Source organism: Haliotis cracherodii, unplaced genomic scaffold, assembly GCF_022045235.1.
Source record: "Haliotis cracherodii isolate W230 unplaced genomic scaffold, xgHalCrac1.p SCAF_7, whole genome shotgun sequence".
Classification (NCBI taxonomy): Eukaryota; Metazoa; Mollusca; class Gastropoda; order Lepetellida; family Haliotidae; genus Haliotis; species Haliotis cracherodii.
In genome coordinates, this window is record NW_027266330.1 from 56070658 (window position 1) to 56210455 (window position 139798).

General features: G+C 41.3%; 3 protein-coding genes across 4 annotated transcripts; 2 read left to right on the plus strand and 1 right to left on the minus strand.

The window, feature by feature from the left end:
• Positions 1-5262: 5262 nt before the first annotated feature.
• Positions 5263-16835, minus strand: LOC139447050 (uncharacterized). The gene is made up of 5 exons (XM_071228204.1): positions 16506-16835; positions 13303-13384; positions 7760-7975; positions 6793-7039; positions 5263-5352 (listed from the first exon to the last, which is right to left on the minus strand). Coding segments are annotated over exons 1-5 (876 nt in total). The 3' UTR covers positions 5263-5351.
• A 9869-nt stretch (positions 16836-26704) lies between these two features.
• Positions 26705-86618, plus strand: LOC139447306 (cohesin subunit SA-2-like). The gene is made up of 33 exons (XM_071228608.1): positions 26705-26772; positions 32116-32292; positions 32457-32547; positions 33394-33507; positions 34875-35048; positions 37146-37350; positions 38179-38330; positions 39071-39144; positions 40471-40594; positions 41076-41174; positions 41679-41758; positions 41964-42186; positions 42690-42804; positions 43797-43900; positions 44812-44901; positions 45909-45998; positions 46740-46799; positions 47864-48007; positions 48444-48514; positions 49067-49154; positions 50074-50154; positions 51911-52003; positions 52685-52838; positions 53023-53156; positions 54716-54817; positions 55715-55783; positions 56437-56513; positions 57879-58007; positions 59420-59607; positions 62304-62439; positions 70226-70357; positions 71345-71585; positions 83825-86618. Exons 2-33 carry the CDS (start codon positions 32153-32155, stop codon positions 83852-83854), a joined length of 3804 nt encoding a protein of 1267 aa, XP_071084709.1. The 5' UTR covers positions 26705-26772; positions 32116-32152; the 3' UTR covers positions 83855-86618.
• A 3613-nt stretch (positions 86619-90231) lies between these two features.
• Positions 90232-126259, plus strand: LOC139448052 (basic immunoglobulin-like variable motif-containing protein). Of its 2 annotated transcripts, none has more exons than XM_071229556.1 (9): positions 90232-90295; positions 110439-110707; positions 112813-113418; positions 113682-113811; positions 117749-117844; positions 119183-119287; positions 122298-122525; positions 124098-124181; positions 125705-126259. In XM_071229556.1, the coding sequence occupies exons 2-9, from the start codon at positions 110449-110451 to the stop codon at positions 126057-126059; spliced, it is 1863 nt and encodes a 620-aa protein (XP_071085657.1). In that variant the 5' UTR covers positions 90232-90295; positions 110439-110448; the 3' UTR covers positions 126060-126259. The 2 variants fall into 2 exon arrangements, with proteins under 2 accessions (XP_071085657.1, XP_071085658.1); XM_071229557.1 differs by lacking the exon at positions 90232-90295 and adding an exon at positions 104910-105241.
• The last annotated feature ends 13539 nt before the right edge of the window (positions 126260-139798 follow it).

The following is a 139798-nucleotide window of genomic DNA, read 5'->3' on the forward strand; positions in this document are numbered from 1 at the left end:
ATTGACATGGGCATCGATCCACGCAGTTGGGATCGATGACATGCATCAACCAAGTCAGGTCAGTCTGACCACCCGATCCCGTTAGTTGCCTCTTACGTACGACAAGCATAGTCACCATTTACTGCAAGCATGGGTTGCTGAAGACCTATTCTACCCCGGATCTTCACGAGTCTGACTCACTCATTAAATGCCAGAATGATAAATAACAGTGGTTTACATGATTGGTGGATCGGTCCTGCATCTATACACGAGTGGGTTGCAAAATGCGTGAACTGTTGTGGAGGAGACAATATTGTGTCACACGAAGAAAAACTCAGTTTTATTCTATGAATATACTCACCAACAAAAGTTCCTGTGACACGAATATTTTATTAAGTAAAGTTCATCTTCCCGAAGCAAGGGAGTTAACTGACTTTAAAAGTCCAGTTTCCACCCTTGCCGAACTAGGCTGTAATTCATGGGCTCGATCGTAGCGCCACCAGTGGTTATTGCGAGTCATGTCCCTTCTGAGCCTCGCCTATGGACCAATCAGATTCCACCTCTCGTATCACTTGCATTTGAATCAAACAAAATTGCGGCGCCCGGTCAAGACGATCTGATCGATAATCAGGTTCCATTGTGTGATAAAACGAGTCTTACATCGCGAAGTGCATCACATTGCGTGAGCATCTTGATTAAAAACATGAAAAGATTTGGAAAATATTTGTTGACGAGTTGGCGGTGTACATGCTTTGCAAATCCTGCAATCGACCGAAATCTTCACGACAGTTAACTGACCGGATTTCGATTTTGTTGCGCGATTTTGATTGGACTATGCATTGTCTCGTTAGTCCAGGCAAAATGTAACTCCACAATACCAGCCTAGTTCGGCAAGGGTAGAAACTGGACTTTTATAATCAGTTAACCATCTTGCCTCGGGAAGATGAGTAAAGTTTGGTTTTTAATATTGTAGTACATGTATGGAATCAAGTCACAAAAACGCAACAGCTACAGAAAAGCATGCATTCCATGCAAAAGTTGACTTTTATGCAAGCCATGCATTTCACTACCCAAGAATTGGTATAAAAACATGTGCGTTAACGGGATTTCATGTGCATTGTGTTTAGCATCGTGCTGACAACAACCACTCAGAAAAACAACAAAATTACGCAATTATTCAACATTAAGAAATGCGACGCCTGTCCGAAAATGAGCGTCTGCGAGCCATTGGTATGCTTGAAGCAGGATCGAGTCAACGTGATGTTGCAAGACAATTTAACGTTCACAGAAACACCATTTGGTGTTTATGGCAACGTTGGCAACAGAAGAATGCAGTCAGAGACCATCCTCGGAGTGGCAGGCCACGCGTAACCAATAATCGACAAGACAACTGGATACGAACAACACACCTACGAAATCGATTCCAGCCAGCAACAGTGACTGCAAGAAGCATCCCTGGCCTTCGACGAATATCTTCACAAACCGTACGTCGTCGCCTCAGATGTGCAGGGATTGTCGCCAGAAGACCCGCCAGACGTCCCATTTTGACAGGATACCACCGTCCAGCACGTCTACAGTGGTGCAGACAGCGTCTACGCTGGACGGCCATGGAGTGGGGACAAGTTCTATTCACTGACGAGTCTCGTTTTCACCTCAGCCACAGCGATGGACGGATTCGAGTTAACCGACGTCGTGGTGAACGTTACGTCAATCATTGTGTCATGGAAGAAGATCGGTTCGGGGCGGCAGCGTTATGGTATGGGGTGGGATTACAGCAAGACAGAGGACCCGTTTGATAGTGGTAGAGGGAAATCTCAATGGACAGCGCTACCGCTACGAGATCATTGGCCCTGTTGTTCTATCGTTTTTGCGTCGTCACGGCCCAGGCATTACATTTCAACATGACAACGCCCGGCCTCATATTGCTCGATTTGTTCAGGATTCTCTTCAACAAAACAACGTTAATGTCATCCCCTGGCCGGCTCGCTCCCCTGATCTCTCACCAATCGAGCACATGTTGGATGAGATGGATCGGCGCCTCCGAGGCCAACCACGTGTTCCACAGACACTCCAGGAACTTCGAAACATGCACCAGCAGATATGGACAGATATCCCACAGGACTTTGTGCGACGCCTGGTCCATTCCATGAGACGAAGATGTGTTGCTTGCATCGCAACCAGAGGTGGACACACACGCTATTGATTTGTAAATTGACATTTTGGCATGTTCATGATTTTTTATGAAATCACGCATTTTCTGAAGTCAGTATGGCAAATTAAACCATTTGAACACTTACAGGAGTCTTTTACCTGTTGCAAACCAAAATTGTTTCAGATTTGGTAAAAAACATAACTTTGCATAAAATCTTATTCAGTGTCACCGTTCGCTCGTCACGCCGAAGACCCGGGTTCGATTCCCGACATGGGTACAATGTGTGAAGCCCATTTCTGGTGTCCCCCGCCGTGATATTGCTGGAATATTGCTAAAAGCGGCGTAAAACCATACTCACTCACTATTCAGTGTCACAGGAACTTTTGTTGTTCAGTATAGTATTGAACTAACATTAATTACTAACAGTTGCAACATAGATTGTTATTAAAGAACACACTGATAAAAAAAAGAACTGGTTTAAAGGTACGATTTTTGTAAATTAATAGATTTTTATTCAGTTCAGAAGATACGAATTTAATCAGGAATATTGTGATATGAAACATTGCCGGCCTTCTTAGATATGAAACACAAACGCGCATATACCCGGGCCGTTGTGTAATGTACTGGACAGTTGGGGGTGGTGCAGCAGTATGTGATGTCAGATGAGAATCTAATTTCATGCATAGTTTACTCCAACCTACCAGAAGTGCATAGACTAAGTGAAGCTTTGTTTGTGGAGACTGCGCATTTCTGCACTCTTGCGGAACTGCTGAATTGTATATTTGTAATCAATAAGTGTCAATGACGTGGATACACGTACAAGCAATGCAGACGTGCAACGCATGGAAAGCACGATGCAAACAGATAAATACAAGCTGTGCTACAAGTTGTACATTTTCCATAAGAACTGTGATGTGTTTCTCCCTTACAGTCACATTGTAGGATGTGGATATGCAGAAACGATGGATCAAATTGATTTGTGAAATCAACATATGATTTGTTTGTCTATTTGACTTTTTAAGGCCGAACTACAAAACCTATAATGTTATGAAGAATACAACCAGTGATAGACTGATACCGACACCACACACAGACACCACACACAGACACATGCAGACAGACACCACACACACACACGCACGCACAGACACCACACACACGCACAGACACCACACACACGCACACGCTCAGACACCACACACACGCACAGACACCACACACACACGCACACGCACCGACACCACACACACGCACGCACAGACACCACACACACACACGCACAGACACCACACACGCACGCACGCACAGACACCACATATACGCACACGCACAGACACAGACACACATAGACACCACACACAGACACATACTTACACAGACACCACACACACAGACACCACACACGCACAAAAACCACACACACACACACACACACACACACACAGACACCCACGCACACACGCACACACACACACACACACACACTATGTATATATACTCTTCAAAAGCAGAAACGCACAGGGAGTATGTAGTTCACTGAACCTAACTACACAAAAAATCAGGTATATAAATTGGATATATGTTATATATATATGTGTAAATGTTGGTGGCCTGATATTCGACAGATGGCGCGACAAAACGCAATGTCTTAAACGGCATTGTTTTCACGCTTGTTCAAAAATGTCATGGAGGAAAATGCACGTGCAGGTTATGGCATTCGTAACGCGTCGTAGTGGCTATAAAAAGGCAAGCATAAGCCAATAATTTGTCATTCAATTGTCAACAAAGTTCGAAAATGCCAGAACTCAGCGCTGCCGATCGGAACATCCTTAGATGGGAATAGCAGTCTTCTGTTGCACGCCACTTAAACGTCCAGCACCATTTGCCGCCTTTGTGCCCGATTCACACAGTCCAATTCCAGTGCAGACCGTCCGAGAATCGGCCGACCAAGAGTTACCACCCCTGCACAGAATCCACCAACTGTTCCACCAACGTCATCGCAATGCCACAGCTACGGAGACAGCAGGACGTATCCCTGGTTTGGGGAGGAGGTCGGACCAGACTGTCAGGAACCATATTCGCGAGGAATCCGACCCAGAAGACCAGTTATCGTCCTACATATCCTACACCACGAGATCTGACTTGGTAAATCGCTACATGAATCAAATTCTTCAACCTCACCTTCTTCCAATCATTGACCGCCAGAGGGAGCTGTTTCAACAGGACAACGCTACACCGCACCCAGCTCGTGTCACGGTAGACTACCCTCATAATGCCAACATCAGCGTCTTGCCCTGGCCGTCGAGATCTCCAGATCTCAACCAAATCGAACACCTATGGTATGAACTCGATCGACGTGTACGTCAACGTCAGAACACGCCGCACACACTCCCACAACTAGCCAACGCGTTACAAGCAGAATGGCGCAGAATTCCGCAGGACAAAATTCGTACATTTATCCAGTCAGTGCCGAGGAGATGCAGAGCCGTGATTGCTGCCCGGGGCGGTCACACGAGATACTGAGTTCAGCGCAACCTTGTGGCCTTATGTGACATGACAATGAACAGTTTTCAATGCCTTTGTACAACGACAACTGTGACCATCGAGCTCCAAACTTTCATATTTGTATTTATGATATTAAATTTAATATATCGACTTTATTAGGTACAATAAATAGTTTACTTAAAATCTACCTGTGCGTTTCTTTATAAGTATAAGTATAACAAGCGGAATTAAGTCCAACTAAACCTTCATATACCCAGCATTCGAAATGAAATGTGCACTAAAGTCAGTCTCTATGGCGTTATAATTCACGATACGTTCACACACACGTGCACACATTCACGCGCATGTTCACGCACGCACTCGCACAAACACACTGTTCTTTTTATTTGTAAGAATTCTTTCAATTTTTAAATTCGTTGACAGTTTCTAACAACTCTTTTGCGTCATAAGATACGTCCTCAGAACAAATGTATTTGTAGGATGCGGTTCAAAGCAACGCAACGTTTCCAACAAAGTCTACCCACACAGTGGAGTGAACGGAACAGATTGAACACAACGTCTAATCACTCAGGCTGGGCGAACATAACAGCAGTCCCAAGAGACCAAGTCAAAGCGTTCATGTCCACAGAATGGTTTCCTATAATATATTCATCCATCTTGTCGGAATATCAGGATACGAATGAACGGTCCTCGACTGGCGACCACAGTGGAATTTTCTGTAAGAAAGAAAATATATCAAAAGTTGTACACAAGAAAGCCACTCACACTATCATACCATCATGCAGCTACTGTTACGTATACACGTTTACAAAATATCATTTTTATTAAAAAAAATAATTTATTATTATTATTATTATTATTAAAAAAAAAAATTAATTTTTTTAATTATTTTTTTAATTATTTAAAAAAAAATTCAAGCAATATACAGTTAAAGTTAATCATTAAAATAAAATATATCGTCTGGCACACTTGGCGCACCGACGTCACACAATAAAAGCACTATTATAAAACTTAGGGCCACAACTTGACCTGTCCGACCTTTGTGCCCGTCATTATTTAGCCTTTCTACAGTGAGTAAGTGATTTGGTTATTTCAGCCATATAGCGATGAGACCAAGTTGAAATATTTACAAGTGAGTCATCAATGCAAATTTTTATTCAAAAACACATTTGATCAAACATACCTAACACTAATATTATCACAGTTTAAAACACGGGCTATCGGTAATCAAAGCTAGGCCACCTTGCTGGGGATCATGGGGACTGACAGTACCTCTGCTTCCTGCATGATACCCCAGCTGGATTTACGTCATCACTTTAGCCACTGATGGTTGTGCACAATGCTAGCCAATATTAAAAAATACTCGACAATGAGTTGGCTTAAAACACTGGTTGATGATAGTTACATGGATTATGAGTGAGTGAGTTTGATTTTACGCCGCTTTTAGCAATATTCCAGCAATATCACGGCGGGGGACACCAGAAATGGGCTTCACACATTGTACCCATGTCGGGAATCGAACCCGAGTCTTCGGCGTGACGAGCGAACGCTTTAACCACTAGGCTACCCGACCGCCCCACATGGAATATGAAAGGAATTACGTGTCACACAGGGGGACAATAATGTCACGGTACTTCAACCTCCTGGACAGAGCCTTCAATAATGTCAGTAGGTAGCATTTCTACATATACACACAGGACACGCCAATAATGTCACTAACAAATTTACACCCATATCAACGCCCCAGTATTTCAGAAAGTTATAGCTGGTGGGACGACTAAAAAGCAGAATCTTACAATCTCTCAGGGGACAAGGGGGGCCCACTCGCTTAAGGCGCCGCGATTCGCCGTGCAGAGTTGCGTCCCTTTAACACGCCAAAACCTATGATTGTGGGTTCGAATCCCGGTTCGCCCCAATTATGTTTCTAGGCTTGTCAGCACCATACCCGTGCTCGTGGGTTTCACCGAAGTGGTAAACGTCTGAGACCTGCATCACTTCGGGCTTTCCTCCCACATTAAGCTGACACGCCGTGATATAACTGGAATACAGTTAAAAGCGGCGTTAAGCCAAGCTCGCTCACTCACTCACAATCTCACGGTAATTGATTCTATAAAGTTCTGGAAGAGGATAATCTTCATTTTCGTATGAAGACATACCACTGTAACGGCTTAAAGCCGAAGACCTGAACTTCACAAAACTGGAGGAGATCCATTCGGGAAGTGGTTTTCTTCCCACTAAGTCTAAGGTAGCGGCCAGTCACGGGGGAAGTGCACTGTAGGGCAACTGTCTTGCCAGGCTCTGTGACGGCTCCATGGTACATGTAACACAGTTGGGAGCTGCCATTAGTGTAGACAAGAGGGTCGTCTTGGTACACGTCCAGAGCGAAGTCATGAAGACGTTCAGCTGAAACACCAACAGTATGTCAAATGTACACTTGAAAGCTTTAATATTGATTTTTTTCTGCAATTATTTTGACACTTATGAGCGGACCATTTGGTGAGTGAGTGAGTATGGTTTTACGCCGCATTTTAGCAATATTCCAGCAATATCACGGCGGGGGACACCACAAATGGGCTTCACACATTGTACCCATGTCGGGAATCGAACCCGGGTCTTCGGCATGACGAGCGCACGCTTTAACCACTAGGCCACCCCACCAGCCCTCTTCATACTAGAGAGCTGAAATGTGATTTCACGTCACATTTCAAATTCAACCAATGAAAAGAACGTTAAAAAAATCACTGTTCACTAAAACATAACTGCACTGACGTTGACTCTAAAACAGAACAATGAAAATAGCAGCTTAATAAAACATCTCGATGTTATAAAAAACCATTTTGTAAGTTGAAAAACAGCAAGGATGTTAAAATGTAAAATTTACGGTAATCCAAAACCTTTTCTAAACATTTCTTTGCCATTTCTATTTAATTATTGCAAAAAAAAACAATTTTGCCTAATACTATCGGTAGGATTTTGAATTTGGGACAACTGACCAAATATCATGTATGTGTGTACTTCGATATATGAACAATTGTTTTCATAGTTATGAATGGCATACCAGTATATAAGGAAGTTAATTTTAAGAAAAATCATGAAGACAGAGCAGACAAACGTTTATCTTACGTTTGAAGTCATGCCTGTTGGTGACACGAATTTCCCCAACCACAAAGGTATCTAGAAGGTCTAGCTGCCACCAGGGGTAGAAATCGCCTTTGCCAACAGCAAAACAGGATGCTGTAAAGTTTCCGTCGACTGCAACGCTTGGCGGGTATAACCAATATGACCACGCTGTACTTGCTTTTGTTGGCTTGTCTTTTGCAATGTTAGGTAGAAATTCATCTGTAGTAAGAAACAAAACTTTAACAGCAGAAACGCTTTGGAGTGAGTGAGTTTGGTTTAACGCCGCTTTTTACAGTATTCCAGTTGCGTGTCCGCTTAATGTGGGAGGAAAACGCGAAGTGATGCAGGTCTCAGACGTTTACCACTTTGGTGAAACCCACGAGCACGGGTATGGTGCTGACAAACCTAGAAACATAATCGGGGCGAACCGGGATTCGAACCCACAATCATAGGTTTCTGGCGTGCCCAAGGAACGCAACTCTGCACAGCGAATCGCGGCGCCTTAGACGACTGGGCCACCCGTGCCCCCCAAAATATTAGAACCACTTCAATGAAACAGCACAATCACGCAGTCAGATATCCTGATATCATTATTTAAACTGACATCCCAAGAGAAAATGAAGTGAACTTTGTAAAGTTTGGTAGACAGAGTAGCGGCCACAAAAACAGTGTTCTTGTTAATGAATGTGATAAGTGCTTTTCCTTTGTTTGTTTTTGTTTGTTTGCTTGTTGTTTAACGCCGCACTCAGCAATATTCCAGCTTTATTACCCTTTTGGTGAAGATACAGGTGGTAAGATACTAAATCCGTACGTCACATATGTGTCGTATTAGGTTGACCTAGTTGTATTCGTTTTGATTGGATAACCGTGACCTAGATTGTAGCTGAATAGATGTACATCGTTATATTAATATTCAATGTATCATCCTACATCCAAATATCTTACAAACAAAAACTGCAAGTCTGAGAAGAACGTGGCTAATTTTGCTGTTCATTAACTGTATAAAGTTTCTTTGTGATGGATACGTATACTAATAGTTAGGCAGGTATTTGATTCTTATATCTTCATATACTGGACATAATAATAAAACATGGTATTCATCTTCTTGGTAATATTTGCAGGAAGGACACATCGATGTTAAAACATCATTTTATTTCCAACATCCTGGTATATCCACGCGTATGCAAATCCATGCGATAAAAGAGTTTCTCTAACAGCTGAAGCCCAGTTTATATCCCCAAAGTCACCAAGGCGCTTAAGCATGTAATAGCATCGTCTAGAGTATCGTTTATCTGGTTGTCTGAGCAAACGTATCCAGTACGAGATAACCCTACATTGATAGTGTATATATATCGGGTGCCTTCCGCATTCTGCTAAAATTGTCTTATTTGGTGATCGGTAGCCGACGCCAAGAACAAACTTACAAAATTTTGTATGAATTTTCTCAATACTGTGGCGATATAAAGTTCTCCAAAGATCCGAGCCGTACGTTAGTATCGGCTGTATTTTACCATCAAATATCCTAAACAGCGATTCAACAGGTATATTTCTAATTTTAATAATAAACTGCTTCGCTGAATACATTGCTTTATCTGCTTGCCTTGAAAGTACTCTACATGCTTTTGTAAATAAATTTCGACATGAAGATATTTGTAGTATGATACTACTTCTAGTCTTTCTGGACCGAAGAACCATTTCTCATGTTTTGATATCTTCTCAGTCTTTCTGGAAAACAACATCTTTAGTTTTGTTAGTATTTACAGATACTCCCCACTTAGCACAATATTTGTATAGAACATCTATCTTTTTCTGTAAATTTAGAACTCTATCTGCAACTATTACATCATCCGCAAATAGTAAAATCGATAATTCCTGTACAACTTGCGTGTACAGAAATACAATCAGTGTTAACGATATCATTCACAAGCTCTTCAATGTACATGATAAAGAGGAATGGTGATAATAGACATCCCTGTCTTACACCTGCACTTGTATTGAATACATCAGTCATAGTATTTTTACTACATCTTACAGCCGCTTTTACATTTAAATATATACTTTTTTGAAGTCAACAAATATACAATAAAATTGTCCACGCTTCTTTCTAATATATTTATGTGTCAGTGAATATAAAGTAAATATGTGATCAGTCGTTGAGTAATCTTCTCTAAACCCTGCTTGGCATTCTGTGGAGACCCAAAATTTTATTCGAGATTCAATAATTGATATGAATATTTTACTTATTATGTCTAACATGGCAATGCCTCTGTAGTTATTTGTATCATTCTTCGAGCCGGATTTATGTCATGGGACAATAAATCCAAGATTCCATGATTCCGGGAATTGACCTGGCTCAAGAATATGGTTAAAAAGGCGTTTATAGAAGGGTAATAACAGAGAACAGGTTTCCTTCACAGCTTCTGTTGGGATCCCGTCATGTCCCGGTGATTTTCCAGTTTTCAAATGATGTATAGCATATATTATTTCACGGTGTGATATTCCCCACTGATCAGTTCATCGCAGTTCCTACAGTCATCACAGTCTACAGTAGAATTGTTTTCTAGGAAATCTGCGACATCTTTATCAAAAGAGTGATTTGGTTTTATTCCCGGATTTAAAAGTTCTCTGAAGTTCTCTTAATTGTTTTCCAATGTACAATCTTTACTTTTTGCAGCTTTTACAACTTCTTCAGAGACAGACATTTCATAATCAACCTTTTTTCCTTTTACAAGTTTCTTTAAAAAACAAGTTCTTGGCGTTTAAATATTCACTGCAATGTTCACTATCATGCTAAACCTGTCTAGAAGGTCATGACGTTTCTATATTTGTAAAAGTGGGTCAGTGACATTCGTGTTGATTGCAGTAAATGTTTCAAAACCGATATTGTTGTTTCTTTTTATTTGATAACAAATTCTATCCATTTTAGTACGGTGGCCCATAAGGGACGTTGAGTCAGTTTTTCCATATTTTGATATTTCACTTACTTTTATCGTAACCTTTTACAAATTAACACGATTTGTCTTACAAATATGTGATAAATCATGTGTAAGAAGATATTGAATCGCTGAAAAGTGAAACGAAAATGTCAAAAACTAAAATGAAAATACAGAAAACTATTCCCAAGGCGGTGAAAACTATTTACACCGCGGTTTCTGTGTATTCATTTTAGATTTTGACATTTTCGTTTTTGTTTTAGACATTTTCATTTTAGTTTTTGACCTTTTCGTTTTGGTTTTTGACATTTCCATTTTAGTTTTTTGACATTTTCGCTTCACATTTCAGCGACTCAATAGCTACTTGGAAGTACATTTTCCATGTTTTCGGTTGTTTTATACATGATTTATCACATATTTGAATGACAAATTGTGTTAATTTGCAAAAGGTTACGATCAAATTAAGTGAAACTCCATGTCCCTTATGGGCCACCGTAATTTTAGCTATAATAACGGTAACGCTATTTTTCAGGGCATTATCATTTGCAGAAGCCCTCCTTCGTCGGGCAGTTGATGGAAGACCTCATTCTTCTGCAAATGATAATGCCCTAAAAATAGCGTTCCCCTTATAATACGATACGACTTAATGTGGAATCTGCGGTAGTCACTACTGGGCGGAACTAATACGAGTGATGTGACAGGTCAATATGACGTCTTATTACCCACGTGGTGAAGATACAGGTGGTAAGATACTAAATCCGTACGTCACACGTGTGTCGTACAAGGTTGACCTTGTTTTATTCGTTTTGATTGGATAACCGTGACCTCTGTCCCACCGGGACTACTTTTTTCATTCATAAAAAATCGCGAGACGTCATTCATTTTGCGATTACAAGGCAGAACTGAAGAAATTCATGAGAACGAGAGATATTTACAAACACTTTATTAAACCAAACAAGATAGTCACACGCATCAAATTCGGTTTGCATTCAATATAAGTTATGCATAGAGCTCCTACAGACGTATAATCGAGCTAGATCTATAAATCGATTTACAATGTACGACTGCCGATCGAGCGCGTCCCTTGAGCGTGACGCACCCGACCATTTTCGCAACTTTCAATTTGATTTAACGTAAAAGGATAAGCGTGGTGAAATGAAGTCTGTTTAAACTATCTGGACAGATATCTAGACTTACTTGGGATGATCCGGTTGTGCCATCGGTGTCCCCTTTGAAGCGTATTTTGTGGGGCTGTTTCGGTAGGTGTTGTTCATGAATGAACGAACACGACAGCACGACCAGATCACTTAAAGTTCACAGTTCCGATAAAAATCATTCGAAAACTCCGTGGAAGTGTGCCTGACTTCTGATTTTGTGGCCCCAAACATCCCAAATGTGAACAGTAACATTCCCTATCTCTAGCGTAACACGGTGTGAGTGGATCGCGGTTGTCTTTTCTTATTCCGGTGGCGACCTTGCCCTTCGAAGCTGTCACTACCATGCAAGCAGACTGGAGTTTGTTGATTTTCACGTCTTCAGTAAAGGGTGGTACAGTTAACATGAATGTCTTTGGCGAACAGTCTGATTTCCCTCTTCCAAAATGGTACGAACATGATATAAATTCAGCTGATAAGATCAAGGAAACCGAACCATTTTGATTGCACAGACAGGACCCCGGCAGTGTGACCGACTGTTGGTCCGATATTCAAAGCGCGGCGCTAATGTGACATTTCAAATTTTCTTATCGGTGTCCTGCGTACTTACAACATGGCGCTTGAATTACCATAAGTTGAAGACTTTCTTCCAAAAGGATCTTGAGCGTCGGTGCTGGTTTGTTTGCAAACAGAACAGCAGGCGCATGTTGTTAATGCGTATGCATAAACATGTCAACAAAGCCCATATTTGGTCATATATCAATATTCATGCGCAACCAGATTTTGCAACCGGTTTCAGTTTGGTCTGTCAACGAACGAAAGTTGTTATGTATTTACACTTAAATATATATTTAACGTGGGTAATAAATAAAATACCACACTCATTCTCGTAAGATACCATTTTTACGAAACTCGTGAACTTTCTATGGTATCTGACCTCGCTTTCGCTCGGTCAGATACCATAGAAATACCACTCGTTTCGTAAAAATGGTATCTAACGAGAATGAGTGTAGTATTCTCTATATGATAACACACAAATTTCATTGGTTAATGCGTAAAAGGGTGACGTCATGTTTGTCTTAAGTGTCACCAAATGATGCGCATATTGTGTATCATCCTTAATGTCATAAGAACATGTCTTTATTCAAACCCATATTTTATAGGGGGCACGGATGGCCCAGTCGTCTAAGGCGCCGCAAATCGCTGTACAGAGTTGCGTCCCTTGGGCACGGCAGAAATCTAGGATTGAGGGTTCGAATCCCGGTTCGCCCCGATTATGTTTCTAGGTTTGTCAGCACCATACCCGTGCTCGTGGGTTTCACCGAAGTGGTAAACGTCTGAGACCTACATCACTTCGGGCTTTCCTCCCACATTAAGCTGACACGCCGTGATATAACTGGAACACTGTTAAAAACGGCGTTAAACACAACTCACTCACTCACTCATTAATTGTACATACCACACGTTACATTGCCATGTTTCGTCTCACTGCATCTCTGCGTGTATCCACAGATGGTATGATGGCAAGGACCAAGTGTTGTCTGTAACATTAAACATATATATTTAGTGTATACTTTTAGTTGCAATCTCATTAAAATCAGATCTTTGTTCTCGCTCTCGCGAAACAAAGATCTGAGGACATCCCATTACGGGTCACGTCAGAACGACCTTTCATCCGACCAATCAGAGCGTCGCTTACCAGATCATGAAAGTGACAGTTGGAATGTGTTTTCTAATCATGCAACCTCGAAAACGTTAACACGGGGTATTCCGAGCGACAGTTACGGCCCGTACGACTGATTCCGTCAAAATTATCGTCTATCTCTCGCTTCCGTGGGATAAACATTTAAACGGAGGAGGCGTTGCACTATATGTGGGGAGCACTGCCATACAATCGCAACCATGAATCAGAATGAATGTTCGTTTGTTCAGTTTTCAAAATCTTAATCGAGAACTGTGTCAACATATTTTTCAAGCGTCGTCTGAAATGGAAGTCGTCAGGTTGAAACGAGTGCCGTAAAGCTCGAGAAAGCTGCTTTCTAATTGGCTGATGTCGACTTCTTGTTAGTCGTTTCAGTGGTCGGTCAAATTTCGCAAAAGGTCGGTCTGACGTGACCCGTAGTGGGATGTCCTCAGATCTTTGTTTAGCGGCAGCGAGAACTTAGATCTGATTTTAATGAGATTACTATAAGTTGTAGCAGGATCACTCGAGGTACATGGGGTTTTATGTGTCCCGCGTTAGGTTTAATACGACGAGCCCATGCACCCTGCGCGATCCTGCAACAAATTTATCTTATCGACATGTTTTAATATGAAATTGTAAAATAATTCAAAGGAATTCCAAATTGAAAGAAAACAGCTGCTTCAGCTGAGGTTAGCTTGCGCTATGTTACGTGACATCCATTAGCTAGGAAACAGCGTGCGATTTTTTGGTTTGAAGCGGGGTATCTCATCTCATCATTCTGACATGGAGGTATGATAAAGTTATTTGTAAACTTATGACATGCAGCAATATGCATATGTAAGCAATAACGTTTAATAGTTTGTAATTTTACACAAATAATGACGTTCTCATGTTTTGAGAGAATTGTCTCTGTGACGTAGTTCAAAATCAACATCGGTTTTAGTTTCAACAAATTCGGTAAAGGTTATGTCGTGTCACTGGGGTGTCTGGTCCCGTCACTTGATTATCTGGTCAAGACTTAATCATCTTCCTGAGGCAAGAGAGTTAACTGACTTGAAAAGTCCAGTTTCCACCCTTGCCGAACCAGGCTGGAATACCTGGGCTCGATCGTAGCGCCACCAGTGGCTATTACCAGTTATGTCCCTTCTAAGCCTCTCCTATGGACCAATCAGATTCCACCTCTCGTGTCACTTGCGTTTGTTTCACACAAAATGGTGGCGCCCAGTCAGAACGATCTGATCGATAATCAAGATATATATTGTGATAAAACGGGTCTTACATCGCGATATTGCATCAAATCACGTGAGCCCCTTGATTAAAAAATGAAACGATTTGGAAAATATCTTTTGACAATGAGTTGGCGGTGCACATGTTTTGCAAATCCTGCAATCGACCGAAATCTGCACGACTGGTAACGAACCGGATTTCGATTTCGGTGCGCGATTTTGATTGGACTATGCATAGACTCGTTAATCCAGCCAAAATGTAGCTCCATAATACCAGCCTAGTTCGGCAAGGGTGGAAACTGGACTTTAATAGTCAGATAACTCTCTTGCCTCGAGAAGATGGACTTAATTGACTGTCGTATGGCTGGAGTAAAACGTTTTTCGATTGTATGGACACTGTGTGAGCGATGGGTGTTTACCCCTTTCGATAACATCTGTCCCGTCCTAACTAGTTTCGGCAGATAATCGAAACTGATTCTGTGTGGTTGACGTAAACAAATATATCCAATATAGCCCATGCAAGTCTATAATATCTAGCAAGTCTAGATTACTGCTGTATCAGGAAATGACGAAAGTTTCTGGGCTCCTTTTTACTATATTTTAAAACTGTAGCTTAACAACTGTTTTTGTCTGTAAAATATGTTCATTTTAGAGACTAGATGTAAGTCTAGGGTTGACGTATATATTCACATAATATGTCTATAGTTTATGTTGTTGTTTATGTTATGTAACGCCGTATGTACTTCGAGTGAAATCGACCGCCTCTAGTGGTAGAGCGTCCGCCCGGAGAGCGGAAGGTCCGGGGTTCGATCCCCTGCCGCGTCATACCAAAAGACAATAAACGATGGTACTAGTTGTTACCCTGTCTGGCGCTCGGCATAGCGTGAAGATCCGGGGTAAAATAGGTCTTCAGCAACACATGCTTGCAGTAAAAGGTGCCTATATGCTTGTCGTAGGCTCGCTGACTTGGTTGATGCATGTCATCGATCCAAATTGCGTGGATCGATGCTCATGATATCAATCACTGGATTTTCTGGTCCAGACTCGATTATTTACAGACTGCCGTCATACAGCTAGAATATTGATGAGTGCGGCGTTAAACAACAACCCAACCAACCAACCGTCCGTCAACAATTTTTTTCCAAACGACTTCTTCTTCTGATCCACTAATTAAATTAACGAAATTTGACTGAAGTATCTCAAGGTGGTGGTGAACCCATGCTTGCCGTAAAAGGCAACTCAAGGCAACTCAAGGCAACTCAAGGCAACTCGTAAAAGGCTTCTCGTATGAGGCGACTAACGGGATCGGGTGGTCAGGCTCGCTGACTTGGTTGATGCATGTCATCGTATCCCAATTGCGTGGATCGATGCTCATGATATCAATCCCTGGATTGTCAAGTTCAGACTCGATTATTTACAGACCGTCTTTAGATAGCGCTGATTGCTGAGTGGGGCGTAAAACATCAAACCAACCAACCTAGGTGGTGGGGAGTCAAACAAACAAACAAACAAATCGGCATAAAGGGGCTAAAACAAGGACTGGTCAGCTCAGAGTCGGTATACTGTGTCTGAGTGGGGTATTCCTGTTAAACTGAGGCATGGTAGCTCAGTGAGCTAGCACTATAAATCAGCATCAGTCCGGACTAGTACAAGCAGCCACACACATACATACACGTGCATGCACGTCGCTACATAAGTGCAATAACCTCGGACGCGACGTTAAAGTTCACCTCAGCTCAAGTGAAATCCTACCTCGTTCCAATTCATAATTGAACTGTAGATGAAATCCGAGCTTTCGCCGCCACCTTCCAGACTCTTGGGGTCATCAAAACCGTTCAGATGACACGCTCTCCGACCAAATTCAAACTCGAAAGATTTGCATATTCCATATGAAACACATTCAGAGGCACAGGAGAATAGAGATGAATTCTCGACAATTTTAAACGTTGCTCCCACCAGATGTCTTCCATAATGTAATTCAGGCATACACGTGTCTGTAAACTGCACCATACCCCAAAGTATGTGACAGCAAATGTTCATGATTTCCAAATGTCCAAAGCGGTGAAAGGATCCGTACAACATGACTTCAATATCGACACGGTGTTAGAAATGTTTAAAATGTCGAAGAGATTCACATGAAAACGTTAGACACACCGCGCACCGCTTGTTCGTCTATCCATCTGTCAATGAGCACGCAATGAACACTAGATGGCGTCGTGGGATTACATTGCTTATTCTTTTTGAGACAGGACGCAACTTTTGAGAAACCTTCCTCATGAAATATAAATCAAAGCCTCCCAATCATGCTAATCGATTAAAGAGAACAGGGCGCTGGGTGTGTCTGGGATATAGAAGGCGAGACGCGACTGGATGTTTTTTTCAAATCATCAGTTGTTGCTGCCAGTGTATTTCCAGAAGGTTAGATCCAAGAGTCTCTTGCAGGATCGGTCACCATTGACCTGTGACCCTTGTCGCCACTATACCTTGAGATCACGGCCTTCACCTTCTTGAGAACACCTGGTAGCATCACCATTAAATAGTGTTCGTAAACACAGGGCTAATGTTTGTTTGTTTGTTGTTTAACGCCGCACTCAGCAATATTCAAGATCTTTAAGGGCGGTCTGTAAATAATAGAGTCTGGACAGACAATCCAGTGATTGATATCATGAGCATCGGTCCACGCAATTGGGATCGATGACATGCATCAACCAAGTCAGCGTAAAGTGCAAGTAATTATAGTTGCAGCAGAAATTGTCGTAAGTGTAGATGGAGTCATTTTTAGTGGCGGCAAATGATTGACCGTTAAGTCAAAAATATCAATCCCTGTCGTAGACAACAGAGTTATCTTTCCTTGCTGAATGCAGGAACGTGACAGGTTTGGTAGTTCGAGAAGTGTCTGGATAGCGCAGATTCTCTGTATAAGGGCGACAAGCGGGAAACTCCGGGATGTCTTCCCACCTGACGTTTGCTAATCACCTTAGCACCTGTATTTCATGAGTGAGTGAGTGAGTGAGTTTGGTTTTCCGCCGCTTTTAACAGTATTCCAGTTATATCACGGCGTGTCAGTTTAATGTGGTGAGGCGAGGTGAAATGGGGTTTAACGTCGCGTCCAAGATTCTTGCACTTATATAGCGACGTGCATGTACATGTGTGTGTGTGTGTGTGTGTGTGTTTGTGTTTGTGTGGCTGCTTGTACTAGTCCGGACTGATGCCGATTTATAGTGCTAGCTCACTGAGATACCATGCCGCAGTTTAACATGAATACCCCACTCAGATACAGTATACTGACTCCGAGCCGACCAGTCCATGTTTTAGCCCCTTAATGCCGAGCGCCAGACAGGGTAACAACAAGTACCATCTTTTAACGTCTTTTGGTATGACGCGGTCGGGGGTCGAACCCCGGACCTTCCGCTCTCCGGGCGGACGCTCTACCACTAGACCATGGAGGCGGTCAGCTTAATGTGGGAGGAAAGCTCGAAGTGATGCAGGTCTCAGACGTTTACCACTTCGGTGAAACCCACGAGAAAGGGTATGGTGCTGACAAACCTAGAAACATAATTGGGGCGAACCGGGCTTCGAACCCATAATCATAGATTTCTGGCGTGTTAAAGGGACGCAACTCTGCACAGCGAATCGCGGCGCCTTAGACGACTGGGCCATCCGTGCATCCGTATTTCATGAACACACAATGCCATTTAGAAAGTGGCCAAATAACCCTTTCTCAGTAAAGAACAGATTCTCGTACTTTGGGGGACTGAGAATCACTCAGCCACCGAGGCTTCTACAAAATGAAAGTCCGACAACTGGTAGTCTAGATCACGTACTTTGAGTACCCCTCTGACAGGTGTACATTGGCACGGCTCCCATGGCCGAAAGCTATGAACACACAATGCCATTAAGAAAGTGGTCAAATGTAACAAACGTTATATTTAGGATAACGCTTTCTTGGTAAAATACAGATTCTCGTAATTTGGGGTAGAGTCCCGTCCGATTTGGTGGAAGCCTCGTAAGCTGTGTGGGTAAGATCTCTGACGATTAAGTGCCTCACTCTGGCAGTGTCGGTTCGAATAGCGGACGGGTTTAAAACAAGAGTCATCCGAAGATGACATATCCTCCCCGACGTGGCATGTCGGTAAACTGTGTGTACTGTGAAAGATATAATTAATGTACATGTTGTATGACAACTAGTTTCATTATATTTCAGGGGCTACAAATTAAAAAAATTAAAATCTATAAATAACAAACTGCACTACTAGGGAACATGATTGATATGTGCCTAAAGTTTGGTGAATCTCTGTCGCATGGTTTAGAAGATATGCTCCAGACGAGGACATTACCCTAAGTTCATCAATTTTCAATTTATATTGAAAAAAAAAAAAAAATCTGTTGATAGCAAAGGCACCACTACATAACCTGCTTGATAGGTGCAAAAACTTTTGAGAAGCTAAGTTGTATGGTTCGGGAGATATGGTCCGGACAAGAGCACTACCCTCCAATTTCCTAAGTTCATCATATTTCCATGGAAACGACAAAAATATAAAATTCTAAAAATCTCTAAATAGCAAAAGGCACTTCTACTGAGCCTGATTGGTAAGTGTACCAAGATTTGTGAAGCTAGGTTGTACGGTTTAGGAAATATGCTCCGGACAAGAGCACTACCCTCAAATTTCCTAAGTTCATCATATTTCCATGGAAACGACAAAAATATAAAATTCTAAAAATCTCTAAATAGCAAAAGGCACTTCTACTGAGCCTGATTGGTAAGTGTACCAAGTTTTGGGAAGCTAGGTTGTACGGTATAGGAAATATGCTCCGGACAAACAATGATTACAGACGGACAGACGGACGGACAGACGGACATACTGATGGCTATATCCCCCAGTCATTATATGTACGAGAGTCTGTACTTTACTGAGAAACACCTGTATATCAGGTTGGATATCTGGCAAATATGAATGATATACAAAATGTTCCCTATATAAATATCTTAGGCGTCAAGTAGTCACTATACACACAAAGTACCTATTTCTACAATGTATCAAACTGATGTTTTGGGTCAAAGATGCTATCGAGGGTGAACTCACGTGAACTTAGTTTGTAACAATTTGTGATATTGATTCCTTTCAAATTTTAATTCTTTGACAGCCAGTTGCTAACAAAATCCTTTGTGCATGACAGATAATGCTTCACCCGCGAAAACACAATCTATATTCCCTGGCCATCAAGAACGAATTTGTTTTCTTGATCAAATGTGTGTAATTGAGTGAATTTATGTGTTTTGAACTCCTGTTTATTCGGAAATCTCCGGGAAATGCAACAAAAATAACGAATAAGTGGATGATTATCTTACGCGAGATGTTGGTTAACAGTTTGACAACGATAAGTACGTGTATGTGTTTGTATGGCGATAAGTAACCCCGGAGGCCATGTTGTTATGTCGGGGAGTCTTGTATCTTGTTTTGTTTTGTTTGTTTGTTGTTTGACGCCGCACTAGGCAATATTCAATCTATGTGACGGCAGTCATATATAGAGTAAATAATCCAGTCTGGACCAAATAATCCAGGGATTGACATCATGATCATCGACCCACGCAATTGGGATACGATGACATGCATCAACCAAGTCAGCGAGCCTGACCACCCGATCCCGTTAGTCGCCACTTACGACAAGCATAGTCGCTTGTTACGGCAAGCATGGATTGCTGAAGACCTATTCTACCCCGGATCTTCACGGTTTATGTCAGAATACCCAGCAAATAGTGGATACAAATGTGGACAATATAGGTACAATCTCAACATGAAGAACTCTACGTTTTGTTAAGAATATCGAGACAGTTTATTTGAATTGTTTTATCAAATATCTTAAATGTCTTTGTCAATTTCATAGGTCTTGTTCGCTCAATAGGATATCGGGTGCAAACCGGCGAAGACAAGCATCAACAACATTGGCTGTGCTATAACATGTATACCACACATGGTGCGCACCACTCAGTCGAGAAACCAGTCAATAATGCAATGGGCTGTTCCAAGACAAACAAAGGAGAAACCAGTCAAACCTATCTCATAGGGGCCTATTGATCTTTGCATAGACAAAAACCGGCACCCACAGTTACTTTTGAACCAATAAAACAAAGACCGTCACGGTTGCGCATACCTCATTAATGGTATTGATACATGTTCCACATCAACAAAACAAGACATTTTCAACTGTTCCTTTTCAAGGAACAATGTTCCTTTAAAAAATATCCAAACATACTCTTCAAAAAAAGAAACGCAAAGCCAGATTTACAATGAAAGTATTATCCAAATATTACATTTCTTACATTTGACCACTTTCTAAATGGCATTGTGAGTTGATAAACTAAGAAGTTATTCCATGAAGACAAAGGGATATATACTCACCAAAAAAAGAAACGCAAAACCAGATTTGTGTGAGGTAGGAAAAAACATTTATACGAGGAACCGTACGATGTATTGAGCCAAAATGTTGTGGAGAGAACACTTGGTGATTGTAGTCATCTCAGTTATCGGTACATAGGAAAGGTCCAAGGTGAAGGTCAGCTACCATCAATAACGCGTGTCCCCCGTTGGAAGCGATAGCGACCTGATATCTCCTGCCAATGGAAGAGACGAGTGTGCGAACCCCATCCTGGGGAGTGGAAGCCCGCTCGCTCTGCAACGCAAACGCCAGCTGCTGCAAAGTCCGAGGTTGTGGTTGACGTCGGCGTAGCCGTCAATCTAATTCATCCCACGGGTGCTCTATCGGGTTTCAATCCGGGGATCTGGAGGGCCAGTGGAGAACATCAACGTTGTTGTTGTGTAGACAGGCTCTTGTGATCCGTGCTGTAAGCGGTCGAGCTTTGTCCTGCTTGAATACACCGTTACCGTTGGCTGCAATTGGGGGGACGTGTGATAGGAGAATTTCCTTGATGTATCGTAAGATTTCCCTGGATATGGACCACTGCCGTCCTGTCACGATGAAAGATAGCCGTTATTTTTTTACGTTTGGTCAGATTCTCACATTTTGACAGGTGATCTGACTGATAACTGGTCACGTGTTGTTTGTTGGCATTCTGTGGCATTGGACAACAGACTTTTGATCGTTGAACATGTCTCCACGCAATATTGTTTTAAAATAAAGATGCACCCACTCTGACGTATTACCTTTTAAAGTGGTGATCGGGGGCTCGGGGGGCCCAGTCGTCTAAGGCGCCGCAATCCGCTGTGCAGAGTTGCGTCCCTTGGGCACGCCAGAAACCTGTGATTGTGGGTTCGAATCCCGGTTCGACCCGATTATGTTTCTAGGTTTGTCAGCACCATACCCGTGCTCGTGGGTTTCTTCGAAGTGGTAAACGCCTTACTTCGGACTTTCCTCCCACATTAAGCTGATTGGTCGGTTGATAGCACGAGCTGCATGTCGTCGGTGCACGTGCACGGATAGGGTCCCATTATTTGGTTAACACCCAAGACCGAAGACTGTCGCGAGATATCACTGTGGTACCGTGGAACACCCTCGATAATCCACTGTATTGTATCTCCATTTTTTTTACACTAAATACCCTCAACCCATTCAGACTGGAAGTGACGTCACCTGCATCTCCGTCGCGTTATTAAGAAACTTCGCCGACATTTTTCTCGCTCTTTGATGTAATATAATTGTACAGCTTCGCGTATTTCGAATCGGACTATAAACGAATCTGTCGTGACGAATGGGTCCAGGTTAGTTATGATAACACAATAGTGAGTGAGTGTGGTTTTACGCCGCTTTTAGCAATATTCCAGCAATACCACAGTGAGGAACACCAGCAATATGACGGCGGGGGACACCAGCAATATCACGGCGAGGGACACCAGAAATGGGCTTCACAAATTGTACCCATGACTGGAATCGAACCCGGGTCTTCGGCGTGACGAGCGAACGCTTTAACCACTTGGCTACCCGACCGCCCCTATAACAGAATAAGGGTAAAATACACATGGATTTCAAGGATGTAGTGGGCGCAGAAACTGCTACGAACGTCTACTGTTAATTATCGTTATTGCCTTCGCACGTGCATCTACTGTTAAGGATGGGTGGGTATAGGTTGCTAGAGTTGAGAAGGGGATGAGTATAGGCTGCTAGAGCTGAGAAGGGGATGAGTATAGGCTGCTAGAGCTGAGAAGGGGATGAGTACAGGCTGCTAGAGCTGAGAAGGGGATGAGTATAGGCTGCTAGAGCTGAGAAGGGGATGAGTATAGGCTGGTAGAGCTGAGAGGGGGATGAGTATAGGCTGCTAGAGCTGAGAAGGGCATGAGTGTAGGCTGCTAGAGCTGAGAAGGGGATGAGTATAGGCTGGCGGAGCTAGGAAGGGCATGAGTGTAGGCTGCTAGAGCTGTGAAAGGGGATGAGTATTGGCTGCTCAAATTGAGTGTATAGGCTGCTAGAACTGAAAAAGGAATGAGTATGTGCTGCTTGGGCTGAGAAGGGGGTGAGAAGGAAATTGGGTGATTTATTTTACACATTTTATGCTGTGGGGTCTGTCAGCGATTCACTGGCGCTCAGCGACAGGTGCGACCGTGTTGATGTGTCCAGAGGCTGTCGTGGATAGTGCCGCTACATTTAGCTCACAGTGACCGTTAATAACTGACCATTGCCAGGAATAGATAGGGGCGATCAATAGCCAGGTGCAGGGGGGCACACAGATGGCGACCTCTGTTACGATGGACGGGATGCAGACTGATAGCATCTCAAAAACACGAGTCGGTGGTACTATAGTATTTGGGTTACAGTTTAAAAAGTTAGTTTTAAAAATTATGTTAATGCGTGACGCTTATTCATATTCTTCCACTGGCTGAATTTCTTTTATTAATTTCATATTTATTTTTTACGTAACATATGTCTGTTAGAAACAGATTACTAAAAAAATGTGTTTGTTGTTTAACCCGCACTCAGCCAAATTCCAGCAATGTATGACGCCGGGCTGCATATAATCGGATTCACGCAATTTGGATACGACGACATGCAATAAACCAAGTCATGGAGCCCGATTCAGATAAAGAGTTATTCACAAAGGGTTATATCCAATAAAAAAAGTAAAATAATCTCTCCGAGATCCAATATGGAGCACATGAATTAAGATTCATTGAATTAAGCGCTTTCCCTTTCAGAACTTTGGGTGTTTTTAAAGGGTAATTTTGTAGAGTTCGCCAATCATAAATGTGTGTGTGTGTGTGTATGTGTGTGTGAGGGAGAGAGAGAGAGAGAGAGGGAGAGAGAGAGAGAGAGAGAGAGAGAGAGAGAGAGAGAGAGAGAGAGAGAGAGAGAGAGAGAGAGAGAGAGAGAGAGTTTGTCCGAACTAATGCCAAGTTTATAATGCTAGCCCACTGAGGTACCATGCCGCAGTTTAACATGAATACCCCACTATACTGACTCCCAGTCGACCAGTCCTTGTTTTAGACCCTTAATTCCGAGCGCCAGACAGGGTAACAACAAGTACCACCTTTTAACGTCTTTTGGTAAGACGCGGCCGGGGATCGAACCCCGGACCTTCCGCTCGACCAATAGACAACGACGACGGTCAAATGTTGAGTTTTGTTTGTTTATTTGTTGTTTAACGCCGCACTCAGCAATATTACAGCTATATGACGGCGGTCTGTAAATAATCGAGTCTGGGTCAGACAATCCAGTGATTGACATCATGAGCATCGATCCACGCAATTGGGATACGATGACATGCATCAACCAAGTCAGCGAGCCTGACCACCCGATCCGTTAGTCGCCTCTTACGACAAGCATAGTCACCTCTTACGGCAAGCATGGGTTGCTGAAGACCTATTCTACCCCGGATCTTCAAGGGTCTCAAATGTTTAGTAAAAATTTAAGTGATTAAGTATTAAACCTTGAGTACCGCTAGTACCAAACACTTGGAAAATGTTGTTTTTCAAGTGCTCAGGACATTTTGCGACATTTCATTTGCATTAATACCGTGTTTGTTGTTTATGGTGATAATACAATAATGTCTTCTAACACACTGTATATAAGATAGCTACGCGATAAATCACAAAGGATAATGAAGAACGAAGCGTGTTTTTTTCACGATAAAACATTGTTCTATTATGGCTTCATTTCTGGAGATTCGGATATACGCTCGTAACTTGATGGCGTCATATATTGAGTGAGTGAGTTGGGTTTAACGCCGCTTTTAACAGTATTCCAGTTATATCACGGCGTGTCAGCTTAATGTGGGAGGAAAGCCCGAAGTGGTGCAGGTCTCAGACGTTTACCACTTCGGTGGAACCCACGAGCACGGGTATGGTGCTGACAAACCTAGAAACATAATCCGGGCGAACCGGGATCCGAACCCACAATCACAGGTTTCTGGCGTGCCCAAGGGACGCAACTCTGCACAGCGAATTGCGGCGCCTTAGACGACTGGGTCACCCGTGCCCCCCGTCAATGAATATGACGACGCTATTTGTGAGAGGGAAGTGTCCAGTAAGTTCTCCCCACAGATGTCGCTGGACTACGCAGATAAACACAGTGACCGACGATCGCCTCCAAAAGTGGAACAGATATAACAATATCGGTATTAAGAGAAAAGTACAGATAATCGAAGTGAGTATTGTGAGAATATGCGGGAAATACCAAACTTAACCGACCCACCTGTTCGTAAAATGGACTTGTCCGACATTTCCGAGATCGGATTTTATTCAGGAAGTCATAATTAAAATTTGGATAAATATTGTTAAAGCTTGTACATTGTATCACCATCCTTAAAGAGGCTGTACATATGTTAATATCTCATTTAAGAAATAAACAGCTCGCAGTCTTTGTTTTTGGTACAATAAAACACGAGTGGTTTATTCATCTGCAGTGTTTTATTGTACGATAAACAGCGATCACGAGACGTTTATTTCTTATTTACGGAGTGATTTCCAAATTTTAACTCAACATTTTACCCTGAAATCGGTACGGACAGAACTAAATTGGGACATCAGAAAATGACCACCCAGCCTTCAAAAACTGTCCCATCCCGAATCTTCTTGAACGATCAAGCCTAATTTTTTTAACGTCTTTGTAAACAACTAGGGGTGGGTAATTCTAATCAACCGCTGCTGCCGATAGCCCTCGACATTTTACAAGCACTTTGATCACTACCGGCCACTGACAATTTTACTACAAGTACATTTACTGCATGCCACTCTGTATTGCCACTAAGACTATACTTACACATAACAATACCATTCTCAGGTTCTGAATCCCCTCTTTCGCTGTATGGCCGAAATATAATGGATGCGATACAAATAATTTATACTCACTGAATCCCAAGCAAACTTCGCTTACGTGTTCACGTGTAAACGTTTAACTTCTTTCAGTGGCATTTAGAAGTTGGAGTGATGAAGTAAGACGAGTTCTATGGCAATTGATGCTTGATAAAGGTGTTAGGACCTACACCGAAACGTCGCACTAATTGTAATAAAGAAGTTGTTCATCCATAGAACTCGTCTTACTGTAAACGTTTAGTTCACTTCAATTAAGAAAAGTCAGCATTTAAACAATTAGAAATAATGTTAAAAACATAATTGAAAAACAGTCATGTTATTATTATTGTTGTTGTTGTTTTTGTTGTTGTTGTTGTTGTTGTTATTATTATTATTATTATTATTATTTAAATGGAAGCTAGTAGATTTTACGTTTGGTTGGTTTGTTTTCACTTTTTCTTAAATTATCCCTTATGGTATACTCACAGTTTCCCATCCAAATACAATTGGCATGACAAACCGCATCATGTGTTTTTTACTTCCCACATTTGATGAAGATTTGCATATATAAGGGGTTGTGTTGTCCACAACTGATCGCATCTACTGGTTTCCGTCTCTCTCGCTCTGCGCGTCTCCAACTTTTGATATGAAGAGACGGAGCCCAGCCTATCGCGTGCGTGGACGAGTATGACCTTGCACGTCATATCGGTCGGGGAATCCCATAGTCACGTGACCACGTTCGGGGCAGACGCGAGGCATTCCCCGCCACTTTTGACAAGGTATGTTATTTAATCCAATATCTGTTTATTGCATTGATTGTTCAACTATTAGAGAGGAAAGAGTTGTTGAGAATTCAATAACACAAAAATATGTGAATAGAAATGCGCCGATTCACAGTGAACGGTGTAATATTAATCACCGAAAAACAGCACCAACCGGAATATCAACAATGATGGTCGCCATCTTTGGAGAAATGGCTTCGACAAATTTCCTGTTTCCCCTGCTTCCATTAAATTTGCGGAGTAGACCTATTATCGTGTATGCATTTTGCAAAAAGATGTATATGGGATGTAAAAAGCTATTTGTTGCATGGTAAACCGCAGTCAGTAGATCTCTAGCCGAGGGAATATCTCGTTTATATCAGAAATTATCTCCCCTTTCACATCGATCGCAGTGAATACAAACTGTACAAGATCATGTTTAACGACATATTAGAAAGTACCATTTCTTCATATATTTGCCAGCCTTTTCAGTAGTAGTGTACATCGTGAATCAACACAGTTTGGGGCACATTGAAATCACGTTGACCAAATTTTCAGTTAGTCCTATTGCTTCCGAGAATTCCTTATAATGATATCATTAGTAGTAGAAACCCCATATTGAGAATGTAAACAGATTCCAAACAAGTTTCGATACTCACTGCACTGGTTGTTGACCTTTTGGCAATGATACAAAATATTGCAGCACAGATGCAGAACAGATAAGTTGAAATCAAAACAAATTTGTACCCTTAGAAATAGCCGAGAGCCACGTATACATACATATGCAAATAATTAGTATACTCGGATCCCATGGTACCGCGGCATTCATCGTATAGCAGCATTTGTGATTTCTGGTAGTTCACGCCATACACGCCTCTTAGCAGCTGTCTGTTAGTGCAAATCAGTAACCAGGAAGTTTTCACTTCGTAAACAATTTCAATTTTCACGGAATGTTTCGTCTGCTGTAAGTAAGGAGTTATAAATGCGTTGATACATACTTCTGTGATTTTTAAAAATATTGCCTAACCCCCATCTATCAATGGACAACGATATAACCCACAGTTCCCCAAGTAAACTTTCTCTATCGACCTGAACTAGATCATCTGCATATTCATGGCGACTAATCAGGCAACAGAAGTTAAGTAGTTCCGCACATTTTTCCCCGCTCTGTGCCAAGAATCTATTGGAAGATCGTAAGGGCCATAATGCCAAACTTAGAAATATGTTCTTCACCATGTAGCCAAAAGATAAATACATACTTTGGGCTTACTAGGAGTGCTTTTTATATATCTATTGTTGACGTTAAACACTTTTCCATTTTGTGACAAATTATTGTCATCCAATTTTTTTATAAAAAATCTTAGAATATTATTTCTGATATTTTGTTGATGACTTATAAAAATATTTTTCTCTTACTTTTCGGTAAATATGAATTGAATACCTATTACTGATAACACATTTAGAATTTTACCTGTGCTGTTTTTGCACATGTCTGGACAAATCACTGATGTCTGGCATGATCATGCTAAGTGGTTGGTAGAATTTTGTCCTCTTTTTGTCCAATTCGGACCTCCATACACAACTTTTATCTGTACCGCGATACGATGGAGTTCTCTCCCTTGTCAAACAGAGCGCGAGGCCCGGCTTTTACTCGGAGCTACTAATGTAAATAATGAACTTTTATCAGTAAAATATGAACTGTACAGTAAAATAAATGACATCTGATACAGAGAACACGAATAATCATAAAGGTTAGTGAGTGCAGTTTGTTCCGTTCAGCGTACATGACAAGTACCGTGATACCCCGAGGTTGCAGGCTATATAACGAATACGGTTTTACATTCCTTACTTCAGATATCAAACCATTAGAAAGTACAATCTGAAGAGTGCATAAAAGGCTTGCAGCGTTAGAAATTGGCACTAGTCCTATTGTCCTCGCCAAACTGCCCAATGGTTAAGGTATCATAAGGACCAGTAGAAATTTGCCATTATTAAGGGTTTTGCTATATGTTATCATTATAAGGACTAGTGGACTAAAACAGTTAGTTTCTATCACAGGTTTGTGTCAATTAAACTAAATCTTTCTTGATGGCACTCTTACCTCTCAAAGAGCGCATCTTTAAAGGGAAACAACACTCCAAGTTTGAGAGTCTTGAAATATGGATAGGAATTTTCTCCGTGGGTTCAAAATTTGCTTATTATGGACTATAATTTTTCACTGATTCGACTTGAGTTTGGTGCATTCTTAATACAGCTACTGCATGAAAACTAAATGCAAACATCGTAATTACAACTGACAAAAGTTATATGTATAATATCAGGCAGGTACCTTGTTCGAGGAATTTATCAGCAGATATCCACATAAAGGAACAATATCCCATACACCTGAAGCTGTACAAAGAAACTTGTCAGATGTAGCATGTCTTTGTCACATTTTAATATTTTAAAGTATCTAGTGTTTCAGGATATAATGACCCATGTTCGTTTCTCAACTGACCACATAAGTTTGTTACTGGCGTTTTACATAGGTGTCAAGTTGAGAGAGCACATATGACAACTCTGTTTATGATGTCCTCGGTTCTTATAAAAATCCATAGAGTTAGACAACAATGAGCAATCAATCAACATATCAGGGTTTTTTCCTGACTTACAAAAGATGGGGTCCCCCAATAATTAATTTTAAGGGTCCTTGCAGGCAATATGAGGGTCCTGTAAAGTGATGAAATGGTGTAGTGTACTGTACGTTAAGATAATTACTTTAGAGTCTGGGATGTATCAATGATCTTGTGGACAGTGGTCATGATTGATGGATGAAATAACAGACACCCATAAGTGCTCTTGATGTGCTGTAGGTACAATGAATATTATTGTGCAGCCCTCAGCCCGAAGTATTATTTTTTCTGCATCCATTCTCTACATTTGTGCGTACTGGACGCACATTTGTGCATATTGTATGCACATTTGTGAGTCGCGCAAACCCCTGAAATATTATCGGCTAATCTTTCAATCAAAGTTTGTTGTTTTTACATCGGCAGTTCAGACCCGGATATAGGAGTATTCTGTCTGCTTTAGTGAACTTACATATAATGTATAAAAACGCTAACTTTCAACAAGTCCACTGAGCAAGATAACAGTAATTAATCAACCTATCATTGGCTAATCCCTTGATTGAAGTTTTTTGCAGCCCTGCTGATTATTCCTCTCTTGCTGCGCTGCCACGTGCATATTACATGACATGTAGTACATTCACCACATCTTTTTGTTTGTTTGTTGTTTAATGCTGCACTCAGCAATATTTCAGCTATATGACGGCAGTCTGTAAATAATCAAGTCTGGACCAGACAATCCAGTGATTGACATCATGAGCTTTGATCCATGCAATTGGGACCGATGACATGCATCAACCAAGTCAGCGAGCCTGACCACCCGATCCCATTTGTCGCCACTTACGACAAGCATAGTCACCTTTTACGGCAAGCGTTGGGTTGCTGAAGACCAATTCTACCCAGGATCTCACCACATCTGGACATTATAAAGCAATCAATGGTTCGCAGTGTGTCTGGGATTATATACAACATCGTTAACGCCAATTTCTACCTCTGTAAGATTAGGTTATATCACATCTGGACATATAACCTAATCTTTTATTATCCCAGACACAATGCGAAACCACTGATTGCTTTATAACCTTGACACCCTCATAGGCAGTGGTGAACGTTATTGAGATATTTTTCAGTCTCCGTCATTTAATCTGAGTAGTTCTACCATAAAGTATACCTGTAATCAAGTCATCAACCAAACATCAAATGACGACAAACACCATGACAAATACACAGGTGTAGGGTTGTACCATGAAACATGGATGGCAAGAAGGGAGTAGTAATTGTTGTATTATATGAAATTTGCTTGAAAAATAAGGGTTGTTGTTGAGTCTATGAACTGAAATTCATTGTAACAAAATTAATACGTACACGTTTTCTTCATACCAAACTACATAATTGTACATACATATTTACACACCCAGATGAATTTGCATGGTGAAAAGTTATAGTAAGCATCATCCACTCAAATGCGAGGATTCAAGGGGATTTCCCTCGCTGTCAACAAGGTTTTCCAGTTGGCCCCTCGCTGGTCAGAAGCCCAGTTTGTTGGTCACTGGCACTAATTGGCTTCTGGTGATTACGAGGGGGGCACAGGTGGCCCAGTCATCTTAGGCGCCGCAATTTGCTGTGCAGAGTTGCGCCAGAAACCTATGATTGTGGGTACGAATCCCCAGATTATGTTTCTAGGTTTGTCAGCACCATACCCGTGCTCGTGGCTTTCACCCAAGTGGTAAACGTCTGAGACCTGCATCACTTGGGGATTTCCTCCCACATTAAGCCGACACGCCGTGATATAACTGGAATAGTGTTAAAAGCGGCGTTAAACCCAACTCACTCACTCACTCACTCACTCACTCACTCACTCACTCACTCACTCACTCACTCACTCACTCACTCACTCTGGTGATTACGCTGGCTATTTAGAATGGCGCTGGCTAGTCTATTGAATGTTGAGTGTTGTTTACATTTAATAATGTTAAACTCTCAAACCTAAACATTGACCCTATTAGCTCTCAAAGTGCACATGTTTACCATGTTAACTGTCAAAGGACTCATCTTAACTGCTAGCTGTTAAAGGACCCATCTTTACTATGTTGACTCTCAATGGGCTGTCTTTACCATGTTAACTGTTAAGGGGCACATGTTAATTATTTTAACTGTTATGGGGCACATCCTAACCATGTTAACTTTCAAAGGGGGACCAGGTCGTCTAGTCCCCTTGGACGCCAAATTTCTTTTGCACAAAGTTGGTTTCACCCCAAGTATGTCTCCAGGTTTGTCAGCACCATACCTGTGCTACTGGGATTCACCAAAGTGGTAAACACGCAGACCTGCATATACTTAGGGCTTTCCTCCCACATTAAGCTGAAATGCTGTGATATAACTTAAATACTGTTCAAAACAGCGTTAAATCCAACTAACTCACTCACATCTATACCATGTTAACTCTCAGTAGACCCATGAAGATCCAGGGTAAAATAGGTCTTCAGCGATCCATGCTTGCCGTAAAAGGCGACTATGCTTGTCGTAAAAGGCGACTAACGGGATCGGGTGGTCAGTTTCACCTGACTTGGTTGATGCATGTCATCGATCCCAAATGCGCGGATTGATGCTCATGATATTAATCACTGGATTGTCTGGTCCAGACTCGACTATTTACAGACCGCCGTCATATAGCTGGAATATTGCTGAGTGCGGCATTAAACAAACAAAACAAAACAAACATACTTCAAGTATATTTTTGTCCCTGCTGTTCCAGGATATTTTAGAAAAAGGAGACGTCAAAGCCGTCCAACATGCCGGCAGCTCGTCAACGTAAACGCGTAGGAGGAGCAGGAGGAGGAAAGAAGATACGGATGACAGATGAACCAGACTTGTCCGAGGTTCCCGACGTCCCCAGCGACATTATAAGTGAACCGCCACCAGAGGTTGCTTTGTAAGTGAATTCTATAACTAAGGGGATTTGACAAGAATAGCATAGGTCTAAAGTTTCCTGTGAATGTGTCACAAAAAGTGGTTACAAGCATGTTTTGACTTTCTGGCTTATTTTGGAACACTGAAAGAAGTAATGTTTTGCTGATGAACTTCGGGTATTTTCAGTGGTGTGGCTGAGCCAGAAACTACAGACCCCTTTGAAGAGCCTCCGGCGAAACCTCCACCCAAGAGAAAGAGAAATCAGAAGAAAGATGATGTAAGTCGTTATATGACTAATTTTGAAAGTTCTTGTGTTTTTGTGCAGATCACAATGGAACTGTTATAATGAGTTTTCGTTGTTGTTGAGCACACTTAGAAATCTTACTTTTTTAATGATAAAAAAGTGTTTATTATATGAAACCAGAAATAAACCGAACTAGACAGACATAATTTCTTTAATACCAACAGTAGAAATTAACATTTTTATTCCTTATAATGCTAACATAAAGCAAAACCCTACAACCATATAGCACATTTCTACTTGTCCTTATGACACCTTAACTAGAGAGCAGTTTGGCAAGCACTACAGGAGTAGTGCCAATTTCTAACGCTTAATAATCATCAGTACTTAGCAAAGGAACTTACTCCAACATTTAATATTATTGATGGTGTCAGTTGACTTGAGTCTTGTAAAGGTTTCAGTTGTTGGTGGAATGATTAGGTGATTTGGGAGACACACATTGTTATTTGTTTAAAGGGAGAATGCCACAGGTTATTTTAGGTTTCCAGATTTAGTGAGATTTAAACTGAGAATAATAACTGTATTTAGACAAGGGAGTAAACTGACTTTAAAAGTCCAGTTTCCAATCTCAATAAAACAGAAAAGGGAAGGATTTCAAAATTACAACTGCTTATTGTCTAGACTTGGTGAAATAACATTCTCCGAGTTCAATGATGATTCTAATTCTTGGCACACTTTAATTCCAAAGGGATCAACTAAACATGTGCATGCCATGTGGCACGTTTGGAAAATATATACACAACTGCAGTGCTAGGATGGTAACACTGCTTTAACTGTGAGCAAGTTAATAGATTGGAGTTGTTTGTTTCTGAACGTCCACAGTCTGGAAAGAAGAAGAAGGGAGATGGTGCAGGTCCTCGGCGCGGCAAAGTTGATGACGATTTACTGGAAGGGAGTCTGTTTGATGTGGTCCGGGCAGGCAAGGCATCCCTACAGGTATGTGACATCGTACATATTGCGGGGCGGTTGGGTAGCCTAGTGGTTAAAGCGTTCGCTCGTCATGCCGAATACCCGGGTTCGATTCCTGACATGGGTACAATGTGTGAAGCCCATTTGTGGTGTCCCCCGCCGTGATATTGCTGGAATATTGCTAAAAGTGGCGTTAAACCATACCCACTCACTCTCACTCATTCGTACATATTGCAATGAATAACAATCAGTGATGATGATGATGGGTGGTGGGACAGGTTATGCGTTAGCTCGTCACACTGAAGGCCGTGGTTTGATTCCCTACACGGATGTGATGTGTGAAGCCAATCTCATAAAAATCAGATCGTAGTTCTCGCTATCGCTAAACAAAGATCTGAGGATCTCCCATTACGGGTCACATCAGAACGACCTTTCATCCAACCAATCAGAGCGTCGCTTACCAGATCATGAAAGTGACAGTCGGAATGTGTTTTCTAATCATGCAGCCATGAAATATTTAACACGGAGTATTCCGAGCGACAGTTAAGGTTTTATCGTTATATCCATACAATCTAGGCCATCTATCATGATCTATAAGCCATACCAGAATGTTCTTATCAGTTTTAAAATTTTAAATCGATAATACGTCATAATATGTTTTGAATCATAGTCTCCAGTTTGAAACTAGTGTTTGTCGTAAAGCTTGAGAAAGCTGCCTTCTGATTGGCTGATGTTGATTTCTTGTCAATCATTTCATTGGTCGGCCAAAATTCCCGAAAGGTCGTTCTGACGCGACCTGTAATGGGATGTCCTCAGATCTTTGTTTAGCGGTAGCGAAAACTAAGATCTGATTTTAATGAGATTGTGTGTGAAGCCCATTTAAGGTGTCCCCTGCCATGATAATGCGGGAATGTTGCTACAAGCGGCGTAAAACCCAACACACTGCTAACTGATATTGCTTCAGAATGTATTTTCTTGTGAAGCATGTAATTAACTATGTGCATGTTTGATGTAAATTGTCAAGTTACATCACATAGTTTCTTTGTTTGTTGTCTAACGCCACACTCAGCAATATTCCAGCTATATGACAGCGGTCGGTGAATAATCAAGTCTGGACCAGACAATCCAGTGATTGATATCATCAGCATCGTCTCCATATATTTGGATGACATGCATCAACCAATTCAGCGAGCCTAACCACCCGATCCCGTTAGTCTCCTCTTACGACAAGCATTAGGGCCTTTTTTTGACCAGCATGGGTTGCTGAACATTTATTCTAACCTGGATCTTCCCAGGTCCGATAGCATGGATTATATGGATCCATTATAAGTCCATGTCACCATGTTTACTGGCACTGCTAGCTGTCTCCATTGACATGTTTCATTCTGTTGTAGGCCGTGGTGGACGACTGGATCGAGTCCTACAAGGCAGACAGAGATGCAGCTCTTCTTGAGCTTATCCAGTTCTTCATCCAGTGCTCCGGATGTAAGGGGAAGATAACTCCGTATATGTACGCAAACATGGAACATGCAGAGATCATCAGGAAAATGACAGAAGAGTTCGATGAAGTACGTGCCTTGTTTGTTGGGACTGTGTCATACAGGCTGACAATGCAGCATAATGGTTTTAATTTTACCTTATCCTGACTCGTAATTATTGCTGGTCTAATCTCATCTCATTTCTGAAAGGTAGTTGAAACTTCATGAACATTGTACTCGGAAAACAAAAAACAGCTCACCCAAATGCACCCCTTAGGCGCACATGTGCACCAGAAGCACGTGGCCAATCCGGTAGACATGCCACTCTTTCATTTTCACGCCTACTAGGGCTGTTACGATTCACTCGCGCATTTGGTGAATCGAACTGTATCCATTCATGAATTGAATTCGTTATTCGTGGCCACTAGAATCGAATATTTATGAACATGCAGTCATGTGCACTTACATAAAAATACCCATAAGAACATATTATATGCATAGATTTCTTCAAAAGACAACACTCTTATACTATTTAATTTGACAGTATTGTGGTCACTGGTCATTGTCGCATTTGAGCAGATACTAGTACCTGGATAAGTGGAGTATATATATGTATAATATAGCCAGTTTGGGATGATAAATGAACAGACTCACACACCTATTGGTGGAACTACCAACTACTGTGGGATATAAGCAATAAGCATGAGCCAGGATAAGGTCAAATGTGTATTTAAAAAAAGTAAAAATAGCATTTATACCTATCCTGACTCATATGCTGAAGTGCACACCCAGCCGTGCCCAACTTCAACCTCATGCGTGTTTCAACAGTAGGTAAGAGAATGAGAGAGTGACAAGTCCACCGGATTTGTCACATGCTTACGGCGCTCAGGGGTGCGTTCAGGTGAGCTGTTTTTCTGTTCTCAGGGAACATTGTTCAGGAAGTTTCCACTACTTAACAGCATCTTCCTGGGGCAAGGGAGTTAACTGACTTGTAAAAGTCCATCAGTGTTATGTTCCTTCTATGTCCTTCCTATCGACCAATCAGTCCGGTAATATTAGGCTTGGATCGCTAAATCATGTGACTGTCAGTCCCTGTACGAGTCTGAGCGGGCCAAGCAACAGTCTAAGATTAGTAAATAATCAAGTCTGGACCAGACAATCCAGTGATTGACATCATGAGCATCGATCCACGCATTTAAGATCGATGACACGTATCAACCAAGTCAGCAAACCTGACCACCCGATCCCGTTAGTCGCCTTTTACGACAAGCATAGTCGCCTTTTACGGCAAGTATGGGTTGCTGAAGACCTATTCTACCCCGGAATCTTCACGGGTCAAATTGCATACCGCATCTTCCTGGGGCAAGGGAGTTAACTGGCTTGTAAAAGTCCATCAGTGGCTATTATGAGTTATGTCCCTTCTAGGTCCTTTCTATTGACCAATCAGTCCGGTAATATTAGGCATGGATCGCTAAATCATGTGACTGTCAGTCCCTGTTGACAGGCAAATAAAGTACCTTATATATCTTTGTTGTTGAACTAAATATTGGTGATAATCAAACAATTCTTTGAACGAAGTCAGCTTGTCTTTTATATTAATGGATTCCCATCTATTTTTACTGCAAAGAACTTTATTTGGAGACATAGTCTTGAATCAAAGTGAAAAGTTGAATATGATGTTGAAAAAATAAAAGCAGGTATTTTTCATACTTTTTTTTATTTCATTGAAGTTGGGACTGGCAATAATTGGATGGGACTTTAGAGATTTTTAGAGTAGCCTGGAAGTGGCAGGGGTTTCATCCCCGGCCGCATCATACCAAAAGACGTTAATAGAGGGTACTTGTTCTTACCCTGTTTGGCGCTTGGCATTAAGGGGCTAAAACAAGGACTGGTCGGCTCGGAGTCAGTATACTGTGTCTGAGTGGGGTATTCATGTTAAACTGCGGCCTGGTATCTCAGTGAGCTAGCACTATAAATCGGCATCAGTCCGGACTAGTACAAGCAGCCACACACACACACGTACATGCACGTCGCTATATAAGTGCAATAATCTTGGACGCGACGTTAAACCCCATTTCACCTCACCTCACCACATCGCTATAGAAGTGCAATAATCTTGGATGTGAAGCTATTCCCCATTTCCCCTCACCTGGAGCTGATGTTAAGCCTAAACTCACTCACTTCCAGGACAGCGGCGATTACCCTCTGATCATGAGTGGGCCACAGTGGAAGAAGTTCAAGCAGAACTTTAACGAGTTTGTGCAGGTGTTGGTGCGTCAGTGTCAGTACAGCATCATCTACGACCAGTACATGATGGACAACGTCATCTCCCTGCTCACCGGACTCACCGACTCCCAGGTCCGAGCCTTCCGACACACCAGCACACTAGCAGGTAATGTAGCGTTACACGCCAGGTATTGGGGCTTTTCTTATATTAATCTAGACCTCACAGAGGCTGATATTTAGCCTACTTACTTGTGGTGGCCCAGTCGTCTAAGGCGCCGCAATTCGCTGTGCAGAGTTGCGTCCCTTGGCTATGCCAGAAACCTGTGATTGTGGGTTCGAATCCCGGGTGGCCCCGATTATGTTTCCAGGTTTGTCAGCGCCAGACCTGTGCTCGTGGGTTTCACCAAAGTGGTAACGACTAAGACCTGCATCACTTCGGGCTTTCCTCTCACATTAAGCTGACACGCCGTGATATAACTGGAAAATGGTAAAAGCAGCGCTAAACCAAACTCACTTGCTCACTCACTCAGGGTCTGCAGCAATGACAGTAAATCCTGATGAAGCTTTGCAAGATCGATGAGGTTTTCTAAATGGCATTGTGTCTTCACAATGATGAGGTTGTTCTGATAAAAAATAGCAGGTTTTGTTGAATGTCTATCTCTGTTGAAATTTTATATTGTTGAAAATGTGAGGTGCAATGATTTGGCACTATTTTCAAATTATGTCGCATATCTAGTAATTCATTTATTGTGACCCAAACATGCAAAAATCTCATTAGTTTGGTAATAAACTAATCATTGTTAATTACCACAAAAAAATGTTGGAGTTTGTTTTTTATCTTGCAAAACAGTCGTTTTTATTTTTAGAAGGAGCAAAATATTGACAATTACAAATACTTCCAAAAATTATATTTATCTTAGTATTAGAATGATAATGATGTTGAGGATGAAGATTCAGTGTGTGTCATTTCCTAATTGCGTCACCATGGTTACAGCCATGAAGCTGATGACGGCGCTGGTGGATGTCGCACTCAATCTCAGCATCAACCTGGACAACACACAGAGACAGTACGAGTCTGAGCGGGCCAAGCAACAGTCTAAGAGAGCCACTGACAGGCTAGATCTACTCATGACTAAGAGACAAGAGGTATGAAATAAGCTGTTATCTCCCAACTGTTTGTTAAATAACAATTACAAGATTGTACTTCAGCAATACTTCATCTTAATATTATGAGATGCTTTTTTCACTGTGAAAGTCATGGGAAAAATATTTTATGATCCGTGTTAGGAACATAAGTGCTAGATAGTCGCAAGAAAACAGCTAGAGACTAGATAAACTTATTATCTTAGGTTAAAACAAATAAGTCTTGGTTCTCAGGCACCACCCAGATCATCATAAAGTCTGCCGCACATTTTGTTTTTATTTCCATTTTCCAAAAAAATATAAAAATCCTAATACTTAAACACAATGCACAAATAAAATTGAAAATGGAAACAAAAACAAAACGTGCAATGAACTTCATGATGATGTTGGCAGTGCCTGAGAACCAAGACTATTATTATTTTTTAGCCTTAGTAATATTTGTGGAATCATAATTACACAGGATGACATATATTTTTTACCTGTACAAGTTATCACAATTACTTGTGATAAAAATTATTTGACTTGAATATTGTCCCAAATCTCTGTTACTGGTGCAGTGGGGTCGGTTAATACGTTCGCTCCAAACGCCAAAGACCTGGGTTTGATTCTCCACATGGGTACTATGTGTGAAGCCCATTTCTGGTGCTGCCCGCCGTGATATTCCTTGAATATTGCTAAAAGGGTATAAAACCATACTCACTCACTCACTCACTCACCATCCCTTTCCATGTGTAACTTTTCAGCTGGAGGAGAACCAGGCTGAGATCAGGAACATGTTGACGTACATCTTCAAGGGAGTGTTTGTTCACCGATACAGGTAAGTGTTGACTTCCTCATTGCTGCGTTCAGAGCTCCTGATAACGTTTTGAGCAATTGAGATTTTACTCGAAGGTTTCTATTTTAATTGGGTTATACATTTTTCATTGGGTAACCAATATTTTTTCACTCATCCAGTAAACTTTTCTTCCCCCCCCCCACAAATGAGTAAGCATTTTGAGATTTTAAAAAAAAAATGAGATAATGTTTTAGATGTATATGACGGTTCTTAATGTAGGCTTGACTCGGAAAGTAAATTAGCACGTAATTATGTCACGGAAATTAGCTCTGTTGAATGCATGCTGAATAAGCTTCATTGGGTATTTACGCATGCTGTTTTTATACATTTGAGTTTTTTATTTAATGCATGCGTTTCTGTATGCAAGTTAATTGAAAGTAAATGGGTTTTGAATAATTTGGGGTATTTTATGCAAATACACTGCTTATCTGTAGGTCTGCTGCATTGTAATCACAGAAATTGTCAAAAATATTATGTGTAGACAAGAGTTTGTATGAATTTGTATTGATACTCTTGTATCAGCGACCTTTGTTTCTTCTGACATGCTGTTCAATGTCGACATTTTGGGATTTGAATCCCAGGCAACGGTTTAGCTCCAGTACCTACAGGAACTGGTGTACCCTTGATGATCCGGGGTAGAATAGGTCTTCAGCAACCCATGCTTGCCGTGAAGGCAACCATGCTTGTCATAAGAGGCGACTAATGGGATCGGGTGGTCAGGCTCGCTAACTTGGTTGATGCATGTCATCGTATCCCAGTTGCGTGGATCAATGCTCATGATATCAGTCACTGGATTGTCTGGTCCAGGCTTGATTATTTACAGACCGCCATCATATAGCTGGAATATTGCTGTGTGCGGCATTAAACAGGAACTGGTTGTACCCAACTAGCCACTTACCATTTGGTGACAGGTCATTTCAACAGAAAATTTGACAAAGTTTGACAAGACCGTCAAGACCTGTCCCGTGAGGCCCTTGATTAGATCTATCGTGGTCTAAGTGCATTTGAACAGTTATAAATTGGGAAGTGTGCTACACAAAGTCAAAAGTAAATTTAATGAGTACTGATTATGTATCTTGGTCTGGCAGCTGTGGGTTTCACCATAGACTTAACATCTACCACCTGCAACCTTGGATTAATCTAGACCTTCTCAGGGGCCTATATTGAGACTGGGTTTAGTGTAAAGTGCAAGACTTAGTCACTTTAGGCTTTGCTTGCTCACTCACTCACTCACTCACTCACTCACTCACACCCTCCCATTCTCTCTCACTCACTCACTCACTCACTCACTCACTCTTGATGTTACAGAGACACCCAGCCAGAGATCAGATCCATCTGCATGATGGAGATCGGCGTGTGGATGAAGAAATACCCCTTCATGTTCCTCGACGACAGTTATCTCAAATACGTTGGCTGGCTGCTGTATGACAAGGTTGGTTATCTGCCCATTGCTGTAATGATTTTTAAAAGTATTTTGGTTTATCAGCACCTCTGTAGCCTTGTGATTCAGTCCCTTGGCTACAGACATGAAGGTTGCAAGTTCCATTGACTCCACCGTAAAGAAGATGTGTTGTTTGATTGTACACCATTCCTTACATGTCCTTATGTAGATGGTGACATTTCCCATGTAAAAGACCTGTGAAGATCCGGGGTAGAATAGGTCTTCAACAACCTGTAAAAGCCAACTATGCTTGTCTTAAGAGACGACTAACGGGATCGGGTGGTCAGAATCGCTGACTTTGTTGAAGCATGTCATCGATCCCAACTGCCCGAAACGATGCTCATGATTTATAACCCAGGATTGTCTTGTCCAGACTCGATTATTTACATACCGCTGTCAAAGAGCTGGAATATTGCTGAGTGCGGCGTTAAACATTGTTGTTTTTGTACTTTTATGAGTTTGACTATTCCAGGTTGGTGATGTGCGATCGTGGTGCCTGAAGACCTTGTCTCCACTCTATGACTCCTATGATCTCTCTGGAAAACTGGAACTTTTCACCAACAGATTCAAGGTAGGCTGAGAACATACATCAGGCAAATTGGACAACTAAACAACTGGTATGGGTTTCAATCTAACAGTCAGACAACCCATAAAGACTCAGGGTGTAGATTCTTGTCCTTAATGGATACGGTGATCATGCTCGGTGACCTCGTAGATTGCGTGTCAACGATAATGTTTTAACCCCTTATCTGTTTCTTGCCCCTAAGGGGCGGTCGGGTAGCCTAGTGGTAACAGCCTTTCGCTCGTCACGCTGAAGACCCGGGTTCGATTCCCGACATGGGTACAATGTGTGAAGCCCATTTCTGGTGTCCCCCGCCGTGATATTGCTGGAATATTGCTGAAAGCAGCGTAAAACCATTCTCAGTCACTCTCTTCTTGCCTCTATGATGTCAAGAGTTCAGGATTACACCATGTATGCACTTTAAGTTGATAACTTTCAGAAAATGTGGGACAAGATAAAAGAAACATGTCTAGCCTTATTTTCTGAGACAAATCTTATGTGACATTCCTCCAGGACCGCATTGTTGAGATGACACTGGACAAGGAGTACGATGTTGCCGTGCAGGCTGTCAAACTCGTGGTCAGCATCCTCAGGTAAGAATTGATAGTACCATATTCCACGTAATAAGCACCCAGGGCGTTCTCAAAATTAGAAATAGGGGGCTCTTATTAGAATATAATTTTGGTGAAAAAAAACAGATAAGAGATAAATTTCATGGTTTATGCTGACAGCTTGAAATGTTTATATATGACAAGATTATTTTTGTTATTTTTTTACCATTATGATTGTGTTTTTCAGGTACAGTGATAATGTTTTGTCGGACAAGGACAGCGAGAATGTGTACGAGTTGGTTTACTCATCTCACCGCCAGGTGGCGCAGGCAGCCGGCGACTTCCTCAACACCAAGCTCTTCAAGCGTGACGACGAAGCAACGAAGAATCTGAAGTCAGCGAAGGGGAAGAAGCGGAGTCCCAACACCCCGCTCATCAGAGACTTGGTGCTCTTCTTCATTGAGAGTGAGGTGAGAAGGGTTTGTCATCACCAAAGGGACCCACCCTTTAATAGTCTTGGTGGGAGGCTGGTATTTTTGTTAGAGATTTGGTTTGGTTTGGTTTGTTGTTAAACGCTGCACTCAGCAATATTCCAGCTATATGGCAGTGGTCTGTAAATAAGCGAGTCTGGAAAAGACAAGTGACTGACTTCATGAGCATCGATCCACGCAATTGGGATACAGTGACATGTATCAACCAAGTCAGCGAGCCTGACCACCAGATCCTGTTAGCCACCTCTTACGACATGCATAGTTGCCTTTTACGGCATGTCATCATGTCCCAATTGTGTGGATTGATGCTCATGATGTCAATCACTGGATTGTCTGTCCAGACTTGATTATTTACAGACATATAGCTAGAATATTGCTGAGTGCAGCATTAAACAACAAACAAACAAACAAACAAAACAAACATGATTTGGATTGGAAAAAGTGTTTGAAAATGGAAATGAACCCACAATGTCTTGTTACAGCTCCACGAGCATGCGGCCTACCTGGTGGACAGTCTGTGGGAGATCAACGACATGATGAAGGACTGGGAGTGTATGACAGATCTGCTGCTGGAGGAGCCTGGCAGAGGAGAGGAAGGTTGGTTTGTTTGTTTGCTTGTTGGTTTGCAACCTCACTCAGTCACCCATTCAACCTCACTCACTCAGCCTCACTCAACCTCACTCAATTACTCAACCTCACTCAACTTCACTCACTTAAAGTCACTTACCCAGTCACCCAACCTCATTCATCCACTCACTCACTCACTCAACCTCATTGACTCATTCAATCTCACTCAACTTACTCAACCTCACTCACTCAACCTCCCACAACTTCCTCAATCTCACTCACTCAACCTCACTCAATTTACTCAACCTCACTCACTCAACCTCACTCAATTGCTCAACCTCACTCACTCAACCTCCCGCAACTGACTCAACCTCACTTACTCAACCTCACTCAATTTACTCAACCTCACTCACTCAACCTCAATTGCTCAACCTCACTCACTAAACCTCCCGCAACTTACTCAACCTCACTCACTAAACCTCACTCAATTTACACAACCTCACTCACTCAACCTCTCTCACTCAACCTCACTCAATTTACTCAACCTCACTTACTCAACCTCACTTAATTGCTCAACCTCACTCACTCAACCTCCCGCAACTTACTCGACCTCACTTACTCAACCTCACTCAATTTACTCAACCCCACTCACTCAACCTCACTCATTCAAAGTCACTCATTCAACTTACTCAACCTCACTTAATTACTCAACCTCACTCACTCAACCTCACTTAATTACTCAACCTCACTCGCTCAAACTCACTTAATAATTACTTAAACCTCACTTAATTACTCAACCTTACTCACTCAACCTCACTCACTCGCCCACTCACTCTCAAACTTACTCAACTAACTCAACCCACTGAACTCACTCAACTCACTCAATCATCCTAACTCATTCACCAGCAGATGAATACACTTAACAATCCTGTATGATATCAGTAGTATACCAGTATTCCGACCCTGGAGTGAAGCCATTATATATGTATACATATACATCCTACTGCTGCTCCTGGTTCCAGCGCTGGATGACAGACAGGAGACAAGCCTCATTGAGATCATGGTGTGTTGTGTGAAGCAGGCAGCCACAGGAGAGTCCCCGGTGGGCAGAGGCCCCAACAGGAAGGTATGTGATAACAGTCGCAACGGTTGGGACACTGTGAAATACGGAATATGGAATATTGCATGTAGGGCTGGAACGAGGCCTAATGTACTGCCCTGGTAACCCCTATATTACCCGACCCTACCTGGGTACCTGCTGTTGGTTTCAAGAGATAGGTACAAATGTCCGATTGGGAATTGTTTGACCGTAGCCCTGGCAAAATGTATTTAGATACTCATATTAACAATCTCGTCATGCATACGCTGAAGTTGATTGAAGTTTTATCTCTATTCAAACATATAAAGTCAGAAGGAATGTGTGCATAGTCAGAAAGAAATACGAACATTAGTCACTTATAGTGTAACCTTGGAAGTTCTAGAATTTTTTTGCCAATAAACAATATATCGGGTGACTAACGGGTCTGGGTCTGGGTCTGGGTCCGGGTCTGGGTGGTCCTGTGGGTGTCCGTGTCCTACTCAGGAACCACCCTACCCGAGTACCCGAGTTACCCGTCCCAGCCCTAATTGCTCTTAATAATGAAGTCTATGCAAGTTCTGCCCAACACGCGAAATCTTTGATCTGGTGCAGTTTGGGTTGAAATAATGCTATTAAGTTTCTCGATTATTGTCGGGATATTATCTTTTAAAAATATTGTTGGATTCTTTTGAACAATGATGACACCTTAAAAACCACCTATGATACCAGGGGATAGACCTGCTCAGAGGCCGATATTTGGCCCAAGTCTGCAGCAAATATCACTTAAAATTCCCAAATTGGAATTTAAAATTGGCTGACCCCCAGAAGTTGCTTTGTAAAATTCATGACTAGTAAAATTGGGGGTCAGGTGAAATGGGCGTGGCAATCGGGGGAATACCGCTGCTCAATGTGGAGTAAAACAACAAAGAAATGTGACTGGCCTGTTTTTTGTTTGGCAGCTGACAGCCAAGGAAACCAAGCAGGTGATGGAAGACAAGACGAAGCTGACGGAGCACTTCATCGTCACTCTGCCGCAACTGCTGCTGAAGGTAGGGAGCTTCCTGTGAAATAATCTCGTCTGATCCTGCTGGGAAAGTTGCAATTTATTGGATACTTACTTTTTTTTTAGAACTGTAAAACTATTAATTAATATGAGGAAGATATTGAACATTCTGCAATTCAGTTGATAGTTCGACATGACATAGGGGCATTTGTCTCACAATATTTACTTTCTTGTGTTATTAACTGAGGCAGAATCAAATCAAATCAGCATACCGCCAGTCTCAATTATTGTCCGAGTAACAGTCTAGACGGGGTGTTTATTTCTGTATGTTGTTAAATTACATTACAACTAGTCTGAAATAGATAGCTGCAGACTATTTTGATATGACCAATGGTGTCTACCCTTGTTATTCCTCCATTCTGCTGTTACAAATACCCTGAATCCATTCGCAACCATAACATCATTTTGGAAGTGACTCGGGGCGGTTGGGTAGCCTAGTGGTTACAGCGTTCACTCGTCACGCTGAAGACCAGGGTTCGATTCCCGAGGTGGGTACAATGTGTGAAGCCCATTTCTGGTGTCCCCCGCCGTGATATTGCTCGAATATGTCTTAAAGCGGCTTAAAATCAAACTTACTCACTCACTCACTCACTCACTCACTCACTCGGAAGTGATGTCACCATTTTCTTCACTCTTATCAGTAAAGCTTTCGCTCATGGGTGTAATTTGATTGGACAGCTATTTTGAGGATAATAGTTGTCTTGTTAACTGATGATACTTGTTATTACCCTGCCTGGCGCTCGTCAATAAGGGGATAAAACAAGGACTGTTTGGCTCAGAGTCAGTATATTGTCGTGCCGTGGGTTATCCATGTTATACTGCAACATCAGTGCAGTCAGTGGGCTTGTACTATAAAAACCAGCATTTATACGGACTAGTACAACCACACACACACATGCATGCACATTGCTATGTATAAGTGAACGTTATGTGTATGGAGTTAGGCGCATAACAAACGTTGTTGTTGTTGTTAATTCATCCCTGTACTTTCAGTACCTGATGGACCCGGAGAAAGTGGCCAACCTCCTCCTCATCCCCCAGTACTTCGACCTTGACATCTACACATCAAGTCGGCAAGAAAAGGTTACTTGCAAATATTTCTCTCTGTTTTCACAAGAAAAGAAACATTGCAACCTCTCTCTCTCTCTCTCTCTCTCTCTCTCTCTCTCTCTCTCTCTCTCTCTCTCTCCACCCTTTTTGAAGAATACCATTCATGGTAATGTATATTACAACATAACTAAATCAACTGGTAACATGTTTAAAAACAAATAACAGGTATTGACTTTAGCTGTAAAACGTACATTGTTATCTTAGTTATGTGCAAATTGTTGTCTGAATTATGTGTCAGCATTTTTGTATTTAAGTGTGCCTTTTCCCCAAAAGCTGTCTCCTCACTTTAGACTCCCATTGGGTCATATACTGTATTTCCCCGAATATGCGCCCCTGGGCCAACTTCTAGACAAATCTGGGGGCACGGGTCGCCCAGTCGTCTTAGGCGCCGCAGAGTTGCGTCCCTTGGGCACTCCAGAAACCTATGATTGTGGGTTCGAATCACGGTTCACTGTAGGTTTCACCGAAGTGGTAAACGTCTGAGACCTGCATCACTTCGGGCCTTCCTCCCATGTTAAGCTGACACGCCGCGAAATAACTGGAATACTGTTAAAAGCGGCCTTAAACCCAACTCACTCAGCCACTCGAGACCAGTCTGTAACTAACCCCACTGCATATTTTCTTGTTCGCTTATTACGGCAAGTACAAGAACTGCTTTGTGAGAAGATGAAATATTTCTGTCCATTTGTTGAACAATGTTTCTCTCCGTTCCAGCATTTGGAATTGTTGTTGCGTTACCTTCAAGAAACAGTCGACAAGCATACGGATACTGAGGTAAGGGGAGGCAACTCCAACATGGTAGTGTTTTGTAGAAGAATTGTTTATCTTCAGGTTTTACACAGACAAGACATTGTATTCTGGAAATATTTCACACAAAAAACCGAAGTCTATGGTCTACTGGATAGTGCATCTACCTGGAAAGTGGAACGTCGGTTGTTCGATCTCCGGCTGCGTCGTAACAAGATGCTAAAAGATGGTACTTTTTTTTACCCTGCATGTCGCTTGGCATGTGGGGATAAAACAAGGACTGGGAGTCCGTATACTGTGTTTGAGTGGAATATTCATGTTAAACTGTGGTATGGTATCTCAGTGGGTTAGCACTATAAAACCGACACTAAGGATGAATTAGAGTCCTGTGTGTTTTAAGGTCACTTGGTAGATGTCTTGTAATTATAATATGCCTTCTGCTTGAGACTTCGACATGGTTCTTTTGATCGACATTGTTGAAGAATGCTGTTATTTTCTCATCTGCTATAGATGATTGATAGTCAGGTATTGTTTGAGGTGTTGGAGGCGTACTCCATTGATAGTCAGGTATGGTTTGAGGTGTTGGAGGCGTACTCCATTGATAGTCAGGTATGGTTTGAGGTGTTGGAGGCGTACTCCATTGATAGTCAGGTATGGTTTGAGGTGTTGGAGGCGTACTCCATTGATAGTCAGGTATGGTTTGAGGTGTTGGAGGCGTACTCCATTGATAGTCAGGTATGGTTTGAGGTGATGGAGGCGTACTCCATTGATAGTCAGGTATGGTTTGAGGTGTTGGAGGCGTACTCCATTGATAGTCAGGTATGGTTTGAGGTGATGGAGGCGTACTCCATTGATAGTCAGGTATGGTTTGAGGTGATGGAGGCGTACTTCATTGATAGTCAGGTATGGTTTGAGGTGTTGGAGGCGTACTTCATTGATAGTCAGGTATGGTTTGAGGTGATGGAGGCGTACTCAATTGATAGTCAGGTATGGTTTGAGGTGATGGAGGGGTACTCCATTGATAGTCAGGTATGGTTTGAGGTCACAAGTTGGACATGATTGAAGATTGGTACCTGTTCCATGTGTTTCAGGTGTTGGAGGCGTGTGCCAAGTGCTTCGAGTTTTTCTGCAGTGACGAGTATGCCGTTGCAGGCAAATGTGATGTGGCGCGAAAGACTGTTATAGACGGTCTCACTGTGAAGTTCAGAGAAGCTTTGCAAGACTATTTCACAGAGGTAGGTACAGATAAGGCTCTTGGATGAGCAATGTATAGTCCAAAGTCAAACTAGCAAACTCGTATAGATATCTATCACTGCCACCAGTCATGTTCAGTCATAAGCCTTTTCAAAATTAAATATGATGGCATTCCCAAAGACATAAACAAAAGTATGAACATTACTACATTTGTGGTTAGAGGGCAAATTTCAAAATTGTAATGGCCGCGCCCACACTGGTGGCAGCGATGTTACGAAGAATGTAACGAAGGTGTCACGCGCTGGGAAGGAGCTTGGTTTGCCTACAACCAGGGGAGGTAACTCTAAATTCCACTCGCTTGCTGCCAATGACATCCCTTGACATTTTATCAACACTTCAGTAACTTGCTGCCACTGACAATTATTATGAACAAACTTACAACGATCTCCAATGTTCACAGTCATTGATTAATTGTAGGGGGAGCAGCCAGATGACGATGAAACCTTCGCCCTAGCGGCCAGCCTAAAGAGGATGTTCGCGTTCAACAGGTGAGTCTGGAATTCTTATCTTATGTAGCAATATTTCATTTAATTGACGAAAATATATCTTGATTTGCAGTCATCTATATTGAGTACTTTAAGAAATGGACATATTAGTAGAAAATGTTCTACCCATGTTTTCTGTAATTTACTCAAAAGGTTTTTTTATGATTTTTTTAATTAAATGTCATTCCCTGCTTGCTATAAAAGGCGGCTAGTCTTGTCGTAAGAGGAGACTAATGGGATCGGGTGGTCAGGCTCGCTGACTTGGTTGTTGCATGTCATCAATATCAATTGCGTGGATCGATGCTCATGATGTCAATCACTGGACTGTCTGGTCCAGACTTGATTATTTACAGACCGCCGTCATATAGCTGGAATATTGCTGAGTGCGGCGTTGAACAACAAACAAACAAAACATTTGCAAACATGAGATGGTTATTGCAATCAATCATTTCTGGTGATATTGTGAACAGTGCTTAAAGTGATGTTAAACTTACTCACTCAGCCACAAGTGTTGATTTATGTGTTTCCTGAGGTAAAAGAGTTACTTGTTTTCAGTTGCCATGATCTGAGTAGCTGGGATGTTTGGGAGGATGTGTTCCACATCGTTAAGACGGCCAACGAACACGGAGGCATGCCAGAAGAGGTAAGCATATAGTTTACAGGATTGAATTTGTCCCCAGCAACCTATGCTTGTCGTAAGAGGCGGCTTTATGGATCAAATGGTCATGGGTTCGGATCCTGGTTCGCCGCGATTTTTGTTTCTAGGTTTGTCAGCACCATACCCATGCTCATGGGTTTCACCGAAGTGGTAAACGTCTGAGGCCTGCAACACTTCAGGCTTTCCTCCCACATTAAGCTGACACGCCGTGATATCACTGGAATACTGTTAAAAGCGGTGTTAAACCCATCTCACTCACTCACTCACTCTGTTGTTAAACAGGAAGTGGTGGTTCAAGCAGACATCAAGCTGACACGCCATAATATTATTGAAATACTTTTCAAAATGGTGTTAAACCCAACTTTCACTCTCACTCACTCGCTCGCTCACTGGGGGCGGTCGGGTAGCCTAGTGGTTAAAGCGTTCGCTTGTCACGTAGAAGACCCGGGTTCGATTCCCGACATGGGTACAATGTGTGAAGCCTATTTCTGGTGTCCCCCGCCGTGATATTGCTGGAATATTGCTAAAAGCGGCGTAAAACCTCACTCACTCACTCACTCACTCATCGGGGATGTTTGGTTTTTTTGTGGGGAGATTAAAGAAATTAGGTTTCTCTAATTTTGAGCTTAAGCATGAACATCCCTGGGTAAAGAATCTTTTGTTTCACTCTGAATTTGAATTTTACCCATACTTGAAATAACACATCTTCATTGAGCAGAAAAACATATTTGCGTAGATGTCTGCCTGTTTACCCACATCAGTAAGATATTGTATTTATACACTTGAAAGTTAATGACAGGAATTTTCATATTTCCATCAAATGAGGTTTTAATATGTTATAAAAGGTCAAATAATGAAGAAATACTATCAAAATGGTTTGTTTGCACTGTTGCCATGTTTTCAGATCATCTGTAGCGCGATGTCGACATGTTCCATGTATCTACTGTGGGGACAGCAGGCTCTGGATGAAAACAATCCAGACAAGGTCAGTGTCCCAGGGTCCCTACCCTGATTCCTGGGGTAGTGTATTCACCTGGATTTTGTATTGCAATATTGAGAATTTCACCCGAGTGTCTTTTGATATCAAATATATCAACACCAGTTGATAAAAGTGGGAAAACTTTGAGGCTTGCCAAGGATTTTTTCCACTTTTATCAACGAGTGTTGATATATTTGATATCAAAAGACACGAGGGTGAGATTTTATTTATCATCCAACATCATTCTTCCAACTTTGTCAGTTTGTAGAAAGTTTGCAGTGTCTTAAGTGTAAAAGGTACTGCTAACAGCTTCAGTAGCAGAGCCATTAGTGATGTCATTTGATTATGACGCCATGGTAACCAATGATGTCACAATGGTCTGCAAAGCATTGTGATGCAATTTCATTTCAGCGATATCTACAATGTAGATATCGCTTGATCTCACCCAAGCGATATCTCCTGTGGGAGCCAGTTTTGGATGATAAATTGCGGCAATGCCATACTTTAACCTGTATTGCGATATGTATTGCAATATATTGCCAATTTGCATTTTCAGGAGTTAATCAGAGTTATACCCTGTATTAATGTCAGTTACCATCAAGCTCCTTCCCAGCGAGTGACACCTTTGTTATACTCTCGGTATAGAGAGCTCCACAAATGGGCTATCGCTGTGAGGAGCTTGATAGTTGCGATGTGTGCACAGTAATTGATAAAAAGATCATCAGAGGCAAGTTGTATCAGAAAGATACTATTTTCCATCTCGATTAGGAACACATAAATATACTTATTTATATTTGCCCCAATATATTGCTACAAACATATCGCAATACGTATAGCTGAAGATTTGCACCACAATATACCAGTGTACCGGTAATACCGCACACCCTGACAATGATTCTTGGGTAAATCGGCATACAATAGTTTCTGGGTTAAAGTGGCAGCCAGCAACTTAAGCTCGACTTGTGGATCGAGCGGTCAGACTGGACATTGTCCTGTGCAGTTCAATTATTCACAGGTTGCTGGAATGTTGCTGAGTGTCTCGTACATGGGTCGATGCAGCATTTTTAAAAGGGAGTGGTCCAAAATATCCAAAGCCTCTCTCATCAGTTTTAATGCCTACAACATGCTACTTTTGGTTTTCAAGAGTGATGGGGGGATAAGGGGGGGTCCTCTGGATCTCCGCCTATGGCATGTTATATAGAGAATCTGACCTGGACCCACTTACACAAAGCAATCTTAGCACTAAGATGATCGTAACTCCCATACTTTAGCATAGGCTTTCAATAGTCTCAGTGCTAAGATCGCTTTGTGCATACGGGCCCTGAATGTCTTTTCAAATCAAATATATCATCATGAGTCAATAGAATTTTAATATTCTGAGGCTTGTCGTGTAATGAGTTGATTTCTTTGTTATCAAAATACATGTGGATATATATTATCCCCTATATAATGCGACCCGTGAAGATCCGGGTTAGAATAGGTCTTCAGCAACCCATGCTTGCCGTAAAAGGTGACTATGCTTGTCGTAAAAAGTACTAACGAGATCCGGTGGTCAGGCTCGCTGACTTGGTTGTTTCATGTCATCGATCCCAATTGTGTGGATCGATGCTGTGATATCAATCATTGGATTATCTGGTCCAGACTCGAGTATTTACAGACCACCGTCATATAGCTGGAATATTGCTGAGGAGGCGTTAAACAACAAACCAACCAAACAAGGCTAACCAACCAACAACCTAAAGGTAAATCATTCGACCCGCAGGAACTGATGAAGTTGCTGAAGCGACGTTTGAACGAGCTGATGAAGAACTGTCACGATCTCATGTTTCATCAACTGTCCAAAGTCAATGAGGAGGTACGTCAACCCACTGCTGGGCATAGGGAAGAGTTTGTCAAATGTCAGACACTGAAATATCGAAGGGTTTTATCTAGACCTGCTCAGGGGCTGATTTTTGGGCAAGGTCTGCAGCAAATGTCAGGAATATTTCCAAAATTGGTGTTAATAGTTTTCCAACTCATATTAATATATAATATATTATTACTGTTCTGGTTTTGTAGAGGTGACTTGTGTTTCACTTAAACAGGTACAGTGAAGAAAAGGCTGTAATGTTCAGTTTAGTTTTAGACAGTTGAAGATTCGGGGTAGAATAGGTCTTCAGCAACCCATGCTTGCCATAAAAGGCGACTATGCTTGTCGTAAGAGGCGACTAACGGGATCGGGTGGTCAGGCTTGCTGACTTTGTTGATGCATGTCATTGTAGCTCAATTTCAATGATCGATGCTCATGATGTCAGTCACTGGATTGTCTGGTCCAGACTCGATTATTTACAGACATCCATCATATAGCTGGAATATTACTGAGTATGGCGTTAAACAGCAAACAAACAACAATTGAATTTTGTTTTATGTAACTAAATGCCATGTTAATACTTCTGAATTTATTTGTTTCGACACTTGAATAGAATTTGTCATGTACGAATGAAATAGATTTGGGTTTTTCGGTTTTGCCGTCACATATTCTTGATTGTTATTTCAGGCGTATGTGACAATCTGTGACCTGCTCGTTGTGTTCAGCAAGCACTTGGGAGAAAACGCAGTAATGAAACCACTCGTGTTCGAGCCAGACAAGAACATGCATCTCCATCTGAGCAACTTCCTGTCCGAGAAAGTCTTTGTAGAGGATGATGATGGTCAGTGAGAGACTTGTTAAGCCAAAGGGCTACCTACCTGCCTTATTTAAAAATTTTGTATTTGTAATATTTTGGGTTCACCGACATATAGCTGGAATATTGCTGAGTGCGGTGTTAAACAACAAACAAATTTTAAAAAAACGCATTTCTAAGGCTGTTATGGGAGTATTTAATTTGATTCCAGACGATGTTGATGAGAATGTGAAGATTGAGGAGCTCCACAAGAGAAGGAACTTCCTGGCCTGTTTCTGTAAGCTCATCGTCTACAACATCGTCTCCATCAAAGTAGGCGCCGACATGTTCAAGCACTATATGAAGGTACGTTCGGAAGACGATTAAACTTATTAAATTGAAAATGACTTTCTGTTCTAGATCACTTCTGCTGTCTTACCCTACATTTAAAGGGGGCACGGGTGGCCCAGTCGTCGAAGGCCCTGCGATTCGCTGTACAGAGTTGCGTCCCTTGGGCACGCCAGAAACCTATGATTGTGGGTTCGAATCCCGGTTTGCCCCGATTATGTTTCTAGCTTTATCAGCACCATACCCGTGCTCGTGGGTTTCACCGAAGTGGTAAACGTCTGAGACCTGCATCACTTCAAGCTTTCCTCCCACATTAATCTGACACACTGTGATATAACTGGAATACTGTTAAAAGCGGCGTTAAAACCCAACTCACTCACCCTACATTTAAGGTACATGAATGTTATTGGTCAATGAGACTCGTGAAGAGATGGGTAGAGAATAGGTCTACAGCAATCCACGTTTGCCATAACAGGTGACTATGTTTGTCATAAGACGTGACTAATGAGATCAGGTGGTCAGGCTCGCTGACTTGATTGATGCTTGTCATCGTATCCAAATTGCGAAGATCGATGCTCATGATGTCCATCACTGGATTACCTGGTCCAGAATTGATTGTTTACAGACTGCTGTCATATAGTGCGGCATTGAACAACAAACACAAATTCATGTAATCTTGCCTTAAATCAAAGTAATACAAGAAAATATCAACATACCATCTGAACTAAACAACAACAAAAAATGTTGGGAGTTCCTGGCAGAAAAATATCCCATTATTCTGTTCGTGTGAAAGGGCACTGGGTGTTCACAACATGTGCATGTCACAATCAACGGCATGTTCGCTTTTCATGCTGTCGGGAGTAGGTTTGCCTTGCCAGACATGGTGTTGAACAATAAACAAACAAACAAATAATATTAGTCAATGATGTTTTGGGGGGCACGGGTGGCCCAGTCGTCTAAGGTGCCGCGATTCGCTGTGCAGAGTTGCGTTCCTTGGGCAGAAACCTATGATTGTGGGTTCAAATCCCGGTTCGCCCTGATTATGTTTCTAGGTTTGTCAGCACCATAACCGTGCTCGTAGGTTTCACCGAAGTGGTAAACGTCTGAGACCTGCATCACTTCGGGCTTTCCTCCCACATTAAGCTGACACACCACGATATAACTGGAATACTATTGAAAGCGGCGTTTAACCCAACTCACTCACTCAATGATGTTTTGATGTACAATGCAGTGTAAAAGTGGACAAAATATCACCCACCATCAGTGGGCGGTAGGGTAGCCTAATGGTTAAAGCGTTCGCTCGTCACACGGAAGACCCGGGTTCGATTCCCGACATGGGTACAATGTGTGAAGCTCATTTCTGGTGTCCCCCGCCGTGATATTGCAGGAATATTGCTAAAAGCGGCGTGACACCAGACTCACTCACTCATACTCACTCGCCCACCATCGTGACAACAGATGGTCTCTGCAATCACTGCACTTCAAGATGCTTACTGCAAATCAGTATTGTGTCCTATAGACCAATGAAGGACCGATGATTTCTTACAGCTTAAGAATTAATATGATCTTGTTTCCAGTTCTACAATGATTACGGAGACATCATCAAGGCCACGTTGAGCAAAGCCAGAGAAATCAACAAGATCACAACAGCCAAAACACTGGCCCTCAGTCTAACACAGGTGAAATAACATAAATGTCTCTCTACGTCATATGAAAGGGGATGCAACTCATTGTAGAGAGTTGTCTCCCTTAGCTGTGCCAGAATCCACTCCCTCACATATGATTCCCATGCTTGTTGAGTTCACCAAAGTGGCCAATGACTTTCAAAAACTTTGGGCTTTCCACTGAAGCACTGTTCAGTTTGGCATAAAACCTACTATCACACACTCAACTAGTAGTATTTTGACAACAGGTGATCACGTTTTGGAATAGATCTTACGTAATAGTACTTGACAACAGCAAGTGATCATTGGACGTTAATCTAATTATCCATCACTGGTTTGTCTGGTCCAGTGTTGATTATGGTTTTCGCTGTAATAATCACCTTTGCGCTTTGAAAATTGACAAAGGTGGGTTTTTTTCAAACCATAGAGAAGAAACTTAGTTCAATTGTTGATGCAACTTAAACTTTATCGATATTAGTTTCAAGGCAATAATATATCCGTCCTGCTCTGCTGTTTTCTGTAAAACATCTGTTGAAAATATGGACTGTTTTGGACTTGGTAGCGGGCACTTTTGTAGATTACTTACAGACTGGTGTAAAAGTTGTTCGGGGGTGCTTACTGGAACTGGGCACTTAATACGGTGATATTGCTGGAATATTGCCAAAAGCGGCGTAAAACCATACTCACTGACACTGACCGATCCCAATTGCGTGGATCAATGCTCATGATGTCAATCAGTGGATTGTCTGGTCCAGACTCGATTATTTACAGACCGCCGTCATATAGCTGGAATATTGCTGAGTACAGCATTAAACAACAAACAAACAAACAAACAAACACTCATCGCACACAACACAGGTACTCACACTATAAAGTTATGATACTTATGCATGAAACATGTTTTATTTCTAGCTTTTCAAAGAATTACAAGTGGAGCAGGGCCAGATTGAGAGGTCATCGGATGCGTTCCAGTCTATAAAGGTGAGACTCCCTTGAGGGCAAGTGTGAATGGTCAGGAGATACCTCTAGGTCTGAGCTTTGATTGGCCATCGTACTATGGCCCACTGACAGAGACACTAGACGTTTCTAAAATAGGTGACATTTGGTGTATACTACTCATTAAAAGTTAAGCACCACCCGATTTTTTATTACTATATTCATCTGTTATGGCATGACACGTTTCTTTCATATTACTATGGTTAAGCGGGCGGTGGGGTTGCCTAGTGGTTAAAGCTTTTGCTCATCACTCCGAAGACTGGGTTTGATGACATGGGTACAATACGAGAAGCCCATTTCTCTTGTCCCCCTGCCATGATATTGCTGGAGCACTGTCTGGCTTGAATCGGTGTAGAACTATACTCACTCACTCATTCACTCTGGGATAATTCTATGGTGGGGCCTTGTGCTTTTAGCCAGGCTCCCAATTGCGTGGATCGATGCTCATGTCAATCATAGGATTGCCTGGTCCAGACTTGATTATTTACAGACCGCCGTCATACAGCTGGAATATTGCTGAGTGCGGCGTTAAACAACAAACAAACCAAACCAAACTTTGACAGGATTTTGAGAAGATTCATTCAGATATACATTTAAGTTTATGCTCCGATGCCAAAAGTTATTGAATGTGTTTTCAGGAATTGGCGAGAAGATTTGCGTTGTCTTTTGGTCTGGATCAAGTTAAAAACCGAGAAGCTGTTGCCGCCATGCACAGGTGAGGGAGTGTTTCTGCATCCACTCACATATTGGATGAACAGAGGCACGTTTGAACTAAGTCACCTGCCCATGGTGACACCACATGTTTTGAATAACAACCCACTCACGCAAAGTATTTGAATATTTTCAGAACCCGTGAAGATCGGTGTTAGAATAGGTCTTCAGCAACCCATGCTTGCCGTAAAAGGCGGCTTTGCTTGTTGTAAGGGGCGACTGACGGGATCAGGTGGTTAGGCTGGCTGACTTGGTTGATGCTTGTCTTTGTATCCCAATTGCGTGGATCGATGCTCATGATGTCAATCACTGAATTGTCTGGTCCAGACTTGATTATTTACAGACCGCCATCATATAGCTGGAATATTGCTGTGCAGTGTTAAACAACAAAACAAACAAAGAGAATATGTGCAGAAAGAGATAGCTGCCAAAACATGACACACATTATTAACACCATTATTTTTCTTCTAAATCATTCACCCCTCCTACCACTCACTCACTCACCCAATACCCACTCACTCACTCACCTGGTCTTAAGAGGTATCTCATGGATAAGGTGGTTTGATGGCATGTCAATGTACCCTGACAGCCTCAATCATTGAATTGTCAGTACAGACTGCGGTCATACAGCTGGAATATTCCCGAGTCAGGTATTAACCAACTCTCTCCTTCACTTACCGTATATCGCTGTGTATAAGGCGACCCCACGTATAAGACGACCCCCCTGTACACGCCTTTAAAATCAACCCAAAATCCTATACTCCGTGTATAAAGCGTCCTGGAATGAAGCACATCACAAGTGCACACACAAACCTTATATATGCAATAAAAATATGTTTATCTTGCGTTGTTTATTCTACGATGATTGGTCGCATGCGTAACTCCAGCACACGTTGCCATTTTGTGTTTACACGGTACGACACCAAATTGGTGCCTGTAAAATAAAATTAATTTCTGAAGTAATAATATATAAGAGACAATGGTGAGTAATTTAATCGCCAATTAACTATGTTGTAACTAACTAGGCTTATGTTTGCCTCACATTCAGCGTGTTTATTCCAAAATCATTTATACACACCGTCTCCAACAGTTGTTAATACAACTGTAAAAACAACGGGAATTGATTTCAGCTTCACCGGTTATCACATGTTAGGTCACATGTGCAATATGCAAATGCTTACTGGTACTTCCGGCTCTCTACTCACAGATGTTGATTGTTTTACCGTGTCAGCTCGATCGAGGCGAGGGTCATTTCAACTTTATTTGCAGGAATTATTAAACCTTATTCAAGGAAAACAGATACAAATCAAGTTTATTTATGGAAATAGTTATTGCACGCACACACTCACTCCCTTAACTTTCTGTGCAGGGAGGGGATCATCTTCAGTCTACTGAGCCAAGAGGGGCGGGACCCTGCCGACGCCCCTCACAACATTGCCTTCCTTGAAGTCCTGTGTGAATTCACCAACAAGCTGATGAAACAGGACAAGAAAACAGTGTAAGTATTGCCTGCTGAGTTCATCTTCAGGGTAGGTGGGCACAGGTGGCCCAGTCGTCTAAGGCGCCGCGATTTGCTGTGCAGAGTTGCGTCCCTTGGGCACGCCAGAAGCCTATGATTGTGGATTCGAATCCCGGTTCGCCCCGATTATGTTTCTAGGTTTGTCAGCAACATACCCGTCGTGCTTGTGGGTTTCACCGAAGTGGTAAACATCTGAGACCTGCATCACTTTGGGCTTTCCTCCCACATTAAGCTGACAGGCCGCGATATAACTGTAATACTGTTAAAGCGGCTTTAACCCAACTCACTCACTCACTCACTCACTCACTCACTCACTCACTCACTCACTCACTCACTCACTCACTCACTCATCTTCAGGGTAGAACTCCATGATCTGTGCCAATGTCACTTCCCTGGAGAGACCCAGGAAGATTCCGGGGTAGAATAGGTCTTCAGCCACCCATACTTGCCGTAAAAGGCGACTAACGGGAATCGGGTGGTCAGGGTGGTTCGATCCCAATCGCGTGGATAGATGCTCATGATGTCAATCACAGGGTTGTCTGGTGCAGACTCTATTATGCTGAGTGCGGCGTTAAACAACAAACAATCAAACAAACAAACAAAGAAATCCCTGATGTGGTTTATGTGAAACAACCAGATTTGGCGAGTTAACTCTTTGTCCTAATTTTCACTTGTCTTGTGATTAGTAGTAATCTTAACACCGGGTGCTGATGTGGCACGATATAAGTTGTAGCAGGATCACGAGGGGTACATGGGGTTTAATGTGTCCCATGTGAGGTTTTGTACCCCTCATCCTGCTACAACGAATTTATCTTACTGACATGTTTTAATATGACGTTGCATGGGTACAATGTGTGAAGCCCATTGCTGGTGTCCCCCGCCGTGATATTGCTGGAATATTGCTAAAAGCGGTGTAAAATCATACTCACCCACTCATAATATGACGTTGTAATGACATCTGTTTGTTTGAGCAGAGGTTAGCTTGTGCTATGTCACATGACTTTCGTTGACTCGGAAAATGTGTGCTCCATTTTGCGGGGTATAAGTGATTTATTCTGCATAACAGAAATCTCACGTGTAACCTGTTTTTTGTTCGTGGCGGGGTATAAGGGATTTATTCTGCCTGTCAGAAATCCACGTGCAGCCTGTTTTGCTCATGTTGGGGTATAAAGGATTTATTCTGCCTTTCAGAAATCCACATGCAGCCTGTTTCGCTCATGGCGGGGTATAAGGGATTTACTCACCCACTGAGAAATTTGTTTTCTCTCCAAGGCATAATACATAGTATTTTAACAAGATTACTTTGACCAATCAGATCTCATCATTCAGACATGGAGGTATGATAATTCCAGTGTTCAGTAGCTCACCTTTTATATTGTTTCCTCTCACAGGGTTCAGTATCTGGACAAACAGTTGCCGCAGGGCATGCCGGTGAGCGGAAGCGAGGAATGGCAGCCGCTGCTGACGTACCGAAACAGTCTGGTGCAGGGCGAGGGGGAAATTAACCCCATCACACTGAAGGAGGCCACGAAACGCCGCTACGGCAAGCGGAAACAAGATGGTGGGTCCCAGCCGAAAGGTATCCCAGATTATGGTACTTGGCATGCCGCTTTGGCCGCGCTTGAGGTCAGCGTCGTCGCATGTCAGTGGCTGAGAGCTGTCGTACCCTGTGTTGTCTGTATGGTCGCTTGCTCAGCTGGATTAAAATGCACCATGGTTCGCCAAGTATTTTTATTTACAAGATTGTTGCTTTCAGTTGATTTCAAAATATTTGCCGATGTTTTGTCTAGGGGTGTGTGTGGAATTAATCAGCATACATAGAGAGTAACAATCTAGGATAGTTTCAACAGACCTGCATATTAATAGTCTATTTCACTGACAAGTTAAATTAATCGATTAGTTTTGTTTGTTTATCGTGTTTGTTTTTTGCAAACTAGAATTATTTTGTGAAGGCAATAGTAGTTAAATTACTAACTACTAATTTAGAGCATGAGAGTGGCTGTTTTTTTTTAGTTTTGTGCTTTGTTGGGTGGGGGGAGGGTTTCCAAAAGTTATGACGACACAGTTCTATTTGTTCATATATGAAATTTTAAAAAAATTAAAATTATTTTACAACTGTTCATTTTATGTAAAACTGTAAATATATGATGAAATTACTCGTTCCAATGAAGTCCTTTCCATCGAAACCTAATTTGCTATTTTGACTTTCCGAATATTTTGCAGTGCATGTTTGATAGAACAGTCTCTGTGTCTGGCTTGCAGTGATTATGTTTTGAGTCAGACTGTTAATGTTTTCATTTGAATTCAGTGCAAAAGGAACTAAAAAGTAAATAAAGCATTTTTATTGTTTCCTTATTGAGAGAAAGTTCCAACATACACCTGTATGATCCTTAGGGTGTCAATACAACACTGGTACCTGCTCATACACCTGTGGTAATAGACCGCCTCCATGGTCTAGTGGTACAGCTTCATACCTAAAGACATTTAAAGATGGTACTTGTTGTTACCCTGTCTGGCGCTCGTGATTAAGGGGCTAAAATAAGGACTGGTCGGCTCAGCGTCAGTATACTGTGTCTGAGTGGGGTACTCATGATAAACTGCGGCATGGTATCTCAGTGAGCTAGCACTATAAATCGGCATCATTCCGGACTAGTACAAGCAGCCAAACAAACACACACACGTGCATGCACGTCGCTAAATAAGTGCAATATTCTTGTACGCGACGTTAAACCCCATTTCACCTCACCTCACCTGTGATAATCTTCGAAGATCTGCTGCACTTTTGGCTTTCCTCCTTTGTTAAGCTTACATACTGGGATATTTCTGAAATACTGTTCAGAGCAGTGTTAAACCAAATTCACTCACTGACAAACACTGGCACTAGGGCAGCAACGAATACAACATGAGGCGAATAGGATTCGTATCATGAATATAGGGTAACGAATACGAATATCAATTCACGAATACAATAACAAGTCAGCAGTTGATGTATTATTTGTTATATTCTGTGAAACAATAACATAAATTATTTGACATGGTTTTGTTAATTATTAAAATATTATACATTTATGTACTGCACTTATCCCAATACTGGTATCTGATCAAATGCGACAATGACCAGTGACCACAATACCGTCAAATTAAATAGGAATGTTGTTTTTGAAGACATCTATGCATATAATCATGATAATATGTTCTTAATTATGCATGTAAGTAGTTGTGGATATTTTTTAGGTACAGGGTATGCAATTGCACATTTCATTTTCAGAAATATTCGATTCTAGTGGCAAGGAATAATGAATTCAATTCATGAATGGATACGGTTCGATTCACCGAATACGCGAGTTAATCTTAACAGCCCTAACAGGCACACACACATTATTCAAAACACATTGTCATATTTTCCCACAGCTCTGCTGTTGGCTTGAATGAGAGGGTAGTGGCATTTTATTTTCATCATGAATGTCATCGATTTAGATTGATATGGTAACACATTTACAGTCTGTGATGTTAGCCACTCGTCCGAAGCCTGAGTCTAGTATATTTCTTATCGGTCTTGTATTGATTTGGATTGGAGTTGATACTCATTCTCTCAGTTGCTATTCAAAATAAGACATCTTCCTGAGGCAAGTGAGTTAACTGACTTTAAAAGTCCAGTTTTCACCCTTGCCGAACTAGGCTGGTATTATGGAGTTACATTTTGGCTGGACTAGCGAGTTTATGCATAGTCCAATCAAGATCGCACACCGAAATCGAATTCCGGTTCATAAACTATCATGCAGATTTCAGTCGATTGCAGGATTTGCAAAGCATGTGCACTGCGAACTCGTTGTCAAAAGATATTTTCCAAATCTTTTTATGTTTTTAATCAACGTGCTCATGTGATTTGATGCATAAGACCTGTTTATCACAATATGGATCTTGATTATCGATCAGATCGTCTTGACTGGGCGCTACCATTTTGTTTGAAGCAGATGCAAGTGATACAAGAGATGAAATCTGATTGGTCCATAGGGGAGGCATAGAAGGAACTTAACTCGAAACAGCCACTGGTGGCGCTACGATCAAGCCCAGAAATTCCAGCCTAGTTCTGCAAGGGTGGAAACTGGACTTTTAAAGTCAGTTAACGCCCTTGCCTTGGGAAGATGGAATAAGAAGACATTAACCGCCTGTTTCTTAGGGAGTGTTTGTGTATGTTGTCATGTATTGGTGATATCAAAATGTCTGCAGAAGAAATTCTACCATTGTGATGAGCTCTGACTGTTCCACTTTCAGCTGACGAGAGTGGATTTGAACCCCAGACCCCTGCCCCGATGAGCGTCCCCCCGTTGACATCGACTGTCCAGAAGCGACGGAGAATAGACGAGACTATCTCAGAACAGGGATCCGAGCAAGACTTTGTGGACGATACGTGAGTTTTCTATGTTGTTATTCGGGATCTTTGTTGTTCTTACTCTTTCACAAAGCCACAATACCTTGCATCGTCATTCCTTCCCACTACCTGCATGGGGCTGGCTAATGAAGGGTGGTCCTCGCCAAGTTTTGTTTGTTTGTTTGTTTGTTGTTTAACGCCGAACTCAGCAATATTCCAGCTATATGACGGCGGTCTGTAAATAAACGAGTCTGGACCAGACAAACCAGTGATTGATATCATGAGCATCGATCCACGCAGTTGGGATCGATGACATGCATCAAGTCAGCGAGCCTGACCACCCGATCCCGTTAGTTGCCTCTTACGACAAGCATAGTCGCCTTTTACGGCAAGCATGGGTTGCTGAAGAACAATTTTACCCCCAATGTCCACGGGTCCCTCTGCAAGTAACAATTTTAATCGACAAGTCCTTATAATGATAACATATAGCAACACCCTTAAGAATGGCAAATTTCTACTACTCCTTATGAGTGCAGTCGGGTAGCCCAGTGGATAAAGCATTCGCTATTCACGCCAAAGACACGGGTTCGACTCCCGACATGGGTACAATGTATGAAGCCCATTTGTGGTGTCCCCAGCCGTGATATTCCTGGAATATTGCTAAAAGCAGCGTAAAACCTCACTCACTCACTAGTCCTTATGATACCTTAACAATTTGGCTGTTTGGCAAGGACCATGGGACTTGTGCCAATTTCTAAAAATGTCAGATATTTTCCTGTTCAAAATGAATTTAACTAAAAGGATTTCATTTTGATGATGGTAATGCCTTATCAAAGTAATGATGTGATTCCGGTCACATTTATTTTTAAAATTGGTAGGTGGGTGGGTAGAGAGGTAGGTTGTTGTTATTTGTTCAGTCTGTTGGTTGGTTTGTTGTTTTACGCTGCACTCAGCAATATTCCAGCTATATGACAGCAGTCTGTAAAGAATCGAAATAGATTCCTAGACCAGCGGGGATTTAAGAATAAGCATCCAAAAATGGCTATGATCACATACCGTATTCGACGTAATAAGCACCCCGCTCTAATAAGCGCCACAGCGACATTTGGAAAGATATTGGCTAGTGAAGAATCCCGATTAGCACCCCTTCTGATTGATGAATGTACACAGGACTTATATATTCGCGTATAATACGCACTCGTGTGTTATATGCACCCTTAATTATGGGCAATTAAATTGTGGCAAAAAACAGTATCTATCTGTCGTACATAAACATTTCAGGTTGTCAGCATAAACCATTAAATTTATCTTTCAATATTATTCTTATGAGAAGCCCTTATTTCTAATTTTGAGCGCGCCCTGGGCACTTATTACGTTGAATACGGTACCTGTCTTTGCTTAAATGAACTATGGCCACATCTTACTTTGCACTCTCCTTTGAATATTTTCGTTCACTTTTTGTTTCTTTAATTCATGTCGTCATATTTTATTTCCTCACTTTAAGTTTTGTTTCTTTGTATTTCAGTTTTTAGATCCCAGAATGTGTCCCAAGTTTTCACAGTGTGAGATAAATGTATATATGTAAAGATGTAATAATAGACGTGGAATAAATATTCATATTCACCAGAATTCAGACACTGCCAGTCATAGTAACCCTTTCACTGCTGACCAGGTGTATGTAACAGTATGTGTAATGGGATCATGTAGAATTAAGTTAAATCAAATTTTATTTATATATGTGCTAGTCGATATTTTTCATACAGATTAATATGAAAGCTGATACGAATAAGATTTCTTGTCTCTGATCCAAGATTGGTAATTGGTTGTATGTAGAATAATAATTAGTGGGTGTGTCAGCCTTTGAAGGGTTACTGAGTTAAAGTGAGTGAGATAAAATTTAACGTCGCATCAGCATTATTCCAGCCATATAGCGACGAGACCAAGTTTAATATGTTAACAATTGTATTCGATTCAGAACATGATGATATATATTTGATTCAGAACATGATACTATAAGGTTAGGTGTACATCTAGCAGTGGTCCCATATGTTGATTGAGTTACATAACGTGAGGCTGTTACAATGTCTCAATGAATTCTGCGTCTGATGTCCGGCAAACCAGTTATCAGTAGTTACAAAGAGTAGGTTGACGTCACTGATTTATGTCATGCTGGAAACACTTTTTCAAGCACAAGAAATATCAATCACATTTTGTCCATCTGTTTTTCTACCTTGTCAATCATTATAAACACAGTGCTTCAGTGTGTGTGGGTTATTTCTGTAGAACATCACAAGAACCAGGGATTTATCTAGTGTAGTAATATTTATATCTTCTCTATCAAGGGGAATATGATCGTATTCATTGGTTATTTGTATAAAGAATCACTATCCTTTCTAATGACAGTGCATTTTTTTCCTTAGTGTATGAGATTATATTTTATGATTCAGTATCTTTCAGTTTATGTATTTGTTTTTGAGACATTCTTTTCAATATCTGTCAATTGATAAAGCAGGGTTTATTCTAGAGATTTTCTGACATGGGCCCTTTATGTGAAAATTTCAAATATACCAGAGGTACGCCCATACAGCACAATGTTAAAATGCTCTATTTTATTTGAAAATGTGGACCTTTGTTTTTCAAATTTAGGGGCTAAAAGCACAAGGCCCCATCCTAGAATTATTCCTGATAAAAGAATAATGATCCATGTACTGTTAGAATAAAATCTCATTAAAATCAGATCTTAGTTCTTGCTATCGCTAAACAAAGATCTGAGGACATCCCATTATGGGTCACGTCAGAACAACCTTCCATCTGACCAATCAAAGCGTCGCTTACCAGATCATGAAAGTGACAGTCGGAATGTGTTTTTTAATCATGCAACCTTGAAAACGTAACGAGGTATTCCGTACTACTGATTCTGTCAAAATTATCATCTATCTCTCGCTACCCTGGGATAAACATTTGAATGGAGGAGGCGTTGCACTGTAATCGAGAACTGTGTCAACATATATTTCAAGCGTAGTCTGAAACGGAAGTTGTCAGATTGTAACAAGTGCCATAAAGCTCGAGAAAGCTGCTTTCTAATTCGCTGATGTTGACTTCTTGTTAGTCATTTCAGTGGTCGGTCAAAGTTCTCGAGAGGTCGTTCTGACGTGACCCGTAATGGGATGTCCTCAGATCTTTGTTTAGCGGCAGCGAGAACTTCAATCTGATTTTACTGAGATTGGTTAGAATGGGAATACTGAAGCACTGTGGTGGGTTGTCGTCACACTTATTCAAACTTCTGTTTCTCATTATTGTCTTCTGTTGCTTTGTAACTCCCACTGGTGTATCTTTCATTTTGGCTTCATTTTCATCCGATGCATTTTGTAAATAAATGCTCATTTTGTATGCCTTTCTTGTGTTCTTATTTCCACGTTTGTTTTTGATTTTTCATCCATGGTGATCGTAACCCTTTCGTATTTGTGGAGGATGAAACACAGGTTCTGCTAAAACAGCATGTGATGGTTGGCAAAGTGATCAAAGATTTGGATCATTGCGTCCAGGGACCCACCCCAAGATGAAATCTTAGATGTATGATTGTTGTCAGGGTTAAATTGTAGCGGTTACAGTTGGCTTAGATCTCTATGTGGAAAGGATTTCAGGGCCCACTTGCACTGAGCGGTCTTAGAGCAACGATTGTCGTAAGTCGGTGTTAAAGTATAGCAGTTAGATTATCTAAGTGCTAAGATCGCTCATTGGACAAGGTTCCGGGCCCACTTGCACTGAGCAGTCTTAGATCTACGATTGTCGTAAGTCGGTGTTAAAGTATAGCAGTTAGATTATCTAAGTGCTAAGATCGCTCATTGGACAAGGTTCTGTGCCCACTTGCATTGAGCAGTCTTAGAGCTACGATTGTCGTAAGTCGGTGTTAAAGTATAGCAGTTAGATTATCTAAGTGCTAAGATTGCTCATTGGACAAGGTTCCCGCCCACTTGCACTGAGCAGTCTTAGAGCTGCGATTGTCGTAGGTCTGTGTTAAAGTATAGCAGTTAGATTATCTAAGTGCTAAGATCGCTCATTGGACAAGGTTCCGTGCCCACTAGCACTGAGTGAACTCATCGCTACAATTTGTCGTAAGTCTGTGTTAAGTAAGGCAGTTACGATTATCTGAGCGCTACGATCACTCAGTGGAACAGGGGGGCGGTCGGGTAGCCTAGTGGTTAAAGCGTTAGCTCGTCACGCCGAAGGCCCAGGTTTGATTCCCGACATGGGTACAATGTGTGAAGCCCATTTGTGGTGTCCCCCGACGTGATATTGCTGGAATATTGCTAAAAGCGGCGTAAAACCTCACTCACTCACTCACTCGGTGGAACAGGGTCCAGCGCCCCCTTGAGTGATCTTAGTACCAAGACAGTAGCTACTGCTACACCTTTGCATAGACTTACAACATTCATACCGCTAAGATTGCTCCGAGAAAGTTGTGCAGAGTTACACCTCAATATGGGTACCAGGGTTTTAAGGGGTGCAAATAATATGCACTGTGTGTCTCTTGGGACACAGAATTACATCTGTTGAAATTGTTAAAACTAATCCTGTTTGGGCTTTAATTGTATCCGTCTTTGGTGTTGAAGAAAATAGTACTCTTTTTTTTTATTGTTTTAATTTGATACATAATTGAGGAAGAATCGAATGTCACAGATGGATTTGAACCCACAGAGGGAACACTCAAAGCTAAAAAATGCAGGTGACAACATGGAAGAAATCAGTGGAATTAACATATTTACTGACACATGTGTTACACAAGGGATGGCACACATTGTTCTACTCACTTAAGTAAATATGAAAATCAGAACAAAGTCTCAAAACAATACACACTTATCAGTAAGCTGATGCTTGAAATTATTTTGATCACCTTCCTGGTCTAGTGGTGAAGCATCCACGAGGAGAGCGGAAGGTCCGGGGTTCGATCCGTGGCCGTGTCAGTGATAGATCCTCTGCCCGGAGATCGGAAGTTTGGGTGAAACCTAAAGATGATAAAAGATGGTACTTGTTGTTACCCTGCTTGGAATGGCATGGGCGACCACTTCCGCTGTCTAGTGGTAGATCCTCTGCCCGGAGATCGGAAGTTTGGGTGAAACCTAAAGATGATTAAAGATGGTACTTGTTGTTACCCTGCTTGGAATGGCATGGGCGACCACTTCCGCTGTCTAGTGGTAGATGGTCTGCCCGGAGATCGGAAGGTTGGGTGAAACCTAAATATGATAAAAGAGGGTACTTGTTGTTACCCTGCCTGACGCTCTGCATTAAGGGGTTAAAACAAGGACTGGTTGGCTCGGGAGTCAGTAAACTGTGTCTGAGTCGGGTATACATGTTAAACTGCGGCATGGTGTCTCAGTGAGATTAGTGCTATAAAATCGTCAGTATTCTGGATAAGTACAAGCAGCTACACACACACATCCATGCATGTTGCTATATCAGTGCAATAATCTTGAATGCGACCTTAAACCCCATTTCACCTCATAAAGGAGTGATAAACAATGTCTTGGTGCCATGCAGAGTTGCGTCCCTTACTGGAACCAGTTCTCCAAGTACTAGCCACTATCTCCACTCTCTACTAGCCCATTCTCCAAGTACAAGCCACTATCTACACACCCCTCTACTAGCCCAGTCTCCAAGTACTAGCCACGATCTTCACCCTCAACTAGCCCAATCTCCAAGTACTAGCCACTATCTCCACTCTTTACGGGCCCAGTCTCCAAGTGCTAGCCACTATCTTCACTATGTACTAGTCCAGTCTCCAAGTAATGGCCACTATCTCTAGCCCCCTTAACTAGCCCAGTTTCCAAGTACTAGCCACTATCTCCACCCCTCTCTACGAGCCTAGTCTCCAAGTACTAGCGACAGCCTCCATGGTCTAGTGGTAGAGCGTCCGCCCGGAGAGCGAAAAGGCCGGGGGTTCGATCCCCCGCCTTGTCATACCAAAAGACGTTTAAAGATTGTACTTGTTGTTACCCTGTCTGGCGCTCGGCATTAAGGGGCTAAAACAAGGACTGGTCGGCTATGAGTCAGTATACTGTGTCTGATTTGGGTATTCATGTTAAACTGCAGCATGTTATCTCAGTGAGCTAGCACTATAAATCGGCATCAGTCTGGACTAGTACAAGCAGCCACACAAACACATACACGCACATGCATGTCGCTATATAAGTGTAATAATCTTGGACGCGACATTAAACCCCATTTCACCCCACCTCCAAGTACTAGCCGCTATCTACACACTCTTCTTGCCCAATCTTAAAGTACTAGCCACTATCTCCACCCCTCTCTACGAGCCCAGTCTCCATGTACTAGCCACTATCTCTAGCCCTCTCTATGAGCCCAGTCTCCAAGTACTAGGAACTATCTCGTACAAGCCACTGTCTCCACTCTCTATGAGCCCAGTCGCCAAGTACTAGCCACTATCTCCACCCCTCTCTACAAGCCCAGTCTCCATGTACTAGCCACTATCTCTAGCCCTCTCTATGAGCCCAGTCTCCAAGTACTAGGAACTATCTCGTACAAGCCACTGTCTCCACTCTCTATGAGCCCAGTCGCCAAGTACTAGCCACTATCTCCACTCTACTAGCCCAGTCTCCAAGTATTAGCCACTATCTCCACCCTCTACGAGCCGTCTCCAAGTACTAGCCACTATCTCCACCCTCTACGAGCCCAGTCTCCAAGTACTAGCCACTATCTCCACCCTCTACGAGCCCAGTCTCCAAGTACTAGCCACTATCTCCACCCTCTAAGAGCCCAGTCTCCAAGTACTAGCCACTATCTCCACCCCTCTCTCCGAGCCCAGTCTCCAAGTACTAGCCACTATCTCCACCCCTCTCTCCGAGCCCAGTCTCCAAGTACTAGCCACTATCTCCACCCCTCTCTCCGAGCCCAGTCTCCAAGTACTAGCCACTATCTCCACCCCTCTCTCCGAGCCCAGTCTCCAAGTACTAGCCACTATCTCCACCCCTCTCTACTAGCCCAGTCTCCAAGTTCTAGCCACTATCTCCACCCTCTACAAGCCCAGTCTCCAAGTACTAGCCACTATCTCTAGCCCTCTCTACAAGCCCAGTCTCCAAGTACTAGCCACTATCTCCACCCTCTACAAGCCCAGTCTCCAAGTACTAGCCACTATCTCCATCCCTCCACTCTTGTGTAATTTAAGGTACCAACATGTACTACAATATCTGAAAAACTATCGCACCTATCGAACCTATGACACTGTTGAACCAATCAACTCAACTCGAAAGGTTGCACGGGAATCACGCACGTTGAGACGCCAAACACTAACACCGTATTCGTGAGTGCGTGATTCCCGTGCACCCTTTCGAGTTGCGTTGATTGGTTCAACTGTGTCATATGGCCCAGTGACGCAGGGGTAGCATTATACAGATGGCTGTTTCAATGAATGATCGATCCACCCGTGACGAACAGGTCTGGTTGTTGATGAAATATAGTTTATTTAGATTTTTTATTCATGCACCGATTGTCTTTAAATGTAATATCCAGTTATGTATGACTGTTTAATAATCTCATACCAACTTTGACTGGAGTAGGTCCGATAGTTTTTTCAGATATTGTAGTAAACGTTGGTACCTTAAATTACCTTCCAGGCTATATCTTATGTTTTGCTGGGGACAAGTGGCATGTTCATGATTTTATGAAATTCTGATAGTATATTCTTCGATATCACTACCTAATTTGAAAAAGGATACATCTTTGGGACATTTTAAACGATAATCAGTCAGTGTCCTAGAAAATGAACTATCCTGTCCATGCACTAACTGTATCCCTGCGGTGGTTGTAGTTCCGGTGCAGCAGCAATGGGGATGACGCAGTCACAGGTGTCGTGGCTCAACAGCCAGAAACAACAGCAGGAAATGCAGCGGACGGCTGAGGTCACGTACAGCAGAGGTCAACACCAACAGGTGTCTGGATAGTAAGTCACACACATTTTCACATGCACAGACACACACTCACATTCTCACATGCACAGACAGACACACACACACACATTCTCACATGCACAGAGACACTCACACACACATTCTCACATGCACAGACAGACACACACACACATTCTCACATGCACAGACACACACACACACATTCTCACATGCACAGAGACAGACACACACTCACACACATTCTCACATGCACAGACACACACACACACACACACACATTCTCACATGCACAGACACACACACACACATTCTCACATGCACAGACATACACACACACACACATTCTCACATGCACAGACACACACACACATTCTCACAGGCACAGACACACACACACACACACACATTCTCACATGCACAGACAGACACACATTCTCACATGCACAGACAGACACACACACACACACATTCTCACATGCACAGAGACAGACACACACACACACACACACACATTCTCACATGCACAGACAGACACACATACACACACATTCTCACATGCACAGACAGACACACACACACACATTCTCACATGCACAGACAGACACACACACATTCTCACATGCACAGACAGACACACACACACATTCTCACATGCACAGACACACACTCACACACACATTCTCACATGCACAGACACACACACACACACATTCTCACATTCACAGACAGACACACACACACACATTTTCACATGCACAGACAGACACACACACACTCACACACACACATTCTCACATGCACAGACACACACACATTCTCACATGCACAGACAGACGCACACACACTCACACACACACACATTCTCACATGCACAGAGACAGACACACACACACACATTCTCACATGCACAGAGACACACACACAAACACTCACACACACCACATACACACACAGTAAGTTGTCCGTGTTTAATAAACTTATGTTAGTTCCTGTTTTCTGACTACCTTCTTCACCTCCAGCCCCCAGCAACACTCGGTGCCGTCAGAGAGTGATCAGGCCAGCAACATATCGGAGTTCTCCAGCCCCGTCCCCACTCCCCAGACCCCACAGGGGTACTACCACCACCCTCAACAACATCCACAGCAACAGCAGCTACAACAGCAACATCCGCAGCAGCAGCAGCAGCAGCAACACCCACAACAAGGTCAATTTTATGGCGGCGGCCTGCTTGGCGAGAACCATTATGTTGATGATGCTTCAGTGAGTGGTAACCGTGGCAACGCTGGTTTTTTTAAATACTCAAACATGATGGTCACTGCCCGATGATAAAAAAGATTTAAAAATCTCTAACAAGTATTCCTGAGTTGAAGAGAGTGTATTGTGTTTGGGGAAAATACAGTGTTCGAAACTATATAATGAAATTAATGTTAACAGTATGAGCAACGATGATGCACAGATTATAAAGTCAGACAATCAAGTCAGACAACCGAGTCAGACAATCAAGTCAGACAATCAAGTCAGACAATCAAGTCAGACAACCGAGTCAGACAACCGAGTCAGACAACCGAGTCAGACAACCAAGTCAGACAACCGAGTCAGACAATCAAGTCAGACAATCAAGTCAGACACCGGTCCCACCGGTCCCACCGGTCCCATTCCGTCTTGTCATCTGACAGCCTCCATGGTCTTGTGGTAGAGTGTCTGCTTTGAGAATGGGGATGTAATCCCCAGCCGCGTCATACCAAAAGACGTTAAAAGATGGTACTTGTTGTTACCCTGCCTGGCGCTAAAGGATCTAAAACAAGGACCACATAATTTGTAGTTTAAGTCAAATCAAAGGATGGAGAACTGGTAAAACAGATGTCCCTCTCCTGTTACCAGTCATTGAGGTCTAAATTCATTGGATTTTAACTTGTCCTCAGCACAAGTTACTTGTGTCGGGCTAGCGAACTAGCGTGAATTTCGAAGGCTGGATTGCACTATTGATTGAGAGATTGCAGGTTAAGAAATTTTTTTTTTTAAGAATAGTCCAGAGGGCTAGTTCTCAGAGTTTGTTGCTAGTCCTGCTTGAACAAGACAAAAATGTTTACAATATTTACAATTTCTCCCAATTTTATTCAGTCCAACTTGAAAGCAAAATTGTAGCGTTGGGTACTGGTTCAGAATTACAGCCCTCAACTGCTTCTTGTCTTTGAGTGAGTGAGTTGGTTTAACGCCGCTTTTAACAATATTCCAGTTATATCGCGGCGTGTCAGCTTAATGTGGGAGGAAAGCCCGAAGTGATGCAGGTCTCGGACGTTTACCACATAGGTGAAACCCACGAGCACGGGTATGGTGCTGACAAACCTAGAAACATAATTGATAATTGGGGCGAACCGGGATTCGAACCCACAATCGTAGGTTTCTGGCGTGCCCAAGGGACGCAACTCTGCCCACGAATCGCGGCGCCTTAAAAAGGCTGGGCCACCCATGATCCCACTCGTCTTTGAGGTCTGCAGTCATTAGATTGTGCCAGTGTTCCCTTCTACCGGTAATTAACAGTTTTTTACCAGTAAAATTAGGCTTGGACCGGTAAATCATGTGACTGTAAGTTCCTGTAGACAGGCAAAAAAGTACCTAAAAATCTTTGTTCTTGAGCAGGGGCCGGTCAGGTAGCCTAGTGGTTAAAGCGTTCGCTCGTCACGTCTTAGACCTGAGTTCGATTCCCGACATGGGTAAAATGTGTGAAGCCCATTTCTGGTGTCCCCCGCCGCGATATTGCTGGAATATTGCTTAATGCGGCGTAAAATCAAACTCACTCAATTCTTGAACAAAACATCAGCAATATTCAGTAAAGTTGCCTGAAACCAAAGTGAGAATATTCCTGGGGGGAAAAGAGAAAATTGTGACTGAACTTTATGTGAATGACATATAAACCTCACCAAGTTACTTCAGAGATGACGTCATTGAATTTGTCAGCGATGAACATTCACAGCATTGTTGATGATGTTAAAAGAATCAAAACTAGGTAAAAGTTGGGACTGACAAAAACAGGAGTGGGGGGGAGGGGGGCTGGTAATTTTAGAATTGCCAGTTTGTCGGTGTACTGGCAGTTTCAAAAGCCAGCGGGAACACTGCTGTCCTCCGCTAAATGTACTACTCTCATGTTTATAGACTTGCATTAAATTCGAAGGCTGTACTTGCGACCTGTCTTATTGCTAGTGTTGGATGTACTACTGAATGTGTTCATCACCCAGTGACCAGTCATGTCGGAGTAGTTCAGTAGAGGAATGCATAATCCTCACACACATAAGCTCTCTTCTGATACATGTTATCTGTCCAATGTGTTGCTGTATGTTGCTCAACTAACAATAGTGATATTTCATTATGTACTAAGTGGATTTTTTATAAAACGGATGGACCAATGTCTTTTCTAGTTTATAGATAGCTGGATTTTCTTCTTAATTTTGCACCTGTCTCTCAGCATGTAGGGGCGGTTGGGTAGCCTCGTGGTGAAAGCGTTCCTCGTCACGCCGAAGACCTTGGTTCCATTCCCGACATGGGTACAATGTGTGAAGCCAATTTCTGGTGTCCCCCGCCGTGATATTGCTGGAATATTGCTAAAAGCGGCGTAAAACCAAAATCACTCATCATTGTAACTTACTAAATCCATATACACGAGACATTAAGTAGGTCGGAACTAATATGTCTGAAAGGTACGTGATATCGGTATCCATCTCAAAAGTTGAGTGGCGTGTTTCACCAGGAAGTCAGTTTTTTTCAGTTTATCACAGAGTCTTTCCTAAGTTATGAGCCAGTTACGAAGTTGGTATCTTTTGGGGGGAAAACTACATTTAAAGAGTGTGTCCTTCTTCCCGAGGCAAGAGAGTTGACTGACTATACAAAAGCCCAGTTTCCACCCTTCTGAACTAGGCTGGTATTATGGAGTTACATTTTGCCTGGACTAACAAGTCTATGCATAGTCCCATCAAAATTGTGTAACAAGATCGTAATCCGATTCATAAACTCATTGCAGGATTTGCAAAGCATGTGCACCGCCAACTCATTGTCAACAGATATTTTCCAGATCTTTTCATGCTTTTAATCAAGGTGCTTAGGTGATTTGTGCACTTTGCACAATGTAGATCTTGATTATTGATCAGATCGTCTTGACTGGGCGCTACCATTTTGTTTGAAGAAAATGCAAGTGATACAAAATCTGATTGGTCCATAGGAGAGGCTTAGAAGGGACATAACTCGTAATAGCCAGTGGCGCCCAGGAATTGCAGCCTAGTTCGGCAAGGTTGGAAACAGGACTTTTAAAGTCAGTTAACTCTCTTGCCTCGGGAAGAGGGAGTGTATCAGGAAGAGAACCTATTTAAACTCTGGGCCATTTCCAGGAAAATTGGAATTCAAAATTTCAGATTTCTAAAGGGAGATAACTGTAGTAGAGTGCCAGCGTGTGGAAATAAGATGTGGGTTAAGCTCAAACATAGATATTGTCTCAGGTTACGGTCTCTCCTCCTGTAAGTTATATTTATCTTTTATAATGTTTTTGTCCTGTTATCTCAAGAGGGTTATTTTTTGGAAATAAACTCAAATCATTTTTTTTTTCCCCTCTTGGAATATGTCCAAATATCTGTAAAACAAGAAAATAGTTTGTTTGGATAAATAATATTTGAGTAGGTAACCTATTATTTTTTATTAGGGGTTTGGCATGAACACATCACTTGTAGTATTTTCAGGATGGCTTTCATGGAGCTTATTATGGCTAGTTTTGTTTACAAGAATGCTATTTATTTTACTTTTTCAGAATTTCATCTTTTCATGTTACCATTAATGCTTGTATGGGGGAGGATAGATCATAGATGCATCAGGAATGTTGGAGAATGAAACTGTCCATTGTCAACACTTCCCAAGTTTGTATAAACTACATTCCTCCTTCACAGGAATATATATGGCCGATTTGAGGTGTAGGCCTTATTTATAACTGGTTTCAGTGACCAATGAGCATTCAGATTACATGAAGTTCAAAGGTCACCATGAAAGGGGTCGGCTGACTGAAACAGCCAAGTGTCTGTGACTGCTACACCGCAGAGCAGTCGGCTCTGTTCACGGGTAATGGAGGATTATAGTGTATACAAAACCCATGGAGTATCGATGATGGAAACTTAAACACACTTTCTTTGATAGTTAATTCCTATGCCAAGTTATTTACCCCAGATTTGGCAATAAGAGGTTCAGTTGCAGCAGTAGAAACTAACATTTTTAGTCTGCTAGTCCTTATAATGATAACATATAGCAAAATCCTCATAAGGCCAAATTTGTACTCGTCCTTGTGATACCTTAACTATTGGGCAGTTTGGCCAGGACTATAGGACTAGTGCCAATTTTGAACGCTGAGTTGTCGATGTGTTGACAGTGGTAAAATACATTATTGATCTCATTAACAGGAATCAAACAAGATGAACTGAGCTACTTTCCTTGAGGTATCTTAGAGTTTAGCATGAACTGATTACTTTCAAATGCATCCTATTCAAGACAATCCTTGAGGCACGGGTGGCCCAGTCGTCTGAGGCGCCGCGATTCGCTGTGCAGAGTTTGGTCCCTTGGGCATGCCAGAAACCTATGATTGTGGGTTCGAATCCCGGTTCGCCCCAATTATGTTTCTAGGTTTGTCAGCACCATACCCGTGCCCGTGGGTTTCACCGAAGTGGTAAACGTCTGAGACCTGCATCACTTGGGGCTTTCCTCCCACATTAAGCTGACACGCCGTGATATAACTGGAATACTGTTAAAAGCGGCGATAAGCACAACTCACTCACTCACTCAAGACAATACTCCCATCCAGCTTTGTGTTGCTGGTGTTACAAGATGTCAAGGAAGATGTTTATCAAGTAGACAGTATCTTTTTCTGCATGATATTTACAGATATTATTACAATATCTTCTTACATTTGCATGACTGTTGCTTATTGAGACAATCTGCAAGGCATTTTATTTTCATTGACTGTACAGGAAGTTTGATAATCGTCTATGTATGGTATGCGTATTTCATGGTATAGGCATGTAAATATGTTTATGGATAGATACTAATATTCACATGTAAAGTCATTCCTCAATAATCTTTAATCCTTAAAAGTAAGTCTTTATTTTACAATATTAAATTACTGTAATAAGATACAAACTTGTAAATGTAAATCTTAATGACTGAACATTAATGTTTAAAATGTTTTTCCGAAAATATTCCTTATTCTGATATGATTTAAGAAAATGTATTATACCTGCAATAAATCCTGAAATCAAAGGCTTTATTTTCCCCTACAGGCCAGGCACCATATTGTCCACCCCCAGTCAGTAAGTGAACCAATCAATGGCAAGCACTGTAGTGAATACATCGAGTTATTGTCCTACATATCGGTGTATATTATTGTCAATCTCATTCAAATCAGATCTTAGCTCTCGCTACCGCTAAACAAAGATCTGAGGACATCCCATAAGGGATCACGTCAGAACGATCTGTCATGCGATCGATCAGAACATTGCTTATCAGATCATGAAAGTGACAGTTGGAATGTGATTTCTAATCATGCAACCTCAAATACTTTTACATGGGGTATTCCGAACGATAGTTACGGGTTTAAGACTGAATCCATACAATCTAGACCAGCCATTCCAGAATGTTCTTTTGTTCAGGTTTCAAATTTTTAATCGAGAATTTGTCAAAATATGTTTCGAAGAGTAGTCGCCAATTTGAAATTAGTGCCGTAAAGCACGAGAAAGCTGCCTTCTGATTGGCTAATGTTGACTTCTTGTCAGTCATTCCATTGGTCGGTCAAAGTTCGCGCAAGATCTTGACCTGTAATGGGGTGTTCTCAGATCTTTGTTTAGCGGTAGCAAGAACTAAGATCTTATTTTAATGATATTGTTATTATTGTATATCCCATGTTAGCTGTTGTTGGTGAGTAGGTAGATCTGTATTGTACTACACAGTAGAATATGAACATCACTTGTGAAACAGTTTACAGTAATGTGACACATGACATTTTCATTTTGTATTTTTGTACAGCATGTCTTCTTATTTGTAAGTTTAAACCCACTTTGAACAGAACTTCAGTTACATCGCGGTGTCAGTTTGATATGGGAGGAAACCCCGAAGTGATGCAGGTCGTAGATGATTGTCATTTTGGTGAAAACCCATGTATGGTGCTGACAAACGAAAAAAAATAGCCGGGCAAAGCAGGATTTAGAATCATGATCATAGGTTCTGGCACTAGTTCCTTCCCACTGAATGAGTGAGTGAGTGAGTTGGGTTTAACGCCGCTTTTAACATTATTCCAGTTATATCGTGGCTTGTCAGCTTAATGTGGAGGAAAGCCCGAAGTGATGCAGGTCTCAGACGTTTACCACTTCGGTGAAACCCACAAGCACGGGTATGGTGCTGACAAACATAGAAACATAATTGGGGAGAACCGGGATTCGAACCCACAATCATAGGTTTCTGGCGTTCCCAAGTGACGCAACTCTTCACAGAGAATCGCGGTGCCTTAACGACTGAGCCACCCGTGCCCCCTCCCAGTGAGTGACGAACTCTCGGTATTCGCTGACACCATTGCGGGTGCGGCCATTACAAGAATCTTTGCCCTTTAACCCCAAATTTAGTATCATTGATACTTTAGTTTATGTCTTTGGGAATGCCATCATAGTGAATTTTGAAATATTTTGACCATATTTCCCAGCTGAATTTACCTTTTTGTTTGTTTGATCAGATTGGTTCGAGAGTGCAGATGAACGGAAAATTACTTAACTTCCCCATTACATTCTTACTATACCAATTAAATGCTAGTTGAAATGAAACAGAAATTCAATTTGACCTAAAAAGAAAATAATTAAGCTGGTAAGAGTATTGGCGTCACAGCAGACATCACGTTAACATGACAGTCAGTCGGTTATGAGTTCAACCATGCCTTCTCAGATATCCACAGGTGTATCATTAAAACAAAGCTGGATCAGGCTGTGATTCCTAGCTCTGCAAATTTTGCCACCCGCTTGTATGAGGTCGTTGCTGTATATTGCTTTTCGGAGTTGTGTCCCCTAGCTGTGCCAGTATCTGCTATTCATGGGTTCAAAGTCCTAGATTTTCCATAATTATAATATTGTCATTCTCAGGGTTTCCTCAACTTGAGTAACCATTCCCCATCATGATATAGAGCTTGAAAATTTCTAAAAGTGTTTTAAAAGCACACCTGCTTACTCCAAATAATAGTTTCTTTGTAACTGGAATATTATCTATCTCTTAAAACATGGTTCTCCAATTTACAATATATTCCATGACAGCTTTACAATCGTTAATGTCAACACACAATTCAGGCCTGTTATAAATTAGGTGTTCTCATTGATGCAGTGTTGTAGGATAATAACAAGCAATTGGTAGTATATTGTACTTTAAAGCACCACTATCAAATAGAAAGAAAACATATCCACCATTTTCAGCACAATATCATTGAGAAATATTCAAGGGAGGCTACTCTTGCATGGGATTGGTGTTCGTGATACAGATTTATGAATCAATACTGAGCTTTCAGTTATTTTAACAGAAACAAATACATTCAGACATTTTCAATCTTTATATTTACCAGATTTGAAAAAAATCTTTAGGACATTTTGGATAACAGTCCGTCAGTGTCCTAGAACATGGTTAGGGGCACGGGTGGCCCAGTCGTCTAATGTGCCGCGATTCGCTGGGCAGAGTTGCCTCCCTTGGGCACGCCAGAAACCTATGATTGTGGGTTCGAATCCCGGTTCGCCCCGATTATGTTTCAAGGTTTGTCAGCACCATACCCGTGCTCGTGGGTTTCACCGAAGTGGTAAATGTCTAAGACCTGCATCACTTCAGGTTTTCCTCCCACATTAAGCTGACACGCCGTGATATAACTGGAATACTGTTCATAGTGGCGTTAAACCCAACTCACTCACAAGAACATGATCCGATCTGAAGTCCTGCATTTTTACACTATTCATTATTTCTGTGTTTCCTTGCATGATTGTAGCCCCTCCCCGATGGTCTCTGTGTAGCTCAGCATCCCTTTTGGTCCTTGTGTCTTACTCCATGGAGACCCGGGTTAAAATAGATGCCCTGCATCCTAGGCTGGTCATAAGTGGCAAAGAAATGGATCAGGGCTCCATTCCACAAACGTCTCAGCGGTAGAAACTAACATTTTTAGTCCACTAGTCGTTAAGATGATAACATATAGCAAAGCCCTTAAAAAATGTCAAATGACTACTAGTCCTTATGATTCCTTAACTGTAGGGCAGTTCTTCAAGGACTTCAGGACTAGTGCCAATTTCTAGCGCTGCGATCTTATCACTGTGACGATCGTAACTCCCACACTTTAACATAGACTTACGACAGTCTTAGCGCTAAGACAATTGTAACTCCCACACTTTAACATAGACTTACGACAGTCGCAGCACTAAGACGATCGTAACTCCCACACTTTAACATAGACTTAGGACAGTCACAGCACTAAGACAATTGTAACTCCCACACTTTAACATAGACTTAGGACAGTCACAGCACTAAGACGATTGTAACTCCCACACTTTAACATAGACTTACGACAGTCTTTGCGCTAAGACAATTGTAACTCCCACACTTTAACATAGACTTACGACAGTCGCAGCACTAAGACGATCGTAACTCCCACACTTTAACATAGACTTAGGACAGTCTTTGCGCTAAGACAATTGTAACTCCCACACTTTAACATAGACTTAGGACTGTCACAGCACTAAGACGATTGTAACTCCCACACTTTAACATAGACTTACGACAGTCGCAGCACTAAGACGATCGTAACTCCCACACTTTAGAATGTAGCTGGAATGTTGCTGAGTGTGGCATTAAGCAACTAAGAGGCACGTCCTTTGTTTGATGTTTGAGGGAAATGAAATGAAAAATAAATGCAATATTCTATCCATTAGTGGCCATGACAGTTGTGTTAGTCAGCATAATATGGTGTAAGTTGATACAACAGTGTTTCAGATTGTCTGGGATTCTGGTCATTTAATAGGGGTCACTGTTCGAATAGGCCCACAAGTTCCACAGCCAAGTAACAGCTCCTCAGTTGATCTTTGCCGCTGCCACAGTTGACATTCTAAACAACTCGCTTATCGAAATCGACGTTATAAGCGCCTGCGGCGATATTTGTTAATATATTGGCTAGTGAACAATCCTAATTAGCACCCTTCTGATTGATCAATGTACACAAGACTTATTTGTTCATGTATAATACGCACTCGTGTGTTATATGCACCCTTAACTACGGACAATATAATTCTGGAAAATTATATTTGTCGTGTATAATATGCACAGACTTTTCTTCTGTATCATCTCAGGCTGTCAGCATAAACCATGAAATTTACAATCTTTCAACTCTTTCACCAAAATTATATTGTAATAAGAGCCCCCTATTTCTAATTTTGAGAGCGCCCTAGGCGCTTATTACGTAGAATATGGTAATAGGTGTTAGAGACTTCATACGTGAGATACCTACCATGTACCCCTTGGAGGTTTTCTGACATGTGATTTGTGCCATTGAAGGTCAAGGTCACCCAGTATGATCTAGGAATGAAATTGCCTTCTGTACACAATCACTTGAATATTTTTGAATGAAATTTGATGAAACTTGGTGTACATGATCCTGAAGATGGGGTCTACAAGGTCACTAGTGGTTAGATTTTTAACATTGTGCGAATTTCTCAAAATTTCAGATTAATTCATGAAAAATCAAAGTACTTCCTACTCTAGGAGATTAGCAGCGTGATATTGAGATTTCATCTTTGTAACACCCCCTAAGCTACAAATAATGTTATCGCATGTGATTGAATGACATTGAAGGTCAAGGTCACTAAGTGTGAGTTACGGTACAAGCACAAGATGAGGGACTAATGCCATTTATATAGCTGGAATAATGCTGAATGTGACGTTAAACAACCAACAAAACAAACAAACAAAAAAATTTAAAAATGAGACTAATGTACTGAAAATATTAACCTCCCCCAGAAGCATGTTTTTGGTTGACCCTCCCCATGTCCCTGTACATATTTTTGATCACTCTACCTAAAAAGACAAAACAGCATATTTTATTACAAAATGTCCCTTATTTTCATGACCCTCCTCAAATATATGTATTATTTTTATGCCCTCCCCTGATTCCCTCTGACCCACCCCACCCTGTAATAAAGGGCCGGTTCCCTAACTTGAGTAGTTTTGATTTGTAAGTGGATGAAACTAAGGATACATGAACTCTAAGGTGGCATCTCGATCAGATCACAAAATGTTTAATCTCTTAAAGTGAACTTGTGTTTGTTTTAAGGTCGTACTGACCGCCTCTGTGGTCTAGTGGTAGAGTGTCCGCCCGGAGAGCAGAAGGTACGGGGTTCGATCCCCGGCCTCATCATACCAAAAGACGTAAAAAAGATGGTACTTGTTGTTACCCTGTCTGGCGCTCGGCATTAAAGGGCTTAACAATGAATGGTCTGCTCGGAGTCAGTATGCTGTGTCTGAGTGGGGTATTCATATTAAACTGCGGTATGGTATCTCAGTGTGCTATCACTATAAATCGGCATCAGTCCGGACTAGTACACACATGCATGCACATCGCTATATATATTTTGCTATATAAGTGCAATAATCTTGGACGCGACGTTAAACCCAACTTAACCTCACCTTTAAGGGGTGTGTTGAAGTGGGGCTTGCCTAGCCTGATGGCAAGGGCAGATAACTCTTTGGTGTATTGGCAGATAACTCTAGTGTTCCTCCTTGCTTTCCCACTAATTACATGTGGGGTAGCCAAGTAGTTAAGGTGTTTGCTAGTGGCGCCCGAAGACCTGGGTTCGATTCCCGACATCGGTACAATGTGTGAAGCCCATTTCTGGTGTCCCTCACCATGATATTGCAGGAATATTGCTAAAAGCAGCGTTATAAAATACTCACTCACTCACTCACTAATCCAACAATCACCTTTAAACTGACAGTCTCACACTCCAACTGCCAACACTCCTACTTAGCAACGAACTACCGAGATCACTCACAATCAGGCCGACACAGTAATCGGCGTACGCCCTGTTTATCTGCCAATGAGTACACATCCCCGTGTTTGGATGCGAGACTTCAGTCCACCAGTTGCTGCATGTTACAACGGATGCAGGGATAAACTTGCTCAACAAATAAGTCTTTGATAGGCATTTAGAATTTGGGAGACCGTGAATACATGATACTTTTTATGGATAGCAGCTTCTTTTATGCTTTGTCACGACGTTTCAGAGCTACTTCTTGCTCCTTCATCAGGTGAATGCTGAGGAAGTGCATAAAAAACGAGCAAGAACTAGCTCTGTAGCATCGAGACAAAGAATAAAAGTGGCTATCAATAGGTCTTCAGCAACCCATGCTTGCCGTAAAAGGCGACTGACAAGATCGTGTGGTCAGACTCCCTGACTTGGTTGATGCACGGTCATCGATCCCAATTGAGTGGATCGATGCTCATGATATCAATCACTAGACTGTCTGGTCCAGACTTGATTATTTACACACCACCGTCATATAGCTGGAATATTGCTGAGTGCGGCGTTAAACATCAAACCAAACCAAAAACCATAAAAAGTGTCATTCATTATTCACAGTTAATGCTTTAAATAAACAAACAAGGATAAAACACATGTTTAGATTACCTCAATCTCATTAAAATCAGACACAAGTTCTCACTACTGCTGAGGACATCCCATTACAGGTCATGTCAGAACGAACTTTGAGTGATTGTCCAGTTTTCGATCACAAACGTTGATACTACTTAATTTTGTTTATAAGACATACTCATTTATCTGACATAATCATATGCAACCAACCATGTCGAAATAATGGGACTTGACTTTATTCCAAGTGAAGTAAAAATTCCAGTTGACTAATAATTTGGGTGTTATGTTTGTAAACAAAACAGTCAGTCATTTGTATGTCTCCCTGCAAGGTTGTAGGCCACCAAGCACAGTGGGGAGCTGTGACTGGTGGAAGCATTGGTGTTGAATGTGCTCCACTCCATGTGGGATATCACTGTGAGGAGCTTTCTTTGTTTTAAGGGCAGGTAACTCTAACTAGTGGCAAGGGCAGATTACTCTAACCACTTAGTGGGAGAGGAATGTCAGGGTTAGAAACTAACAGTTTTTGTCCACTAGTCCTTATAATGAGTTTGGTAAGGACTACAGGACTAGTGCCAATTTCTAACGCTGCAGGTAAGTCTAACAATGCTTCAACGCACCTTTTTTACTGGTAAGTAGAAATGGGATGACTTGGGTAAATAGTATTTACTACTCATGCATAATTTTATTATGTTTGTAAATGACAAAAATAGGGCACAGCAAAGTGGTTAATTCTTGGGCAGACTTGCGGGGTGGGTAAATCTTGGTCAGGCTGTTAGGGAGTGGGTAAGTCTTCTTGCATTTAGTGTTTACTTGTGTTTTTTTCAGTCGGATGTCAACAGTCACCAGGGGTACTAAACAACTACGCCCCATCAACACCCAGCACCTGATTTACTACGCCCACTCGACAACCAGCACCTGATCAACTACGCCCCCTTGACACCCAGCACCTGATCTAGCGGAGCATTTCAACTTCCAGATTGTAAGGTCTTCATGCCATACTTTATACAGCTACCTCCCTGGACACCCAGCACCTGATCTAGCGGAGCATTTCAACATCCAGATTGTAAGGTCTTCATGCCATACTTTATACAGCTACCTCCCTGGACACCCAGCACCTGATCTAGCGGAGCATTTCAACATCCAGATTGTAAGGTCTTCATGCCATACTTTATACAGCTACCTCCCTGGACACCCAGCACCTGATCTAGCGGAGCATTTCAACATCCAGATTGTAAGGTCTTCATGCCATACTTTATACAGCTACCTCCCTGGACACCCAGCACCTGATCTAGCGGAGCATTTCAACATCCAGATTGTAAGGTCTTCATGCCATACTTTATACAGCTACCTCCCTGGACACCCAGCACCTGATCTAGCGGAGCATTTCAACATCCAGATTGTAAGGTCTTCATGCCATACTTTATACAGCTACCTCCCTGGACACCCAGCACCTGATCTAGCGGAGCATTTCAACATCCAGATTGTAAGGTCTTCATGCCATACTTTATACAGCTACCTCCCTGGACACCCAGCACCTGATCTAGCGGAGCATTTCAACATCCAGATTGTAAGGTCTTCATGCCATACTTTATACAGCTACCTCCCTGGACACCCAGCACCTGATCTAGCGGAGCATTTCAACATCCAGATTGTAAGGTCTTCATGCCATACTTTATACAGCTACCTCCCTGGACACCCAGCACCTGATTTACTACGCCCCCTCGACACCTAGCACCTGATCTAGCGGAACTCTTCTACATCCAGATCATGAGGTCTTAATACCATACATTATACAGCTACTCCCCTCGACACCTAGCACCTGATCTAGCGGAACACTTCAACATCCAGATCTTGAGGTCTTAATACCATACATTATACAGCTACTCCCCCTCAACACCCAGCACCTGATCAATAATATGATTCACAGACATTCATGAATGAGATATAAAGAGACATTAAGAATATCAACAAAGGAAATTACGTAACCCTGAGTAATTCGAACGAGCCATGTCTTCAGACTGAAATAGAATATATTTTAATGCTAAACATCTTTGATATCTCAGCCATTATACATGATTATTTTTTTCTTGTGAGTGGCATCATCAGCCTCAACAACTCATTTTTTGCTGCTATATCATGCCATTCCATATGCTGGCGTTCAAGTGGACAAACAAATCATGAAGTGAAAAATTGTTTATCATGAATATACAGAAGTAACGTCGAACCCTGTTGCCTCGAACTCAGATGTGTCATACACAGTTGTGCTGGTCCCGGCAAAACTCTTTCTATATTTATATATATATATTTATATTTATTTATATTTCTATATATTTCTATATTCAATACAAATTTTAATTCAAAGGTATTGAATCCCTGTTTGTCTCGAACTCAATTAATGTCCCAACACTTTAAAAGATGTGTTACACCTTTGCATTGTTAAGTCATGAAAATAAGTCATAAGATTGATAAGTCATCATAATAATCCAGTGATTTTAATAAAATGCACGTGGATGTTTAAATGTAGATATGACAAATGCTTCTGTCTATATTTACATAACATGAGGGGACAGGGGTGGCTCAGTCATCTAAGGCGCCGCGATTCGCTGTGCAGAGTTGCGTCCCTTGGGCACCCCAGAAACCCATGATTGTGGGTTCGAATCCCAGTTCGCCCCGATTATGTTTCTAGGTTTGTCAGCACCATACCCGTGCTTGTGGGTTTCACGAGTGGTAAACGTCTGAGACCTGCATCACTTCGGGCTTTCCTCCCACACTAAGCTGACATATACATTGTAACAGGAATACTGTTAAAAGTGGTGCTAAACCTCACTCACTCACTCATAACATGAACAGGGTGGTACGTTTCTGTTGTCTGATTGCTAGGTCATAGCAAACATACCACATGTGTAGTCAATAAATAATAAATCAACAAATTTCTCTGGTTCTCTTAAGACAACAGGGTTCGACAGTACTTGAAATCAGTCAACAGTATACGAGTACCAAGTTTATTTGAAATGTTGTAACTTAGGATTCGTTCTTCCTGTTCATTTTCCATAAACCTATATCGCCAACTCACATGTTTGATGTTAATTTGGATCAAAATTTCCCATTTGTAAAATCTTTCATCGACTGTTAATTTAGAAGAATATCAAACAAAAGATTTTCTATGTCAGAATTTCATGCTATTGCCAGAAATATGTTGGTGATGAATCTACAAGATAATTACTGCAATATGGAATCTTCTGGTTGAGAAGGGGCTGTCAGGGAGCCTAGTGGTTAAAGCGTTCGCACGACATGCCGAATACCCTGGTTTGATTCCCGACATGGGTACAATGTGTGAAGCCCATTTCTGGTGTCCCCCGCCGTGATATTGCTGGAATATTGCTAAATGCGGCGTAAAACCATACTCAGTCAGTCAGTCTGGTTGAGAAAACTCTAGTCATTCAGTACATTGTATACTACTAGAACTTAAGGACTATCCGATTCTTTCATATTATTATAGTAATGTGAAAGACTTGGGTGTTCTTTGATTCATGGAGGAGTATATGTGAGCAAGTTCGGTATTGTTTTATGTGTTTTATATGAGTTTATAACATTCCATTAAAAGTCATTGATTCTTAGTATACCATCATGTAGAATTTCTTCTTTGTTTTGTTTGCATATTCATAACTGTAAAATGATTTTAATTTATTATACAATTGTTTGGTGTGTCAGTTGTGTTGATGTTTGGAATAAAGTTATATCACAACAGATTTTTGTTGATTTTTTGCAGTAACACAGCTACATAATTTCTAGGGCTGCAACGAATACACGATGAGGCGAGTATGAAATGCAACCTGAATATAGAGTGACGAATATGAATATTTATTCAACTCTCTAAACATCACTTAAAACAACTCTCTAGTCATCTCTTAAAACAACTCTCTTGTCATCTCTTAAAACAACTCTCTAATCATCTCTTAAAACAACTGTCTTGTCATCTCTTAAAACAACTCTCAAGTCATCTCTTCAAATAACTCTCTAGTAATCTCTTAAAACAGCTCTCTGGTCATCTCTTCAAACAACTCTCTAGTCACCTCTTATAACAACTCTCTAGTCATCTCTTAAAACAACTCTCTAGTCATCTCTTAAAACAACTCTCCAGTCATCTCTTGAAACAACTCTCTAGTCATCTCTTAAAACAACTCTCTAGTCATCTCTTAAAACAACTCTCTAGTCATCACTTAAAACAACTCTCTGGTCATCTCTTAAAACAACTCTCTAGTCATCTCTTCAAACAACTCTCTAGTCATCTCTTCAAACAACTCTCTAGTCATCTCTTCAAACAAGCTCAAGTGACTGGGGACCAGTTCTAATCCAGGTCCTGACATAGGCATCAACCACAGACCCACCACCCAGCTTTAATGTATATATTTCCCAAATCCACACCCTGAAGTGTGCTCAGAGTGCAACAGTATTACCCCAGTCAACGGATCAGTGTGCACTCAATTTACATTCTCAACTCCCTGGGAATTATACAACCTGCCTGTGTTACTGGTTGTTAAACGCCACACTCCACAATATTCCAGCTATATGGCGGCAGTCTGTAAATAATCGAGTCTGGACCAGTCAATCCAGTGATTGACATCATGAGCATCGATCCACGCAATTGGGATCGATGACATGCATCAACCAAGCCAGCGAGATTGACCACCTGATCCTATTAGTCGCCTCTTACAAGACTTCAAGACTCTTTTATTCTGTAATAAAGGCCTCCAGCCCAGAGTACATGTGTATATAATCAAGTCACAACAATTTTAAGTTACAAACAACAATTACAATCATTAAGAAGAGATCTACTATAATCATCAAGAGGAGGTGAAGCATTCGTAAACTGTATATAAAGTTGTCTCCCTTTAACCTATGAGATAAACCTGCCTTGCCTGCGTGCATTTAACAATATAGAGTGCTAAAGATTCTGACAAAGAATTATCTGTCATAACTCTCTCAAATTTGTCGAGAGTACAAAGATTACTATTACAAATACTTGGCAAAAGCATATTTCTGAACTTGTTATACAAGTAACATGATGTAATAAAATGAACTTCATCCTCCACAATTGATACACTCAGATTATCAAAACAATATTTACATACTCTATCCTCTCTAGCAACACCTCCCCACCGCCCAATTTCAACAGCCAGTTTGTGGTTACCACATCTGAATCGACTAAGAACAATTCTTAAATTTTTACTCTTCATATTGTGCAAATACCTTTCAGGCTCCAACACTGATTTGATAATGGAATAATTATAAAGCTTACTTGTTTCACTTATAGATAGTGCCCATGTTTGTTTCCAACAATCCTGCAACCTTTCCCTACAAATTCTAAGGAAATGGGTTATGTCACCAACACCCTGTTCAAACCAAACTAGACCAAATCCAAATATGTTCTACAGATATTTTATTCTAGTTGCCCATGTGGCTCTACCAGCCCCATCTAACTGATATAACATCAGATAGCAAGCCTTGGGATACCTATTTGTGGACATGTTTAATATTTTCAGCCAATACTTAATTGAATTGAACATGGTTGTTACATGTAATAGATACCATCCCAGCTCCCCATACAAGACTGCTGCTGGAGTGTTTGAATTCACATGGAGAACTTTTCTAAGAAATTTGCAATGCACATTTTCTATAACTTGGACACTTTCAAAACCCCAAACACATGATGCATAACATAAGACTGGAGAAACCATCCTATCAAATAGAAACAAGGACTCTTTAATGTTAAGCTTAGACTTTTTCAAGAATCCAAACAAAATAAACAGAGCTTTTTCTCCTTGTTGTGCCAGGGTACTTCTTGCCAAACTCCATGAGAGCTTAGGGGTGAAAAACATGCCAAGATACTTATAAGCGGATACTGCTTCCAGAGGAATACCATCATAATGCCACTTTTCCTTTTTTGTTACTATACCACCTCTTCGGAATACCATGACTTTCGTTTTCTCCAAATTAACGCTCATCCCATACTGATTGCAAAATCCTGCTAAACAATCTATCTGGTGCTGTAACCTTCTAACAGAATCTCCAACAGTAGCAATATCATCTGCAAACATTATCAAAGTGATGTTTTCAGCATACTCACTGACAAAAATACCCTTGCAATCATTAAACCTGTAATTATCTACTAGCTCATTCAAAAACAGGGTGAATAACAGTGGGCTTATCATACACCCTTGCTTGGTTCCCATTGTACACTCAAAGAACTCCGACAGTGAGGACTTGTTAACTAGAACACATGATTTTAGCTGACTATACAGAGATGAAATAACTGTGAAAAATTTACCTTTAACACCTTTTTGTAAAAGTACATATTTCAATAAATGGTGCTGGACCCAGTCGAATGCCTTCGAAAAGTCTATGAATAAACAATAGCAGGGTCCTTTTGTCTTGGAAAGGTATTTCTGAATAACTGATTGTAATACAAATATATTGTCTATGGTGCTATATCCATTTCTGTAGCCAGCTTGTTCCTCATACTGCTTTTCTTTTTCTTCACACCAGCCAACAAGTCTATTACTTAGTATTTTGGTAAAGGCCTTTCCAATTACTGATAACAAAGATATTCCCCTATAATTATTAGGATCTGTTTTTTCACCTTTTTTATGAATAGGAAAAATTATTGCCTCTGTCCATTGTGATGGGTAAACTCCAACAGATAATATCTTGTTAAATAACCTGTGGATATATGGTAAAAGGATATGAGATACACTTTTTAAATGTTCATTTAAAATTCCATCAGGTCCTGGCGCTTTGCCATTGGGGAGATCACTAATTACAGATCTAATTTCCTCCATAGTAATAGTCTTATCTAAAACTTGTACACCCTCAACATTGTCACAACAGGCTGTGTGATCTTCATTATCCCTGATAAACTTATGTACATGTTCACAGAAGTCTTACGACAAACATAGTTGCCTTTTACGGAAAGGTTAACAGTCTCATTACAGGAATCTACACTACATAATCGAGGATGGAATAGTATTTGCATGAACAAAATAATTTATCCCCTATCATTTAGATTGGCTTTAACATTTAAACGTGCAAAAAGTGTTTTACTTCTATATGGATACAAGGGGTTCGAACCAAAGTTCATTGTTTAAACCTTTCTGAAAGACTTGCTTGACGTAATTATCTCCCTTTATTACTTCCGGAACATTACATGTGGATTTTGTTTACAAACAGCAACGGACCAACTGAAGTTGTCGGCGACGCTTAGACAAAGTTGACAGTACAAATCATTCATAAAACCAAGTAGGTACATTTGCTTTACATCAAGAAACATCTGACAATCCAGATAACCGAAGAAATCAATTTAGAAGTTGTGTTGACAACGGCAACGGACGAGGCCGTCGGCTAACTTACTGGCCAACCGGCATTTCTGCAAACAATCTTATTCCAAAAAGATACTTTTTTTCTCTAAATTTATCATTCGGACTATTTTAAGAATTAAGCACCAGAAGATGACAAGGGCCCGATGACAATGACGTACGTGAAAAAATTGGCCGATGAACTGTAAATGAATGTACTTGCAAACTAAATATTTCCTTTTGAGTGTAATATTCAGTATTGTAATTTCATATAAGCAGGTTGATAAATAGACAGATTCTAGTACTTTTGAGGGCTAGGTCCCTTCTTTGATTCGTGGGTTCGAATATGTACTTTACTAAGAAAGTGTTATCCCAAATATAACAATTGTTACATTTTACCACTTTCTAAATTGCATTGTCAGTTCATCATATTTTTTTATCTAGAATTTCCTAGGCTTTTAGTGATATTTTTCCATAATTCCAGAATTTAATTACCCATAATTAAGGGTGCATGTAACAGACGAGTGCGTATTATTCGCAAATAAAATGTCTTGCTGGGGTAAGGGAGGTTACTCTTGGTTAAAACTGGGTTGAACTAAAGTCAAACTACATAATAATATAAGTCACAGACCTGTTTTGAAAATTGATAAATGGGGAGTACCTATTAAAACCATATGCAGAAAGTTAAATTTGTCATTGGTGATCTAGCAGTAGTAAGGGGCGGGGTATCCTAGTGGTTAAAGCGTTTGCTCGTCACGCCGAAGACCCGGGTTCGATTTCCCACATAGCTACAATGTGTGAAGCCCATTTCTGGTGTAATATTGCTGGTATATTGCTAAAAACTGCGTAAAACCATACCAACTAACTAACTCACTCTTAGCGATTGTGAACAAATTTAGTTCAAACATCAATAAAACAGTTACTAGGCAGTTATGTTACCTGTCTACATTGCTGCCACTGTGTAAAGTTCTTGCTATGGTTTTCTGATAAAATTAAGTTGATTTTGATGCAGTCTCATTAAAGTCAGATTCTTGTGTTTGCAACCAGAACACAGAGATTTGAAAACAGCCTGTTACAGATAGGTCACATCTGAACGACTTTTCATCCAAACAATCAGAGTCGCTTTTGGGACTATGAAAATTGAAAGCAAGAGAAAGCTGCTTTCTGATCGGCTAATGTTGTCTTCCTGTTAGTCATTTCATTAGTCGCCCAAAGTTCACAAAATGTATTTCTGACGTGACCTGTGTGAGTGAGTGAGTTGGGTTTAACGTCGCTTTTAACAGTATTCCAGTTATATGGCGGCGTGTCAGCTTAATGTGGGAGGAAAGCCCGAAGTGATGCAGGTCTCAGACTTTTACCACTTTTGTGAAACCCACGAGCACGGGTATGGTGCTGACAAACCTAGAAACATAATCGGGGCTAACCGGGATTCGAACCCACAATCATAGGTTTCTGGCGTGCCCAAAGGAACGCAACTCTGCACAGCGACTGGGCCACCCGTGCCCCCGATGTGACCTGTAACGGGATGCCTTCAAATCTTTTATGTAGCATGAGCTAGCACTAAGATCTGATGTTATTGAGAATGTGTTCGATGAAACATGAAGACTGCATAGTGAAGCAAATGTTATACATTTGCAGAGTTGCTAAGATAAGGTAAGGTAATATAGTGATGAAATTATATCGTTGTCATGGAGAGAGACAATTACATTCTGTTGATTTTAGTATATTTACAGGCTGAAAATCCTGATGCTGAATATATAGGAGAGTAGTGCATCACTGTCGTGGTGGGGCGGTCGGGTAGCCCAGTGGTTAAAGCGTTCGCTCGTCACGCCAAAGACCCGGGTTCGATTCCCAACATGGGTACAATGTGTGAAGCCCATTTCTGGTGTCCCTCGCCGTGATATTGCTGGAATATTGCTAAAAGCGGCGTAAAACCAAACTCACTCACTCACTCCTGTAGTGGTTTCTGGTTTCGTGGTGAAGTGAATTGTATGGCATCAGACCAATGTTTCAGAAGCGTTATTACAAAAATTAATTCCAGACCTCCATCATATAACTGGAATATTGCTGAGTGCGACGTTTATCAACAAACAAACAAACAAACAAACACCACCCTTGGAAACTAACAAGGAATCTTATTCATTCTCAGTACTCCATGAGTTGCCTGCCCCTGAATTAAGACTCTCCATGAGTTGCCTGCCCCTGAATTAAGACTCTCCATGAGTTGCCTGCCCCTGAATTAAGACTCTCTCGTGTATGAAAGTATTTCAAGTGACTAATTGTGTGTGTCCTGTGGGACCTAACCTGATCCTGGACATTTTACACAAACAATGTCAACCCGCCAAAACATCTGGTAAACGAAAACGTAATGAAGTCGGTGGGATGGAAGGACTTAGCAGGGTATGTCGAGCAAACACTGGCCACTGGTCAGGGTCACTTGGGTCATGGGAGGGTGAGAAGTGTGGCCAGTTGACTGGAGCCTTGTGTCAACAGAAGATCCTGGCCAGTGGAGGCGTGTGTTACTGTAGTACCTAGACTTGCACAAGTCTATAAGGCAATAACTGTTACTGTAGTACCTATCTTGCACAAGTCTATAAGGCAATAACTGTTACTGTAGTACCTAGACTTGCACAAGTCTATAAGGCAATAACTGTTACTGTAGTACCTAGACTTGCACAAGTCTCTAAGGCAATAACTGTTACTGTAGTAAGGCAATAACTGTTACTGTAGTACAGTGTTATCCCAAATATAACAATTGTTACATTTTACCACTTTCTAAATTGCATTGTCAGTTCATCATATTTTTTTATCTAGAATTTCCTAGGCTTTTAGTGATATTTTTCCATAATTCCAGAATTTAATTACCCATAATTAAGGGTGCATGTAACAGACGAGTGCGTATTATTCGCAAATAAAATGTCTTCCTGGGGTAAGGGAGGTTACTCTTGGTTAAAACTGGGTTGAACTAAAGTCAAACTACATAATAATATAAGTCACAGACCTGTTTTGAAAATTGATAAATGGGGAGTACCCATTAAAACCATATGCAGAAAGTTAAATTTGTCATTGGTGATCTAGCAGTAATAAGGGGCGGGGTATCCTAGTGGTTAAAGCGTTTGCTCGTCACGCCGAAGACCCGGGTTCGATTTCCCACATAGCTACAATGTGTGAAGCCCATTTCTGGTGTAATATTGCTGGTATATTGCTAAAAGCTGCGTAAAACCATACCAACTAACTAACTCACTCTTAGCGATTGTGAACAAATTTAGTTCAAACATCGATAAAACAGTTACTAGGCAGTTATGTTACCTGTCTACATTGCTGCCACTGTGTAAAGTTCTTGCTATGGTTTTCTGATAAAATTAAGTTGATTTTGATGCAGTCTCATTAAAGTCAGATTCTTGTGTTTGCAACCAGAACACAGAGATTTGAAAACAGCCTGTTACAGATAGGTCACATCTGAACGACTTTTCATCCAAACAATCAGAGTCGCTTTTGGGACTATGAAAATTGAAAGCAAGAGAAAGCTGCTTTCTGATCGGCTAATGTTGTCTTCCTGTTAGTCATTTCATTAGTCGCCCAAAGTTCACAAAATGTATTTCTGACGTGACCTGTGTGAGTGAGTGAGTTGGGTTTAACGCCGCTTTTAACAGTATTCCAGTTATATCACGGCGTGTCAGCTTAATGTGGGAGGAAAGTCTGAAATGATGCAGGTCTCAGACGTTTACCACTTCGGTGAAACCCACGAGCACGGGTATGTTGCTGACAAACCTAGAAACATAATTGGGGCGACCGGGATTCGAACCCACAATCATAGGTTTCTGGCGTGCCCAAGGGACGCAACTCTGCACAGCGACTAGGCCACCCGTGCCCCTGACTTGACCTGTAATGGGATGTCCTCAAATCTTTTATGTAGCATTAGCTAGCACTAAGATCTGATGTTATTGAGAATGTGTTCAATGAAACATGAAGACTGCATAGTGAAGCAAATGTTATACATTTGCAGAGTTGCTAAGATAAGGTAAGGTAATATAGTGATGAAATTATATCGTTGTCATGGAGAGAGACAATTACATTCTGTTGATTTTAGTATATTTACAGGCTGAAAATCCTGATGCTGAATATATAGGAGAGTAGTGCGTCACTGTCGTGGTGGGGCAGTCGGGTAGCCCAGTGGTTAAAGCGTTCGCTCGTCACGCCAAAGACCCGGGTTCGATTCCCAACATGGGTACAATGTGTGAAGCCCATTTCTGGTGTCCCTCGCCGTGATATTGCTGGAATATTGCTAAAAGCGGCGTAAAACCAAACTCACTCACTCACTCCTGTAGTGGTTTCTGGTTTCGTGGTGAAGTGAATTGTATGGCATCAGACCAATGTTTCAGAAGCGTTATTACAAAAATTAATTCCAGACCTCCATCATATAACTGGAATATTGCTGAGTGCGACGTTTATCAACAAACAAACAAACAAACAAACACCACCCTTGGAAACTAACAAGGAATCTTATTCATTCTCAGTACTCCATGAGTTGCCTGCCCCTGAATTAAGACTCTCCATGAGTTGCCTGCCCCTGAATTAAGACTCTCCATGAGTTGCCTGCCCCTGAATTAAGACTCTCTCGTGTATGAAAGTATTGCAAGTGACTAATTGTGTGTGTCCTGTGGGACCTAACCTGATCCTGGACATTTTACACAAACAATGTCAACCCGCCAAAACATCTGGTAAACGAAAACGTAATGAAGTCGGTGGGATGGAAGGACTTAGCAGGGTATGTCGAGCAAACACTGGCCACTGGTCAGGGTCACTTGGGTCATGGGAGGGTGAGAAGTGTGGCCAGTTGACTGGAGCCTTGTGTCAACAGAAGATCCTGGCCAGTGGAGGCGTGTGTTACTGTAGTACCTAGACTTGCACAAGTCTATAAGGCAATAACTGTTACTGTAGTACCTATCTTGCACAAGTCTATAAGGCAATAACTGTTACTGTAGTACCTAGACTTGCACAAGTCTATAAGGCAATAACTGTTACTGTAGTACCTAGACTTGCACAAGTCTCTAAGGCAATAACTGTTACTGTAGTAAGGCAATAACTGTTACTGTAGTACCTAGACTTGCACAAGTCTCTAAGGCAATAACTGTTACTCTAGTACCTAGACTTGCACATGTCTCTAAGGCAATAACTGTTACTGTAGTACCTAGACTTGCACATGTCTCTAAGGCAATAACTGTTACTGTAGTACCTAGACTTGCACATGTCTCTAAGGCAATAACTGTTACTGTAGTACCTAGACTTGCACAAGTCTATAAGGCAATAACTGTTACTGTAGTACCTAGACTTGCACAAGTCTATAAGTAGACTTGCACAAGTCTCTAAGGCAATAACTGTTACTGTAGTACCTAGACTTGCACAGGTCTATAAGGCAATAACTGTTACTGTAGTACCTAGACTTGCACAAGTCTATAAGTCTATAAGGCAATAACTGTTACTGTAGTACCTAGACTTGCACAAGTCTCTAAGGCAATACTTGTACCTGGAAGCACGTTAGATGGAGATTAACATCTACCCGGGGGTAGTCTCTGAAATGAACATATCTTACAGAAAATAAACAGTTGTTAAATTATCTATATAATATAATAAAAAGGAGCCTAGAGACTCTTCATTTTCATACTGCAGTAATCTAGACTTGCCAAACATTATAGACTTGCATGGGCTGTATTGGATGTATTTGTATCAGGGCCTGTATGACAGACTAGACCCCAGACCCAGACTCCAACCCCAGACCCCACCCCAGGTTTTGCAGTTTGCCAGGGTAGATGCCTGATTGGTGACTGATTTAGACCCATGTTTGTTTGTTTCTTCGGTTCGCCCCAATTATGTTTCTAGGTTTGTCAGCACCATACCCGAGCTCGTGGGTTTCACCGAAGTGGTAAACGTCTGAGACCTGCATCACTTCGGGCTTTCCTCCCACATTAAGCTGACACGCTGCGATGTAACTGTAATACTGTTAAAAGCGGCGTTAAACCCAACTCACTCACTCCAACTTTTTCAGTTTGTAGACAGTAATTAGCAGTGTCTTAAGTGTAAAAAGTACTGCTAACAGCTTCAGTAGCAGAGCCATTAGTGATGTCATCTGATTGTGACGTCATGGTAACCAATGACATCACAATGGTCTGCAAAGCATTGTGATGCAATTTCATTGTAGCGATATCTACAATGTAGATGTCACATGATCTCACCCAAGCAATATCTCCTGTGGGAGCCAGTTTTGGATGAAAAATTTTCTGTAATCACCCGTACCTTTATTCATTATGATTATTTATCACCAACTCCTGCAACAGTTGGGGATGATTAAAAATATGCACTGAAAGTTGGAACTGAATATAAGTATTATCTCATCGTTTTAAGTCTCCCTTTGTGTGTAGAAATATGAGAGCCTGTCTGTACCATGTTATACGACCTTGTATACCTTTGGGGGAACAGATTGTTTGCTCAGCGGTGGTAATATTTATTTAAAGCAGGGCATAACCTGCCTGGAGTATATAAACAACTGACACGCGACCAGCTTGTCAGGATGGGGTTGAATGATAAGTAGAGGCGAGAACAGGTTTGGCGTGATGTAAATATTCTGCTGATGCAAACAAGCAAGTATGATACGTAGAGCTTAGGGTATTAAAAATCTGGTTCAAATGTTTGTCAATCTTAGAACAGAAATAAATAAATATGTTTTAGTCATTATTAAAAAACAAACGATTTTTCCTTCAAGGAGAGGACAAAATCTGTTCAGAAGAAATGATGCTTTATATCTGGCAATTCTGTTACTTAATCTTCTTGGGGTTGAGGGGTGGTAGGGTAGCCTTGTGGTCAAAGTGTTTGCTCGTCACGCCGAAGACCCGGGTTTGATTCGCCACATGGGTAATATGTGCGGAGCCCATTTCTGGTGTCCTCCACTGTGATATTTCTGCAATATTGCTAAAAGTGCGCAAAAAACACACTCACTCACTCTTGGGGTTCGGGGAATGGCAATGTGTTGGATTTAAAAACAAAAATCCAGAAAACTGAAAAATGGTGAGATTATGAAACATGTTTAAATTTATTTCATAGAAAATATATTTATTACCTAACGAAAACAATATGTCAAATTGATCTACCTAGAATGTGACAAAGTTTGTTTTATCCCAGCATGACTCTAACCATGACAAAATGGCCGACCATTAAACCCGTTTGACTAAAGTGTTTGTGGCTTGATGTCCGTAACTGGACATGGTTTGGTCATGTGACACACAAGACGCATCAGATCAAGTGCCAGGTATTAGATAAACAAATGCATTTGCCTGAATACACAAGTTCCTCTTTATACCAACATCCCTGGAGCATGGCATGCCTCATTATAACATGTTTCAACCAGTTTTCAACTTTTGGTTCAATCAAAACATTTTGCTTCACATGTGAATGTTCTGTAACACATGATCTAGAGGACCCATGAAGATCAGGGGTATAATAGGTCGTCATCAACCCATTCTTGCCCTGACCCCTTCCAGCCAGATACGACATAGCCCCACCCCCTCCCTGCCAGATACAACATAGCCCCACCCCCTCCCTGCCAGATACAACATAGCCCTCACCCTCCCTGCCAGATACAACATAGCCCCACCCCCCTCCCAGCCAGATACAACATAGCCCACCCCCTCCCTGCCAGATACAACATAGCCCCACCCCCTCCATGCCAGATACAACATAGCCCCACCCCCTCCCTGCCAGATACAACATAGCCCCACCCCCCTCCCAGCCAGATACAACATAGCCCCACCCCCTCCCAGCCAGATACAACATAGCCCACCCCCTCCCTGCCAGATACAACATAGCCCCACCCCTCCCTGCCAGATACAACATAACCCCACCCCCTCCCTGCCAGATACAACATAGCCCCACCCCCCTCCTAGCCAGATACAACATATCCCCACCCCCTCCCTGCCAGATACAACATAGCCCCACCCCTCTCAGCCAGATACAACATAGCCCCACCCCTCCCTGCCAGATACAACATAGCCCCACCCCTCTCAGCCAGATACAACATAGCCCCACCCCTCTCAGCCAGATACAACATATCCCCACCCCCTCCCTGCCAGATACAACATATCCCCACCCCCTCCCAGCCAGATACAACATATCCCCACCCCCTCCCTGCCAGATACAACATATCCCCACCCCTCTCAGCCAGATACAACATAGCCCCACCCCCTCCCTGCCAGATACAACATATCCCCACCCCTCTCAGCCAGATACAACATAGCCCCACCCCCTCCCTGCCAGATACAACATATCCCCACCCCTCTCAGCCAGATACAACATAGCCCACCCCTCCCTGCCAGATACAACATAGCCTACCCCCTCCCTGCCAGATACAACATAGCCCCACCCCCTCCCTGCCAGATACAACATAGCCCACCCCCTCCCTGCCAGATACAACATAGCCCACCCCCTCCCTGCCAGATACAACATATCCCCACCCCCTCCCAGCCAGATACAACATATCCCCACCCCCTCCCTGCCAGATACAACATAGCCCCACTCCCTCCCTGCCAGATACAACATAGCCCCACCCCCTCCCTGCCAGATACAACATAGCCCACCCCCTCCCTGCCAGATACAACATAGCCCCACCCCCCTCCCAGTCAGGTACAATGTAAGTCCCACCCCCTCCCTGCCAGATACAGATATTCTTTTAAGTAATTTTAAGTTATGTCATCATGTCCACTGCACACAGCATTCTGTGGGTGTAATGTGTCCAGTGAACACCCACACACTCACACACACACACTCACACTCACACACACACACACACAGAAAGGTTTAGGAGTTAGTGGCGCATGTATAACAGCAATCTCTCCCTCTCACGGCCAGCAAAGCTGATCATCATTCCAAACCACCCTGTGAAGCTCTGCAAATCTCACAGGGTCAGCTGTGACTGGAGTGGGGTGAAGCACACGGACAGCTTGTGACCTGACCTCTCCCCTCAACATTCCTGGCCCTGGTCAGTCCACAGTGGAGCAGGCAGGGGATATATTGGAGACTCAGTGGAGCAGGCAGGGGATATATTGGAGACTCAGTGGAGAAGGCAGGGGATATATTGGACACTCAGTGGAGAAGGCAGGGGATATATTGGACACTCAGTGGAGAAGGCAGGGGATATATTGGACACTCAGTGGAGAAGGCAGGGGATATATTGGACACTCAGTGGAGAGCAGGCAGGGGATATATTGGACACTCAGTGGAGAAGGCAGGGGATATATTGGACACTCAGTGGAGAGCAGGCAGGGGATATATTGGACACTCAGTGGAGAAGGCAGGGGATATATTGGACACTCAGTGGAGAGCAGGCAGGGGATATATTGGACACTCAGTGGAGAAGGCAGGGGATATATTGGACACTCAGTGGAAAAGGCAGGGGATATATTGGACACTCAGTGGAGAGCAGGCAGGGGATATATTGGACACTCAGTGGAGAAGGCAGGGGATATATTGGACACTCAGTGGAGCAGGCAGGGAATATATTGGACACTCAGTGGAGAGCAGGCAGGGGATATATTGGACACTCAGTGGAGAAGGCAGAGGATATATTGGACACTCAGTGGAGAAGGCAGAGGATATATTGGACACTCAGTGGAGAAGGCAGGGGATATATTGGACACTCAGTGGAGAAGGCAGGGGATATACTGGACACTCAGTGGAGAAGGCAGGGGATATATTGGACACTCAGTGGAGAAGGCAGGGGATATATTGGACACTCAGTGGAGCAGGCAGGGGATATATTGGACACTCCACATGGTAGGTGTCAGTGCTAGGCCTTGTCAAACAGCTCTGTCATATGACATCGTGATTTCACAAGTCACAGACTAAGTACCTGTAATTTGAATATGTATAAGAACAAGTACAATCTGTTTGTGTATGTATGTGAGGGGACTTGTGTGACAGGTGGCAGTAATTGTAAACGTGGTTTCCTGGTTTCTGAAGGTCAAAGGTCGGTGGTATACAGGACACTAACTTAGGAAAACTAATTTACCGTATTCGACGTAATAAGCGCCCCGTTCTAATAAGCGCCCACGGCGATATTTGCTAATATATTGGCTAGTGAACAATCCCAGTTAGCACCCCTTCCAATTGATCAATGTACACAAGACTCAATTATTCATGAATGATATGTGTGTTATTTGCACCCTTAATTATGAGAAATTAAAATCAAATTCTGGAAAAATATATCTGTCGTATGTAAACATTTCAGGCTGTCAGCATAAACCACGTAATTTAATCTTCCAACTCTGTTGTTTTTCACCAAAATAATATTCTAATAAGAGCCCCCTATTTCTAATTTTGAGAGCGCCCTGGACGCTTATTATGTCAAATACGTTAATAGTCTTTTCGACAGCAAACTGAACTTTAATCTTGCATTTAAAAAATGTTTTTATTGATTATTGTTAATAGACTTATAATGTATTATAATGTAAGGTGTTACAGACCATGTTTGTTGGTTGTTTAAAACACTGCACTCAGCAGTATTCATGTTGTATGTCTATGTCAATCAGAGGGGGTTTATTGTGATTTGAAACCTCTGATTGACCAATCAAAATCGTGTATTTTCCAAATTCATGGTAGAATTATGTATTTTCTGTCACAGAGGTTCATAACTTACAAAATAAATTCACTCGGGACACATAATCTCTAATTCCCCATATCTTGTAGGTTGTTCACTAATTACACCATTTACAGACTTCAAATGTTTCATCCCTATGTCATGGGTTGAGAGAGGAGAGTGCTATTAACATCTCATACTTCATAGCCAACTATATTGTGTTCTTATGTTAGAGGGGAGCATGGGTGGCCCAGTCGTCTGAGGCACTGCGATTAGCTGTGTAGAGTTAGGCACGCCAGAAACCTATGATTGTTGGTTCGAATACCGGTTTGCCCCAATTATGTTTCTAGGTTTGTCAGCACCATACCCGTGCTCGTGGGTTTCATCGAAGTGGTAAACATCTGAGACCTGCATCACTTCGGGCTTTCCTCCCACATTAAGCTGACACGCCGTGATATAACTGGAATACTGTTAAAAGCGGCGTTAAACCCAACTCACTCAGTCACTCCTAATTTTACAGAACAGGTGTTTGTGAGTATAGCATGTTAACATTGCAATGATCTGGGCCCACTTGCACAAAGCAATGTTAGCACTAAGATGATCGTCACTCCCATACTTTAACATAGGCTTACAATAGTCTTAGCGCTAAGATCGCTTTGTGCAAGTGGGCACAGGTGTTGACAGCTAGGTGTTCACATCCTTGATCTTAGTTCAGACAAAACAGCTGCATTTAACAACAGATCTTGATTTATTTAAGGGGATTTTTCTACACAGTTGCAGGTCTTAAGACATGGTTTGGTTTGGTTTGGTTTGTTGTTTTACGCTGCACTCAGCAATATTCCAGCTATATGACGGCGGTCTGTAAATAATCGAATCTGGACCAGACAATCCAGTGATTGATATCATGAGCATCAATCCGCGCAATTGGGATCGATGACATGTATCAACCACGTCAGCGAGCCGGACCACCCGATCCCGTCAGTCGCCATTTATGACAAGCATAGTCGCCTTTTACGGCCAGCATGGGTTGCTGAAGACCCTCGGATCTTAAGATACAGTAGGTTTAGAGGGAAACATATAATTTTTGACTACATTTGACTTTATAATTGTGTTGATCAAAATATAATATGGGAGAGTGTCATTGTCGGTTCTAAAGTTGTAATGGTGATTGTCATTATATAAATATTATTGTTATGATTTAGACCATGCAGTTGTATTGTCTGATGTATAAATGGCCACAAGGTAGAAACGCATGCTCTTTGTTTAAAAAATGATTGGGGTCAACGATAATTTTAAAACATGTTTTTTATAGAAAACAGATAACCTGTCAAATAGGACACCAGCTATCTTACAAGCTACTTCAACTGTATATAACATTTATAACATTTATAACATTTATAACAATTTATAACATTTATAACAATTTCACCAGTTATGGTCATTCCTTAAATTTTGCAGTTCTTATGGGCCAAAAAGGGCCAATCTTCAGTCAATACCTCCAAGTGTACTTATTGATAAACTCACACCCCATTTTTAGGTCATAGAAAATATTTCACACATACTTCATAAAAATACGGGCAAGCAGGCTGCAAAAGGTCAGTGAGTTTCAAACTGTGCCACTCTCTTGGTGATACAGTGAATGTTAGAGACGAGGTGGGATGGGAGCATGGCACCTGTGGAAACCGTTACCCAGACTACCAGTTTGGTGCTGACACTGACTGTCACAACAAGGATCAAACTCATAAACACTCCAATAAACTTATGTGGCCCGGCTGTTGGGTGGAGAGTGTCGCCTATACCTGCCCCTACGCGAGGCACCCACTCACAAGGGCCCACTCGTAACAGGTGCTTGGAAGTCTTTCTTTTGACTCTCACAGATCTCACAGGCATGTCTGTAGTGTGAGTCTGTCATGTAGACTAACATCTAGTCTCTGAAATGTACATATCGTACAGAAAAAAACCAGTTGTTGAATTATTTTAATAAAAATATAATAAAAAGGAGCCCGGAGACTTTTCATTTTCATACTGCAGTAATCTAGACTTGCCCAAAGATGTATATAGATATTTACGTCTTTTACTTGGCAAACATTATAGACTTGCATGGGCTGTATAGATATATTTGTATCAGGGTCTGTAAGACATACTATCTGATAGACAGACCCTGATACAAATATATTCAATACAGCCCATGCAAGTCTATACTGTTTAGCATCTAGATTACTGTAGCATCTGATAATGAAGAGAGTCTGGGATCCTTTTTATTATATTTTTATTAAGATAAATTAACAACTGTTTTTTTCTGTAAGATATTTTTATTTAAGAGACTAGATGTTAGTCTACTGTCATGTTTGTGTTCAGTGAAATAGTCCATGAAAACTTTTATTCTCTGTGAATTATTCTTTAAGACAACGCAGCACTGTGTAGATGTGGTAGAGGAGCATCTGCCCCTGGAGTGGTTGGATACCCGGGATGCAGGGGGTGGGGGGTGGGGTATGGGTTGATGCTCTGATGTACTAAAATAATGACCCTCCCCTAATGCTTGTCATATTTACGGATGCCCCTCCCCAAGGCCTTGTACATTCTTTAAACCCACCCTGAAAAGACAAAATTCAAAAGCTCTTTATGTTTTATTATAGACTGTCCTTTTTTTATGACCCTCCCCAAATATGTGTATTTGTCATATTTTGGGGTGACCCTCCCCTGATTCCCCCTGACCCAACCCCCCGTAGAATAAATGACAGCATGGCCCCTTTAGCATGTTTAGGGGAAAAAAACTAGGACTGGTCGGAGTCAGTATACTGTGTCTGAGTGGGGTACCCATGTTAAACTGCGGCATGGTATCTCAGTGGGCTAGCACTATGAAAACAGCATTAGTCCTGACTAGTACAAGCAGCCACATAAACACATGTGCATACTAATTGCATGAAATAATCTCAAACTAAACGTTAAACGCAATGCCACCTCACCCATACAGAGGGCCTGGTTTATAGAGAGTCACTGTACAGAGGTGCTGGTTTATAGGGTCACTATACAGAGATGCTGGTTTATAGAGAATCACCCATACAGAGGTGCTGGTTTATAGCGAGTCAATATGCAAAGATGCTGGTTTATAGAGAGTCACTGTACAGAGGTGCTGGTTTATAGAGAGACACTGTACAGAGGTGCTGGTTTATAGAGAGTCACCATACAGAGGTGCTGGTTTATAGAGAGTCAATATGCAAAGATGCTGTTTTATAGAGTCACTATACAAAGATGCTGGTTTATAGAGAGTCACTCAATACAGAGATGCTGGTTTATAGAGAGTCACTATACAGAGGTGCTGGTTTATAAAGAGTCACTATACAGAGGTGTGGGTTTATAGAGTCACTATACAGAGGTGCTGGTTTATAGAGAGTCACTGTACAGAGGTTCTGGTTTATAGAGAGTCACTCAATACAGAGGTGCTGGTTTATAGAAACTCACTATACAGAGGTGCTGGTTTATAGAAAGTCACTATTCAGAGATGCTGGTTTATAGAGAGTCACTCAATACAGAGGTGCTAGTTTATAGAGAGCCACTGTACAGAGGTGCTGGTTTATAGAGAGTCACTCAATACAGAGATGCTGGTTTATAGAGAGTCACTATACAGAGATACTGGTTTATAGAGAGTCACTATACAGAGGTGCTGGTTTATAGAGAGTCACTATACAGAGGTGCTAGTTTATAGAGAGTCACTATACAGAGGTGCTGGTTTATAGAGAGTCACTATACAGAGGTGCTAGTTTATAGAGAGTCACTATACAGAGGTGCTAGTTTATAGAGAGTCACTCAATACAGCCAGGGAGCCTAATATGAGGGAGAGCGAGTTAGTTGGCCCCACCAGGCACTTGTAAACAGAAGCCCCAGGGTATCGTGTTACAGTGTTGCTGGTGTGTGTTGTGGCTTGACAGGAGATTGGTCGGACACATGTCATCCCCCCCACATACATCTGGTCCAGCATCTGGTGCCTCTTTGTTGCTTCTGGCCAGACCATCAGGAACCACCTCGGTGGGATAAACTGCACTCACTCCTCACTTAGGAAACATTCAAGATTTGGATACAACTGGGCCGGTTGTTGCTGTGTGAAAGTTTGTTGGTTGTGTACACCAAGTGACACACTTTGTTTTTATCTCAGAGGGTGGGTGTGTCAAGGTATATGTTCTATCTGTCTGTCGCTGTCAGAGTCTCGCTTCGTCAGTGGAATTACTAAGGAATTACTTGATGTGTGTGTGACAACTTGCCCTCATTGTAAGTATGTGAACTTACAACAATAACAGTGGTAGTCACTTGTAGCCATTTCTTATCCACAGTCGAATGTTGTGCCATATTTATTGCCATCTGATATGCAGTTTATGTCTTTTGACGAGGGATCTTGTAACATTTTGATCTGTACTTAAGCAACGTTTTTCTTCTCCTTCTTGGCCAATATAACGAAGGTATGCCTGTAGCATTTCGATATTAAATTGAATTAAATTAAGAATTTAGGGAGCACATTTTCCAATCAACAACAGCTCAAATGTGCTTAGGCAATGATTGATCTAGTCAAATGCTGTCTTGAAGAAACAGGTATTTTTAAAGTTTGTCAGAATTTCTGATTCTCAGATTTCTTGTGGCAATATATGTGGTTATAATATGATCTAATATGCAACTTCATTTTTTTAATAAAAGTATACATGGTATAAAGACAAATGTTTATTGGGCAAGATTTTGACTGACCCACATTAATTTAAATAACTGTTCAAAATATATTACTGTTCACACAGCCTAATACTGAAACTTTTACCAGACTATATCTCATGTATGGATGCCTCTAAGTTCTAAGGAATTTGAAGCTTGTTGGCCAAGAAGTGGTTCTCTTGATGACAATACAGACTTGTCACTATCCATTACCCTGTCAAATGCGTGATTGAGTGTCAATGGCATGTATTCTGTCTCCACTGTGGGTGATTGACAAGCTATACCTATATCTACGATACATATTCTGGTCACACAAGGGCAGAGTTAATGCTTCGTGTCGACACACACTGTCGAGCTGCTCGCTCAAACATGTCCGCCTGGCTTACGTGGTCGGTTCATTGTTGACTGGCTGACATTGATGTCACAAAAGGTTGGATTCTTTTTTAATTAAAGAAAATTGATTCAAGACGCAATAATCATTTGAATTGATAAAGAGCAGATAACAGAAAAATTCAAAAACATAAATTATTGTTGAAATCTCTATGTCCCTCTATGAGGCAGTTTATGGAGGAATGGTGTATGTTATTAAAATTGAACAATTTTCTGTCAAGCTTTTTTATCAGATGCAAAAGTTTGGGCACATGAATTGAGAATGGCCAGAAATAAAGTACTGTATCCGACGTAATGAGTGCCCAGGGTGCTCTCAAAATTAGAAATAGAGGGCTCTTAATAGAATGTTATTTTGTTGAAAAAAACAGAGTTGAAAGATAAATTTCGTGGTTTATGCTGACAGCCTGAAATGTTTATATATGACAGATATATTTTTCCAGAATTTAATTGCGTATCATACACGAATAAAAAAGTCTTTGTCATTGATCAATCGGAAGGGGTGCTAATTGGGATTGTTCACTTGCAAATATATAAGTAAATATCAGCTTGGGCGCTTATTAGAGGGGGGCGCTTATTACGTCGAATACGGTATTTACAGTGCAAGTCCTGTTAGACTAGGAAGGTGTGGCTGTTTGATTGATTAAGTTCATCAGAATTGTAAACTGCATGTCACATGTCACGTCACTATACGTCACTTATTTACTCAAAATATCTCGTACAGTAACAACTGAAATATTCCTTGTGAAACACATCAACAACTTTGTTGACACAACTTAGAATTTTCAGTTTATGGATTAGATGAATAGATCCAAAAGCCACAATTGGAAAAAAATGATAAAATAGTTTTTATCCTTTTTTTGGCCAAAATGCTATATTTTTTATGGATTGATAAAATATACTATTTAACTGCATAAATCTAACAAAATGGAACGTTTTGAATAAAATTTGATCACATGCGATTCATATACATTGTATCTCGCTTTTGCAAGCTCCTAACAAAGAGAACTGAGCTTTCTCCTGAAGTAAGTGCATGTACATATTACTTGAGACCTGTGAAGATCCGGGGTAGAATAGGTCTTCAGCAACCCATGCTGGTGGCGACTAATGGGATCGGGAGGTCAGGCTCACTGACTTGGTTGATACATGTCATCGTATCCCAATTGCATGGATCGATGCCCATGATGTCAATCACTAGATAGTCTGGTCCAGACTTGATTATTTACAGATCGCTGTCATATAGCTGGAATATTGCTGAGTGCGGCGTTAAACAAACAAACAAACAAACAAAACATGTTTCTTGAAAACTATTAAGCAACTCATGAAGATCTGGGTTAGAATTGGTCTACAACAACCCATTCTTTGTTGTAAGAGGCGACTAACGGGATTGGGTGGTCTGGCTTTCTCACTCACTCACTCACTCATTTACTCACTCATTTACTCACTCACTCACTCACTCACTCACTCACTCACTCTAAAAGTTGCATCAATGCAACAAAAAATAAAATAAATATTTATATTGGCCTGGCTTTAAAAGTATAAATCATTTTTATATAAGAACCTTTTTGAGTTCTTAAACCTTCGTCATTCATTCATAAATAAATGTCCCAACAGCAGCAGTGGTATTCTGTACTCATTCCAACCCTGAAATAAAAATACCAGAAAAGATTCTCTATGCTCTTTTATATTATGTATTGAAAGACAATTTTACAAAAATATCTACAAAAACTATTTGCTCTGGACGTAATATAATGTTAGTTATGGTATGGAGAGCAGTCTGTACAGATTGGTCACACTAGACTGGCTTGTGTGCTGCATCTACTGTATCCAGTGTCCATTAAATGCTGATCTTTTCAAGAACAAGTGGGTCATGTCATGAGGTGGCTACCCCAAGTACGTGATTACTGGGCCAAGTCTGTCGACATAATACAAACACTGCTGTAAATCTTTGTAATGAGCTTTACGGAATGTCAGGGCTTTGTATCGACATTGATCCAGGACGATGTATTAGAGATTTTGTACCTGTTCTGTTGATATCTTGTAGAAGTAGGGGCTTAGACCACACCAGTTCTTGTCTAACTTTATATCACACCAGTCTTTGTCTAACTTTGATACCACACCAGTTCTTGTCTAACTTTAAACTACACAAGTCGTTGTATAACTTTAATACCACATCAGTCCTTGTCTAACTTTAAATCACACAAGTCGTTGTCTAACTTTAATACCACACCAGTCGTTGTATAACTTTAATACCACACCAGTCGTTGTCTAACTTTAAACCACACCAGTCGTTGTCTAACTTTAATACCACACCAGTCGTTGTATAACTTTAATACCACACCAGTCGTTGTATAACTTTAATACCACACCAGTCGTTGTATAACTTTAATACCACACCAGTCGTTGTATAACTTTAATACCACACTAGTCGTTGTCTGACTTTAAATCACACCAGTCCTTGTCTAACTTTGATACCACACCAGTCGTTGTCTAACTTTGATACCACACCAGTCGTTGTATAACTTTAATACCACACCAGTTCTTGTCTAACTTTAATACCACACCAGTTCTTGTCTAACTTTAATACCACACCAGTCCTTGTCTAACTTTAATACCACACCAGTTCTTGTCTAACTTTAAACCACACAAGTCGTTGTCTAACGTTTCTACCACACCAGTTCTTGTCTAACGTTTCTACCACACCAGCCCTTGTCAAACTTTGATACCACACCAGTTCTTGTCTAACGTTTCTACCACACCAGTTCTTGTCAAACTTTGATACCACACCAGTTCTTGTCTAACGTTTCTACCACACCAGTTCTTGTCTAACGTTTCTACCACACCAGCCCTTGTCAAACTTTGATACCACACCAGTTCTTGTCAAACTTTGATACCACACCAGTTCTTGTCTAACGTTTCTACCACACCAGTTCTTGTCTAACGTTTCTACCACACCAGTCCTTGTCTAACTCTAAAACTGCTGAATTAATTTGAAGATTTTTATGAGTTATCTACTCATAAATTGAAATTTATTAAATATGTTTGTATTTCCTAAGTCTGTATACACCTGCATATTTGTACTTTGTATCAAAATTTTACAAATTTGAATTATGTCCACAAAGTTTACCTTTTTTACAATTACGAAAACCTGGGTATGCAAATGCCCTATGATGTCTTTCTTATTTGTTTGTCATTTTCGGTTCTGTCGAACTTCGGATAACTGATAGTATGTACATTGGTCCCTTCAACTTCGACACACCAGTGTTTGACTGTACAACATTTTGGCCTGCTATAATACATTGTATTGTATTCAGCAGTGAAACATCAGATAGGTCACGAACATATTTTCCCAGTGTAAATGCTATCAACATTTCTTCAGAACGAAATCAGTCTTGAACCTTATTTTCAGTAACTTTTATTTGTCATCGTCACTAGTTTAACATAACAGTAAGTACTACTAAGAGTTATAGCTAAAATGGATAGAATTATCATTAAATCACCCGCATGTTATCAGAAATGAGCGGGCCACTGTAACTTGATAATGCCCTCATATTGCTTGACAACGGGCCATTATCACGCCCGTTGTTAGGTGACGTCATAGGATAGGGATTGGTGACGTCACGCTCAATAGTGACATCATCTAGTTTGTACTCTGACATTTCCATATTTGTAAAAGTTGGTCTGTGACATTTGTGTTGATTGCAGTAAATGTTTCAAAACCAATATTGTTGTTTCTTTTTATTTGATAACAAATTCCATCCATTTTAGCTATAATAACGGTAACGCCATTTTTCAGGGCATTATCATTTGCAGAAGCCCTCAGTCTTTTCAACTGTGCTCCTTCGTCAGGCAGTTAATGGAAGACCTCGGGCTTCTGCAAATGATAATGCCCTGAAAAATGGCGTTATCCTTTTAATAAAGAAATTGTCATACCGCATTTGCCATATTAACTCCCCTGCTCCATTAAGCACTCCCTAACCAAATTCTTGACGAATCTGTATGTAACAAATGTTATATTTGGGATAACACAAGTAAAGTAAAATCTTAGTAAAGTACAGATTCTCATAATTTTTGGGGGTTAAGTCCCATCTGGGATTCGAACCCACACTGCCAGAGTGAGGCACCTAATTGCCAGCATACAAAACAGGATCGGGTGGTCAGGCTCGCTGACTTGGTTGGTGCATGTCATTTTATCCCAATTGGTGGATCGATGCTCATGATGTCAATCAAAGGATTGTCTGATTCAGACTTGATTATTTACTGGCCGCCGTCATATAGCTGGAATATTGCTGAGAGCGGTGTAAAACAACAAACACACAAACAAACAAACAAACTAATCACTCACACACCATGACTTCATTCGTATTTATTTTATTCACAGATATGACATCATGGGGAACTGGACATCTAAGCCGTACATCATCGATGAGTATGACTCGGATGACTTCGAGGATGACGAAGCAGTAGCCAATCAGAAAGACGATAAGGCCGATGACCCGGGGTCAGCTCCGAATGGTGTGAGTGGTCAGTCCAGTGGGGACGTGGTCAGCAGTCTGGTGAAAGAGGTGGAGGAGCTCCTTGGCCATCTGGCCAACCAGGACTACCAGGCCGCCCAAAAGGCGGCAATCTTGCTACAGGGCCTCAAAGCAGGTGACGCATTTTCTCACTTTCCTACCCATAGTTCATTGCGGTCAACCTGGTACTCTACCACACGCCAACACGATGTGACCGTCTCTGTGGTCTAGTTGTAGAGCATCAGCCCGTAGAGCGGAAGGTCCAGGGTTCGATCCCCAGCCGCGTCATACCAAAAGACGTTAAAAGATGGTACTTGTTGTAACCCTGTCTGGCGCTCAGCATTAAGGGGCTAAAACAAGGAGTGGTCGGCTCGGAGTCAGTATACTGTGTCTGAGTTGGGTATTCATGTTAAACTGCGGAATGGTATCTCAGTGGGCTAGCACTATAAATCGGCATCAGTCCAGACTAGTACAAGCAGCCACACACACACGTGCATGCACGTCGCTATATTAGTGCAATAATCTTGGACGCGACGTTAAACCCCGTTTCACCTCACCTCACCTCACCTCACCTCACCTCACCTCACCAACAGGATGTGATGATTCCTCACCTCTTACACAGCCAATTTAACAAATTAGATTTGTTTTACATTTATTTAATTTTTGATAGTCTACACAATTTGATAAACATATGTCATGAAATTGTTAAATTTCATTCTGAAAAAATCCTAAAATGTGAAAAACTATTTGTATGTTTATGGTTTGTTTACAATGGTTCCACGTGCAGACTTTGAACCCCTGTCAGTCATTTTGATGTGTTAAGATATACAGTCATACTGTCGCAGAAGTCGTAACAAATCTCGATAATGCAAATAAATCTGTAAATATAAGGCTTCTACGACGGCTAGGATTTAAAGAAAAGTATGTCTGTTTACAAACAAGAGAAAAGTGAGTGAGTTGGGTTTAACACAGTATTCCAGTTATATCACAGCGTGTCAGCTTAATGCGGGAGGAAAGCCCGAAGTGATGCAGGTCTCAGACGTTTACCACTTCGGTGAAACCCACGAGCACGGGTATGGTGCTGACAAACCTAGAAAAATAAGTAGGGCGAACCGGGATTCGAACCCACAATCATAGGTTTCAGGCGTGCCTAAGGGACGCAACTCTGCACAGCAAATCATGGCGCCTAAGACGAAAGGGCCACCCATGTCCCAACAAACAAGAGAAAAGTCTGGTCACATGATTATGCAAATTAGCATGTGGCAGTGGGGTAAAGTCATCAACATAATTTTCTGACTGAATCATTTTCTGACTAAGGAATTATCTGAAAGAGGCATTTTCTGACTAAAGAATTTTCTGCCTGAATCATTTTCTGAATGAGGCATTTTCTGACTAAAGAATTTTCTGCCTGAATCATTCTCTGACTAAGGAATTTTCTGACTGAGGCTTTTTCTGACTAAAGAATTTTATGACTAAGGAATTTTCTGACTGAATCATTTTCTGACTAAAGAATTATCTGACTGAGGCGTTTTCTGACAAAAGAATTTTCTGACGAAGGAATTATCTGACAAAAGAATTTTCTGACTGAGGCATTTACTGACTGAATCATTTTCTGAGTAGATTGTTTGAGAGGAATCAGGGGTTATTCGGCAACCATTTTGTATGACAGGAAGAAAAATTCACCTGGCTTTTGAATAAACGAGATTGAACAAAAGCTATATTAATCTGCCATTGTATATATACTGAACAGAAGAAGTTAGGGAATCCTTAATATGTTGGGCAATATTTTTTTGTAGCTAAGACTGATCACACAATTCCATAAAAAATATCACCAAATATAATTGTGATCCTTAACTTTTTTGTTCAGTATAGGATGATGTCATATAGAGGTTATTATCCCAGTATTTTTCTGCATCATAAATATTATACTCTAGGAATAAAAATTATGATAATCAAATGAAAATCAAAATGCAAGATCCATTAAAGCTCAGAATCAAATGGATAATTCTCAAACAATGACCTCTGTATTAGCTGGAAGTTAATTTAATTATTGATTTGCGAAAAGTATCTTATTTGGATTCAGAATATTCTTTTTCCTAAAAACAAAGAACGAAAATGCTTCAATTTAGGTGTGTTTTACTGATGTGTGGTTGTCTAAAAACATTCTTTTCCAGTTTAACGATCTCAACTCACATTGTTTTATAAGAATATATTTATGGAACATCCTTTTAATTTCATAAGGTTCCTCGGAAGAATTGCGAACAACCAACGTTGATTCTTCTCACAAAGCAAAGGAAGAATCTGTTGCTCCAAAAAGTGGAATACCGAAATCTGGCAAAAGTCGACTGAAAAAGCCGAAGCCCGTTTCAAGCAGTGCCCTTGACAAAAGTGAGGTAGAATCACCTTCAACTAAGGGAAATAACTCTGAGGACACTGCAGATCATGACTCACAGGTCGAATTAAAGAATGAGAAAAATAAGTCACTCACGAACACTGAACCAGAAGTTGATTATATACCCGAGGATGACTTAGTATTCGATGAAAATAACTTGGCAGGGAATTTACCGCCGTCATTGCAATATTCCGGAGAATTGATGAACAAGGAGGAAATTCTTGCTCAAAGTGTGACGGAACTCAAACGACAAAGTTTGTCGAAGTCTTTGTCCAGTTGCCCAAGTGACCCAATAGGTTCTCAAAGCAAGGGAGACAACTGTGACACTATGAATGGGGATAACAGGTGTGTGTTGGAGAGCGGCGCCAGGACGCCCGACGGTATGAGAGACTTGGTGTGGGAGATTGACGTGTCCAGTATGACGGGGAGGAAGAAGCCGACCAAAAAACAATCAGGTACGGACCCGTAAAAGGCAACTATGCTGGTCGTAAGAGGCGACTAACGTGATCGGGTGGTCAGGCTTGCTGACTTGGTTGATGCATGTCATCATATCTCAATTGCGTGGATCGATGCTCATGATGTCAATCACTGGATTGTCTGGTCCATACTCGATTATGTACAGACCGCCGCATATAGCTGGAATATTGCAGAGTGTGGCGTTAAACAACAAATAAACCAAACCTATTTTTTCAAGTCAAAGGGAGATAACTTCTTCCAGGTATCCCAAGTCTGAGGACGTCAAGTGTCAAACAGGAAAAGGAGGACGTTACCGAGCCGTACACGCCACCGAAAGTCACGGCCACGTACGAGGACATCGCACAGAGAAAGGTCCTGGACATGAAGCGATGGTAAGACCAGAGTGACCAGTGTATTCTGTCCATGCTTCAACATGTTCAAGGCCAGTTTCATGACAGATGGAATTAGTAGGGAGGGAGAATACTTTTTTTATTTTATTTAAGTAGATTACAAATCTGTAAAAGTAAACTTGATTCTGATGTAACATGTGACCTCTTTAACCATGCCTCCAGCACGGTGAGGTGATTAACTCAGCATCAAGTGCAAAATTGAAATTTGAGTTAGAAAGGTTTCTCAACAATGCTTAAAATAAAATAATTTGATAAAATTCTATAGCTGAGACAATTTTAGGAGTGCAAAGGACACAAGAAACATGATTTTTTTGGTAACAAATCTAATATTAATGGCGCACTGGCATAGTTCCTGGCAAGAACACATTGAGCTGCCTATGGTTTGTTTGTTTGTTTGTTTGTTTGTTTGTTTGTTTATTGTTAAATGCCACATTCAGCAATATTTCAGCTATATGATGGAAGCCTTTTTAATAATTGAGTCTGGACCAGACAATCCAGTGATCGATATTGTACTGATAGTATATTGTATTGATATTCGACAGGGCATGATAAGGCCATCAACAAGTCACTGAGCCTGACCACCTGAGCCGTTCTAATGGTAGCTGTTCTAATGGTAGCCGTTCTTATGGTAGCTGTTCTAATGGTAGCTGTTCTAATGATAGCTGTTTGTGAGGGTGAGATTGTTACAATGTGTAACTTGACTGACTGGTTGGCTTGTGTGTCATCAGACCCTACTAGCGTGCATTGTTACTCATGATATCAACCACTGGTTTGTATGGACATGTGTGTTTAAAGGTCGCCGTGATATAGCTAGAGTATTGTTGAGTGCAGGGTACATCGACATTCACTTAAGGGTACATTGTTGAGTGCAGGGTACATCGACATTCACTTACTCACGTACATGCAGGGTACATCGACATTCACTTACTCACGTACATGCAGGGTACATTGTTGAGTGCAGGGTACACCGACATTCACTTGCTCACGTACATGCAGGGTACACCGACATTCACTTACTCACGTACATGCAGGGTACAGCGACATTCACTTACTCACGTACATGCAGGGTACATCGACATTCACTTGCTCACGTACATGCAGGGTACATCGACATTCACTTGCTCACGTACATGCAGGGTACATCGACATTCACTTACTCACGTACATGCAGGGTACATTTTTTAGCGCAGGGTACATCGACATTCACTTGCTCACGTACATGCAGGGTACTTCGACATTCACTTACTCACATACATGCAGGGTACATTGTTGAGTGCAGGGTACATCGACATTCACTTACTCACGTACATGCAGGGTACATTGTTGAGTGCAGGGTACATCGACATTCACTTACTCACGTACATGCAGGGTACATCGACATTCACTTGCTCACGTACATGCAGGGTACATCGACATTCACTTACTCACGTACATGCAGGGTACAGCGACATTCACTTGCTCACGTACATGCAGGGTACAGCGACATTCACTTGCTCACGTACATGCAGGGTACATCGACATTCACTTGCTCACGTACATGCAGGGTACATTGTTGAGTGCAGGGTACAGCGACATTCACTTGCTCACGTACATGCAGGGTACATTGTTGAGTGCAGGGTACAGCGACATTCACTTGCTCACGTACATGCAGGGTACATCGACATTCACTTGCTCACGTACATGCAGGGTACATCGACATTCACTTGCTCACGTACATGCAGGGTACATTGTTGAGTGCAGGGTACAGCGACATTCACTTGCTCACGTACATGCAGGGTACATCGACATTCACTTGCTCACGTACATGCAGGTTACATCGACATTCACTTGCTCACGTACATGCAGGGTACATCGACATTCACTTACTCACGTACATGCAGGGTACATTTTTGAGTGCAGGGTACATCGACATTCACTTACTCACGTACATGCAGGGTACATTTTTGAGTGCAGGGTACATCGACATTCACTTACTCACGTACATGCAGGGTACATTGTTGAGTGCAGGGTACATCGACATTCACTTACTCACGTACATGCAGGGTACATCGACATTCACTTGCTCACGTACATGCAGGGTACATCGACATTCACTTACTCACGTACATGCAGGGTACACCGACATTCACTTACTCACGTACATGCAGGGTACACCGACATTCACTTACTCACGTACATGCAGGGTACATTGTTGAGTGCAGGGTACACCGACATTCACTTGCTCACGTACATGCAGGGTACACCGACATTCACTTACTCACGTACATGCAGGGTACACCGACATTCACTTACTCACGTACATGCAGGGTACACCGACATTCACTTACTCACGTACATGCAGGGTACATCGACATTCACTTGCTCACGTACATGCAGGGTACATCGACATTCACTTACTCACGTACATGCAGGGTACACCGACATTCACTTACTCACGTACATGCAGGGTACACCGACATTCACTTACTCACGTACATGCAGGGTACATTGTTGAGTGCAGGGTACACCGACATTCACTTGCTCACGTACATGCAGGGTACACCGACATTCACTTACTCACGTACATGCAGGGTACATCGACATTCACTTGCTCACGTACATGCAGGGTACACCGACATTCACTTACTCACGTACATGCAGGGTACATTGTTGAGTGCAGGGTACATCGACATTCACTTGCTCACGTACATGCAGGGTACATTGTTGAGTGCAGGGTACACCGACATTCACTTGCTCACGTACATGCAGGGTACATCGACATTCACTTACTCACGTACATGCAGGGTACACCGACATTCACTTACTCACGTACATGCAGGGTACATTGTTGAGTGCAGGGTACACCGACATTCACTTACTCACGTACATGCAGGGTACATTGACATTCACTTGCTCACGTACATGCAGGGTACATCGACATTCACTTACTCACGTACATGCAGGGTACATCGACATTCACTTGCTCACGTACATGCAGGGTACACCGACATTCACTTACTCACATACATGCAGGGTACACCGACATTCACTTGCTCTTGTACATGCAGGGTACACCGACATTCACTTGCTCACATACATGCAGGGTACATTGTTGAGTGCAGGGTACATCGACATTCACTTACTCACGTACATGCAGGGTACATCGACATTCACTTGCTCACGTACATGCAGGGTACATCGACATTCACTTACTCACGTACATGCAGGGTACAGCGACATTCACTTGCTCACGTACATGCAGGGTACAGCGACATTCACTTGCTCACGTACATGCAGGGTACATCGACATTCACTTGCTCACGTACATGCAGGGTACATTGTTGAGTGCAGGGTACAGCGACATTCACTTGCTCACGTACATGCAGGGTACATTGTTGAGTGCAGGGTACAGCGACATTCACTTGCTCACGTACATGCAGGGTACATCGACATTCACTTGCTCACGTACATGCAGGGTACATCGACATTCACTTGCTCACGTACATGCAGGGTACATTGTTGAGTGCAGGGTACAGCGACATTCACTTGCTCACGTACATGCAGGGTACATTGTTGAGTGCAGGGTACATCGACATTCACTTACTCACGTACATGCAGGGTACATTGTTGAGTGCAGGGTACATCGACATTCACTTACTCACGTACATGCAGGGTACATCGACATTCACTTACTCACATACATGCAGGGTACAGCGACATTCACTTGCTCACGTACATGCAGGGTACAGCGACATTCACTTGCTCACGTACATGCAGGGTACACCGACATTCACTTACTCACGTACATGCAGGGTACACCGACATTCACTTGCTCACGTACATGCAGGGTACACCGACATTCACTTACTCACGTACATGCAGGGTACATTGTTGAGTGCAGGGTACATCGACATTCACTTGCTCACGTACATGTTGACAGGTGCTGCATCAGTCGTCCCCAGTACAGCAGGTCCTGCGGAGTCTCCTCCCTCATCTCCTGCTGGAACTACCTGTTCAGTTCCTTGGGACAAGGCAGGTGAGTTGTGTCTACCTGTTCTGTACCTTGGGACAGGGCAGGTGAGTTGTGTGTACCTGTTCAGTACCTTGGTGAGTTGTGTCTACCTGTTCAGTACCTTGGGACAGGGCAGGTGAGTTGTGTGTACCTGTTCAGTACCTTGGTGAGTTGTGTGTACCTGTTCAGTACCTTGGGACAGGGCAGGTGAGTTGTGTGTACCTGTTCAGTACCTTGGTGAGTTGTGTCTACCTGTTCAGTACCTTGGGACAGGGCAGGTGAGTTGTGTCTACCTGTTCAGTACCTTGGTGAGTTGTGTCTACCTGTTCAGTACCTTGGGGCAGGGCAGGTGAGTTGTGTCTACCTGTTCAGTACCTTGGGACAGGGCAGGTGAGTTGTGTCTACCTGTTCAGTACCTTGGTGAGTTGTGTCTACCTGTTCAGTACCTTGGGGCAGGGCAGGTGAGTTGTGTCTACCTGTTCTGTACCTTGGGACAGGGCAGGTGAGTTGTGTGTACCTGTTCAGTACCTTGGTGAGTTGTGTCTACCTGTTCAGTTCCTTGGGGCAGGGCAGGTGAGTTGTGTCTACCTGTTCAGTACCTTGGGACAGGGCAGGTGAGTTGTGTCTACCTGTTCAGTACCTTGGGACAGGGCAGGTGAGTTGTGTCTACCTGTTCAGTTCCTTGGGGCAGGGCAGGTGAGTTGTGTGTACCTGTTCAGTACCTTGGGACAGGGCAGGTGAGTTGTGTGTACCTGTTCAGTACCTTGGGACAGGGCAGGTGAGTTGTGTCTACCTGTTCTGTATCTTGGTGAGTTGGATCTACCTGTTCAGTACCTTGGTGAGTTGTGTCTACCTGTTCAATATCTTAGTGAGTTGTGTCTACCTGTTCAATACCTTGGTGAGTTGTGTCTACCTGTTCAGTACCTTGGGGCAGGGCAGGTGAGTTGTGTGTACCTGTTCAGTACCTGGGTGAGTTGGATCTACCTGTTCAGTACCTTGGTGAGTTGTGTCTACCTGTTCAATATCTTGGTGAGTTGTGTCTACCTGTTCAATACCTTGGTGAGTTGTGTCTACCTGTTCAGTACCTTGGGGCAGGGCAGGTGAGTTGTGTGTACCTGTTCAGTACCTGGGTGAGTTGTGTCTACCTGTTCAGTTCCTTGGTGAGTTGGATCCAGGGCAGGGCAGGTGAGTTGGATGTATACCTGTTCAGAAGCACTAAGACTAATTCCTATGCCATAATATGGATCTAGGACTGTCATAACACTAAGATTAATGCCTAGGCCTTAACATGGACCTACGACTGTCATAGCGCTACTATCAGTTTCTAGAACAGGGCCCTGTAGTATCTCCTCCTTGTTGCAGCCTACCCCCCATCACACAGGAAGAAGCTCTCGTCATCCTGGGATTCCAGCCACCCTTCAACGAGATCCGGTTTGGCCCCTTCACGGGGAACGTTGCACTCATGAGGTGAGCGATGACACTCTCTGCTGCAGCCCCTCGGGGAGTCAGGGACGGACCTCGACCCCATACCCCCAACCCCGATAATAAATGACCAGTCCCTAAGTACAATAACCTTGAATGTTATGTAAAAACCCTTTTAGCATACGACTAAATCATTTGGTGGCAAAATTTCTAGGCAACTTGCAATTTCAAATTATTTCCCAGATTATGTGCTAGCATTTTTGTAGTTTTAGTGTTAGTGTTAAAAGTCCTATTTTTTGTAGTTTTATGATTCTATGTCTACATGTAGTGCGGGAGCCTCGACGATGACTGGTCAAATTGTTCCATGTGGAAAAAAATAACAGGCAATGGCGATCAGCTGCACCAAAGTGCGACGCTTAGGGTTATTATTATTTTAAATATATTTAGTAAAAGCTGCAACTAAAATAACATGATATTGGAATGTATTATTCCTGATAAAAAATAGTTTCAGACAATTTTTCCCAATCCTTGCATCAGAATACTTTAACGTTATATCAGTGGGTGAGTTTTAACCAAATCACCAGTAGATTCCAAGAAAACGTGTGTACTGCTGATTGCTGTTTCCGGCTTAGTTTACGAGAAAATACTCAAGGTAATCTTAATCCCTGCATGTAAAACAATGCCTAGCAGAACAAAAAATACAATTTAAACGGTAAATCAACTCTCTGGTTATTTTTTATCTCAAATTTCAAATTTGTATTGACCAAGTTTCTTATCACCCGTTTGTTTACCTGAATTTGCTGAAGGGGTACGGTGTAATTTTTTTCTGCACTTAATATTCAATTTCATTTTTTCTCCTAAATACTGAATCAACTAGAGGGGAGTGCTCATTATACTTGGGTGCACACTATACTCAAGAAAATATGGTACGCTCTCTTTTCCAAAAAACCTTTGCATCCATACTTTTAAGAACAAGCTTGCAAACCATGTTTCAGGAAAGAATAACTGTACAGTGTAGGGCTGGGACGACCCTGGCTGTAGGCAGAGACCAGATACTCAGCATATGGTCTCGGCTGTAGGTCTCAAGAGATAGGTACCGTGATATGACTAAAATACTGTTAAAAGCGGCGTTAACCCCAACTCACTCACTCACTCAAGAGATAGGTACCGTATATGACCGTAGAAAAGCCAAATTTTGAGGACCAGAAAAAAGTTTCTGAGAAAGGGGTCTGCTTATGTATGGGTTACACTTTCATCAAGCTCTTTTCCTGTTGGTAAAAAAACTACATCGTATCGCTTCCGGTGAATGAACAACGCTATACGAAACTTTGTCAATGAAAATGTGAAATTTGCGACTAAAAACCACTTGTCACAATTATTTACCATTTCGTGTGCTTTGCATATTGCTTTGCAAATTATATAGCTATACGAATAAGCCTGCTACATTGATGTTCATGGCAATATATCTTTATACATCAAAGTGACCGTATCGCTAGCTCTCCGTAGGGCTTCAATGACATCTCATGGAGCCGTACAACCAATGTAAACAAAGGATAACAACATAAATGGAACTAGTTTTCACCTTTTAGGATAATTTCTCATTGAAAGTTAATCTTTTTATGACAATGTTTAAGATGTGTAGACTTTTAAAAATCAGAGTCATCAGAATACGATATATACCCCTGGTCCCCATTTTTTTAATGTAAGCCTAATGGGCCAACCAAGTAGCGAACACTAAATAGCAAAAGTCAACACTTCAGGATCCGTTTGATATAACTGCCAAGTTTGTGGAAAGATATTGAACGGGTTTCAAGTTATGCTCCAGAAATGAATTCCTCCACACCCATCCACAACCCTTATGAGACGAAGTACAAATTGTTTCCATGGAAACCGAGAAAAATGAAAATGCCAAAAATCCATTAATAGCAAAAGGCACCACTTCAGGATCTGTTTGATACATCAACCAATTTTTGGTGAATAATATTGAACGGTTTTCGAGTTGAGCTCCATAAATGAAATGATTTTACGGATGGAAGGACTATATCCCCCCCTACATTATATTCCGGATGAAAAAAAACCCAAGAGTAACTTGTTGTAGAGGTACTGGGTTGTAGGAGAGTGACAACAAATATAGGGTACTATGAAATATAATAATGTGGCAAGGAATGATGCATTCAAGTCAATAACACTGACCTAAAAAAGAATGCAAAAATAATTGGATACATATTATTAAATAACTGCTTGAGCCGCCCAATGCTAACACCGTGTTCGTGTGATTCCCGTGCAACCTTTCGAGTTGAGTTTATTGGTTTAACTGTGTCATATGGCCCTGTGACGCAGGGGTAGCATTATGCAGATGGCTGTTACAATGAATGCTCGTTCCACCCGTGACGAATAGGTCTGGTTGTTAATGAAATATAGTGATAGCTAAATAGACAGATTTTTTATTCATGCACCGATTGTCTTTAAATGTAATATCCAGTTATGTATGACTGTTTAATAATCTCATACCAACTTTGACTGGAGTAGGTCTGATAGTTTTTCAGATATTGTAGTACACGTCAATACCTTAAATTACCTTCCAGATTATAGGTACCTAGTCTTCTCGGAACCCTCATACCACTAGGCATGGGAAATTGAAATATTCTGTATTGAAAGTAGCATCTCTTGACATCCAGACTGTCTGAACATCAAGATAGGGATATGAAATATTGTGTATTGAAAGTAGCATCTCTTGACATCCAGACTGTCTGAACATCAAGATAGGGAATTGAAATATTGTGTATGGAAAGTAGGATCTCTTGACATCCAGACTGTCTGAACATCAAGATAGGGAATTGAAATATTCTGTATGGAAAGTAGGATCTCTTGACATCCAGACTGTCTGAACATCAAGATAGGGAAATGAAATATTGTGTATGGAAAGTAGCATCTCTTGACATACAGACTGTCTGAACATCAAGATAGGGAATTGAAATATTGTGTATGGAAAGTAGCATCTCTTGACATCCAGACTGTATGAACATCACGATGTCACGATATCCAATTTTCACAGATGGTTCCGCCAGTTAAATGACCACTTCAAGATCAAAGGCCGCTGTTACTACATGTACAAACCCAACGGAAAGCATCGTACCTCCGGCGTCACGTCGGATGATGCCCTACAAACGCTGAAGAACGGCCTGAAGGATCCGAACACAGCCTACATCTACCACTGTCAGAACCACTACTTCTGTCCGATCGGCTATGACGACACGCCACTGCGAGCAGTCGAGGCCTACAGGTAACCCCATTCATCGTATAATGGACAGTGTTATCCATGCTGTAAACCAATCCGATAAATCGGTATCGCAATCCAGTAAATATGCAAATGAGTTCACCAGACAGGAACTACTTTTAATCTCAATACATTGATTCAAGACCAGTGAAGATCTGGGGTAGAATAGGTCTTCAGCAACCCATGCTTGCCGTAAAAGGCGACTATGCTTGTTGTAAGAGGCGACTAACGGGATCGGGTGGTCAGGCTCGCTTGATGCATGTCATCGATCCCATTTGAGTGGATCGATGCTCATGATGTATTGTCTGGTCCAGACTCAATTATTTACAGACTGCCGTCATATAGCTTGAATATTGCTGAGTGCAGCGTTAAACGACATACAAAAAAAAATTAGCAAATTATATGTACAATTATAGGTTACAAAATGCAAACTTGCGGTTACTACAATATTCAAATGATTTGTGGCATTTTGTGCAGAAAACCCACAAGAAATCTACAAAAAGAATGTATTTCAAGTTTTGAGGACAACATGTAGAACGAAACCTTTGCAAGGCTTGCTTTGTTTTCTTTAGGGGTGCCGACCTCATGTTAGCTTTTGAAGTTGCCGTGCTATACATGCTTTGAGTCCCCTCTCATAAGTTCTTGTGACTCTATTATCCTGTAAACAAACTGCTTGAGCTTATAGAGTGCCATGTTTTGTTAAAAGGCTGTTGTCTGTGATTTCAGTAAATTCTGACAACCCACTCATAATACTCGACTCTTGACACAATATATTTTCTAACACCATAGAGTTCGCATTTATTCAGTCATGGTAGAATTGAGAAAAACCTACTGTATTTTCAATGTAGAGCCAGGTTACCTGTAGATATGATGCGCTAAAATTAACATTTGAAACCTCACGCAGCTTGTTTGGTTCCAAATTCAATTTAGTGTGGTTAAATCTACAGGTAACCTAGCTCTATAGTCTGGAAGTTAATTTAAGGTACCAACGTTTACTACAATATCTGAAAAATTATTGGACCTACTCCAGTCAAAGTTGGTATGAGATTATTAAACAGTCATACATAACTGGAGTTGATTGGTTTAACTGTGTCATGTGGCCCTGTGATGCAGGGGTAGCATTATGCAGATGGTTGTTTCAATAAATGCTCGTTCCATCCGTGACGAACAGGTCTGGTTGTTGATGAAATATAGTGATAGCTAAATAGACAGATTTTTTTATTCATGCACCGATTGTCTTTAAATGTAATATCCAGTTATGTATGTCTGTTTAACAATCTCATGCCAACTTTGACTGGAGTAGGTCCAATAGTTTTTCAGATATTGTAGTAAATGTCGGTACCTTAAATTTAACTTCCAGACTATACTTTGAAAACACAGTATGTTTATGTCCTAAAATTACATGAACCATGTTTGAATCTATAAAAATTAGAAATTAACATGTTTTAAAAATGGAGTGAAATTTGTATCATGATAAGGATCATATCACACACCCAGGAGAGGATCAGTCTACCTGAAGAAATAGTGCATTGAGGCATTATTATTTCATTGATCATTTTCGTGTTTTTTCCAATTCAGCGGCCCCTTGCCCCAGGAAGAGGTCAACACGTGGATACTGATTGGCGACCCAAGCTCCAGCCATCCCAGCATGCACTGCAAAAGGTATGAACTATTCAGCAAAAAGAAATCCTGGGTTATCTAATTTCATTATTATCCCCCCGGTTTTAAAAACGGGGATATAGCGATCAACATGTCCATCCATCTGTCTGCCGTCTGTTTTCCTTTTCCGGAGCAGAAATACAAAAGCATTAAATATTTCTTGTTGAAACATTTCCATATAGATCAGTCTAGTTCGGAACTGGTGCCTTTTGATAATTTGGGATTTTTATTCTATTTATTTTGTTTTTGTTTTCATAATTATTCATGATGAAAAAAAGTTTTTTTCCATTTCCGGAGCAGAACTTGCTATATCGATCAGTCTAGTGGTGAACTGATGCTGTTTGATGATTTGGGATTTTAAATGTTAAATGTTTTTTATTTAGTTTTTTTTCATGATGACAAGTTGAAAATGAGGGTAGCATTCATTTCCAGAGCAGAACTCCAAAACTGTTGAATATTTGAAGATAAAATCTTTTTAATGCAGATTAGTCTTGTGAAAAAGCCTTTTGATGATTTACGATTTGTGTTTTATTTAATTTTTTATGTTTTCATGATGACAAGTTGGACGTTACTGAAAATGAGGGTCGAGTTCGTTTCCAAAGCAGAACAGTTACTGTAAAACCACTGAATACTTCTGGATGAAACTTGATATACAGATCAGTCTAGTGGTGAACTGCTGTCTTTTGATGATTTCTGATTTTGAAAAATACTGAACAGCGTTATTTTTTTCTTCACTGATCTGAAGGTATCCAATGGCAATGAACCAAAAGTGGGTATAAGTTGCTAAACTACATTCTGAATTGCACCAGACTCCTGTTAGAATATGAAGGCAGGAGAAAAAATAACAAAAAATAACTGTGATAACTGCATTGAACATACATTACTGTATTTTCTTGTAAACAATAAACTCACTTTTTGGGGGTGCAAGGTTTATTTGAAATAGATGCTATTCTTTCACTTCTGGTATAGTCCGCTGGAGTATTTGTTTATTTGTTGTTTAACGATGCACTCAGCAATATTCCAGCTATATGACGTCCGTCTCTAAATCTGTGATGGATACAAACCAGTGATTGATATCATGAGCATCGATCCACGCATTTGGGATACAATGACATGCATCAACCAAGTCAGTGAGTCTGACCACCCGATCCCGTTAGTTGCCTCTTACGACAAGCATAGTCGCCTCTTACGACAAGCATAGTCGCCTTTTACGGCAAGCATGGGTTCTAACCCGGATCTACATCGGTCTAGCTTGAGTACCCACAGCAGATCAAGCATTGACAGATTATTTCCTGTTTTGGAATTTTTATTAGCTCACCTGACTGTAAGTCAAGTGAGCTTTGTCCGTCATGTGTCCAGTGACATTTTCTCCTTAGAAACACCTGGACTAATGAAGCTGATTGACCTAGTTCTACGATGGTGACACACAATTTGTGTAAGAGTTTTGAATAAAATATTCAACATGGCCGAGACAAATTATCAAATTGGTCTGACGCTGTCAGTATTTTCAATGTTCTTGTTCGTAGGTGGTCCGACATTTCTACTGATTTGAACAACCAGTCGCCCGACTTCCTGGATATCCGCCGCCTGTACCGCGGGCAGCAGAAGAGTAAGACGAAGAAGGTTGGTAGAAATCTTCACTGCATTATAACATTTCAGAAGAGTCACCAGCTTCCTTCACGACGGACCGGGATTCCCCGCGTGTCCGGACTTCCTGTGCGGAGAAACGGAAGTGGAAGTAGTCCGGTGGCCGGTGCGGGCGACGCTCGTACATCCCCACTTGCAGGCTATGACGTGAAGAACGGAAGACTGGATGAAGATGACCTCAACTTTGATGAGGACACTGACGACAGCTTTGAGGACGATGTCAACTCGGATTGATCCTGCTGGCTGAACACTACAAATGTTTGGCGATTTAAGAAATAAACGAAGAGTGGGTGTTGTTTATTGTACAATCAAACACTGCAGGGATATGAGATATCAAAATTATGTACAACCTCTTTAAGGATGTTAGTATTTAAATAATGATGACTCCCTGAAAAGAATCCGACCTCGGCAATGTCGGACAGGTCCATTTTATGAACAGGGTTTGGTCATTGACACATATTCTCAATATTTTCACATCGATTATCTGTATCCTTTCTCTCACTACCGATTGTCATATCTCTCTCACTTTTGGAAGCGACTGTTCGGACATTGCGTTTATCTACATTGCCCAGCTACGTCTATTGGGAACAATTCACTTGACACTCCCCTCTAAAAAGTAATGTCGTCCAATTTATAAGTTGCGAGGCCATGTTCGAATCTCCAGAAATGATGTCATGATAGAACAATGTTATATCGTGAAATAAACCACTCTCCATCAAATAAAAAGAAACAACAATATCGATTATAAATCATTTACTGCAATCAACACGAATGTCATCGACCCACTTTTATAAATATGGAAACGTCAAAGAACAAACCAGATGACTATTGAACGTGACGTCACCTATCCCTATCCTATGACGTCACCTGACAACGGGCGTGATAATGGCCCGTCGTCAAGCATTATGCTGGCATTATCAAGTTACAGTGGCCCGCTCATTTCTGATAATATCCGGGCGGTTCAATGATAATTCTGTCCATTTTAGCTATAAAACCTGATTCATATCGCCCTCCATTGATAAATCTTACGGTGATCTCAACACCAACATTTCATTTTGATAACTGAATTTTTTTTTTTTGTTCATACAATTTTATCATCATTATTGAGGGGTCACGCACATAATAAGAGATAAGAGTATTAAAAACAATGTTCCATTTTCAGCTTCCTAGAGTGCAGTTCAGTCTGAACCATTTTATTCCCACATTGTCTGTTACCTTTCTCACGCTTAGGTTAAACGACTGTTTGCATAACGGCATGTGATTCGGATATCTCATCCATCACCATCAATCTTGAACTTTTCATTGTTTTTAATAGTCTTCCATTTTTCCAGTTCCATAAAAGTATCTGATCTGTGTGACATAGGCATAAACAACATGTTCTTCAACTGTAAATCACATCGTCAACATACCGTATTCGACGTAATAAGCAACCCGCTCTAATAAGTGCCCATGTCTATATTTGCAAATATATCGGCAAGCGAACAATCCCGATAAGTGCCCCTTCCGATTGACACAAGACTAAAAAATTATTTATTTGTGTAAGATACGCACTTGTGTGTTATACGCACCCTTTATCATGGGCGATTAAATTCTTGAAAAATATGTCTCGTGTATAATACGTTCATACTTTTCTTTTTTATCATTTCAGGCTGTCAGTATAAATCACGAAATTTTCAACTTTTTTTTTTCACCAAATTTATATTCTAATAAGCGCTCCCTGTTTCTAATTTTGAGAGTAGCCTAGGTGCTTATTACGTCCAATACGGTACTCAGATCTGTTGGTGCTTGTTGGCATATGTTCAAGTTTGACACCCGACATACCTAGGTGACCCTTCAATAATGATTCTCATTGTACTGAGGGATAATAAGACACGTCATTCTATTTAAATATACACTTGACATGTGATGAGAATCAGTTCTGGGTATCATGGAATGGTAAAAAATATTCCTTTGAAAAGTTGAGTAGTATACATTACACAGTTTAGGAAACTGAAGTGTTGAAATGCGTTTCATTAAGCAAGGGAGGTAACTACTGTTGTACGTAATACACCGTCAGATCCACAGAGCGGTGGAGGCATCAACTTTGATCTTGTTAACGATGATCGGAAAATATTTATACTGAGCAAAAGAAGTTGGGGATCATGAATATTTTTTATGAAATAGTGTGCTCAGTCTTCACTACAAAAAATAATCTAAAAAATAAATAATGATCCCGAACTTTTTTTCAGTATACGTCTAAAAACATGCCTTTACAATTGTGATCAAACGTGAAATAATGTTTCAGTAATTTTGTTCTTAAAGTTTATTTGAATATTAGATTGCTACAAACTTCCTAAAAATCAAGCGGGCAATATTACTCAGACGATCATTGTAAAGATGATCTGAGACCAGCAACATTTACATTTTTGGGTTAGTTACGATTTCACCTCACTCAGAATATAGGTGAGCTACTGTACCTTGGCTCTATGTTTCTCATTTATACATCTTAAATTTACCAATATTTTTACACTACCATATATGGTAACATATAACTGCTTATTGGAGTTTATTTTTTTACATTTTAATCAATTTTAAGCAATATTTTTAGAAAATATGTCTCATGTATGGTTTCAAAATTGAACCTCAATGCCAAATTTTGGTGGCAGTATCAACAGTTATCAAGTATAAGGTTTCCCAGCTCACATGTTGCAAATACTATCCTCCTAACTACATATCAAGATCATACATTACGACCGGTATCTTAATTGTTTGGTTTACATTTTTGTGCAGAACCCGAGCAGAATTTTGCATCTCTCGAAGAATTTGTCAAATACACTGCAGAATTTTAACATGTGAGTCGAAAGGTGGTTTTAAACATGTAAATGGATAATTATTTCATTTCAAAGTGAAGTTGACTTTTGTATTATTGCCTACTGAAAGTGCCATTTTGTAATGTTGTGTACAACAACATTTTTATTTGCTCATAAATAACCACGGATTGAGGCAAATCGAAGCCAAGATTTAATCTCAGATTGCAGGAAAAGGCGTTTTAAGAGTGAGAATTCTAAAATCTTCAGAGAGTGAGTGAGTGAGTTGGGTTTAACGCCACTTTTAACAGTATTCCAGTTATATTGCAGCGTGTCAGCTTAATGTGGAGGAAAGCCCGAAGTGATGCAGGTAAATATGTGAAAAAGAGTTACTTCCCTTCCCCTGTATGAGGAATTTGCTTATATTAATAATGTCAGTTATAAAATATCTTTTTAATTATATTCCACTTTTTATGTCGGATTAACCAAGTAATATATAAAAACATCTTATTACTGTATCTTATATAACGAATATTTTATTAATTGTATTGGCAAAGGTAGTTTGATCTCATATTTACCAAGTTTATCTTTACGAAATATTTAAATATTAAATATGAATTATGAAATATCTTTATTTATGAATACCGTATCTGTCTGTTTTTGTCTCACAATCCAGTAACACAAACATTCAGCTGTGTATACGCCCCTCTACTACACTTCTGGGAGTAGAACTTGTTTTGTCATACCTCAGTGTCAGAATGATGAGATCTGATTGGTCCACGTGATCGTGATAAAATACTGTATCCTGCCTTGAAGGGTAATAAATTTCTCTGCTGGGGAGTAAATCTCTTATACCCCGCCACGAGCAATACAAGCTGCACGTGGATTTCCTTTGTACCCCGATTCAAAGCAAATCCTGCACGCTTTTTCCGAATCAGTGGAAGTCACGTGACATAGCAAAAGTTAACCTCAGGTCAATCGAACAGTTTTTTTCTATCAATTTTGAATTTGTGTTAATTCTTTTACAAAGTCACATTAAAACATGTCGGTAACATAAAGGATATTGATGAATGCTTGATTCTGATTGGTAAAAAAAGAGGTTTCCTTCTTGCTACGGACACCCCTTTCAAATATATTAAACCGTGCGTATGAATACATAGATAGCCTACATATCGATTCATTTAAAATGGCTGCCGTTCGATCACCCCCATATGAACTGTAAAACATATCTATATTTCCTCTAAGATACGCTGGGTCTCTAATACCAGCCAGGTCGCTAATACACGCCGAGTCAAGGGCTCTCACGAAATTAATAGACGGCGTAGCGTCAAATAGGGGAAATACAGTAGTTTGATATCAGATTTTTTAGCATTCTAGGCCGCAACCTGAATGCTTCGATGATGACATTAAAAGATTTAACAAAGGCAATCTTTTGCATACAGATGAAATGTTTATGAAACTGTTAGGGAAATGTTCTATGGTGACCAGAATAAGAACAATTTAAGTATTTCCTCATTGAAACAACAGATAGAAGTCTGGCATAGACAGAAGATTGGAAAGAAATCCCGTTCTAGCTAAGAGTTACATCTCTTGGTGTCTCAAGCAAACTGTCAAGATTAACTGGTCCCTTGTCCCTGTTTCTGTCCAGAATCGGGAGTAAAGAAACTTCAGATTAGACACATTTTGTTTTATGTTAAATGAATGTCATTGGGACTGTAAATTTGGTCTGTAAAAGAATCTGTAATATACAAAAGAAAATATGGACTGTCATGAATATTTTCAAGCTTTGTACAGGGCACTTATAAAGATTACTTTCAGACTATCTAAATGTTGATCAGAGGTACCAGTTACAGCAGGCCCCTTGATGTGGCAAATCATCTTCCCGAGACAAGGGCGTTAACTGACTATAGTCAAGTCTCGTTAATCCGACAATCGGCTTTATCCGACACTAACGATGGGAACCGATTAAATCAGTGCTATTAAGACCCGTAAATCCGACAGTCTCCCTAATTTGCAACAAATTACCGAAATTACTCATTAATCAGTCTCATTAATCTGACACAGTGATCAGCGAGTACACAGCCCGTGTTTTGATGCGAGACGAGTCGGCTGGTAGCTGCATATTAAAACGGCTGCAGAGATAAACTTGCTGAACAATAAACAATTAATGAACAATTAGTGTTTGTATCGTTATCTATCGTGTAGTTCGATTTTCGATCATGAACGTTGATACTTAATTTCGTTTATCCGACATACTCGTTAATCTGACGTAATCATATGCAATCAACAATGTCAGATTAACGGGACTTGACTGTAAATAAGTCCAGTTTCCACCCTTGCCAAACTAGGCCGGAATTTCCAAGCTCGATTGTAGCGCCACCAGTCAGTTAACTCCCTTGCCTTGGGAACATGTTGGCAAATATGGTTAGGGTTGAAATCCTGAGCAAGTAGCTTTCCGATATTTGGACATCTGCAGTCTCACCATATTCAATGTTGAAACAAATGTTATACTTGTGCATTAACTGTTTGATTGGCATTCTAGAAGTTGGTAAGAAACCGTACAACTTTGTGGATGACAACTTCTGGTTTAGAAGATTGTTGTTGTCAATGTTAATTTGCTGCTTATCACAACATGTCATGCATATACACACTCTCATCAAAATCAGGTCTTAGTTTTCGCTACCGCCAAACAAAGATCTGAGGACATCCCATTATGGGTCACGTCAGAACAACCTCTTGCGAACTTTGACCGATCAATGAAATGACTGACAAGAAATTGAGATTAACCAATCAGAAGGCAGCTTTATCGAGCTTTACGACACTAGTTTCAAACTGGCGACTACGCTTCGAAACATATTTTGACGTATTCTTGGTTAAAATTTTTAAAGCTGATCAAAAGAACATTCTGGAATGGCTTATAGATGGCCTAGATTGTATGGATACAATCATAAAACCCGTAACTGTCGTTCGGAATACCCTCTGTTAAATATTTCGAGGTTGCATGATCAGAAAACACATTCCGTCTGTGACTTTCATGAACTGGTAAGCGACGCTCTGATTGGTTGGATGAAAGGTCGTTCTGACGTGACCCACAATGGGATGTCCTCAGATCTTTGTTTAGCGATGGCATATATACCTCTCATCACTTGGTTGTTGTCACTCCAGCTTGATAATGGTGTAAGAATCGACATCGAAACGTCGCTATATGCAATAAACCAGACCTTGTTATCGGTAAAGTTGTACGTTTTCTTACTTACTAGTGCTTGAGAAGAATACAATGTGATATTGTCCTTGATATCGTTACATTATCAGGGTCCTGTTCCACAAAACAATCTTGGCTCAAAAATTATCGTAAGGTCGCGTTAAAATGTGAGAGTTACGATCGTCTTAGTGCAAAGATTGCTTTGAGAAACAGGTCCAGAACAATGGGCTGACTTCCGTGAAGTTTAGACATTTCACAATTTTTTCTGTGTTTTTAAATGTTTGTTTATTTGTTGTCACTCAGTAATATTCCACTTTTTGAAGGCAGTCTGTAAATAATCGAGTCTGTACTAGACAATCTAGTGATTGACATTGTGAGCAACTATCGTCAGGGTACGATGACACGCAGTCAAACAAGTCACCACTATTTGGTTTCCTCGTGACCAGCATGGGTTGCTGGGGCAATTCAAACACCCGAACTCATGTTTCTTCCTGAATGACAATGGGTAATATGTGGAATAGTTACTCTGAATACCATTTTTTAGCAGCTCATGAACAGATAATCTTATTCCATGCAGCTCGCTGGTTGTTCTATACTACTCAACATTTGCTAAGGAAAACACCTTTGACTAACGATGACCCTTGGTTCTTACCAAGTGTTGAGTAGTATATAACTGACATGTTCGTCCTCTTGAGGGTGAGTGAGTGAGTTGACATTTACGCCACTTTCAGCAATATTCCATCAATGTCACTGAGTGAGTGAGTGAGTGAGTGAGTGAGTGAGTGAGTTGGGTTTAATGCCGCTTTTAAGAGTATTCCAGTTATATCACGGCTTGTCAGCTTAATGTGGGAGGAAACACCGAAGTGATGCAGGTCTCAGACGTTTACCACTTCGGTGAAACCCATGAGCACGGTTATGGTGCTGACAAACCTAGAAACATAATCGGGGCGAACCGGGATTCGAACCCAAAATCATAGGTTTCTGGCGTGCTCAAGGGACGTAACTCTGCACAGCAAATCGTGGCGCCTTAGATGACTGGGCCACCTGTGCCCCCCTTCAATGTCACTGCAGGGTACACCAAGAATAGGCTTCACCCACTGTACCCATATGGGAAATAAAACCCGACTTTTGGGATCGACGGGTTAACGCCTTACCCACTAAGTTAAATTGAAAACATTTAATCCAGTTTTGATATTGTTGTCAATTAATTAATAACAAACAATGTAAGAAAGGTTACATAAATTTATTTTGTAATTGTTTTGTAATTAAAAGTGAAATAGCTCTAGCATAAGCAGTACCTTAAACATAAGCAATATCACGACTTACCGTGACTTGGGTACGGATACAAAAATAGTTTTATGATATTCCAAAATGATCACAGAAAATCAAACTAAAACTAAGACAACGCAAACTAAAATTGTGCAAATGATCAGGGTGCTGTTGTACAAAGCGATCTTAGCGCTAAGGTGATTGTAATTCCCATACCTTAACATTTACTTAAGACAGTCGTAGTGCTAAGGTGATCGTAACTCCCATACCTTAACACAGACTTATGGCAGTCGTAGTGCTAAGGTGATCGTAACTCCCATACCTTAACACAGACTTGCGACAGTCGTAGTGCTAAGGTGATCGTAACTCCCATACCTTAACACAGACTTATGGCAGTCGTAGTGCTAAGGTGATCGTAACTCCCATACCTTAACACAGACTTGCGACAGTCGTAGTGCTAAGGTTGTTTTGTACAATGACACCCAGTACTATTAAACTACATGCAAGGGAAGGACTGGCCATTTATTATAGGGGGTGATGGGCCGGTGGGATTGGTCTTAGGAGTGTCACATATTTTGCTTATCCACCCACCCCACCCCCCATTTAGGATTAAAAAATAGTCTTTGTTCTCAGGTACTGCCTGCATCATAATAAAGTCCACCGCACATTCCGTTTTCATTTCAATTTTCAAAAAAAAATATATGCTAAATCTTACAAACAATGCGATCCAATATAGCACACAGTTACTTCCCTTAACATGCCCACTGCTTTACTGCGCATCTCGTGTTATGGTCATGGCGTCATTAGGAGTTTGTGTGTTTGTTTATGTAGGGAGGCCTTTCCCAGGTTGATGGTACACAACTGTTTATTTGGTTTCATATTAGTTTGAACAAGCAAAAAAAACAAAAAAACACCACCCACCGGCACTATATTTTCAAAAGTCATTGCCTGAGAACTAATTCTTATATTTTTTTTAAGCCTTAGGTAATATTTTCTTAATCTCTTTTCACCTCCATAATAAATTACCAGTCCCTAAGCATCAATATAGAATATTTTTCACAACCTACATAGCATGACAACACAACACATGAACTATCCTGATGGAAATAAATTAAGGACAGGAATTCGCAGATTGGTGTTTTGTGTAAAATATGTCTGGTGTGACATAGGCATTGTGTGTTCATTTCCTTGCCGACTTATCTCTCGTTATCTTGGTGGTAAATACGAAACTAAATGCCTACCATATCATTTCCTCATATCCGTTCCCTTATTTCTCACCATGTGTATACATGTATTACAAACAAAAGATCCACATGCCACGATCTTGGTGTTCATTGTTGTACTCAAAGCATGTATTTTTGTAACATTGTATTTTAACTTGTATATGAATAAAACAATATATGTCACAATGTTTTTTTGTTTGTTTCACGCAGGCTACAACAAATAAATTACACTTTTCAGGCTATTATATTTCCACTTGCAAGGAAAATGACATGAGAACGAATTATCTCGTCATTATATTTCGGAAATAACAATATTCTTAAAGAAATTTAATAAAACAGACTTTCTATTGTCATATGTAGTCATCTGATTCAATTAAAACAACATTGCAGGCACTTGATGTGTGCACCCTACACATTTCTAGCAAGGGAGGTAACTGTGTATGAAACTCCCTCACGTGTACGCTTCACTCTCAGTGTGAGTGAGTGAGTGAGTTTGGCTGAAGCCGACTTGAACACTGCACCTTGATATGAGAGAACCTAGAAACAGTCTGGCACAGCTAGGGGACACAACTCTGCAAAGCAAATTTCAGAAGCTAATACCAACTTCACTCTGAGAAGGCACGGGAGTGAAGTCAATATGGGAGAATGTTGCTGTTAGCAATATTTCATCAAAAGGGGGGCACTCCAAGAATGCACACACACTGTACACACGTGAGGAAAAAACCTTTGTTTTCAGCATTTTAAGCCAATGCCTTCACCTCGAGGTTAGCCTGTGAAGTCGTGAAAACATGCACTTATTTGTTGTTTTTCATCATCTTTAAGTGCTAAGACAACCGGTATCCTTCCTTCACCAATTCCACAAAGCTATCTTAGCGCTAAGACAACAAATATCCTTTCTTCAACTCCACAAAGCTATCTTAGCGCTAAGACAACCGGTATCCTTCCTTCAATTCCACAAAGCTATCTTAGCGCTAAGACAGCCAGTTTTGTCTAAGACAATAGGACATACAGTAGTTTCATGATTCTTTCATCTTTTAATAATTTCTACTTTCACGAACATTTTCTATATGAAAAATATTACTCCAACATGTATCCATAGCAACATGAAATGCCCAAACCAGTAAGACAGTTATTCTACATGTAAATGTTAAATGCAATAAATATACATGAAAAAGCACACTATTCTGAATTATTACGATCAACTAGGGGTACAAAAATGTGTTCAAATAGCACCGGTTACACAACATTATTGTGAATGTCTACAGCAGCCAAGGGTAAGATTTTCTCTTCACTAGTCTAAACAAATGACTTGAGTAAAATACATTCCCAATAACCAGTACAAATTATTGTATACCACCGATATGCATACTCCCCAGGGAGCTGAGAATGGATCAGGTAATGATGTCATGGTTGTTGAGCATCCCCTCTTGTGATGAGCTTTGTAGGTCTAGGTGACATATTATCTTAACATTCTATTAATATGAAGTTTATAAGTGAGTTTAGTTTGACGCCCATTTGAACTTATTTTCCGTTATGTCCCGAGAAGCAGACATGGACCATTTTCAGTTGGGTACTGAGTAGGACCCGGGTACCCACAGGACTACCCGGAACCGTTGTTAGTCACGTGATATATTGTCTAGTGACAAAAGTTATATAGAACTCTATGGTTACACTACAAGTCACTAATGTTCACGTTTCTTTCTGACTAAGCACCCAATCCTTCTGACTTTGTTTGAATAAAGATAAAACTTCAGTCAACTTCAGTGTATGCATGATCTGATAGTTTTATGCGTGAAGTAAATAGTTTTTGCCAGTGCTGCAGTCAAACTATTCCCGATCGTACACGATGTACCCAACTCTTGAGACCTACAGCGGGTACCCAGGTAGGGTCGGGTAATAGGGGGTGGGTACCAGGTTGTAAACTTGGACTCGTCCCAGCCCTAGGTAAGACCCACTTGCACAAAGCAATGGAGACAATCTTAACACATAAACATGGGATCGCACAACTCTAGCATGACAAAGGGACACAACTCTGCACTACAAAGTAAATCACCTTTTACAACGAGGCCACCTGTGCCCCCTAAAGTTTATAAAAAGCGTTCATTAGATAATATACATATATAAGTAAGGATAAGAAATTATGGATGAACAACTTCTTTATTACAATTAAGAGCGACGTTTCGGTGTAGGTTCTAACACTGTTAGAAAGCTTTATACATATATAAACAATATATTTTTATTAACCTACTAATTGATCTTTCACAACTACAAACTGATCTTTCTTTGGATCCTTTGCCAAACAAACAGTCTGGCGTAAATATCACCTATCCCGGGCACTGAATCTAACAGCAACAGAATATGGTCTCTAGTATTTGGAATAAAACATTTGAAAAAAACTGAGCATAGCTCATGCTATTTGCTACGTTCATATATACCTGGCAGTGGGAGGCATTGTGATGAGAGACAAAATATCCCATGAACAGTGAACACTGTGAACAGTGACACCATCCAAGTGCAATATGACCCGTATCATTGTCATTCGACAAAATATACTTTCCATTGAATGACATAAATCCCTAATATCTTTAGACTCTTTAATGCTCCTGTTTATAAATATGATGTTGATATCATGGGTAATAACATATATTCATATGATTGAAGGAGGACTTCTATTTTATTTAATCAATTTTCAAGGTGAATATGCCAAGAGGCAGAAGAAAAAAACATTTAAAAAATGCCACTGTTTAGGGTGTATCCTTAAAATAAAACCTTTCAAAAAACATGTTAAAAAAGCATACGTTCAATCATTGACACCAATAGACCTTATGACAGCATTGTCTTTATTAATTCAATTTTGCCAAGAAATAAAAGCTATCTTCCCTACCTCCATCCCTGATTTTTAATTTATTAGATCTCCATTCTATTTTGGTAAATAAAATGGATACATTCATCACCCTAGCTTTGAGCCCGGATGACAGGCTGCTAAAAATAGCCGCCCTGTTTTTAATGATTAAAAGAAGAATTGTTGCATACCGTCTCCCACACAACTGATAACGTCAACAAGAGGACATCACTCCCCAAGCACATACAAGGGTACCGTTGTACAAAACAACCGTAGCTCTACGACTGTCGTAAGTCTATGTTAAACAGGAGTTACAATCACCTTAGCGCTAAGATCGCTATATACAACGGCAAGGAAATTGTATTTGAATACAAAATACAAAACTCCCATTTTTTATTCTTGATATCGGCAAGAGAAATGTTGAGTATTTATCAAAATAGAATGGAGATATATACTTGAGGATCCCCCAACCTCCACCCCAATGTATCATAATGCACAATGAGTGAGTGAGTGTGGTTTTACGCCGCTTTTAGCAATATTCCAGCAATATCACTGCAGGCGACACCAGAAATGGGCTTCACACATTGTACCCATTTCGGGAATCGAACTCGGGTCTTCAGCGTGACCAGCGAACGCTTTTACCACCATTGCATCACTAAATAGGCTCACAAATATAACTGAGGTTTCATCACTAACACAAAATCATGAAGATGAGTGAGTCTCATTCTCTCATGAAATACGTCTCTATGGCAGCAGAGCCGTGAACAAAAGATCAAATAAGGGACCGGTCATTGCTTACAGGGGTAGGTGGATTTTTTATTCACTAACACACAGAAAATAATGACCTCCTTAATGTTTGTCATATTTTCGCATGACCCTCCCCAGCTCCTTGTACAATTTTTTCATGACCCTCCATGACCCGCCAGCTGCCAGCATGTCATGGATATAAAATACCATATATCGTGTCCATATATCATGTCTATATATCATGTCTATATACATCTTCCTGAGGCAAGGAACGTAACTGACCATAAAAGTCCAATTTCCACCCTTGCCCAACTGGGCTGGAATTATGGAGTAATATTTTAGCTGGACTAACGAGTCTGTTCTTAGTTCAATCAAAATTTTGTAACATAGTTGACATCCGGTTTGTAAACTGCAGTGCAGATTTCGGTCAATTGCAGGATTTGCAAAGCATGTGCACCGCCAACTCGGCATCAACAGATATTTTCCAAATCTTTTTTTATGTTTTTAATCAATGTGCTCACGTGATTTGATCACAAAGTAAGACTTGTTTTATCACAATATAAATTTTGATTATCGATCCATGAAGATCCAGGTAGAGAATAAGTCTTCAGCAACCCATTCTTGCCGTAAGAGGTAACTATGCGTGTTGCTCGCTGAATTGGTTGATGTCATCATAACCCAATGGCGTAGATCGATGCTCATGATGTCAGTTACAAGATTGTCTAGTCCAGACTTGATTATTTACAGACCGCCATAATATAGCTGGAATATTGCTGAGTGCGGCGTTAAACAACAAACAAAACAAACACAGATTATCGATCAGATCATCTTGACTGGGTGCCGCCATTTTGTTTGAAGCAAATGCAAGTGATATGAGAGGTGGAATCTGATTGGTCAATAGGAGGGACAAAGAAGGGACATAACTCGTAATAGCCACTGGTGGTGCTATGATTGAGCCCAGAATTTCCAGCCTAGTTCGGCAAGGGTGGAAACTGGATTTGGTAACTCCCTTGCCTCAGGAAGATGGTAAAAATATCATGTCAATGTATCATGTCTTCATAACATGTCTATATACCATGTAAATATATCATGTCTTTATAACATGTCTATATACCATGTCAATATATCCATGTTATATATCACTAGCTGCCTGTAAGCCTTGTGAGGTCCTGCCACACAACCACACCCTGTAATACTTCATATTCCATTGCTAGGATTGTTGCATGAGGCACATGGCATAAGAACATTTTCACGATTTTAGCAACTTTTGTTAGGTGGCAGTAATGTTAACAAATTAACAAATTTGAAAATTGGTTTTGGATGACAATCCGGCAATGTCCTAGAAAATAAACAGATCGCAAAACACATCTACTACAAGCCTGATCTTTCAGATCAACTATTAGACAAATATGTACGATAACACAGTACAGATGGCCTTCATATATAATTCTCAACATCAATCAAATTCACCATTGAAATTAGGGCTGGGACGGGTAACTCGGGTACTTGGGTCGGGTGGGTACTGAGAAGGACCTGGGTACCCACAGGACTACGTGGACCTGTAGCTAGTCACGTGATACATTGTTTAATGACAAAAATTATCTAAAACTATAATGTTACACTACAAGTCACTGATGTTCACATTTAATTCCCACTATGCAGCCATTACTTCTGACTTTTAAATGTTTGAAAAAAGATAAAATTTCGGTCAACTTCAGTGTATGCATGACCAGATCGTTTTAACATGTATCTAAATACATTTTGCCAGGGCTATGGTCAACAATTCCCAATTGGACATTTTGTACCTATCTCTTGAGACCTACAGCGGGTACCTGGGTAGGGTCAGGTAATAGGGGGTGGGTACCCGGGGTGTAAATTTGGACTCGTCCCAGCCCTAGTGGAAA

Bases quoted from the DNA above. Each gene is read 5' to 3' on its own strand.
- LOC139447050 (XM_071228204.1), bottom strand. From the start codon at position 16,835: ATGTTGTACGGATCCTTTCACCGCTTTGGACATTTGGAAATCATGAAC. The intron at 7,976-13,302 runs GTATGTACAATT...TTCTTACTACAG, and splicing joins ACATGGCAATGTAACGTGTG to ATGAATTTCTACCTAACATT. The intron at 7,040-7,759 runs GTAAGATAAACG...TTGGTGTTTCAG, and splicing joins CAACAGGCATGACTTCAAAC to CTGAACGTCTTCATGACTTC.
- LOC139448052 (XM_071229556.1), top strand. From the start codon at position 110,449: ATGGGGAACTGGACATCTAAGCCGTACATCATCGATGAGTATGACTCG. The intron at 119,288-122,297 runs GTGAGCGATGAC...CAATTTTCACAG, and splicing joins GGGAACGTTGCACTCATGAG to ATGGTTCCGCCAGTTAAATG. The intron at 122,526-124,097 runs GTAACCCCATTC...TTTCCAATTCAG, and splicing joins CGAGCAGTCGAGGCCTACAG to CGGCCCCTTGCCCCAGGAAG.
- LOC139447306 (XM_071228608.1), top strand. From the start codon at position 32,153: ATGCCGGCAGCTCGTCAACGTAAACGCGTAGGAGGAGCAGGAGGAGGA. The intron at 48,515-49,066 runs GTGAGTCTGGAA...ACTTGTTTTCAG, and splicing joins AGGATGTTCGCGTTCAACAG to TTGCCATGATCTGAGTAGCT. The intron at 59,608-62,303 runs GTATCCCAGATT...TTCCACTTTCAG, and splicing joins TGGTGGGTCCCAGCCGAAAG to CTGACGAGAGTGGATTTGAA.